The sequence below is a fragment of the Prionailurus viverrinus genome, chromosome C2 (assembly GCF_022837055.1).
Source record: "Prionailurus viverrinus isolate Anna chromosome C2, UM_Priviv_1.0, whole genome shotgun sequence".
NCBI lineage: Eukaryota > Metazoa > Chordata > Mammalia > Carnivora > Felidae > Prionailurus > Prionailurus viverrinus.
In genome coordinates, this window is record NC_062569.1 from 90,759,716 (window position 1) to 90,872,911 (window position 113,196).

Genomic DNA, 113,196 nt, shown 5'->3' on the forward strand with positions numbered 1-113,196 from the left:
TATTTTGGTATAGGGTGCTTCAACTGTTTTTTGGGAAATGGGCTAGGTATAAATACATTTCAAATACAGACCAAGCAAATATCGTAAGCAAATATTGTAATTACTTTTAGAACACCTTAATAAAAGAGCAGTATTTCAGAGTCACCTTAATACACACCTATATTTGACACTAGCAGGCCTGAGCTCATTAAGTTCCCAATTCCCTGATTTTACCAAGAACAGATCTATTTCCTGAGTGCAACCCTAGTTATCTTCATCAGTCCCCACTCTGGGGAGGCAGGGCCCCAAGGCTAAGGGATTAGGAGTTGTATGTGCTTAGCTCTGTAACCCTACATAAGTCATTAACATCTGATTACCTCAGTTTCCTCCTTCATAACAAGAGGACAACTAATTCTCAGCCTCCATGACAAAACTCATTATGATTAGGTAAATGCGGAACTGCTCTTAGAAGTAACAGTGCGGTATTACTATCATACACATTAGAAGCCTAATGAGCTTAAAAACGTTATACTCACGGTAAAAATTTTTCATTCCAAATTCACAGTTTCTTTGGCAACAACACGAAAGGGCAGAGAAGTTATATAAACACTCAGCGACGCAGATACCAAATAATGAAAAAAAAAAGCATTTCTATACATAAAACATTATTTATACCTGTTTTCAGTTTTTACATTAATATGTAAACATCCCATTATCCAAAAATAGAAAAAAACAAAACAAAAGCAAAAAAACAAATTAAACAGCTGGTGAGTTTTCAAGTGTCTTTGCTGACTGATCCAAAACACCAAACACCATAATTCAATAATTCAATGATAAAGGAAAACCAAAGTGAACCAAACTGGTAAGAGAGCTATTAAGTATCAATATATAGCAAAATCACGATTAACCAGAATGCTCCAACTTCTTGGTTAATTGGCTATTTACAAGAGAACTCCTCTTGTTTTAACAGTTAGTTCAGAAAAATCTTTCCACAATGAACCACTTCACTCTCCTGGCTCAAAAGTACAAAATGCCAAACAGTTTTATTTTGATGAGTCAGGATCATGTGGTATATCTTGGGGCAGCTCTCAGAATATATATAATTTCTCTGCAGTTTTGTTAGAGGCAGAAAACTGAAGTGAACTGGAGTTTCCGGTTTTAAATAAATCCCTGACATTACAAGCTTATTGTCTTCCTTTTGCCTCATTCTCCTAAAAAGGGAGTGCAGCAAAAAGTTCTAGCTAGCAAGATTTTACAGTTAGTTGCAGGCATGCCTACATATACAGGTTCAAACAAACATGGTAGTTCAACGACTTTACCCCTCCGGACTATTTCTTCTGCTTAATAAATATGCCCAGTAACATGAGTTATATGTAATGGGTCCACTGTTTTCTGGACATCAAATTTTAAATTCGTATTCCTTATGTATTCCTTGTTTGGAATCTTTTCTCTAAAAACAAAAGAAAATCATTAATGAAGGTAACTTGCAAAACCAGTAGAGATGTAGATTTTTGCTAATGGAATCAAACTGTGCTTCCTATATTATTAATTCCTAACCTCTTGAACAATCTTTATAATGTTATGAAAAAACAAACGAGTTCTCTAAGAAATTAGGTGCAGAACTCCTCAAAGCCATAAAATAATAAGAGTTGCTGGGAGAAGTTACCTTCTGATTCTCTTAGTACAAGTTCAGTGTTCCGGACCCACACCGTTGGTAGCACACAGGAGGATTTTAGGTGGTATACAACACAGAGCTAAATAATGCAGAATCACAGTGAGAATGTCATTCCCTTTACAATTCTCTTTCATTCTTCTCATAATCCCACAGAGAGAGCCCCATTTTGGTGCTGGGTAACATCTCTCTCACTGCAACACACAGCAGGCTTCTTGGATTCAACACCTTAGCAGACATTAGTATCTAGTTAGAATTTAATAACATTTCTTGTTTTAATTTTATTTTGTTGTTACCCTTTATTCATGGTAAATTGATGCCGGTTTTCCTCTTGGAGTAGAGATTAGTTTCTTTTTACAATATTTTAAAATTTAAAGATAATATTAAGAAATAATACTTATATATAATACTTAAGTGATTGAAGTTTGGGAAACAATGGTTATAATTTAACAAACCACATTTTTAAAAAGTGATTTCAAAAGAAACTACAAACATGGTCTAGAAAGGAAACATAGGTTACTGTGTTTTCAGTACTTGTGATGTTCGAAAGATGCACTTATAACAGCTTTCTCATACATCAAGTGATTTCCAGAGTTTAGATTCAAGCAAAAATATAAGACGAAAAGAACGAATTCCACACCATCCTAGACTTCATAAACTCATGGTACCTTAAATGTGCAAATAATCTGATATTTAGCAAGTTGTTTTAAATATAAACTTTGTGGCATCTTTTTATTTGGGCTATACTCATGCCTCATAAAGGCGAACCCAGGTCATAGAGTTCCCACTCGGTCCTCAGAGCATGTACCACATACATTTTTGATTGAACTCTTCAGAAGGATTCAGGACTGCTGGCCAAGTCTTCCAATGGCATCTGACTGTTCTTCCACTGTCATGGCCCTGGAGAGAGAAGTCTCTTCCTCTGAATAATAATCTCACGGCTAATATTAAGTTTGCCTAACAGGTACTATATGCTCCCAGGCATGCCATGCTGACTTGAAACAAAAAGGATAGCTGGAGATAAAGAAAGCAGAGCTTCTTGATTGTGGTGAACAGTTTCTTCATCACAGTGGCAGTTAAATATACTCCCTCCTTTTTCCCCAGAAGCCAAGGCAGTATGTCTGAAGGATGGTGTCAGACATCATAATCAGGAGCCTTGCTCTGGGCTTGCCTTAGCCAGATCTGTAGTGTAACAAACGCTCCCACGGTCACGTGAAAGAAAAGCTGCCAGAGGTTGCGCAGTTCATAGAGATACATGTTGCACAGACAGATTAAACCAAAAGTCAAAAAAGATTTGACATTCCGCCAGCCGGTGTAGTAGACAAGTAAATAACACTGTTCAAAATATAAAATGAAAGATGATTAGGGTTACAAGAAAAGAAACAGATGCTTCTACTATAAAATATTAACAGGCCAGAGAGTAAAATATGAGGGGATTTTTCATCTACAGATAAGATAATGTAACATCTTTAAGACATTCGCTGTGAAAGCTGTACAGCTTGAAAAGAAAACAGATTTTTCCTTTTATGTTTTTCATTTGTCAAAAGATACAACATTTTATATCACATGTAAAATGGAGTTACAAGTGGATAACTCCCTTGCAAACAGCCTGAACACATTCCTCAAGGGGACAGGCAACTCTGAAGCATTCTCAAGGTCTAAGGGGATTCCATCTCTCATGGTCATCCCAGAAAAGTACAAAAAACTCAACCAAACTATAGCAAAATGGACTCTTATATAACCTGAATCTGCATATTAATGAAATCAACAAATACTTACTGATCCCCCATTAAGTGCAAGGAACTAAGCAAGGTAGAGGATCTGAGTGAACGTTTGAGCTAGAATTCATTCAACAGATGCTTATTGAGGTCCTGCGAGTTAGGCATTGTTCTCTAGTTTCAAGTAACCAAATGAAGCCCTTGCTCACATGGAGCTTACATTCTAGTGTAGAAAGAAAGATTTTATATATATATATATACATATATATATACATATATATATGAGATTAGATAGAGGATATAAAATATCAAATAGTTATGCCTTAAAATAAAAGACTGAAAAGGGGACAGAGCATATGATGATTGCTATTTTCGGAAATATAGTAAAGAAACTACTCTCCCAACCCCCAAATCCGGGTATTCACCTTTTCCTGCTTTATTTTTCTCCACAATGTAATTATAAACACACTTTAAAAATATGCTTGTTTTGTTTGTTATCTATATTCATGAGAGGAGAGATTTTTGATTGTCTTGTTCACTCATTTATCTCCAGTGCCCAGAACAGTGCCTGGCACATAGTAATTGCTCAATAAAAATCTGACTGAATAAACTGTTTTCTAGACGAGATCTAAAATTCACAATCTGTTAAATATAGAATCATATGTGATTACAAAGTCTTAACAAAGAAGCACAGGTCTTTGTGTGAAATTGTATCCAGGCTTCAGTATAGGAAGGGCTTTAAGGTGTTTGCAACAATGCACAAAGAATATGGAAATGTTCTGTTAAATCTGTTCTTACACAAATCAGGACTTTGCGTTACTTAAAAAGAAGACGGATATCCAAGCAAAATGAACTGGAAGCATTATTTTATTTCAGTGATTTGCATTGTGTAAAAAATGTTGGAAAAATAATTTTTCCTTTTGAAATAATTTTAGTCTTAGAGAAGAGTTGTAAAAACAGTAAGTCCTTGTATAGCCTTCATTCAGCCTATTCCCTTTAATGGTATCCTCTTGCATAACCACAGTACAGTGATCAAACCAGAAAATTAACACTGATAAAGTACTGTAGACTAATCTAAGATTTTATTGGAATTTTGCCAGTTGTCCCACTAGGGCCCTTTTTCTGGTCCAATTCAATCCAGTATTCCCTACTGCATTCAGCTGTCCTATCTCTTCAAATCTGTTATAGCTCTTCAAGTCTTTGTTTTTCATAACCTTGACAATCTAAAGAGTATCAATTATTTTGTAGAAAGTTATTTTGTAGAATGTCCCTTAATTTTATTTTGCCTGATACTGTCTCAAGACTGAACTGAGGATACATAGTTTGGGCAAGAATACCACAGAGGTGATGTGCAATGTATCTTATAATTGGTGATGTTAATTTTGACCTCTTGGTAAGATGGGGTCTAACAGGTTTCTCCACTGTGAAGTTAGTATCTTCCCCTTTGTAATTAATAAGTATATTGTGGGAAGAGAAATATAGACATTCCCAGGTGAAAGACTAAGAGAATTTGGCACTTAAAGAGGCACCCGAAAAGAATGACTTAAGGAAGTTCTCGAAGCAGAAAGGAAACACTAAACGAAAAAACCCTGGAACACTGGGAAAGCAAAAAGTACCGTCAGCAAAAATATAGATAAATGTAATAGGTTCTCCCTCTCCTCCTGAGATTTCTAAATTAGGTTTGATGGCCGAAGTAAAAATTAATAACACGGTCTGATGTGGTTCTAAATGTATGCAGAGGAAATATTCAAGACAAATTATAAATAGGGGACAAAGAGACATAAAAGGAGATACAATTTCTGTGTTTCACTTGAACTAGTAAAATGACAACACCAAAAAACTGCTAAGTATGTGTAATGTAATACCTAGAGCAACCATTTACAAGCTATGCAAAGAGATAAACTCAAAACCACTACAGATAAATAAAAATGGAGTTCTACAAAAACATTCACATAACCCACAGGAAGGCAGGAAAAAGAAAACAGAAAAATGAAAAACAGAAAACAAAAAATAAGATGGCAAACTTAAGCCCTAATATATCAATAATTATATTAAGTGTAATGGCCTAAATACAATTAAAAAAACAGAGATTTGCAGAGCAGATTTAGAAACAGTTTTTAATCTGTCTACCAGACACTCACTTCAAATAATGTAGGCAAGATGAAAGTAAAAAGATGGAGAAGGATATATTATATGCAAACATTAATCAAAAGAAAGCATGAATGGCTGTATTACTATCAGATAAATATAAAATTATTTCAAAAAAGGGCTAGAGTGGGATATATCATCATATATTATATATATTTTTATATTATATAATGATATATAATGATAAATGGATCAATCCACCAAGAAGGCAACAATACTAAATGTGTATGAACCAACAACAGAGCTACAAAATAGGCAAAGCAAAAACTGATAGAACTGAAATGAGAAATACACCAATCCACAATTATACCTTAAAACTTCAGTACTTCTCTCTCAACTGACAGAACTAGATAGAAAATCAACAAGGATACAGGAAAGCTGAATACCATCGACCATCATGATCTACCTGAGAACTATAAAGCATTTACTTAGTTATAGTAGAAAACACATTCTGTTTAAGTGCCCATGGGACATATACCAAGACAGACCATATTCTGAGCCATAGAATAAATTTCAACTAATTTAAAAGAACAGAAGTCACACAGAGTGTTTTCCAACCACAGTGGAATCAAACTAGAAATAAATAATAGAAAAAAACTGAAAAATCTTCAAACTCTTGGAAGCAAAACAAAAGCAAGACAAAATTCTAAATAATCCATAGGTCAAAGAGGAAGCCACAAGGAAAAAATATTTAAAATACATTGAATTAAATGAAAATAAAAATGCAATGTATCAGCCAAATTATGGAAGAACCCAAATATCCATTGACTGATGAATGGATAAAGAAAATGTGGTGTATACATACAATGGAATATTACTCAGCCATAAAAAAGAATGAAATAAGTCAGAAAGAAACAAATGCCATTTGAGTTCACTCATATATGGAATTAAAAAAAAAAAAGAAACAGATGAACACAGGGAGGGAAAAGAGAAAAGCTAACCAGGAGAAAGAGTCTTACTATACAGGACAAACTGCAGGTTCTGGAGGGGAAGTGGGTGGGAGGATGTGTTAAACAGGTGATGGGTATTAAAGAGGGTACTTGTGATGAGCACTGAGTGCTGTAAGTGATTAAATCACTATATTCTACACCTGAAACTAATATTACACTCTGTTAACTGGAATTTAATAAAAACTTGAAAAAAATAAAAATAAAAATTTTAAAAAAACAAAAAAATGGAAAAAAGGCAACATATCAAAATTTATGAAACACAGATAATAAAGTGCTCAAAGAGGGAAAGTTATAACACTAAATGTATATATTGCAAAAGAGAAAATTCTCGAATCAATTATTTAAGCTCCCATCTCAAGAACCTAGACAAAGAGCCAAGTAAACCAAAGCAAGCTTGAAGGAGGAAGTAATAAAAGAGAAGAAATCAATAAAATCGAATATTGGAAAAAAACAACAAAACAAAGAGCAGGTTCTTTGAAAAAATCAATGAAATTAACAAGACTGCTAGAGAAAAAGATCCAAATTACCAACATGAGGAATGAAACAGAGAATATCACTACAGATCCTACAGACACCAAAAGGATAGTACGGAAATACTATGACCAACTCTACACACATAAATTTGAGAAGATGAAATAGACCACTTCCTCATAAAATACAAACTATCATAATTCATCTAAAAATAATTTGAATAACCCTGTAAGTACTAAGAAAATGGAACTTAATACAGATTATATAGCCAAGTAATCAAAACTATGTGGTACTGGCACAGAGACTGACACAAAGATCAATGAAACAGAATACTAAGCACAGAAGCAGGTTCACACAAATATGCCTGACTGATGATGTTTCACAAAGATGCAAAAGCAATTCAGTGGAGGAAAAAGATAGCTTTTTCAACAAATGGAGCAACTGGCCATTCATCCACAAGCAAAAAAATCCCCATAACTAAAAACACACAAAAAAACCTTGCAATCTAATCATCTAAGTCTCATATTTTATACAATCTTATACCAAATTTAATTAATAATGGATCATGAACTTAAATGTAAAATATAACACTATGAAACTTTCACAAGAAAAGAAAGGAGAAAATCTTCAGAGTCTAGGGGTAGGCAAAGAGTTCTTGAATCGATGGAATTATAATAGTCAGTGGTGACAGACGGTAGCTACACGGCATAGCATGTAAACTTGTTCAGCCTCTATGGTGTACACCTGAAACTAATGTAACACTACCGGTCAACTTCTACTTCAGTGAAAAGAAAAAAAAAAAAGTTCTTAGACCTGAAACCTCAAGCATTTTTCCATAAAGGAAAAAACTGATAAAATGAACTTTAGCAAAATTAAAAACTTTTGCTCTGCAAAAGACCTGGCTAAGAGGATGAAAAGACAAGGTACAGACTGGGATAAGATACTTGCAAATAACATTTCTGACATGGGACTAATGTCTAGAATATACAAAGAACTCTCAAACTGGACAGTAAAAAACAAACAACCCAATTAGAAAAGAGGCAAAAGACATGAAAAGACATTTTACCCAAGAGGACACACAGATAACAAATAAGTGCAAGAAACCATGTTCAACATCATTAGCCACCAGGGTAAATGCAAGTTAAAATCAATACGAGGGATCACTACACACCGACCAGAATAGCAGTGATAACAACAAATGCTGGAAAGGATGCAGAGAAATGGGAGCATTCACACACTGCTGGAGGGTATGCCACTCTGGAAAACAGTTTGTCTGTCTCAATAAAACTAAGCATGCAACTACTATAAGACCTAGCAACTGCACTCCGCTGCATTTATCTCAGAGAAATGAGTCTTCATCTTCACACAGAAACCTATAAATGAATGCTCATAGCAGATTTATAATAGCCCCAAATTGGAAACAGTCCAGATGTCCTTCAATGGATGAATGATTAAAATAAACTGTGGTGCCACCACACCATACCATTCAGCAACAAAAAGGAACAAAACATTGATATATGCAACAACCTGGAAAAATCTCCAAAGAATTATGAGGAGCAAAAAAAATAACAATCACAAAATGTTACAACCTATATGGTTCCCTTTATAGAACACTGCTTAAAATGAGAAAATTATAGAAATGGAGAACACATTAGTGGTTGCCAGAGATTAAGAGGCCGGAGGGAAGTGGATGTGGCTATAAAAGGGCAACCTAAGGGGTCTCTGTGGTGATAAGAATATTCTACATCTTGACTGTGCTGACACGCACATCCTGGTTGTGATAATGTATTATAGTTGTATACGCTGGTACTACTAGGGGAAGCCAGGTAAAGATTATATATCTCTCTTACAACAATTATAATGATCTCAAAAAGTTGAATAAGGAAACCAACTTTATACTCAACGTATTTGTCTGCAACTTACTGTATAAACAACTAACATACACACTATGCGCATACACATACAAAAAGAGAGTGAGACAGAAGTGCTGCAAAATGTTATAAAGTGGTGGCTCTAAGTGTACCAGTCTTTCAACTTTTCTGGAAGTCTGAAAGTTTTCAAGGTAAAGCATTGAGGGGGAAAAAAGAACAGTCTCTAGTTTCTAGGTCCTTTGATATACTATTTCAAATGTTCCATAGCAAGATGACTCCTATCTTGTTGAGCTCTGTGCATCCAGAAGTCCCCAGAGCCTGGTAGCCATTCAGGTCTGATCTAACGACGATTAAAAAAATCCTAGGGGCGCCTGGGTGGCGCAGTCGGTTAAGCGTCCGACTTCAGCCAGGTCACGATCTCGCGGTCCGTGAGTTCGAGCCCCGCGTCAGGCTCTGGGCTGATGGCTCAGAGCCTGGAGACTGTTTCCGATTCTGTGTCTCCCTCTCTCTCTGCCCCTCCCCTGTTCATGCTCTGTCTCTCTCTGTCCCAAAAATAAATAAACATTGAAAAAAAAATTTTTTAAAAAATCCTGACACCAGCAGATGGAGCATGTTATATGGTAACAGGTAATCACATGTTTCACTCTGGAAAAAACCAGCATGATTATCACTCTGCTCAGCATATGTGGAAAGCATGCAGCTTCCTGTCTGTCAGTGAGAAGAAAATTGGCTTTCTGCTTTTCTTTTTTAAAGCATGAATTTGTTTAATTTCTCTCCAGTAAAAGAACAGCTGAGCAACAGTGCTCCCCTTAGAACTCTTTTCAGCTATTTTGAGGAATGTGGCAGAGGTGCGCCTCTACGAGCAACACCACTGCTTGGGAGGCCCAAGACTGGAGTTCGAGTCACTAACCGGCTATAGGAACATCTGGGCCTCACTGAAAAATGGCAATGGTAACTTTAGTGTGGGACGTTCTGTGAGGACTTAATGGTACAAGGAGTGTAAAGGGCTTACTGGCACACATAAGAGCTCAATACACTTTGTTATTATTAGTATTTAAAATTATTTCATTAAGGCAAAACAGCCAAAAGTACATTTTACAAGAATTACTCATGAAATTATTTTAAAGTTAACATTTACCTCACATTATTTTAGAATATGAAATCATGCATATAAAGATTATAAAATTGTAATTTTATAGCATAAAAAATTATACAAATATAGAATTTTGCTTATAGACAGCCTAAGATAGTGGAATGAATACAATATTTAAAATCAGAAGACCTAGACTTAAGTCCTGACTCCAGCACTCACTGGCCATGTGATTTCCAGATAGGACTCAAACTGCCTCAAATTTCTCATCTTCAAAAATGAGATAATATCGTCTGTGTGATAGCACAGATTAAAGTTTTAAAAAATCTACCCAAGAATATTTCATAAAATTAAAGCACCTGTGACATTAACAAATGCAAGTTTTCACATTTCCTGCATGAAATGTCGTTCATTATAATTAAATCTGTCAAACTAGATAGAAAATTTCTAAATACAAGTAATTCAGAAAAATTTGAGGAGTTTAAAAAAGAGGACCACCTGAAACTAAAAAAATATTTTTAATAAACGTTTACTTTTTTGTTGAGCGAGAGAAAGGGGGACAGAGGATCTGAAACAAGCTCTGTGCTGACAGCAGCAAGCCCAATGCAGGGCTCGAACTCACAAACTGAGAGATCATGACCTGAGCCAAAGTCAGATGCTCAACTCACTGAGCCACTCAGGTGCCCCTGAAACTAAAATTCTTAATCCATCTTTACATAAAGTCAAATGCATATATTCAAAGTATTTCACTAGAGACTTCTACTGAGTTTTAGGTAGCCTTATATTTTCAGTCCCAAAGCGAAGCTTTCTAACATTTTTTCTATGTAAGCCAGAGAAATGTGTCACTTATAAAAGTTAGGTCAAAAGGTCTTGCTTGCTCTACCGTGTTTCAGCAAAGACACTCCCAAGTTTGGGTAACTGGCATGGCTACCCCTCCTTTCCCTACGAATCTGTGCTTCCTCTCTTAGAAATGCGAGTACCCATCTCCGTGTTACCAGCTGCAAAAACTCCGTGCTCCTTAAGTCTCATATCTATCCTGTCTTCAAGTCCTAGGAGTCTTCCTCCTCAATGTCCTTCCCTCATCCCCCATTCCTACCAGAATTACCAGAATTTACACTCTCATTGCCTTCTGCCTGAACTAATGGAATCAACTTCCAACTAATTTCCTTTCTTCCAATTTCTCCGCTCTGGCAATCCACCCTATTCCTCACTACTGAATTAAATATCCTAAAATCCTGCTTTTGTTGTTCCCTGTTCAAAGACTTTCCCAAAAGTACAAAATTCTCATGCTGAAGTATAAGCAGAGCCCTGAAGCTGAGTAATAAATCACCCCCAAAAAATCTAGAAGTAGCCTTTATCACCACAGGCAGATGACATGGTACCACGGAAACCAGGCACAGGAGGGAGTTAACATTAAATTCACTGGGATCTAACTACATTCAAAATGGAGATGTAGGTCACAAAGCTAACAGGTTCAAACTAAAAGAGAGGCAAAGAATTCAGACATTATTTTTATTTATTTAAAGTGCACAAGCAATTATTATAATTGATACTGAAACAAACAATAACAGGAAAGTGTTTCTTAAACATTGAAGAGACCCTACCTGGTAAAGGCAGGCTGCTGTTCCAAGGAAAAATGCAACAATGTAATTAAAATCTTCACCATCACTCTGCAAAAACAAAATTAAAAATTACTTTTTTTGGTGGAAGTCCATTTCCAAGAGTGATCTATCAGGATAGGCTACAACCATGTTTGTGCACAAATGGTCGAATTTTTCCCAAAGAGTTATATAAAAATTTTCAAGAGTCCTAAAAGTCCCAAGGAATGTGAGATACAGAAAGACTACCAGTGTTCCTCTATGTCGTGGTCCATCAATTTCATCTTACCCATGGGAAAGGTGAAATGAAATGGAATCATTCATGCCAAGGGATTTTTTAAATGGAGCCGGAGCCCATTAAGGGGATGACCAGATAAAACCACGAAATTTGAGCTGGGCCAAACTACAAATATTCTTAGGCCTCTGCCCAAACACCCGCAATTTGCTATAGTGAGAGACTTTGCTTAGAGAGAGACCTAGCAATCAATTATATTCAGACAAGATTAGTTTTCTGCTGCCAACACCAGACAAAATAATTTGTAAACAACAACAAAAGAAACCCATTCCTTTTTGTCTTGTTTAAACCCTGGATTTTTGTACCCTAAAGGAACACAATATGAGTTGCTACCCAAATCTGTGCTCCCCAAGTTGCACTTCTGAGATCCTAAACAAATGCTTTTATTTCAGCTCTGCCTCTTTTCTCAATCAACCTGAGAAAAGATAAAAGCCAATGGGAAAGTTTCCACATAAGGTAAAAAGCCTCTCTTCTCTCTACTGAAAAAAAACATATAAAAATGTACAACACCCCAGTGGCCTATAAAGTCAGTCCTGCTCACTTGGATCACTACTTGACTCAAATAAATATTGACAAACTTAACTATCTAGTAAGCATATCACTGAATCATCCAATAAAATAATCTGACATGATTTTGAAAAAACGCCCAACGAAACTGAAAAGTTACTGTCCACTAGAGTGTGCTAAATCCCAATGAGGACAGTCAGACACGCTCCGCTAGAAAAATAGCCACCCAGAGGACGAACAGAGATACATCATGCATAGAATGATTCTTTTCAAAGAAAACTGACGGAAAACTAATAGGAAACCCAAGTTTTTCTACTCTCTTCTAATTTCTCTTAAGTATATTTAATTTCTTTCAGTGTTTTTATGAAGTAAAGCATAAAGCCCAGGCAGGAGCATTGAATTTTGCCCTTATTTTAAAAAAGGATCTTTATACAATGAAAATTTTCACAAGACATGGGAATTTCTCTCATGACCTTGTCTTCATGAAATAATATACAAAGAAAACTCCTTTTCCACTTGCTACTGGGCAACAGAACTGACAGGAAGGCAGAGGGACAGTGGCTTATCCTGGTGAGATGATCTTAAAATAGGAACATTAACCTGTCTGGGATGCTTAGGCCAGTTCTTCCAGGCCTTCAGAGGCATGGAAGGTCAACACTAAACATTTCTAAATTTAATAATTCTAAGACTTTAACTTCTTTTTTCTTAATGCTTTCCTTTTTAAATGATCTTTTTTTTCTGATTATAAAAGCGTATGTTCACTGTACAGAATTTAGAAAATGGACTGTTACAAAGAAGAAATTCATACATCCTGTAATACCAGAACTCTGGGAGGATTACCACTAACCATTCCATGTACTTCCTTCCAATCTTTTCTGCACAAAAATATATGTACGTTAAAAAAAACTGAATCATTGGCTCGGAGCCTGGAGCCTGTTTCCGATTCTGTGACTCCCTCTCTCTCTGCCCCTCCCCCGTTCGTGCTCTGTCTCTCTCTGTCCCAAAAATAAATAAACGTTGAAAAAAAAAATTTAAAAAAAAAAAAAAAAAAACTGAATCATGCTTTTATATATTGCTTTTTAGTACTACACATTATATCACAAACACTTTCTCAAAATACTAAATATTCCTCAACCACATGATTTGTAGCAATTATATAACCTTTCACTGTGGGGATATACCATTAATTTAATGATCCTACAGTTGGATATTATTTTTCCCTCAATTTACAGTATCACTTTATAACTCTCTTAATTGCCTTTGGAACACTTAAGAGGATGTTTCTGGAGTCAGTCAGACCTAGGTTCAAATCTTTACTTACTATCTGTATGGCCTTGGACTATTTAACAAACTTCAATTTTCTTTTTTCAAAAATAAAAGCTGTAGACATTAAATAACATTTACAAAGACATAGAACTGTAACTGGCACACAGTAGGTCCTCAAAAAACATTCACCAACTTCTCTCTCCCTGAGGTTCCTGTCTGCATCATTTATCAGGTAATTAGGTTACCTTCTAGTATTTTTTTAAAAAAATATTTTGAGAGAGAGAGCAACAAGTGCATGAGGGAGGGGCAGAGAGAGAGGGAGACAAAATCCCAAGCAGGCTCCATGCTGTCAGTGCAGAGCCCAAAGCCAGGCTCGATCTCACAAACCCTAAGATTGTGACCTGAGCCAAAATCAAGACTTGGTCGATTAACTGACTGAGCCACCTAGGTGCCCCTTTCTAGTATTGTTTAACCCTGTAGTATACTGGTCTTACCTTCTCAAGTAGACGCAAACCTTTCTTTTCTTTTTAATTGATATATTATTGACATATATAACATTATATTAGTTTCAGGTGCACAATGTAATAATTCTATAGTTGTATACACTGCAAAATGATCACCATAATAAATCTAGTTATCATCTATTTATTTGTATGTTACCATACAAAGTTACAAAATTTTTTCTCTTGTGATGAGAACTTTTTAAGATTTACTCTTAGCTATTTTCAATATACAACCCAAAATTGCTGACTGTAATCACCATGTTAACATTATATCCCCATGATTTATTTTATAACTGGAAGGTTGTACTTCTTGACCCCCCTTTACCCATTTTGCCCACCCTCCAATCCTGTCACCTTAACCTCTCTTCAAGGCAGAAAATCAGTCTTACTACTTGCATGAAACTGCACGTAGTAGGAATTCAACAAATGCATTCCAGGTAAAGTTAAGCTTTAAAAAATCTTTATTTTTACTTGCTAAAGAGAAGACTATCTATAAACCTATTCTTCCATTCAATAAATATTCATTAAACACTTATGAGCCAGGCACTGTATTACTACACCCAGGATAGAAGACAAAATTAAGTCCATATGAACTCAAGGAGCCTACTTTCTAATCAAGAAGGCAGGTACATCAACCAACAATTCACACTCAAAGTAAGAACTGATGGGATAAATGCGTGTACAGGATACAAGGGGAGCCTACTGGAGATAGATCTAATTCTGCCTGGAGTAAAAAAGGGTCATAAAAGGTTTGCTCAAGGAAGTAACGCTTAATCTGGGTCTTGATTAAGAATGAACTAGTGGAAAGGTAGACAAAATAGGGAAAGAATTCCAGGCAAAGAGAGTAGCACATACAGTCTCAAGGAAGGAAGAGCCTAGGATGACTTCATGCCTTCTCGTTAAGGCAACATTTGAATGAGACCATTCAATCAGGTGGGACTATAGGAGGAAAAGTAGGTTTGAGAGCAGAAAACACTGAGTTTGCTTTTAATTTTTAAATAAATTTTTATTTTTATTTTTGAGAGAGAGAGAGATAGAGATAGACATGAGCATTAGCATGTGAGAGGCAGAGACAGGGAGACACAGAATCTGAGGCAGGCTCCAGGCTCTAGGCGGTCATCACAGAGCCTGACACGGGGCTCAAACGCAGGAACTGTGAGATCATGATGTGAGCCGAAGTCAAACGCTCGACCAACTGAACCACCCAGGTGCCCCTTACACGGAATTTGTTTTGGACATGCTATTTTGGAGGTGTCAATGTGACAACCAAATAAATATATGTCATAGATATTTAAGTCAGCTTCAGTAAAGGGTTGGATCTAGAGATCTTAGGTTAGTTATCTATTTAGATAGTTGTTAAATGAAAGGCCTATGACAATCAAGCATAAATCTTAATTCTTGATTGGCTCCTAGCTGGAGAGAGAAAAAAACACTATAAAGGATATTTGGAATCAGTTGTAGAAATTTGAATATGAACTTAATAATAGATAATACTGCATTGACCTTAAAAATCTTTGATGTAATAAAGGTATTGTGAATCTACAGAATTCCTAGCCCATAAGGCATACATACTGAATAATTTTGAAATAAACTATCACAATACCTACAATTTTACTTTCAAATGATTCAGGAAAGAAACAGAAAAAGGGGTAGGTAGGTATACAGGTGGGTGCTAATTGTACTGTTTTTAAAATATTTCTGTAAATTTGAATTCTTCTAAAATAAAATGTGCAGTAGGGGGGAAGGGGGATAGAAATTTTTTTTTAATGCTATGTAACCACTAAAATGAACATAACAGATCTCCAAATACTGACATTAAATGATCCCCTACATATCATTAGGTGGAAAAAATGCAATTAAGTATGAAGAATATACTACTGGGGGCGCCTGGGTGGCTCAGTCAGTTAAGCATCTGACTCTTGATTTTGCCTCATGTCATGATCTCACAGTTCTTGAGTTTGAGCCCTACTTTGGGCTCTGTGCTGACAGCACAGAGTGTGCTTGGGACTCTCTTTCTCTCTGCCCCTCCCCTGCTTACGCTCTCTCAAAATAAATAAACTTAAAAAAAAAAAAAGAGTAGACTGCCATTTGTATTAAAATACTTCGAAAAGAATAATTATTTAAGTAAAATTACAAATACATATGTACTAGCAGATGCAAATAATCTCTTTAGAAGGATAATCCAGTGGTTAATTCTAGGGAAGACAAATGAGTAAAGAATTACTTATTGTGCCAATTACAGGCTCTGAAATTATAGAGTTTGAAACTATAGGCATGTGTACATTTTACTCTATGAGGGTATGTATGTACATGTGCATATGTGTACCTTCTTTCAAAAAGGTCATCATGAAAATATCCAAAGAGAAGGTGTAAAGTTAAGACGACTATAAAGCCAAGGGCAGAATTGGAGAACACCACTATTTAAAGGACAGGTGAAGGAAGAAGTTTACCAAATAACCTGAGGGACAGGAAGACAAAAGAATACAACAGGAGAAAATTGTTTCTTGGAAATAAAGGGATAAGAGAATGTCAAGAATAATGTAAAATACAACTATTAATAGTGACTTATTTGCTTCTAAATTTTTAAAAATATTTCTGAAAATAAAGTTAGTTTTAAAAAAATTTTTTAATGTTTATTTTTATTTTTGAGGAGAGACAGAGTACAAGTGGGGGAGGGGCAGAGAAAGAGGGAGACACAGAATCTGAAACAGGCTCCAGGCTCTGAGCTGTCAGCACAGAGCCTGATGTGGGGCTCGAACCCATGGATCACGAGATCATGACCTGAGCTGAAGTTGGACACTAAAATGACTGAGCCACCCAGGCGCCCCTAAACAGTTACTTTTAAAATGAAAACCTGAACAGCATGTGCGAGGAGACAGGCCCCATAAGACAAGGCCTCAAGAGTGGCTGCAATATCTTGCAATCAGAAGGATACTGGTGAGCTTAACGGTCAGTATTTGAAAGAACTGAGGGCAGAAAAGAGATCACAATAGATTAAGAGAATAGAGGTAACGAAGTGGGAACAACCAGTCTATTCTTTCAAAAAATTAGAAGGGAACATACATCAAGAGGTTTTTAAAGATCAGCAAGTTACAGCATATTTATGAGCTAAGAGAAAGAGCCAGCAGAGAAAAAGCAAATGGAATGCAGGTGAGGGAATAACAGCTAGCAGTTGGGGAAGGCGGGAGAGAGGTTCAAGAGGGGGCACAGAAGTGTGTGTGAGGGAAGAGACAATAGAGCGATGAAGGCAGGGTGGGACAGGGAAGGAAGGGGCAGAGGTAAAGTTCGAATAAAAGTTTTATTTTATTTAATTAATTTATTTTTTTTACACAGTCTTGAGGTTTTTGTTCTTGTTTTTTTTTTACATTTATCATGCTATGAATTCATAGGGAATGAGCTCCAACAGCTCAGGCTCCTTTCCACTGGTTCTCACAAAATGTGCATCTCTGGGTGGGGCAGGCTGGCGCTTCAGTTGAACCCAAGTACCTTTCTCCTTGACTTTCTTCTTTTTCTGATTGTTTTCCTTCACACGCTTCAGGAAGCTGTCTCAGGTCTTTGAGTGGTTAACATGCTTAATACTTACAAGAATTCTCTTAGCAAGAATCTTGCCCTTAACTTGTTTGTTTACAACAATGCCAACAGCATGGTGGGTAACACTGTAGACTCTTCCAGTTTTGCCACGGTAACATTTGTGGGACATTCCTTTTTGAACAGTGCCCATTCCCTTGATATCCACAATATCATCTTTCTTGTAGATTCACATGTATGCTTCCAAAGGAACAACTCCATGTTTTCTAAAAGGCCTACAGAACATATAGCGAGTACCTCTCCTCTTTCCCCTTGTGTTGGTCATTTTGGCGAATTACTGAAAGATGGAGGTTCTGACCAAAAGGTTGAATTAAAAATTTTAAAAACGTCACTTTCACCTTTAGGAGAACGCTAGGATACCAATATATTGCTTTGAAAACTAACAAATAGAGGGTCACTTGGGTGGCTCAATCAGTTAAGCGTCCAACTTTGGCTCAGGTCATGATTTCACAATTTGTGGGTTCAAGCCCCACTTGGGGCTCTGTGCTGACAGCTTGGAGCCTAGAGCCTGCTCTAGATTCTGTGTCTCCCTCTCTCTCTGCCTCTCCCCCACTTGCTCGTGCGTGCTCTCTCTTTCTCTCTCTCTCAAAAATAAACATTTAAAACAATTTCAAAACTAACAAATGGAAAGAATATTTTTTTAAATGTGAGGATGAAAAACATAACAGATGAACATATGGGAAGATGGGGGAGAAGAGGAGAGGGAAACAAACTACAGGAGAATTTAAAGAAAAAAAATTTTAATGCTTATTTTTAAGAGAGAGTGTACATGTGCACACAAGTGGGGGAGGGGCAGAGACAGAGGAAGACAAAGAATCCAAAGCAGGCTCCAGGCTCCGAGCTGTCAGCACAGAGCCCCATGCAGGGCTTGAACCCACAAACCCTGAGATCATGACCTGAGCCAAAGTCGGACACTTAACTGACTGAGCCACCCAGGAACCCTGAGACTCTTAACTATTGGGGGATGGGCTAAATGAGTGATGGGTATTAAAGAGGGCACTTGTTGTGATCAGCACTGGGTGTTGTATATAAGTGTGAATTACTGAATTCTACTTCTGAAACCAATATTGTACTGTATATTTTAACTAAAATTTAAATAAAAATTTAAAAAAATGAAAGGATGAAGAGAGGAACAGAGGCAATATATAATAATCATACAATGTTTTCGGATGATACTATTAAAATGTTTGTAATAATTGGGAAATATTCACTTTTTAATCTTAAGTGGAAAAAAGGGCACAAACATACAATGGATATGACATACATACAGGTACATATGTATGTATATGCATATATATAAAAATACAGAGAAAATTTGGAGATGATTTTTATTTTCTTTATACATTTTTCCCTCAACTCTTTAATAATGAACATAGAATCAGGAAATATACTTTTATTTCTTTGAAAACAAGCAAGCACTGCATCTTAGCATAGATAGTATGCTACTAAATAAATCAAAACCTTTTTTTTAATTAGGTATTTAATTAGGCATTTAATTAGGTATTATTTTAATTAGGTATTAACAAATCTATGGGAAATAAAGAACTTAAGGAATAAAAGAAAATTGATTACTTCTGCTTCGTAGTAGCCATTACTAACAATTTCAGAACCAGAGAGTCTTAGAACGTTAGTACTGAAGTGGTCCTTGAGCCTATGTAATTTAATACCTGCATCTTACAAAATAGGAAAATGAGATCCAAGAAGGTAAATAAGTCATCCAAGGTCACTAAGTTAGTTACTGGCACATGGGACCCCGGTATCCTGAATTCCAGGCCAGCATTTTTACTGCTGTATCAGAATACTCAATTTTTCTCTAATGCACCACATGAAAATTACTTCTAGACTGACACCAGCCTAATTAATATCACTGTCTCAAGGTGGCTCCTTAAAGGAACACAGACAACATAAACCTGATGTGATAAAAGATTATACATTCGCGAGGTGCCAATTCACAATAAACCCATTAACATCTCTAAACTCAGAACAAAGTTAGGAAATGAGTGAAAATAATCTAATTTACACATTACTATGAACACCAAATCAAATTTTCCAACTTAATATAAAACTCTACTCATCCTACACCTCCCCAGTTTGAACTTACATTCTAAAGAAATGCTTCAGTGCTATATAGTTTAATAAATTCCTTGTTATTACCCTAAGAACCAGTTATTCATTAAGAAGAAACAAACTTGTGCCAAATCTTCAAACGATGTTAAAAATACACAGGAATGTTGATTCATGTAGGTTCTCAAATTTAAATGTGCCTTAGGCAACAACTTACATACTAGAAGATAAATGTGGCAAACATTTTTAGCATTCAAAAAGAGTAGTTAAAATTCGTGGTCTTAAAAAGGTAAACTTTAATATCAATGTACTCACACTCAGGAAATACATTACATATTTTCAGCTAAATCTATAAATATCCCTAGATAAATCCTTGGCTCTTAGATTAAGTATTAAAGAAATGTTGAGACCACTTAATCTGTGTACTGCCTTTCTGCCTCCTCTGTGACCACCATGATCTGAGTAACTCTACTACAGGTAACTTCAAAACAGGGAAGTTTAAGTCCCAAGTCCTAGAATTTACATTCAAGGCTACACAGCAACCATCTCAAAAAGATCTACTTTTACTGACCAAAAATCATCTACATTGACTCCAGAGACTATTTCTAACACAAAATACAAAGACGAACCACAGAGAAGGTTGACAGAAGGCTTAAGTTCAATGGCTTTTGTGAGAATAAAAAGGACCTTTTATCCAAGTCACAAAAATAGACCCCAAGGAGGGAAAATTAAAAGCAAAAGACCTTACGTTCCCAATTTTGTATATATTTTCTTTCCAGTTGATCTGGGCTATAAAGGATGTACTTGTGGAAATTAATCTAGCTTGTACCCCTAATCCTACCCTGCTTAAAACTAAAGTTATCAGTGCCCTCTGCATTCTGACATTTCATTCTCTCCTTCTGTTTGCCTGTTGTCCATTCCACCTTTCAGGATACAGAATCCTCAGAAGGCAGATACATCCAACGTTCCATTGTGCTCCTTCATTATTCTTATAACAAGACATGGGAAAATAATGCCAAGCACCACTTACCAGAACATTTTTCTCTATACTGATATAAGATCCCCAATAATTGGAACACAAGCAATCTCTACTTTTGGTCCAATGAATTTCCAAAAGCAGTGTCTGATTTATGTGAGATCAGAATTTGCTAGAAAATCCTTTTAAACTACTTATGAGTGACAAACTACCATGAACTACCTCACAACTCTGCATTCTGTTTCCTTGTTCTTTTCTCTGAGCATCCCTGTTTTAGAAACCTCAATTATTGATAAGTGTATGTGGAGTACATCAGGTGTCTATGGCAGAACAAAGATTTAAAACATTCCTAAAAGAACAAAATAACCAGGTGTCCACACTTTCTAGGCAGCTAAAAATCCCATATGGACCAATTTAAAGTTCCTTATATCAGGTAAGAAGGAAACACTGTTTGGAATAAATTTAGTCTAGGACAACAATAGAAAAGGAAAGAATTCCGTATCAATCATTAGAAAGACACATCTCAAAGATACAAGCATCTACTGAGTCCCCAAATTATAAAATGATCTGGTAAAAAAGCTCTCTTTGTCCCTACTTGTAATTTATCCCATGCTTCCTCACACTCCAGCATCACAGTCTTAAGGAACTGTTTAAGACAAACAACTTGAAGCTTCTAGGCAAACTGTGGATTCGTAGAGGCAGTAAGAAACTATAAAAACCCAGGGAAAATGCTCAGGCTCCTTTTAACCCCCATAAAAATAGTTGCCTTTACTCTACTGAAATGTTACTTGAAAATCCTCCTATTAAGTTGGGTTAACAGAAGTTGTCTTTTTTGGGGGGCACCTGGGTAGCTCAGTCGGTTAAGTCAGTTTTGGCTCAGGTCACAATTTCACAGTTCGTGAGATCAAGCCCTGTATCTGGCTCTGTGCTGACAGTGTGGAGCCAGCTAGGGATTCTCTCTCCCTCTCCTCTCCCCCACGCACATGTGTGCACCATCTCTCTCTCTCTCTAAAAATAAGTAACATTAAAAAAAAAGTTGTTGCCTTTTTTTCAAGTTTAAATAACAGGTGCTAATAAATATTCATTTTGATTACTTAAAATCTGAACAAGTATGGTTCAAAAAGTAAAAATAATATAACCAAAGGTATATATTATGAAGAGTCTCATTCCTACCCTGCTTCCCATCTATCCAGTTCCTACTGCATTTGTAAGTTTATCATTCCAGAGTTTCTTTATGCAAAGAAATGCAGATTAAAAGATATTGTTATTTTTCCAGGCCATCTTTGGTGGGAGTACTTGGGGCTGAGCTGAGAGGGACTGGTGGGCACAGGATCAGAGGGTCTCTAGCTCTCTCAAAATGGCCACTATTCTGAGGGCACAAAGTTGTACATTTGACCTTAAAACATGAATCACATTCCTGGACACATTCCACTCTGGCTGGGATGCTGACATCCCCTCCTTGCCTGTGTGAAGGACAAGGCTCAGCTCCTTCATGAGAAGAGAAAGCCGATCCACCATTCCCTAAGAGTTGGCTGGGTGCAACAAGCTATACTTTTAACTACTAAGTGGAGCTGCACCTAATGAAAATTAAAGCCCAGAGAATGCTCCTCCCTTTCTGGTCTTTGTTTTAATGTTGGTGTGTATGCGTGTGTGTTTAATCGATTTTTATCTTTAGAATAGGTTTACAGAAAATTAAGCAGAAAGTGTACTACAAAGAGTTCCCATATACCCGGCTCTTTCCCCTGTTCACCATTTTCTCATTAACATCTTACATTAATGTGATATATTTGTTATAACTGATGAGCCAACAGCGACACATTATCATTAACCAAAGTCCACAGTTTACATTAGGGTTCACTCTTTGTGTTCTACATTCTTTGGGTTTTGACAAATGTATAATGAAATAATCACCCTTACATTAACATACAGAATAGTTTCACTGCCCTAAAAATCCCATGTCCCAACTGTTCATCCCTTCCTACCTCCCTCTAAACCCCTGGCAACCACTAATCCTTTCACTTACTGTCTCTATAGTTTTGCCTTTCCCAGAATGTCATATAGTTGGAATCATGTAACTATGTAGTTTCCTCAGACTGGCCTCTTGCATTAAGCATCAGGCATTTAAGGTTTAGCCATGTTGTTGTTGTTTTTTTTTAATTTTTAAAAATGTCTTTATTTTGAGAGAGACAGAGACAGAGAACGAACAGGAGAGAGGCAGATTGAAATGGAGACACAGAATCTGAAGCAGGCTCCAGGCTCCGAGCTGTCAGCACAGAGCCCGATGCGGGGCTCACGAACTGTGAGATCATGACCTGAGCCAAAGTTGGATGCTTAACCAACTGAGCCACCCAGGCACCCCAGGTTTAGCCAGGTCTTTTTGTGGCTTAAGAACTTATTTCTTTTTCTCATTGAATAACACTCCATTGTACAGATTGTTTATTCTTTCACCTTTTGAAGGACATCTTAATTGCTTCTGGTTTTTTGAAATTAGGATATAAACATTCATGTGCAGGTTTTTGGTAGATGTAAGTTTTCTATTCATTTGGGTAAATATACATAGGAGTATGATTGCTGGATCATATAGTTAAGGCTATGCTTAGCTTTGTGAGAAACAGCCAAACTGTCTTCCAAAATGACTGCCATTTTGCACTACCACCAGCAACGAATGAAGACTTCATATTGTTATATATCCTAACATTCGGTACTGCCAGTGTTTTGTTTTGTTTTGCCATTCTAATAGTTTAGTAGTTTCTTATTGTTGTTTTAATTTGCAATTCCTTAGTGACATATGATGTTGGACATCTTTTCATATGCTTTTTTTCCACCTGGATATCTACTTTGGTGGGGTGCCTGTTCAGTTCTTTTGCCCAATTTTTAATTGCATTGTTTACTTTAAGTTTTAAGAGTTCTTTGTATGTTTTGGATACAAGCCATTTGTCAGATGTGTCCTGCAAACATTTTCTCCTAGTCTGTGGCTTATCTTCTCATTCTCTTAATGTCCTTCACGGGACAAAACTTTTTAAACTTTCATGGGTCATGCTTTTGATGTTGTATATAAAAAGTCATTACCAAACCCAAGGTCATCCAGGTTTTCTCCTGATATCTTTTAAAAGTTTTGTACCTTACATTTAGGTCTGTGATCCGTTTTGAGTTAAGTTGTTTAATTCAAGGTATAAAATCTGTCTCCAGATTTTTTTTTTTTTTTTGCATGTGGATGTCTGTTTCAGCACCATTTGTTGAAATATTATTCTTTCTCCACTGAATTGCTTTTGTTTCTTTGTCAAAGATCAGTTGACTATACTTATATGGGTATGTTTCTGAGCTATTTTGTTCTATTGATCCATTTGTCTATTGTTTTGCCAACACCACACTGTCTTAATTATTATAGCTTAACAGTAAATCTTGAAGTTGGGTAGTGTCAGTCCTTTGATTTCCTTTTCCTCAGTATTGTATTGGCTTTTACCTGTCCTTACTAGGATCACTTTGTCAGTATCTACAAAGTAACTAGCTGGGATTTTGATTGGGATTGTGCTGAATCTATAGATCAAGTTAGGAAGAACTGACATCTTAACAACGTATCTTCCCACTCATGAACATGGAATGTCACTATAAATGGAATGTCACTCCATTTATTCAGATAATTCAGAAGATTTATTCAGATCTTCTTTGATCTCTTTTATCACAGTTTTATAGTTTTTCTCACACAGATCTTATATATGTTTTGTCAGATTTATTCTTAAGCGCCTCATTTTGGGGGGTGCCAATATAAATGGTATTGTTTTTTAAATTTCAAATTTCAACTGTTCCTTGCTGGTATGTAGGAAAGTAATTGACTTTTATATATTAACTTTGGAACCAATAACTGTGCTATATCATTTATGAATTCTAGGAATTTGTCAGTTCTTCGGGATTGTCTACATAGATAATCAGAACATCTGTGAATAAAGACAGTTGTATTCCTTCTTTCCCAATCTGTATGCCTTCTGTTTTCTTGTCTTACTGCATTAACTAGGTTTCCCAGTACGATGTTGAATAGGAATGGTTAGAGAGGACATCCTTGTCTTGTTCCTGATCTTAGGGACAAAGCATCTAGTTTCTCATCAAGTATGGTGTTAGCTGTAGAGTTTCTGTAGATGTTCTTTATCAAGTTGAGGAAGTTCCCCTTCATACCTAGTTTGTGGTGAGTTCATGAATAGGTATTGGATTTTGTCACATGATTTTTCTGTATCCAAGACACAATCCTATGATTTTTCTTCTTTAGCCTGTTGATGTGACAGATTATATTAACTGTCGAATGCTGCACCAGCCTTGCATACCTGGAATAAATCCACTCAGCTGTGGTATGATTCTTTTTATATATCATCGGATTCAATTTGTTAATATCTTGTTGAGGAGTTTTCTGTGTTCATGAGTTACATTGGACTGTAATGTCTTTTTAAAGTGTAAACAGGCTGAGTAATCTCAGAGCTATCAGCCAGTTACACGTAATAATCCATTTAATCAGATTATTGTTCTTCTGAACCCTAAACAACTGCAATGAGGCAAAGACATTACTGGTCGGAGGGAAAACATGGAATACTTAGGCATCAAGGCAGGCATGAGTCAGCTGTAGCAGCTCAAAAGCATCAAAAGCTGTAGTTTATACTACTTTCCTTAGCTTTGAAGTTAGTAATCAGAAGAGGGAGGAAAGAATCAGGAAATTGAGGGATAAGATACCTAAGTGCCTGAAAGAAGCTATTTTTTAAAATGTTTACTTATTTTGAGAGAGTGAGAGAAAGAGGCAGAGAGAGGGAGAGACAGAATCCCAAGCAGGCTCCACGTTCATTCAGCACAGAGTCTGACACAGGGCTCGATCCCATGACTGTGACATCATGACCCGGGCCTAAATCAAGAGTCGAATGCGTGACTGAGCCACCCAGGCACCCCAGAAATTACTTTCTTTAATAGGTTTTGTGAGATACAACAACCTTGCCTGACTTTTAAAAGTAAGGAGGGTCTAAGGTCCAGGTTTCACACTTGTACACTGTCTTCTGAGTCAGGGATGGTACGGCTCTATAGCACAAAAACTTCTCTACCCAGATCTGCCCCCTCCCCTTACTAATTTGCTACTTTCAAACAACCTGAGAATTTTTTTTAACCACAGAAAACCATCTTCACAATTTTTGCCAACTGTAAATACTAATTATACCACTATTTACTTAATAAAATGCATAAAGTTGGCATTTTATTAAAATTAATTTATTTTAAAAAGAAAATCTTAGGGGTGCCTAGGTGGCTCAGTCAGTTGAGCATCCGACTTCAGCTCAGGTCACGATCTTACAATTTGAGGGTTTGAACCCCACGTTGGGCTTTGCACTAACGGGGCAGACTGCTTCGGATCCTCTGTCTCCCTATCTCTGCCCCTCCTCCCCCCAAAATAAACAAACATAAAAAAATTTTATATCTCTATCATTAACAGATACTATCTCTTACCAAATACAGTTATTATACATTAATATACATTAAATACATAACTCTTAAAATTAAAAACATTCATCCCTCTACCACCTAAAGTCATCTACTATGCAACCAGTGATAAATGTGCCCCATACTTTGAGAGATACTCATCAAATCCAACCTTCTCCTTCATTTATAAGTAATGAAACTGAAGACCAGAAACCAAAGTGAACTATTCAAGGTCATAGAGCTAATCAGGAGCTGAACTGGAACCAACACTCTCTTTGCTCCACAAATAAAAACTAACTCTTCACACACCCACACTACTGTTCTTTCCACTACAACAAGTTTAAAAAAAAAAAAGGTGGGGAGGGGAGAGAATGTCTTATTTATTAACTTTTTCAGTCAGTGGTCTCCAAATTGCCTTTGTTTCTTTTTGGCAGGCTGTCTAACTGGCTCAAAATTGAACTCCTGCTGGAATAAAGCTGACCTGGCTAGGGAACAGGGGCAGGAACACCAAGGGACACTGTGCCTGCAAGGGAAGAGGGGCTTTACCTGAGGGCTCATGATATTTGAAAGAAGAATTAAAAAGTCATGAGACACTCCTCCTCCCCACCGAAGGGACAGCTCAGCTGCCTGAAACTTGTGATGTGCTCTGCTACTGGCTTCAAAGAGCTGACGACACTCAGAGGGTACTCAGAATGGTACTCTCTGAGTGTTCCCCAAACAAAACAAGCAATTTTGAAAAAGAATATAAGGCATGTTAAGTGGTTTTTTTTACAAATGGTATTCTGAGCTTAATGCTGACCAAAAACAGAGAATTTATTTATATGTGCAAGTGTCAAGAAAAAATCTTCAGAGAAAGTGAGCAGAAACAAAGGTAAGGAAAGCTGTCCAGTCTGAAATGTGCTAAACTTTAAGAAAGGAAGTTTCAAAAACTTTATAAAAGAGAAAAAGTTAGTATATTCTGATAGCCAGAGTCTCTGAGAAAACTCCACTGGAAAACAGAATCGTTGGCAATATTTGAAAAAAAAAAAAAATAGTGGTTTCTGGTAGCCTCCAATTAAAAAGGAAAAAAAAAAGGAGATAACAAGGTAGAAATACATAAAAGTGGGACAAAAACCTGCCCATAAATGCCCTCTTTTTTTTTTCCATTCCTCTCTTTCCACTCAGATCCTTCTAGGTCCAGCTCACCCCTCCTCCACAGTCTTCTCCTATCCTGACTCGCAGTGACTGCTCCTCTTCCAAACTCTATGTACTTGGTAATTATTGATGGATGGCTTTGCCCCCTCCCAATTCAACTCTAGGCTCTGAGACTGCAGTGTTCATGTCACACATACCTTGGTGTCCCCAGAGTATCCACCTACAGTGCCTCCTGCAGAGTAAATTATAAATAAATACATGCTAATTGAGTCAAAGAGGCCAACTAGAAATCATTGTTCTTAGAGGAAGGGGAGACCAGGGCTGGCATAAAGAATACAGAATTTGAGCATGCAACGTAAATTGTACTAATACCCAAATCAATTCAAATCAACTGAGTAACAAGTAGAAGCAACAGGCACAGTCACCTGAAATTGCAAAATCAGCACAGTACCTGCAAAAGACTTTCTATGGCATGAAAACCTCGAATTAAATTCAGAGCTCCACATAAAAGACTGAGGATAAATGCCACAATTGCTGACAAAGTTGCTGGTTCTAGTCGCTGGTGAGCTGGAAAATAAAAGAAATGGTTAGAAATGAACACCACTATCTCATGTCAGCACCTAAACTTCTGTAAAATGAAATTCTTTGCTAAATATGTAAATTTAAGGGTCAAATACGGATTAATCTTCATAAAGTTATTTATTAATATGTTAGTAATTATTTTTTAATGCAAAATATCTTGGCAACATGACAGCTTCATTGCCCCGAACTCAAGTTCATTAAGTTCTTTTTCTCTAAATGTTAACAAAGACATCTAACTCGCACTTGGGGTATATGGTGCTAAGGAGGGCTCACATCTGGCAGTAAATCATGCAAAAAAAAACCACCTTACTGCCTAAATAGGTCTACCACTTGGAAGTAATTGCAAATATTTGCAAAGGTGACTTTCCTTGAGAAATCATTGCATAATTCCTATTTTACTGAAAATGCTTAGATAACATTTTTAAGGACAAACATAGCTTGCTTTTTTAAAGCCAAGCTCTCCATTATTTGGGTTCCAGGTCTAAAAATACCATGGGATATATGTGAAAGCTCCTATATAATCACCAATCTGAACTTCACAATAGAATAGAAGTTCATGATCTCTGAGGAGCATGTGAAGACCATGACAAATGTTAAAGCACTAGCTAAAAAAGAAAGTGACCAGTTTATCTCAACAAATGCATTCCCTTATCTGTCAGGGCTTCAGCAGGGTAAGACATTTAGTTATACCATAATTTCCCTTTATCCTCATGTTGGGCTTAACAAAATTAACAACAGAGTCTAAATGAAAATACAAAACTAAATACACAATCATCTAGACCTCAAAAAGGAGAGAGAGACAGAGAAAGGACAGCAGAACTACAGTTAGATCATTTTATTTAAATCAATGAAGTGTAAAAGAGCTGACAATGAAGTTAATGAGGTGGAACATTAATATCAGGAAAGGCTTAAATCTTTGCAACTTATATTCAGCCCTTATAGCAGAAAAGTTTCCCTAAACAGGTCATTGAAACATAAAACCCCAAATATCACAAAAAGTATTTATTCCTCAAGTTCAGCAGAAAATGCTAATATGGGATAACATTTTCTTAAGTTTCTTCTGTGCCCAAGCTGATTGCTTGGTCTCTTAATCAGTTTCCTTGAGATTTTAATATGAAAACAAAAAATTCAATGTCTTTGTAAAGTATTAAGACTAAGTTGTATATCAGTAGAGAAAAAAAGTCACAATTTAAAAATCTATGCAACTTGGGGTGCCTGGGTGACTCAGTCAGTTAAACGTCCGATTTCAGCTCAGGTCATGATCTTGTGGTCTATGGGTTTGAACTCCACATCGGGCTCTGTGCTGACAGCTCAGAGCCTGGAGCCTGCTTTGGATTCTATGTCTCCATCTCTCTCTGCCCCTCTGTCTGCCCCTTCCTTGCTCACTCATTCTCTCTCTCAAAAATAAACATTAAAAAAAATTTTTTTTTAAATCTATGCAACCAGTCTACCAATTAGTCATGTTTTGTACTCTCTGTTCATCCCTCCCCACCCCTTCTCAGTAGTAAGGAAAAACTGGCCTCTAATAAGAAATCCTTAATATGAGCCTTAAAAATAAAACCTGACAACTGAACAGATTACATAAATCACACTTCTAAAATATACAAGCTTAGAAATCCAGGGAAGATGGCGGTGCAGGAGGACGCTGGGCTCACCTCATCCTGCCGGTCACTTAGATTCCACCCACACCTGCCTAAATAACCCAGAAAATGGCCAGAAGACTAGCAGAACAGACTCTCCAGAGCCAAGCATAGACGAGAGGCCCACGGAAGAGGGTAGGAAGGGCAGAGAGGCAGTGTGTGCTACACGGACTAGCAGGAGGGAGCTGGTGCAGTGGAGGGGCAGCCAGCCCGCCTAGCAAGGCAAAGCCCCTGAGTCTGGCTTGCAAAAGCGGAGGGGTCGGCCTGCGTGAGTCCTGACAGCCAGTGGGACTTAACATCTGGAATGTTATAAGTCAATAGCTCTGCTCAGAGAGTGTGAGGGTGAGAGGACAGGGGGAGGGACAGGTGTTGAGCCCTGGAAGACAGAGCTCAGCTTGGTGGGGAACAAAGGCGCCGGCCAGCGCCATCTCCCTTTCCCATCCCCCAGCCGAGCCGAAACCCCAAAGGGAACCAGTTCACTGAACTTGCCTGCACCGCGCAAACACCCAACACTGTGCTTCTGTGGATCCATCCCTCCGACGGGTTGGCCTCCCTCCCAGTGCTGCAGGACTACTCCCTCAGGGGACCACCGATAGCAAAGCAAGCTATGCCTGCCCCTTCCGCCCCTGTGCACCTTGCGGATCCACCCCGGCTAATACACCAGATCCTGTCAAAGCAGCACCACAAGCCTGGCAGTGTGCAAGTAGCCCAGACAGGGGCCACACCACTCCACAGTGAGTCCTGCCCCTGGGAGAGGGGAAGATAAGGTACAAACCAGTCTGACTGTGGCCCCAGCAGTGGGCTGGAGACAGACATCAGGTCTGACTGTGGCCCCCGCCACCAACACAAGTTACTCCAGACAGCACAGGGGAAGTGCCCTGCAGTTCTGCGCCACTCCAGGGACTATACAAAATGACAAAATAGAAGAACTCTCCTCAAAAGAAACTCCAGGAAGTAGCAACAGCTAACGAATTGAACAAAAATGATTTAAGCATTATAATGGAACAAGAATTTAGAATAATCATCATAAAACTAATCACTGGGCTTGAAAAAAGTACAGAGGACAGCAGACAATCTATTGCAACAGAGATCAAGGAACTAAGAAATAGTCACGAGGAGCTAAAAAATGCTACAAATGAGGTGCAAAATAAAATGGAGGTGACCACCGCTCGGATTGAAGAGGCAGAGGAGAGAATAGGTGAATTAGAAGATAAAATTATGGAAAAAGAGGAAGCTGAGAAAAAGAGAGATAAAAAATATCCAGGAGTGTGAGGGGAGAATTAGAGAACTAAGTGATGCAATCAAACGCAACAATATCCGTATAATAGGAATTCCAGAAGAGGAAGCGAGAGAGAAAGGGGCTGAAGGTGTACTTGAACAAACCAGAGCTGAGAACTTCCCTGATCTGGGGAAGGAAAAAGGCATTGAAATCCAAGAGGCACAGAGAACTCCCTTCAGACATAACGTGAATCCATCTTCTGCACGACATATCATAGTGAAACTGGCAAAATATAAGGATAAAGAGAAATTCTGAAAGGGATAAACACACTCTAACATATAAAGGGAGACCAATAATATTAGTGACAGACCTATCTACTGAAACTTGGCAGGCCAGAAAGGAATGGCAGGGAATCTTCAATGTGATGAACAGAAAAAATATGCAGCCGAGAATCCTTTATCCAGCAAGTCTGTCATTCAGAATAGAAGGAGAGATAAAGGTCTTCCCAAACAAACAAAAACTGAAGGAATTCATCACCACTAAACCAGCCCTACAAAGAGATCCTAAGGGGGATTCTGTGAGTTAAATGTTGCAAGGACCACAAAGTACCAGAGACATCACTACAAGCATGAAATCTACAGACATCACAATGACTCTAAACCCATATCTTTCTATAATAACACTGAATGTAAATTGACTAAATGCTCCAATCAAAAGACATAGGGTAACAGAATGGATAAAAAAACAAGACCCATCTACTTGCTGTCTACAAGAGACTCATTTTAGACCTGAGGACACCTTCAGATTGAAAGTGAGGGGATGGAGATCTATCTATCAGGCTACTGGAAGTCAAAAGAAAGCTGGAGTAGCCATACTTGTATCAGACAAACTAGACTTCAAATTAAAGGCTGTAACAAGAGATGAAGAACAGCATCATATAATAATTATAGGGTCTATCCATTAGGAAGAGCTAACAATTATAAATGTCTATGCGCTGAATACGGGAGCCCCCAAATATATTAAACAATTAATCACAAACATAAGCAACCTTATTGATAAGAATGTGGTAATTGCAGGGGACTTTAATACTCCACTTACAACAATGGATAGATCATCTAGACACAGGATCAATAAAGAAACAAGGGCCCTGAATGATACATTGGATCAGATGGACTTGACAGATATATTTAGAACTCTGCATCCCAAAGCAACAGAATATACTTTCTTCTCGAGTACACATGGAACATTCTCCAACATAGATCACATACTGGGTCACAAAACACCCCTTCATAAGTATACAAGAATTGAGATCATACCATGCATACTTTCAGACCACAATGCTATGAACACCCTACTAAAGAATGAATGGGTCAACCAGGCAATTAGAGAAGAAATTTAAAAATATATGGAAACAAATGAAAATGAAAATACAACAATCCAAATGCTTTGGGATGCAGCGAAGGCAGTCCTGAGAGGAAAAGACATTGCAATCCAGCCCTATCTCAGGAAACAAGAAAAATCCCAAATACAAAATCTAACAGGACACTTAAAGGAAACAGAAGCAGGACAGCAAAGATACCCCAAACCCAGCAGAAGAAGAGAAATAATAAAGATCAGAGCAGAAATAAACAATATAGAATAAAAAAAAAAAACCACTGTAGAGCAGATAAATGAAACCAAGAGTTGGTTTTTTGAAAAAATAAACAAAATTGATAAGCCTCTAGCCATGCTTCTCAAAAAGAAAAGGGAGATGACCCAAATGGATAAAATCATGAATGAAAATGGAATTATTACAACCAATCCCTCAGAAATACAAGCAATTATCAGGGAATACTATGAAAAATTGTATGCCAACAAACTGGACAACCTGGAAGAAATGGACAAATTCCTAAGCACCTACACACTTCCAAAACTCAAACACGAAGAAATAGAAAGCTTGAACAGACCCATAACCAGCAAAGAAATTGAATCAGTTATCAAAAATCTCCCAACAAATAAGAGTCCAGGACCAGATGGCTTCTCAGGGGAATTCTACCAGACATTTAAAGCAGAGATAGGAGCGCCTGGGTGGCGCAGTCGGTTAAGCGTCTGACTTCAGCCAGGTCACGATCTCGCGGTCCGTGAGTCTGAGCCCCGCGCCAGGCTCTGGGCTGATGGCTCAGAGCCTGGAGCCTGTTTCCGATTCTGTGTCTCCCTCTCTCTCTGCCCCTCCCCCGTTCATGCTCTGTCTCTCTCTGTCCCAAAAATAAATAAACGTTGAAAAAAAAATTAAAAAAAAAATAAAGCAGAGATAATACCTATCCTTCTCAAGCTATTCCAAAAAACAAAAAGGGAAGAACAACTTCTAGACTCATTCTATGAAGCCAGCATTACTTTCATTCCTAAACCAGACAGAGACCCAGCAAAAAAAGAGAATCACAGGCCAATATCCCTGATGAATATGGATGCAAAAATTCTCAATAAGATATAGCAAATCAAATTCAACAGCATATAAAAAGAATTATTCACCATGATCAAGTGGGATTCATTCCTGGGCTGCAGGGCTGATTCAGCATTCACAAATCAATCAATGTAATACATCACATTAATAAAAAAGAAAAGATAAGAACCATATGATCCTGTCAATTGATGCAGAAAAAGCATTTGACAAAATTCAGCATCCTTTCTTAATAAAAACCCTCAAGAAAGTCGGGATAGAAGGAACATACTTAAACATGAAAAAAGCCATTTATGAAAAGCTCACAGCTAATATCATCTTCAATGGGGAAAAACTGAGAGCTTTCTCCCTGAGATCAGGAACATGACAGGGATGTCCTCTTTCACCACTGTTGTTTAACATAGTGTTGAAGTGCTAGCATCAGCAATTAGACAACAAAAGGAAATCAAAGACATCAAAATTGGCAATGATGAAGTCAAGCTTTCACTTTTTGCAGATGACATGATATTATACATGGAAAATCCGACAGACTCCACCAAAAGTCTCTTAGAACTGATACATGAATTCAGCAAAGTTGCAGGATACAAAATCAATGTACAGAAATCAATTGCATTCTTATACACTAATAATGAAACAACAGAAAGACAAATAAGAAACTGATCCCATTCACAATTGCACCAAGCATAAAATACCTAGGAATAAACCTAACCAAAGACATAAAAGATCTGTATGCTGAAAACTATAGAAAGCTTATGAAGGAAACTGAAGAAGATATGAAGAAATGGAAAAACATTGCATGCTCATGGATTGGAAGAATAAATATTGTCAAAATGTCAATACTACCCAAAGCTACCTACACATTCAATGCAATCCCAATCAAAATTGCACCAGCATTCTTCTCAAAACTAGAACAAGCAATCCTAAAATTCACATGGAACCACAAAAGGCCTCGAATAGCCAAAATAATTTTGAAGAAGAAGACCAAAGCAGGAGGCATTTAGCCTCTACTACAAAGCTGTCATCATCAAGACAGCATGGTATTGGCACAAAAACAGACACACAGACCACTGGAATAGAATAGAAACCCCAGAACTAGACCCACAAACGTATGGCCAACTAATCTTTGACAAAGCAGGAAAGAATATCCAGTGGAAAAAAGACAGTCTCTTTAACAAATGGTGCTGGGAGAACTGGACAGCAACATGCAGAAGAATGAAACTAGACCACTTTCTCACACCATTCACAAAAATAAACTCAAAATGGATAAAGGACCTGAATGTGAGACAGGAAACCATCAAAACCCTAGAGAAGAAAGCAGGAAAAGACCTCTCTGACCTCAGCCATAGCAATTTCTTACTGGACACATCCCCAAAGGCAAGGGAATTAAAGCAAAAATGACCTATTGGGACCTCATGAAGATAAAAAGCTTCTGCACAGCAAAGGAAACAATAAACAAAACTAAAAGGCAACCAACGGAATGGGAAAAGATATTTGCAAATGACATATCGGACAAAGGGCTAGTATCCAAAATCTATAAAGAGCTCACCAAACTCCACACCCGAAAAACAAAGAACCCAGTGAAGAAATGGGCAGAAAACATGAATAGACACTTCTCTAAAGAAGACATCCAGATGGCCAACAGGCACATGAAAAGATGCTCAACATTGCTCCTCATTAGGGAAATACAAATCAAAACCACACTCAGATATCACCTCACGCCAGTCAGAGTGGCTAAAGTGAACAAATCAGGAGACTATAGATGCTGGTGAAGATGTGGAGAAATGGGAACCCTCTTGCACTGTTGGTGGGAATGCAAACTGGTGTAGCCCCTCTGGAAAACAGTGTGGAGGTTCCTCAGAAAATTAAAAATAGACCTACCCTATGACCCAGCAATAGCACTGCTAGGAATTTACCCAAGGAGTAAGTGCTGATGCACAGAGGCACTTGTACCCCAATGTTTATACCAGCACTTTCAACAATGGCCATATTACGGAAAGAGCCTAAATGTCCATCAACTGATGAATGGATAAAGAAATTGTGATTTATATACACAATGGAATACTACATGGCAATGAGAAAGAATGAAATATGGCCTTTTGTAGGAACGTGGATAGAACTGGAGAGTGTTATGCTAAGGGCAATAAGTCATACGGAGAGAGACAGATACCATATGTTTTCACTCTTATGTGGATCCTGAGAAACTTAACAGAAGACCATGGGGGAGGGGAGGAAAAAAAAAGTTAGAGAGGGAGGAAGCAAAACATAAGAGACTCTTAAAAACGGAGAATAAACTAAGGGTTGATGGGGGGTGGGAGGGAGGGGTGGGTGGGTGATGGGTATTGAGGAGGGCATCTGTTGGGATGAGCACTGGGTATTGAATGGAAACCAATTTGACAATAAATTTCATATTTTAAAAAAATAAATAAAATATACAAGCTTACCTTACAAAAAAGACACAAATAATATGCTGTAGTATAATTTAAAAATCTCAGCTATTTATGGTTAGGTACAGAAGGGCCATTCTTGAATGGAAAAATATTAACATTTTAATATGCTGATCAGTATCTATTTAAGAAATAAATAATATGACTAGATAAATATTAAGTTTCTACTATTTGTCTCTTGGCCTTGGAACCTCTCTTTATAATTATAGCATACAATTTATTATTTACTATTAAAATTATTTACAAATGACCAGAAATATTTTTAAAAGCATGAAAACAAATGACAAGCCTCTTTTAAAAAGGACAAGGCATGTATTATGCTGAAGGATAGACTGGAGCTATGCCAAATCACTGTGGGAAAGAAATTCTCTAGTAGAGATTCACCCACTCCCACCCCTTCCCCACCAGGACCTGTGGGCATGGTTACCAAGAAAAAATTTCAACAATATACCACATGAGGGTGACAATCCTTAAGGACAATTTCTCATGTTAACAAACTGAATAAGATACTTAATCACATTTTAATGTATTTATTATGTGATATATGCTATTTTCTATTTCAGTAAAATAAATTTTAGATGTTATTATGCATAAATGCTTACTTCACACTTCAATTTGGCACTATGATAGGCACTACTAAGTACAGAGTGGATTTGGAACAATGAGAGGCAATGTAGAAAAAAAAAACATGTTGCTGAATCCAAAGCAGTGTCACCTGGTCAGTTTTTGTTCTGTTTTTGCTATTATTGTCTTCTGCTACAATGCCTTTTCTTTAATTAGTCTCCTGGAGCCCAATATGGCATTTTCAAGACAAAATTAAATTTTTCATGAAGCAATGATTAATGAAGAGTTTACAAAAGTTCCTAAAGAAGAGTAAATCTCTTGGAACCAAAACACTACTGCTTATAGAGAATTAATATATTTATTCAGCAATTATTCTTTGGCACGATTCTGTATAAGATGCTGTGCTTTAGAAAATACAAAAAATGGGGGCCCCGGGTGGCTCAGTCAGTTAAGCATCCAACTCTTCATTTGCCTCAGGTCATTATCTCATGGTTTGTGAGATCAAGCCCCATGTCCAGCTCTGCACTGACAGTGTGGGATTGGGATTCTCTGCTTGGGATTCTCTCTCTGCCCCTCCCCCGTTCTCTCTTTCTCTCTCTCAAAATAAATAAACTTAAAAAAAAAAAAGGAAATACAAAAAATGATTTACACAATCTGCCCTCAAGATACTTCAAGTCTTTTGAAGGGAAAAAGATAAGCCTATGAAAGTAAAGCATTCTAAAGTAACAGAGTTAAGGAATTCTGAAAAGGAAAGATAAGTAGGAGGAAGGTGGTGATATAGGGGTGGTAAGAAAACCAGGGAAGATCTTTAAAGATGATTAAAATTTAGACAGATACAAATGGGAAGAACGGTATTTCATGCAGACAAAAGAATGTTTAGCATAGAAGTGGAAATGAGACACAAATAATAAAAGCATAAATAACTACTACCTCTGCCAATCCTACTAACAGTGGCTGCCTTCAATATGCCAGGCACAAGTGTTTATATGCATATCTCATTTCATCCTTCTAAGAATCCACTGAAGTAGACACTATAATTATCCCTGTTCTTTTCAGACAGGAAACTAAGCTTTAGGGAGATTCAGTAATTTGCCCAAAGTAAGTAAATGAATTGGGATGTAAATCCAGGTAGCCTGACTATACAACGCATTCTCTTAACCACTTTGCCATTGGGCATTCCTAGCGGTTTTGTCTGGCTTAAAACGATGTTTATGAAGAGTAGGAAGAAATAAGGTCAGAAAGGGAGATTGAAGCAAATTTATAGACATTTGGAAATACGAGGCTAAAAATTATGAGCAAGTTAGACAATGGGGAAACACTGAAGAGTAAAAGACTGATATGATTAAAGCTATGCTTAAAGAATATTAATCTATTAATGGATTGTAGAGATTAAAAGCAGGAAGACTATTTTTTCAGTGCTTTCTCGCTAGGTACGCATCATCCCACTTATCCTTCAAAATGCAGTGTTTCATAAGGCAGGAATGACTAACTTGGTGTCTGAATTTTCTCATCGGTAAATGGAAGTTAAATAATTTGCTGTAAGTCAGACAGCTAGTAAGTGTCATCTTCACAATTAGCACTTGGGTCTATCTGTAAGACTGCAAACCCATGCTCTTTCTACAAATCTACCTTAGGAAGTTCATTAGAGAGTCATTGTAAAAGACTGACTGAAATAAGGGCCTAAATTAGGATAATGACAGCAGGAATGAAGAAGAAAGAGGTAAGTAATATTATATATTACAGGGGTTAAAATTAGTAGATATAGCAACTAATTAGATATGGGGGACAAAAGGGAAAAAAATTAAAGAAAATGTCAAGGTTTTAAGTGTGGATGATTGGAAAGATGAGGGTGCTACCAACAAACCCACCAGAAGAAACTCAGGTTTGATCAAGAATGGAGACACTGTGGGGTGCCTAGGTGTCTCAGTCAGTTATGCGTTCATCTTCGGCTCAGGTCATGATCTCATGGTCCGTGAGTTTGAGCCCCATGTCAGGCTCTGTGCTGACAGCTCAGAGCCTGGACCCTGCTTCGGATTCTGCGTCTCCTTCTGTCTCTCTGCCCCTCCCCTGCTCATGCTCTGTCTCTCTCTCTCAAAAATATATAAACATTAAAAAAAAAAAAGAAAAGAAAAAGCTTTAAAAAAAAAGAATGGAGACATTTTAAAGATCTCAAACTTGTAGTGATAATGAGGCATGTTTCACAAGCAAGGGAAGAATGGAACAGTAGTGGAGCTGGAGAAACAGATGAGGTCTGCCTCTGAAAGGAAGGGTTGGGGTGAGATTACTAAAGAAAGTAGGCCAAGGGCAAATCCTTGGTAAACACTACCTTTACCAAGAGGAAGAGGAGTCAGGCAAGACAGATGTAGAAGAACAAGAGGAGGAAAGAGCTTAATGAAGCCTAGGAAGGGGAGGACATCTGGAAGAAAGATATGGTAACAACACCTATGGACAGACCAAAGACAGTCTGAACTCAAAAAGATAAAAAGATTATTAGATTTATTGACTAAGGTTGTTGACCCTTTATAAAACTTTCAGAGGAGCGGTTGAAGACAAAATTCGGACTGCAAGAGGTTAAATAACTGTTGATGGTAAGAGATGGAAGCATTAAGTGAATGCTACTGCAGTTTAACAGGATGACAGGTTGACAGATATACTAGGACTGAGAAATAACTATTTTTCCTCCGTAATGGGGTGGAAAAGGGAGATTTTAATACATTTATAGGTGGAATGAAAAAATTCAGTGAAAAGGACACAGAAGAGTCAAGAGAAAGGAAAAATTATGAAAGAGAATACCAGAACAGTCATTATGAAGATTCAAGAAGATAGTACCATTCTAACCTTCAAACCTCATAATACCACAGTGCCTATTCTTTGAGCAAGGACAAAGTTCAGGAGGTATAGTCATTCAATGATGCCCCAAATATCTGGAAAAACAGGTTTGGGAACATTCAGGAGAAATTTCAGGTCGGTTCCATCTAAATGAGCATAACTTATTGCTAAATTATGACTGAATGAGACTAATTTTATGGTATTAAAAACACACTTCTCATCAGTGAGGCCCTTTCTTATCATCGTCTGTCAAAAGCCTGCATGTCCTTCAAGGCCCCAGGGCCTAAAAGTGGTACTTCCTATTTCCCTCTGTTGATCTCCCTTGGAACATGTATCACATTTTCTCTCCTATTTTACTTATTGGTGTATGCATGCAAGCTCCACCGCTAATATTTATTCAAAACAAATGAAAACCTGTCAACAAAAGATGATGTCTGTAATAGCTTTATAATCCCAAACTGGAAACAAGTGAATGTCCATCAGCAGGAGAATGAATAAACAGATTGTGGCACGTTCATACAATGACTACTACTCGGCAATAAAAAGGATCAAACTACAGAGACATACTGTATGACACTGTACTAAGAGAAGCTGAACACAGGAGTCATACTATATAATCTTGTTTATATAAAGTTCTAGAGCAAACAAAACTAAAAATAAATTGAGTGTAAAAAAATCCAAACAATGGTTGTCTGGGGGGGGGGGGGGCGGGGGCAGAGATTTGGAAGAGACAGGAAGGACCTTCATGGGGAGATGGAAATGTTCTATATTGTGATGGGGTATGTATTAGGTTTTTTTTATCATATTCTGTATTTCTGATGCTTTGATATCTTGGGGCCTTGCTGACCCTAAAGGATGGCCTAATCCCTAGAGATAGCAAACAACTTACCTGCAAGAGTGCTTTTCAAAACCAAACTCCCTAATGCACAGCCCACACTTTATCTCCTCTATGGGGCTCTCAGACTCAGGTCCACTATCCCCCTGCCAAATCATCCCCTTAGTATCAGACAACTAAGAACAGCCCTATGTCCCAGAGCCTGCTAGAAGTATTGAAGCTACCCAATCCTAAACTTGCCCCTCCAGGTCCTTCCTGGGGAAAACACAAAAGAGGCTCTTGCTCACATTTTCCTCCCACTCCTTTACCTCCTGACCAACACTAACACTTCCCCACGTGGTCCCTGGTGTAGTATGCACCCTTCTCTTGGGACTGGAGTATAACAAACTACCTTTTCAGTGGCAGATGTCTTCTGATCTGTTGACCTTTCATACCTGAATAATAAAATCTCTACTTTAAAACAGAGTGTGGTTTACACAAATATATCTGTGTATCTAAAACACATGACAAAGATTTGTGCATTTTAGTATGTGCTAATTTCCCTTAAAGAATCACAGAAATATATTATCAAGTAGATGAGTGCAGAGTGGATAGAGATACAGATGAAACAAGAATGGCAAAATGCTGATACAGTTATAGCTGGGTGATGAGTACCTAAGAGTTCATTATACCATTCTGTTTACTTTGTATATGTTTAAATTTTTTCCATAATAAAATGTTTCAAAAAGAAAACAAAAAAGGTAAAAGTATGACATGGTATTTAACTTAACATATTGACCCTCTGATCCAGTATATGTAGACTTCAGAAAATAATAATAGAGAAAAAAATTCACGCTAGACTGTTGGAAGAGGAGTCAAAAGGTCAGAAAGAGAAAAAAGTCAAGAAATCAAAATGTAACAGAGAAAAAGACCTGAAAAGTAATGTCTGTCAAAAAACTATTAACCAGACTCCAAAATAAAGTAAATAATTTTATTTAGGAAAACAAAAAAGCTAAAATAGGAAAACATACTTAAACTCAGAGACTACAGAAAATATTATGCAGGCTTGGTCTGGATTAAAAGAAAACTTTATGTTAATATTAAAATAAATTCTAATTGTGTATTACTTTAATAAAAAAACTTCTCTTTCTTAGAACAATATCAAATCCCAAATTCCCCCCGTTTTTCAAGTGTCTGCTGTCTGGTGATCCAGGATACCATTACAGTCTTCAGGTTAAAGTGGGGACTTACAGAAGTCAAGTAATACATGGGCTTTTTCATAATCTGTCTGTTGGTAGGTCAACTTGGATGGACCCTATCCTAAATTAAAAGTTGATCTTCTAATATAAAGAAATGGAAAAACATTCCGTGCTCATGGATTGGAAGAATAAATACTGTCAAAATGTCAATACTACCCAAAGCTATCTACACATTCAATGCAATCCCAATCAAAATTGCACCAGCATTCTTCTCAAAACTAGAACAAGCAATCCTAAAATTCATATGGAACCACAAAAGGCCTCGAATAGCCAAAATAATTTTGAAGAAGACCACCAAAGCAGGAGGTATCACAATCCCAGACTTTAGCCTCTACTACAAAGCTGTCATCATCAAGACAGCATGGTATTGGCACAAAAACAGACACACAGACCACTGGAATAGAATAGAAACCCCAGAACTAGACCCACAAACGTATGGCCAACTAATCTTTGACAAAGCAGGAAAGAATATCCAGTGGAAAAATGACAGTCTCTTTAACAAATGGTGCTGGGAGAACTGGACAGCAACATGCAGAAGAATGAAACTAGACCACTTTCTCACACCATTCACAAAAATAAACTCAAAATGGATAAAGGACCTGAATGTGAGACAGGAAACCATCAAAACCCTAGAGAAGAAAGCAGGAAAAGACCTCTCTGACCTCAGCCGTAGCAATTTCTTACTGGACACATCCCCAAAGGCAAGGGAATTAAAAGCAAAATTGAACTACTGGGACCTTATGAAGATAAAAAGCTTCTGCACAGCAAAGGAAACAACCAACAAAACTAAAAGGCAACCAACGGAATGGGAAAAGATATTTGCAAATGACATATCGGACAAAGGGCTAGTATCCAAAATCTATAAAGAGCTCACCAAACTCCACACCCGAAAAACAAAGAACCCAGTGAAGAAATGGGCAGAAAACATGAATAGACACTTCTCTAAAGAAGACATCCAGATGGCCAACAGGCACATGAAAAGATGCTCAACGTCGCTCCTCATTAGGGAAATACAAATCAAAACCACACTCAGATATCACCTCACGCCAGTCAGAGTGGCTAAAGTGAACAAATCAGGAGACTATAGATGCTGGAGAGGATGTGGAGCAACGGGAACCCTCTTGCACTGTTGGTGGGAATGCAAATTGATGCAGCCACTCTGGAAAACAGTGTGGAGGTTCCTCAGAAAATTAAAAATAGACCTACCCTATGACCCAGCAATAGCACTGCTAGGAATTTACCCAAGGGATACAGGAGTACTGATGCATAGCGGCACTTGTACCCCAATGTTTATAGCAGCACTCTCAACAATAGCCAAATTATGGAAAGAGCCTAAATGTCCATCAACTGATGAATGGATAAAGTAATTGTGATTTATATACACAATGGAGTACTACGTGGCAATGAGAAAGAATGAAATATGGCCTTTTGTAGCAACATGGATGGAACTGGAGAGTGTGATGCTAAGTGAAATAAGCCATACAAAGAAAGACAGATACCATACGATTTCACGCTTATGTGGATCCTGAGAAACTTAACAGAAGACCATGGGGGAGGGGAAGAAAAAAAAAAAAAGAAGTTAGAGTGGGAGAGAGCCAAAGCATAAGAGACTCTTAAAAACTGAGAACAAACTGAAGGTTGATGGGGGGTGGGAGGGAGGGGAGGGTGGGTGATGGGTATTGAGGAGGGCACCTTTTGGGATGAGCACTGGGTGTTGTATGGAAACTAATTTGACAATAAACTTCATATATTGAAAAAAAAAATTGATCTTCTAGATCCTGAGTGTGTACATTAATGTACAGATATTCTGGCAGTAACATTGACTGCTAGACCTATGGAATTAAACCTTTAGAGAAGGAAAGGCCAAGATAAGTCTTGGAGCTTCCCCTACCCAAACCTGATCAAAATATTATTCCTTAAAGTAACTGTAGAAATCCGTGTCATCATCCAAGGCTTCTTAATATATGCACAGATGGTGATTCCTACTACACACCTATTTACTCCAGTTGAAGGTTCCAAAATGGAAGTGTCTTAGAGGATGACAACATATTACTGTGGGTTCCAACTGCATGCTTTTCCAGACACAGTCTCCATATGGATCAATTAATTTCATAACATGTAGGTACTAATTTGCTAACACTTTTCTCTCTATCCTAATTAAAAGAAAATCAGAATCATTTTTGCTTTTACTTGATAGAGATAGCAGTATATTCACTATATTGCCACTAGGTTATATCAACTCTGAGCCAGAGATTAGTCTATAGCAGGAGTTGGCAAACTATGACCCACAGGCCAAATCTAACCCACCACCTATTTGTGCAAACAAAGCCTTACTGCAACACAGCTTCACCTATTCTTTTACATAATGACTACGGTTGTTTTTGTACTATACTAGTAGAGTGGAGTAGTTGCAACAGAGACCATTTAGCCTGTAAAACCTAAAATATTTGCTATCTGGTCACTTACAAAAAAAATTCTGTTGACTCTTGGCCTACAAGGACCCAACATCTTTTTTTTTTTTTAATTTTTTTTTAGTATTTATTTTTGAGAGAGAGACAGAGTGTGAGCAGGGGAGGAGCAGAGAGAGAGGGAGACACAGAATCCGAAGCAGGCTCCAGGCTCCGAGCTGTCAGCATGGAGCCTGACGTGGGGCTCAAACTCACAAACCACGAGATCATGAACTGAGCCGAAGTCAGATGCTCAACTGACTGAGCCACCCAGGCACCCTGAACAAGGACCCAACATTTAACACCTCATATAACATTATATTGGCTCACTTTGTTGATGACCCCATGCTGATAGGATCTGAAGAAAAGATAGTTTATGCCTTAGGTTAGATACCCTGGGATGATACATGTATGCCCAAGTGTAGAAAATAATAAAATTATAGAAGCCTACCGCCTTCAGTCAAGTACCTGGTGGTTAAAAGTCTAGGGTATAGTGAAAGTAAAGATTAAGTTGCACCGTGCAACCCACACCACTAAGAAAAGATACACTGCTGAGTATGCCTTTCTAGTTTTCAAAAGCAACATTACTAGACTTGGGTACACTGCTCCAACATGTTCACTGTAATGAAAATGGTTGAGGAGAGCCAAAGCAACAGAAAGATTGAGACTGCATTACAGGACACTTTGCCACTCAGTCCTTAGGCCTCATGTTATCTAATGGTGTCCAAAATATAAAAAGAAGAGACAATGTTTTAATTCTGTAGCAAATTTGGAAAGAAAGAATCATAAAAAAGGTTCCTGGGTTTTGAAGCAATGACATGGCCTGTAAGCAAAAAACAAACAAACCAACAAACAAAAACCCCAAGAAAAACAAAAAACAAAAAACTGTTTTCAATTTGAGAAGTAGTTCCTGGCTTAAACCTAGTGGCCCTACCATGAAATATCAGATATATTCTATAAACCCTAAAGCAACTGTAAAAACAAATGAAACAAAGAGGTATAAGTCAATACAGAACAGAAAATGGATCAAAAAATAGGCAGAAAAAGAGAAAGATGACCAAAACCAGTCTGGATAAAAAGAAAATAGCCAAGATGGTAGGTTTAAACACAACCACATCAATAATCACATTATTAAAATCATCATCATCATCATCATCACCATCACATTAAATTTAAGTGGTCTAAACACCTAAATAAAAAGCAGATATGATCAACCTGGATTTTTTCCCAACAGACCCAACTAAATAATACCTACAAGAAATCACTGTAAACAGAAAGACACAGTGGTTAAAAGAAAAATGACAGAAAAAGATAAATCATTCCAACACTTAAAAAAGAAGTTAGAATGGCTGTATTAATAAAATAGATTGCAGAATTAAGATTATTACTAGGAATAAAGGTCATTTCAAACTGACAAAGAAGTCTATGCACCAAAAGAACAACCCTAAATATTTAACAAGCTATAAAATATATAAAATAAAAACTGACAGACCTAAAAGGAGAAAGATATAAATGCACAAATCTAGTCAGACATTTCAACACAACTTTTTCAGTAATTGAGAGAAGTAGACAGAAAATCAGAAAGCATACAAAAGATTTGAACAGTATCAACCAACTTGATCTTTATGACACTTATAGAACACTCCACCCTACAATTATACACATTCTTTTCAACACATAACACAGAAAAATGGCCAAAATAGAACACATTCTGAGAGAGCAAAACAAGTCTCAATAAATTAAAGGGATTAAAATCATACAAAATTTGTTATCTGACCACAATGAAGTTAGAGATTAAAAAATGAAAGATGTCTGAAAAATACTTAAATACTTAAAATTATATAACACTTTTCTAAATAACCCATGGATCATAAAAGCAATCAAAAGGGAAATCAAAAATCATTTTAAACAGAATGAAGGTGAAAATACAATATATTAAAATTTATGACTGCAGCTAAAACAATATTTAGAGGGAAATATATACTACTAAATGCCTATTAGAAAAGAAATAAGATCTCAAAAAATAACCTCAACTTTTTATTTTTTATTTTATTTTTTTTTTCAACGTTTATTTATTTTTGGGACAGAGAGAGACAGAGCATGAATGGGGGAGGGGCAGAGAGAGAGGGAGACACAGAATCAGAAACAGGCTCCAGGCTCTGAGCCATCAGCCCAGAGCCTGACGCGGGGCTCGAACTCACGGACCGCGAGATTGTGACCTGGCTGAAGTCGGACGCTTAACCAACTGCGCCACCCAGGCGCCCCAACTTTTTAAAAAAATAACCTCAACTTCTACCTTAAGAACCTAGAAAAAGAAGAGCATATTAAACCCTAAGAAGATAGGAAGTAATAAAAATCAGATTAAAACCAATTAAATAAAAAACAAAAACAATAAAAAGTCAATGAAACCAAAAGGTGGTGTTTTGAGAATATCAAAAATGCTAAACTCTAATAAGAATGATCAGAAGAAAAATGCAGAAGACAAAAATTTCCAACATCATAAACGGGAATGGTTGTAAACTACAATTCTACAGACATTACAGGGATAAGAGAATATTAACTTTATGCCAAAAAAGTTGGCATCTGAGATGGACAGATTTCTTCAAAGAAACAAACTACTAAAACTCACTTAAGGAGAAATAGGTAACTTGAATAACCCTACATCCATCAAAAAAAAAAAAAATTCATTTGTAGCTAAAAGCCTTTCCTCAAAGAAAACCAGAGGCTCAAAAGGCTTCTTTCCACATACTGAACAAAAAAGAAATAAAATTTCTACAGAAACCTTTCCCAAAAAAATTGAAGAGGGAATGCCTCTCAATTTACTCTGAGGCCAATTTTATCCTGACAGTAAAACTAGACAATTACAAAAAAGGAAAACCACAAACCAATTCCCTCAGGAAAATAAATGTAAAATATTTTAGCAAATTGAGGCACCAAAATATAAGATTTTACAAAATTGGGGAGCACCTGGGTAGCTCAGTCAGTTAAGCCCCCAACTCTTGGTTTCAGCTCAGGTCCTGCTCTCACAGTTTGTGGATTCAAGCCCCATGTCTCTGTGCAGAGCCTCCTTGGGATTCTCTCTCTTCCTCTCTCTTTGCCCCTCCCCTACTTGCTCATGTTCTCTCTCTCTCAAAATAAATAAACTTAAAATATTTTAGCAGATTGAATCTGACAAATATATAAAAATGGTAATATATCATGACCAAGTGGGGTTTTATCACAAAAATGCAAGGTTGGTCTAACATTTGAAAAGCAATCAGTGTAATTTACCACATAAAGACTTTAAGAAGAAAAATCATATAACCATTTCAATAAATGTAGACAAAGCATTTGACAAAATACAACTTCCTGATATAAACCACTTATCAAACTGGGAATATAAGAGAATTTTCTGAACCTGATAAAAAAAGCAGTTATATAAATTGGTAAGATCAGGAACACTGAAAGGATATCCACTCTTGCCCCTTCATTCTTTCAGTATATTTTTGTCAAGCACAGAATTCCACATTTGCAGTTATTTTCTTTTATGCTTTGGAAGATATCATTAAGTTGTCCTCTGACTTCCATGACTCCTATGAGACTGTGTGTGTGTGTGTGTAATTGTTCATGTTCATGTAGCCTAATCTCTCCAAGTGCCTGGTTATTTATGCCTGGTTACTTCACTGTTTACCAAACACTCTATTTTCAAAATACTGTTGTAGATACAATCTGAAGTTTATGTGACTATTCTAGGAAAGGCACTTGTTTGCTTCTGCCAGGATCTTTGGAGCACATCACTATGGAATCTGCTAAATCCAATTTTAAAGACCAGTATGATTCAAGACTAAGCTGCAGTCCTGATAAAAAGCCTGTCTACTTCATCTTCCTGTCTACTCACATTCCTAGAGCACGGACATCCAAGGTCCACACCAAAAGCTGGAGGTTGCTCATAAGGTTCATCAGCTTGGTGGGCCCTGCTTTCTAATCCCTGTCTCCCTAGTCTTGGGTGGCTATCAGCTGTTCCCTCTAGAATTGGCAAAAGTAGCTCCAAACATTAAGTTCATCTCTTTAGACCTCCACCAGTAATTCTTAATAATCTTGTTGGATCTCCAAAGACTTCAGGAAGATTATATTTTAAATTAAATTCTGTATCATATTAGACCTACATATTATATAGAATATATACATTCTACTCAGCTTTCCTACATGTATTTTGTGAAACTATTGGTCTGAATTACCTACTGCATCACTACTGGAAGCAGAAGTCTTCAAAGTAGTAACTCTCATTAACTATTGATTTTAAAAATTGAAATATTATCTGAATACAATAAAATTTGCCCTTTAGTGGTATATATAATTCACAAGTTTTTAGTACATTTACAGAATCATGCAATCATTATCTAATTCCATAATTTTCATCACTCCAAAAAGAAATCTCATAACCATTAGTAGTCACTGCCTATTTCCCTGTACCCCTCCCAACTCCTCTGTCAACCACTAAGCTACTTTCTGTCTCTATAGATTTGCCTATTCTGGACATTTTGTATAAATAAAACTATAAATATGTGGCCTTTCATACCTGGCTTCTTTCACTTAACATAATGTTTTTAAGGTTCACCCATGTCGTCCCATGCATCAATACTTCATTCCTTTTTTCCTCCATAATATTCTGTTGCATGCTTATGTCATATTTTTTTTATTCATTCATCAGCTGATGGATGCTTGGATATTTCAACTTTTTGGTTGCTATGAATAATAGTGCTATAAATATGCATGTATACGTTTTTATTTAGACTTACATTTTCAACTCTCTGGGGTATGTACCTCAGAGTAGAACTGCGAGGCCATGTGGTAACTCTATGTTTACCTTTTTGAGGAACTTCCAAACTATTTTCCAAAGCAGCTCATCATTTCACAATCCTACCAGCAATATAGGATGGTTCCAATTTCTCCACATCCTTGCTAACACTTGTTAGTTTTTTTTAAAATTATAGCCATCTAGTGGGTGTGAAGAGGTACCTCCTATCATTTTGCTTTGTATTTCACTATGACTAATAATGTTGACCATCTTTTCATGTATTAATTAGCCAGTTGCACATTTTCTTTGTAGAAATATCTATTCAAATCCTTTTCTCGTTTTAAAATTGGACTGTTATCTTTTTATTGTTGTGTGATTTACATATTCTGGACACAAATCCTTTAGAAGATATATGATTTGTCTGTGAAATGTCTTTTCAGTTTATTGACAGTGTCTTTTTGAAGAATACAATTTTTAACTTTGATGAAGTCCACCTTAATTAATTTTTCTTTTTTCATTGCACTTTTGGTGTCAAATATAAAAAAAAAAACCGTTGCCTAATACAAAGTCACAAAAATTTACATCTATGTTTTCTTCTAAGAGGTTTATAGTTTTTACTGTTAAATTAAGGTCTTTGTTCCATTTCTAATTTTTTTTAACGTTTATTTATTTTTGAGACAGAGAGAGACAGAGCATGAAGGGGGAGGGTCAGAGAGAGGGAGACACAGAATCCGAAACAGGCTCCAGGCTCTGAGCTGTCAGCACAGAGCCCAATGCGGGGCTCGAACTCACGGCAGGGGTCCAACTTCATTCCTTTATATGTGGACATCCACTTGTCCCAGCATCAATTGTAAAGTTTATTCTTTCACCATTGTCCTGGCATCCTTGTTAAAAATTAATTGACCATAAACTAAGGGTTTATTTCTGTACTCTCAACTCTATTTTGTTGTCCTTAAACCAGAACTACATAGTTTTGATTACCTAGCTTGGTAGTATGTTTGGAAGTGTGAATCTTCCAATTTTGTTCTTTTTCAGGATTATTTTGACTATTTTTGGTCCCTTGTATTTCCAAGTGAATTTTAGGATCCGCTTGTCAATTTCTGCCAAAAATATAGCTATTTCATAGAGATTTCATTGAATCTATAAATCAACTGGAGACGTACAGCCATTTTTAACAATACTGTCTTCTACTCTATGAACATGGGACCTCTTTCCATGAACTTAGATTTTCTTTAATTTCTATGTTTTGTAGTTTTATTGTAAGGGATTTTCTTTCTTTTAAATTGCAAACAATAGAAAGTATAATCTGTCTTGTCTCATCCAGTAATTGCTCGGATTTTCTTAATTTCATTTTCAGATTGTTCATTAGTAGCATACAGAATACAGTCGATTTTTATACACTGATCTTGTATCCTCCAACCATGCTAAAACCGCTGGTTTTAAGTTTTTCAGTGGCTTCTTTAGGACTCTTTATATTCAAGATCATGTCATATATGAAGAGTTATTTTAGTTCTTCCTTTGCAATCAGATGCTTTTTTCTTCCTTTTCCTTCCTTAACTGCCCTGTCTAGAACCTCCAGTACCATGTTGAATAGAAGTAGTAAGAGCAGACATCCTTATCTTGTTCCTGATCTTAGAAGAAAGCATCAGTTTTTCACCATTAAGTATGAGTCTAGCTGTGGGTTTTTTGTAGATGCCTTTTATCCGGTTGATGAAGTTTCTTTCTATTCCTAGTTTGTTGAGTATTTTTAATAATGAAAGTCTGCTGGATTTTGTCAAATGCTTTTTCTTGATCTACTGAGATGATCATGTGCTTTTGGTTTTTACTTTATTACTGTTGTGTATTACATTAACTGATTTTTTATGTCAAACCAACCTTTCATTGTTGGATTAATCCCACTTGGTCATGGTACATAGTCATTTTTGTATGTTGATGGATTTGGTTTGCTAGCATTTGTTGAGGACTGCTGTCCATATTCATAAGAGATATTAGTCTGTAGTTTTCTTTTCTTGTGATATCTTTATCTGGTTTGGGATTAGGATAATATTGGCCTCACAGATGGGTTGAAAAGTGTTCCCACTCTTCTATTTTTTTGGAAGAATTTGTAAAGAATTGGTTAATTCTTAAACTGTTTGGTAAAAAGCTCCAGTGAAGCCATTTCAGCCTAGGGTTTTGTCAGTAATTTATTACTAATTTAATCCCTATTCTTGTTAAGTCTATTCAGATTATTTATTTCTTCTTGAGTCAGTTTCAGTAGTGTATCTCTAGAAATATGTTCACTTCATCAAAGTTGTCTAATTCATTGGCATACAGCTGTTCACAGTGTTCCTTTAAAATCCTTTATAAGATCAAAAGAAATGTCCTTTTTCATTTCTGGTTCCAGTAATTTCTTTTTTCCTTTTTTTTGGTCAATCTAACTAAAAGTTTGTTTTGTTAATCATTTCAAAGTACCAGTTTTTGGTTTTATTGATTTTTCCTATCCTATTTTCTTTTTCATTTTCGCTCCAATCTTTATTATTTCCTTCCTCCTCCTTATTCTAGGTTTAATTTGCTTTTCTTTTTTCCAGTATCTTTAGGAAGATGGTTAAAGTATTCACTTGAGATCTTCCTTTTTAAAAAATACAGGTACTGATAGTTATAAAATTTCCTCTAAGTACAACTTATAGCAACAACTCAGAATTTATTATGTTGTCTTCACCTTCATTCATCTCCAAGTATAAATCTCCCTTTCAATTTCTTCTTTAATCCATTCATTATTTAGGAATATATTGTTTAATTTCCATATACTTATGAGTTTCCAAAATTCTTTTTTGCTATTAATTTCTAATTTCATTCCACTGTAGTTATAGAACTTGCTCTGTATTATCTTTGACCTGTTAAATTTATGAAGGTTTTTTTTTTCAACTGGCTCAGCATAAAGTCTATCTCAGAGGAGAATTTCCATGTGCAATTAAGAATGTATTTTTTAGGGGCGCCTGGGTGGCTCAGTCGGTTAGGCGTCCGACTTCGCCTCAGGTCATGATCTCGCAGTCCGTGAGTTCGAGCCCCGCGTCGGGCTCTCTGCTGACAGCTCAGAGCCTGGAGCCTGTTTCAGATTCTGTGTCTCCCTCTCTCTCTGGCCCTCCCCTGTTCATGCTCTGTCTCTCTCTGTCTCAAAAATAAATAAACATTAAAAAAAAAAAAGAATGTATTTTTTAGGGGTGCCTGGGTGACTCAGTTAGTTAAGCATCCAATTCTTGATTTTGGCTCAGGTTATGATCTCAGGTTTGTGAGGCTGAGCCCCGTATTGGGCTCTGTGCTGACAGTGCAGAGCCTGTTTGGGATTTGCTCTCTCCCCCCCAACACACATGCTCTCTCTCAAAAATAACCATATAAAAAAATGTATTTTCTAATGTTGAATGGAGTGTTCCGTAGTTGTTAGACCCAGTTGGTTTATGGCATTGTTCAAATCTTCTATTTCCTTATCTTCTGCCTAGTTCCATCCATTATTGGAAGTTGGATATTAAGCCTTCAACTATGTTTAACTGTCTGTTTCTCCCTTCATTTCTGGCAGGTTTTGCGCCACGTATTTGGGAGCTCTGTTGTTAAATGCACATATATTTATAATTGTTATACCTTAACCATTTATCATTATAAAATGTCCTTCTGTATCTCCAGTAGCAATTTTTGCCTTAAAGTCTATTTTGTCTACTATCAAAAAGCTATTCCATCAATTGGTTGCTATTTGTATTATGTATCTTTTTTATTCCTTTTACTTTCAATCTCTTTTTATTTTTCTAATCTACTTTTATAATATCTAACTTTTGATTGGAATGTTTCATTCAGTGACACTTTTAAATTCAATCACATTAGTTATTATTGACATAGAGGATTTACATCTGCCATTTTACTTACTTCTATATGTCACATGTCCTTTGTTCTATTTCTCCTTTACTGCTAACCTTGCATTAAGTGGATACTGCATTACTTTAATATTTTTAATGATTTTTACTATTTTTTGAGTGATTTGCTTAGTGGCTACTCTAGTACTTATCATATACATCTCATCAGAAACAGCTTAATATTTATACTAACTTAATTCCAATGAGCTATCGAAACATTACTCCTATATAGCTCTATCCTCTTTCTTCCCTTTCTGTGGTATTGTGATATATATATTATAAACATTACAAACACCAAAATACAGTTATAGTCATAACATTACATAATTTTATGTCTTTCAAAGAAGCTAAGGACAGCAATTATATTTTTGTAAGTTTTATTAATATGAATTATTATCACTTATGGCTTTCTTCATTTGTTCCTGTGTATTCAAATTACCATCTGGAGTCATTTCCTTAGCCTAATGCACCTTTGCTCCCATCCACCTCCTCTGTGCTGTTATGCAAAATATATATTTCATTTCTATATGTTACAGACTCAATAATACATTATATATAGTTTTAAACGATTGCTTTTTACACCAGTGAACAAAAGAGAAAAGAAAAATAACTGTCTTTTATAATTACCTTCACTATTGCTCTTTGATATTTTTTTGGTGTGGATTCAAATTATTGTCTAGATCACCTGCTTTCAGCCTGAAGAACTTCCTTTAGTATTTCTTTTGAGTATGCCAGCAAAAATTCTCTCAGCTACTGCTTATCTGCAAATGTCTTTATTTCACCTTACGTTTGAAAGACAGCTTTGCTGGCTGGGGTGCCTGGGTGGCTCAGTCGGTTGAATGCCCAACTCTCGATCTCAGCTCGATCATGATTTCACAGTTCGTAAGATTGAGCCCTGTGTCAGGTTCTGCGCTAAAAGCATGGAACTTGCTTGGGATTCTCACTCTCCCTCTCTCTCTGCCTATCCCTCACTCACACACGTGTACTCTCTCTCAAAAACAATAAACAGCAACAACAAAAAGATAGCTTTGTCATACATAGGATTCTTAACTGATAGTTTTTTTGTTCCTCTGAGCATTTTGAACATGCTGTCCTGTGACTTTCTGATCTCCACTGTTTCTGTTGAGAAGTCAGCTGTTAATCTCATTGGGGTTCCTTATAAGTGACAAGTTGTTTTTCTCTTGCTGCTTTCAAGATTTTCTCATTGTCTTGGTCTTCCAGCATTTTGTTTTTGAGAGAGAGAGAGAGTAAGCAGAGAAGAGGAGCAGAGGAAGGGAGAGAGAGAATCTTAAGCAGGCTGTGTGCTGAATGTAGAGGTGGGTTTCAATCTTACAACCATGAGATCATGACCCAAGCTGAAATCGAGTCAGACGCTTAACCAACGGAGCCACCCAGGTGCTCTGGTCTTTCAGCATTTTTAATAGGATTCATCTATTTGTGGATTTCTTGCATGGTTATCTGGAACTCATTGAACTTCCTGGAGGAGCACATTTTTGAGTAAATTTGGAAACTTTTTAGCTATTATTTCTTCAAATACTGTTTCTGCTTCTTTATTTCTCTCCTCTCCTTCTGGTTCTCCCATCATGCATATGTTGATGTGCTTAAGTGCCCCATATTTTCCTAAGTTCCTTTTTCTTCATTCTTTTTTCTCTTTTCTTTAGATTAAATAATCTCTATTGATCTATCTTCAAGTCTGCTAATTCTTTCTTCTGCCAGTTCAAATCTACTCTTGACCCCCACTAGTAAATTTTTTATTTCAGGTGTATTGTTCAATTCCAGAAATTCCTCCTGGTTCTTTTTCTTTAAAATTTCTATCTCTTGGGGCGCCTGGGTGGTTCAGTCAGTTGGGCGTCCAACTTCGGCTCAGGTCATGATCTCACAGTCTGTGAGTTCCAGTCCTGCATCAGGCTCTGTGCTGACAGCTCAGAGCCTGGAGCCTGTTTCCATTCTGTGTCTCCCTCTCTCTCTCTGTCCCTCTCCCGCTTAAACTCTGTCTCTCTCAAAAATAAACATTAAAAAAATTTTTTTAATTTCTATCTCTTTATTGATATTGTCTATTTTGTATAACATCATTGTTATACCTTCCTTCTTTAGTCATAATTTCCTTTAGTTCTTTGAACATAGTTAAAATGCCTACTTCAAAGTCTTTGTTAAATCTGACATCTGATTAGTCTCACAGGCAGTTTCTATTGCCTGCTTTTTTCCCCTAGTATATGGATTATACTTTCCTCTTCCTCTGCATGTCTTATAATTTTTTGTTGGAAATTGGGCATCTTAGAGAACGCTGAATTGTAACAACTCTGAATACTGATCCACCCCCTCTCTCCTGGGGCTTGTTATTAGTACTGGTCTGTTTTCTGGTCTGTTTCCTGAGTGGATTATTTTAATGAAATGTGCATCCCTCTTTCTCCCATAATTTGTATTAATCAGCCCAAGAAATGTTGTGTTCATTCCTGAATGCCACATTTGAAGAATACTAACAAACTAAAGCACATGCAGAGGAAACTTCCAGGTTGGGGAGGTTTTAAAATGTCACAGGCCAAAAGGCTAAAGAAACTGATTATATATGAGTTGATCTTACTAATAGGATAGAAAGGAGACAGAGTTGCTGATTTCAAAGTTCTGAAGTGCTTTTCTGGTATAGCTAAAAAGCAAGGAAAAGTCACAGAACTTAGACAAACAGGTCAATATTACAGGGAACAGACTTTAGCTCAAAATATAATGAAGAATTTTTTAAACAAGAAATTCAACAATGGCACAAGCTGCCTTATACAACAATGAGGTTTCCATTTTTAAGCAGAAGTTTTCAATCTGTCACAACTGTTAAGGATGGTATTTCTTATTTGGAAGAGGAGGTTCAAGTAGATGATCCCATTTTCTGTGGTAGTCAAGAAATCTGGCCTTGAATGTACTCAGTTTGACATAATGCAAAGCACTTTACATGTACATTAACATATTACAATTATTCATCTCTAGAAAAACTTTAGAGTTCATCTGAGATTGCTATTTAAAAGTATTTTCCTGATTAGTCACATATCTGGTGGATTACTGTATAAAATACTGGGGAAAAGAATTACTTTAAATGTCTATATTCTCTCAGGTACTTGCTTTAAAATAGTAGGAAAAAAGTAATTCATTTTCAAGAGTTATTCAGTTCTTATTAAAGTTTGTTTTTTTAATGAAATAATTGAGATCCATAACTCACCAGAAGAAATCTTACCAGCACCTTTATAGTCAACAGAAAATGCAGATGTGACTCCATTGGCTGACCCCAGTTCACACATGGATATTTGATAAGGGGGCCTCAGCTTGATTTCCATCTGCATGTCAGACAGATTTATCTTTGTTGAAAGAGACCTGGGATTATTATATCGCTGCTTGGTCCTCTGAATGAAGTTATCTATGTAAAATAAAAAATAAATTTCCTTGCAGTCATTTGTTTATTAAATAAAGTGTGTGAGAGTGTGATGTTAATGGAGTAAATTCTGCAGATAAACAGTTTAATTTGTTATCCAAAACTATTCAGTTTGTCATGGAATATTCTAATATTATTTGTGTTTAATGGTTAATATATCATGGGGTCATCCATTTTTCACTCTAGAAATTAATAATTATAAATAAAATAATAATTTAAAATAATGACTGTGAGACCATTTCTACTATTATATCCACTTCACGGAATTATTTTAAATTTTTACAAAAAAAACAAAAACAGCTTTCTTTAATTTTAGATCAGTCTTAATTTCTATAGGGTTTCATATCTCATAAAATATAAAGTTTATCAGTATTTACCAATTGTAATTATATAAGAACATACACTGTAAATTGCATGTTCTTACAAACCTGTTTTCTTATTTACTGCTTACACCATTAGAATGTATGTTTTGAAGAAATAAATTTAATAAAAGACATTTTCGAAATATCTTCCAATTTTACTTTCATATTTACAAGTTGGTTTTACTTCTTTTCCTCCTACACCAGGAGTCAAGTAAACTAATGCCCATGGGCCAAATCAAGCCCGCTGTTTATGTAAATAAAGTTTTATTGGAATATATACTCATTCATTTATGTATTGCCTATGGCTGCTTTCAAGCTACAATGGCAGGGCTGAGTAGTTGTGACAGAGACCATATGGTCTTTAAAGCTTAAAATATGTACTATCTGGTACTTTCCAGCAAATGTTTGCCAACCTCCATTCTACATTAAGCAGACTATAAAAGATTATCACATAAACACAGAACTCTGAATCTCTGGCTTATAAATTTCTCATTGAAAAATTGTCCTCTGGGATTAATTCTATGTGTCAATAATCACAATCCTCTCCACAGCTCAGACACAATTTTTTCTAATAGGCACCTACATGAAGAAGTTGCCATAATTTATAGACCCTCTGTCAAATTATTCTATCAAAAGCAAGGTAGCAGAATTTTCTGAGTTTTTCCCCTGGCCCCCAGTATTATATGAAAAATAGCTTATGACTGGATGGAGACAGGACAATGAAAAGGAAAAAAATCAGGCCCTTACCAAATTCAATGAAACAGTATGGTCTGACAGCAGTATTTGTCTTCATCATGTTATAAGTAGTAATGAACTCCTTCTGAAGCTCATCCAGGAAAGAGAAGGCCAGAACATTTGGGTAATTTTCAGTGCACAACATCATGTAGCTCACTCCCAGAGAGCTAATAAAACTACAGTGTAAAAAACATTGGTTTTAAAATTTCAAATTAAATCAAAGTAATTCGTTGCTTCAAAAGACTGGTTCTATACACCGTAAACTGCTGCTACAGTGGCAATGAAGATATTAACATTTATTATATATTCTAGCAAAAAAAATTAAAGAAACCAAAATATAATTCTACTTCCAGTTGCAGTTAAAAACAGTAAACCAAAAAAATGTAATGTACCTAAAGATGGACACACACTATAATTCTAACACTTCAGTCATTTAACATTGGGGGTAGAAAAGCCGGGGAAAGAATATACAAATATGCAAGGGTTACAGATAGCTTAAGGTTTAACTATTCAACCTAGTGGAACCTAATAATGTTCGAATCAAGAACTCTAGAGATTCCGATTAAAGTTATGGACACTCTCCTCAGATGTGCAAACAACACAAAACTTGGCACACAATTTCAGGGTGGTCACTGAGCTTCTGAAGTCATCCAGTGACTCCACAATCAAATGTTCTACTTCACATCATAATGAATTATGAACCATGGGGTAAATAAGAGTAATTTATGAATTTATAACAACAACAAATAAATAAATAGGGTAGAAAGGAGAATTCTTGCTTACAGCAGAATGCTGAGCACCAACCAGTAAATGTGGAGGTAGTGCTAGAACTGGAAAAATCAGCATTTTGCACCAACACAGTAGGGCAAGGAAGGATAATCAATGAATGCTGAATCTAGGGGGAAATTTTGGTGAGGAGTAGGAAATTTTGCATGGTTTTAAAATGTCTTCCCATTGATTGCTTATTTGTTGCAAGGGGAAGATATTTATTATACAGCAGACACTAGACAACATCTTGACTGAGTATTCCAACATTACTAATGATGGGCAGATGGACCTCCTGTGCCTTTAGGTGTGATATCCTCAGAAAGACATATCAGCTACGCAGTATTAAATGTGTATATGTAATGTATGTATATGATATATATATATATATGTATATATATATATGTAGTATGTAGTATTCTAGCCAAGAACGCATAATCTGAATCTAATCATGAAAGAATATCAAGATTCTATTTAAAAGGGGGGGCCTATAGTCTTTAAAAATTTCAATGTTATAAAAAAGACATAAAGACTATGTAAATGTTTCTGATCAAAAGCTAAAGAGACACAACTAAATGCAATACCTAACCCTAATCTGGATCCTGCGCCAGGGCAGGAGTGGGGAAAGGGGGTTGGGGGAAGGAATGCTATAAAGGACATGCCGGGTCAACTGCTAAAAATGGAAGGCAGGCAGTAAAGTGTGGTATCTCTGATACTAGAGCTGATAACTGTACCGTAGTTAAATAGAAGTGTATCCCTAATCTTAGAAAATACACTTAGAAGTTAGGAATAAAGGGACATGGTATTTTAAGTTTATCTCAAATGACTTAGACAAAGATAAGTCAGATAAATAGGTAGGCAGATAAAAACAATAAAGTAAATGGACTAAAATGTTAACAAAAGGTAAATCTGGAAATAGGTATTATTTGTATTATTCTTATTTATACAACTTTTCTGTAAGTTTGAAATTATTTCTAAGTTAAATTTTTTTTAAATGTCTACTTTAAGCACTGAAATGTTCAAATTAGCCATGTTCTACTGAAAACAAAAATTTCTAAAGTGTACGACCCCCTACAATAAGCAGAGAATGGGATACAAATTAACCCTTCTTAGTGAGTCAATTTAACATTCTTTAATAGTACTGTTCAGTGTAACTCATCTAGATCAGGGGCAGCAAACAGAGCATAAAGGCTGTACCTCCCTCCCACTCCTGCGAAAAACACTGTTAATCTATCACGGTAATCTTTACTGCCAAACCCTGATCCATATGGGAGTCCTCCTACCCTCTTTTTTCTCTAATAATGTAGAAGCAGAATTTATTTTAAATTTATATTTATAGAATATGTTCAAGTAACTCAAATTTTTAAAAACTGAAAATGAAATACGGTATTTAAAGTGTTTTATCACTACCTCCACCCAAAGATACCCAGTTCTCTATCCCTCAAGCCGTTCATGTTATTTTTTTAAAATTTTTTTTTTTTTTAAGTAATCTCCACACCCAAACAACATGGGGCTTGAACTTACGCTCCAAAGATCAAGAGCCACATGTTCCACCAACCACACCAGCCAGGTGCCCCAACTCATATTATTATTAAATTCTTAAGTATCCTTCAGTGAGAGTTCATGCATATACAGTTTCCTCCCTCCCTCCCCTCCACCCTCTCTTAAAAGACCATCCCATGCAGCCAAATGATGTGGAGTTGGCACCTATTAATCATCTATGATTAATGGCATGGGATATACCACTGGAAAAATTGTGCTCATCTTCTACTACTGGAATAACCTGGAATTCCCTTCTGAAGTTCACTTAACACCATCATTTGATGCACTGTTTTTCAAACTGCAACTGTTACTGTTAAAAGGTCATAAAGTTAGTGTAGTAAACTACATATTTTCTTTAAAATTGAAATAGCACATACAGAAAATATTGGAATGCACATTGCTTCAAAGAAGTTTTTAGTTTCTTATTTTTATATAGATAATGTTCAAAAACTAAAATTATCTCTTCTTATCGATCAGTCAAAAAAGTTTAGCCATACACATTGCATTTTTCTATGAAATAACGAAATCAAAGGACAAAGTATGTTTTTCCCAAGCAATTTTCTCTTCCCAAAAAATCTTCACTATCATTATAAAAATTCTTTGACATGTCACTAGCATTCAAATAAATGCCCTAGTAACCTGAATTGGGATAAAAACACAATGATGATTGGCTTCCCCATACTCAGAACACCCAAGTAGCTAACTAGGAATTGTTTCATTATCCTCCAAAAATAGGACTTCATTTTTTTTGTGTTATGGTAAAATTTTACTGTATTTCTATATTAATAATAAAGTGAACCACAGACATATACATGACAGTTTATCCCAAATGGTTTCTCTTGCTTGCGCTAACTAGAGAATCACTTGTAAAATATAAGAAAGCCTCTGTTTTTAAGATTTTATGTCAGCATTTTCAGAGACCCCTTCTTCCCAAGCCTTTATTTTACTATAATTATAGAATATTCTCTGAAAAGGCTACAAAGTGCTCTATAATATTATGGCTTTTCATAGTGAATTTACTCTTACGTTATTGTTTTTCTTTGAAATGCAAAGCCAGTTTTCCAACAGTACATACAAATCTTCTGTTATCAAAAGATTTTTTCTGGCTTTTTCAACTATCATGGGGACAAATTCAAAGACTCCTACCCTTTCACGGATAACTCCTCATATGATATAGTCTAAAATGACTACAGGCATGTCAGTTTGTGCAAGCTTTAGTATGTCCATTAGGTTCATTTGGCTCACATTTTACAAACAATCTGGCTGTTGCCTTTCTGCCTTGAGGAGAAAGATTAGTAGAAACAGCAGCAGATATAGTTTACTGACCATTTAGTCTGAACCAGGCCCTTTGCTAAGTGCTTTATATATGTATTTGATTTAATTTCATTCTCACAGTAAAGGGACATCACTATCTCCATTTTACAGATGATGAAACAGAGGCTCAGAGATGTTTAGTAGCTTACCCAGGGCCACAACAACCATTAAGCACAGCAGGGACGAACTTAGTTCTAACTCCAAAGCCTACATTCTTTCCCAATGCAACACTAACTTCCCTCTGTTACAGATGAGCCAATTATGTGCCAACTCACCAACTTTTTTTTCATGTTTTCAAGCTACAAATCAATCTCTATTTTCCCCCCTAATTAAAAGTAATGAATCTTAAGGATTTGGGAACTTGTATTACAAGGATATTCAGGAAGCCCTGCCAACTTCTCTACTTCCTGTGCAACTCCACTCCTCCCTCTCTGCATTCCAGCCACACTAGTGTCGTTTCAGATCCAAGGGATACCAACCTATTCCGGGTCCTCCAACTTCCAACCTGAGAAACTTCATGAATTCTGTCTTCCCTACTTGCAATGCTCCCAACCCAACCCCATCTCTATCATGGCTCCAATTCTGACATGGTTGATCCTATTCATCATTCTTGGACTTAAAGACCCTCCCAGAGCACACAATCTAAATGGATCCCACCCCTATGGTTGTATCATAGCAGCTGTTATTTTTCTTCATGTAACTAGCCCAGTTTGTAATTAGATATTCATATGTTTATTTGTTGTAATGTCTCTTTCACTAATATCTATGCTCCGTAAGAGCAGAGATAATTTCTGTAGGGTTCACCACTGTATTCTTAGCAACTAGAATATTTGGTGTCTAGGATACAATAAGTGCTCAATAAATTAGTGAATATACGAGTGCAAAGATGACATCACTCATTCACTCATTTACACACTAATTTGTTCAACATATTGCGCACATATAATTGTACAGCCCAGCCGTGTCTACACAAAGTATCTACATAAAGCAGAAGCTCAATAAATATTTGAGTAAATTTTACAGAACAGAGTACAACTTCACCTCCTCTTCCAGTGATCCAAGAAGGCTCTAGGGTTCAGGTCAGTGAATTTTCAACATTCCCCTAAAGACAGAGATGTTCTCAGATACCATGCAGAATTACTCATCTACAGATGGCTATACATATCTGTTAGATAGGTCTACTCTCCTTTTATCATGAACATTACTAATACACACACACACACACGCACACCCCAAAATTTTTCCTGTCAACACCCTGAGCACAATTTTTAAATTGCCATTGTTTTCTTCCTACTTTGCTCTAATTTCTCTTTTACTTCCCTTCTATTTCTGGGCTTTGGTACCAATGGGGTTTGGTCTTTAGAGCTACTGTCTTTCTTCTGGCCAAGGAATTTATCCATGCTCATTACATCTTTGGTTCCTCCCCCCAACAGTAGGAACTTCTTTAGGGCCTTCTAGGATCAAGTGTGTCTTAAACAGGTAAGGCTGACAGAAAAGTTGAAACTGCAGATAAGGCGTATTTACCCCTTTCAATCACTTCATTAAAAAGCTAATTCTGGGGGCGCCTGGGTGGCGCAGTCGGTTAAGCGTCCGACTTCAGCCAAGTCACGATCTCGCGGTCCGTGAGTTCGAGCCCCGCGTCAGGCTCTGGGCTGATGGCTCAGAGCCTGGAGCCTGTTTCCGATTCTGTGTCTCCCGCTCTCTCTGCCCCTCCCCCATTCATGCTCTGTCTCTCTCTGTCCCAAAAATAAATAAATGTTGAAAAAAAAAAATTAAAAAAAAAAAAAAAGCTAATTCTGTCATGTATCCAAGCAGGCCATACCTCAAGTGATTTCTAAAATCCAATAAAACAAGCAGTTTTAAACATTAAGCATTTTCTAGTATCTGATTTTATTTATGAACTGTCAAAGAAATTTTACACATCACCAATGAAACACTGACATTATTAGGACAACTGTGGCCTGATGTACCAAAGTAAACAATGAGTGAAAGCAATGGTCTTCCCCACAGCAAATACAAAGCACCTCTCATGCATATGTCTAGCATTCTACTCTACAGACTCTGATTTCAAAGACCAAATCTCCGCCTGCCAGGCACTTGCAATAAGGTGCTGTAAATGCACTTAAAACAACAACATACAAAATAAAATAAAACTGCATTTTGTAGCAGGCTAAATGACAATGTATATAGCAAACTATTAATAAATTGAGCCAGTAATAATTAACATTTGTATTCCCTACAATGGTACGTACCATTGTACCATTACACATAGAAAATCTGTCAATCCTTTGTAGCCTCATTTGCCCTGTGAATAGCTTTCATGGGTGAAGAAAAGTTCTCCAGAAGGACATGCCATCTCTAATCTGTTAAAATTGCTAAGTGTAAGAAGATTATTATTTTTTAAACTTTATACATATATATATATATATATATATATATATATATATATGTTTTTAAAGTAATCTCAAAAATAAATAAATAAAATAATTTCTACACCCAACATGGGGGTGAAATTCATAACTCCAGGATCTTGACTCGCATGCTCCACTGACTGATCCAGCCAGGCATCCCAAGAAAATTATTATCTTTGAAACAGAACCTTTCATGCTGAATTCCATTCCCTAAAATAAAGCACTTAAACTTTTAAATAAAAGTTGGACACTATGAAAGTGAGTATAACTTACAGATTTTATTATCACCAAATATGCCTAATAGGAAATAAAGTGAAAGCAAGACTGTGCCATCACTGGGCGAGTAGAAAGAACCAGAAAGAAAACTCAGTAACACTGAGTGTCTCCCATGTGCAGCATTCTACCAGGAACTTCTTTTCTCACTTAGGCCTCTCTTATGTGGCCAACTTTCAATTATCCTCCACTGGTGAAGAGATAAATTATGAATACATTACCCAATGAATAAAAGACCCATTTAGGGGCACCTGGGTGGCTCAGTCAATTGAGCATCCAACTTCGGCTCAGGTCATGATCTCGGCTCATGGGTTCAAGCCCCACACTGGGGTCTGTGCTGACAGCTCAGAGCTTGGAGCCTGCTTCGGATTCTGCATCTCCCTCTCTCTTTCTACACCTCTGTCTCTGTCTCTCAAAAATAAATAAACATTAAAAAAAAATTTTTTTTTTCAACGTTTATTTATTTTGGGGACAGAGAAAGAGCATGAATGGGGGAGGGGCAGAGAGAGGGAGACACAGAATCGGAAACAGGCTCCAGGCTCTGAGCCGTCAGCCCAGAGCCTGACGCGGGGCTCGAACTCACAGACCGCGAGATAGTGACCTGGCTGAAGTCGGACGCTTAACCGACTGCGCCACCCAGGCGCAAAAAATTTTTTTAAAGACCTATTTAGGGGCGCCTGGGTGGCGCAGTCGGTTGAGCGTCCGACTTCGGCTCAGGTCATGATCTCACGGTCTGTGAGTTCGAGCCCCGTGTCGGGCTTTGTGCTGACAGCTCAGAGCCTGGAGCCTGCTTCGGATTCTGTGTCTCCCTTTCTCTCTGGCCCTCCCCTGTTCATGCTCTGTCTCTCTCTGTCTCAAAAATAAATAAACATTAAAAAAAAACATTAAAGGGGTGCCTGGGTGGCGCAGTCGGTTAAGCGTCCGACTTCAGCCAGGTCACGATCTCGCGGTCCGTGAGTTCGAGCCCCGCGTCGGGCTCTGGGCTGATGGCTCGGAGCCTGGAGCCTGTTTCCGATTCTGTGTCTCCCTCTCTCTCTGCCCCTCCCCCGTTCATGCTCTGTCTCTCTCTGTCCCAAAAATAAATAAAAACGTGGAAAAAAAAATTTAAAAAAAAAAACATTAAAAAAAAAAGACCCATTTAGTCACTAATTTTAAACCCATTATGTAAGAAAATATTTGTTCATATGCAGCATGCCAGGTGATAGCAACTTATAACAGTAAGCAAAACAAGAATCAGAGAATTTTAAGTGGGCAAAGGATTACACCATCCAAACCTTGGATGAAATAAACAGCAAGAAAAATCTGCCTATGAAGTCCCTCATTTTCTTTTCTGCAGAGTTAATCTATCCCTTGATTCACGATCTCCCACTAACTCTAACACCTTCACACCACAAAGAATGAAATCTTGACTTTTTAAGATAATCAATCAAAGGTAATCCCTCATTTACCTCTCAGTGGTATCCCAAAACTTTATGGCACCTAGAACTCATTTTTCCACAAAAACTGTATTGTAAGAGAAAGGAGGTTCCAAAACCAGTTCATAAAAGCCTACTTAACATGTATGTGGTTGAAAAGCTGTTATATATATATACGAGTGCAAAGATGACATCACTCATTCACTCATTTACACACTAATTTGTTCAACATATTGCGCACATATAATTGTACAGCCCAGCCGTGTCTACACAAAGTATCTACATAAAGAAGAAGCTCAATAAATATTTGAGTAAATTTTACAGAACAGAGTACAACTTCACCTCCTCATGTGTATGTGTATATATATATATATGTGTGTGTGTGTATATGTATGTGTATATATATATATAATATATGTATATATTTTGAGAGAGAGAGAGCGCGTGCGCACTAACAGGGATGGGGCAGAGAGAGAGAAGAGAGAGAATCCCAAGCAGGCTCCACACCATCAGCACAGAGCTCAACGTGGGCTCGATCTTATGAACTACGAGATCATGACCTGAGCCAAAATCAAGAGCCAAATGCTTAACTGATGGAGCCACCCAGGCACCCCATGGCTCATCAATTTTAGACTTCACACATACTCTATTCCTCATTATTTCTCAACCAAAAACAGGAGGGGGGAGGATAAGTTTCACTTAATTCTCTTCCCTAGTTAATTTTTCTCTCCATAAAAAGTAAAAAGAATTAGGAGAGTTACACATGCACCTTATAAAGAGAGAGGTTAAAGGTAAAGGGAGGCAATTCTTTTACCAGAGTATAATGTGAATGCTGAAGCTAAAAGACTATGGTTCATATATACCATTTACTGGCTTTCTGACTGTGATTAAGTTTCTTAAGTCCCTAAGTCTCAGTTTCCTCATCTGTAAAAAAGCAGTGGTAGTACTACAATGGCTATCTGTCCAACAACCCTTCTCTCCTTCCCTTTGGGGAATTCTCTCCAGCTCTACTACCTATTCTATGTGACTTTGGTAAAGCTGTTCATCCAAAGGGTGGACATGTATCCAGGATCCAACCAAAAGTACCTCAGCCCTCTGACCACAATGCTATTCCAGAAATGGGCCACAACACAGCCAGACTAATAAAGTCCTTTCCCTGAAACATGGAGGGAGAGGACTGGCTCACCTGAAATGAAGTATGCCTACAGCTGGCAGTAAAGTGTTTTCCTATACATGGAGAATACCTATCTGCAAAAGGAGAGAGAGGGAAGAAATGAGAGAAATATTCCTGATAACAACATGAGTCCCTGGCTCCATTTAACTCAGAAGCCAACCTAGCCTTCATAGAACGCTTTTTTTTTTTTTTTTTTTTTTTTTTTTTTTTTTTTTTTTTTTACTTAAGCTAGTGTGAGTTGTATGTCTGCCCTGGACAATGCAAAAGAGCTGTTGCAAATTGAATGATAATGTAAGAAAAGTGCCTGGAAACTGCAGGTATTTAATAACTGGGTCACTGTTGAAGTTGTTATTCTTATAATCAGAAAATAGCACCAAAGAGTGAAAGAAAAGCACTGCAAGAAACTAAAAACAAAAGGCAGGTAAGCCTAAAATAGCATTCCTGGCTAGAGATAGTAGTTTGTGGACAAATACAGAGAAAGTAAAGACTCAGGTAAACAGAGAACCTATAAAGCTCACAGACATTATCAGACTTAAAAAGAATTCACAGTGAAAGAACTAAGAAATTTTATTTCTTGCACTAAAATTCACAGTAGAGTATGACTGACCTCCCAAAGCGGTTTACATTTTCATAAGAGGAGTATCTCAATGTTTAATGAGACCTCAAAATGTACAACTATGATTTTCAAACCCCCCAAACCAATCTCAAAATTTTAAGATCCCACATGACACGACTTAATTTCATATGGTTCATAATTATTGCTTTAGTTATTACTGTTTCCTAAGTTCTGGCATAGGTTTATATACTAAACATTTATGACAACTTAAGGAAAGTTTCCTTCAACTTATGGAATAGATAAATTCCTTAAAGTTTTACATAGAATTGTACCATCAGACCCTTGAACAATGCTGGGGTTAGGGACGCCAACTTCCTGCACAGTCAAAAAATAGCATGAATTTTGACTCCCCAAAACTCTGACTACTAATAGCTTACTACTGACTAAAAGCCTTGCCAGTAACACAATTAACACATATTTTGTATGTTATATGTATTATAGACTGTATTCGTACAATAAGCGAGGGAAAAGAAAATGTTATTTAAAAAATCATAAGAGAGGGGCACCAAAATGGCTCAGTCGGTTAAGCGTCCAACTTTGGTTCAGGTAGTGATCTCATGGCTCATGGGTTAGAGGCCCACATTGGGCTCTGTGATAACAGCTCAGAGCCTGGAGTCTGCTTCAGATTCTGTGTCTCCCTCTCTCTCTGCTCCTCCCTAGCTCATGTGTGCTCTCTCTCTCAAAACTAAACATTAAAAAATTTTTAATCATAAGAGAAAATACATTTACAGTACTATACTATACTTATTCAAAAGAATTAGCTTATAAGTGGACCTGTGCAGTTCAAACCCGTGTTGTTCAAAGATTCAACTGGACCATGAGAAGAAATCACAAAACTAGATTATGCACCCCCTCAACCACCCACTAACCAACAAGGCAAACTGAAGTATTTTGACAAAATGAAGACTTAACTCTATGGCACTTTGAACACTGCCATACTCCCAAAACAACCATCCCTCATTTAGCAGCTAGTATCTTATGTGCAAGGCACTGTGCCAACATAAGCTCCACAGAATGGGCTACATCAGCTGAACTCAAGTATTCAGCCACTACAATGTGGTAAATAAAGTTCATCATTTTCCTAATACAGGGTAGGGGCGGGGGAGGGGAGGAATTTAATTTTAAAATGTTACTCTCCCAATTTTTTTCTCAAACTCTATGGTTTTTCTCTACCTACTGCACTAGAATCCAGTGCAAGGTACCATCTGATTTAGCATATAATTACATATTTATTAGCTACTATGTTTTGGTTCTCAGTGGTATTCTGCAAAGAGCACCTCAATTTCTATACCAATTTGAAAACCACAATGCTAAGAGATGAGGAATCATTTATAAGCCAGACCAGATCAATTATCTCAGTGAGCTATCTAACTACAGAGAAAGGATATAGAAATTTAAAAATAAATTTAAAATATGAAAAATATAAATAAGAAAGAAGTCAAGTAAGTTCTACAGGCAATGTATGAAGGGACTGATCATGAGAGAAATAAAATAATAGCAGCAAGGAAGGGGATTCAAGAAAAAGGAGGCCAGAGGCCGGGCTTCAAGAAGGCAGACAGGCAGCCTAGTGTCAGTTTCAGGCTATGCTATGATGCTATAACTGCAAATCTCTAAATTTTATCTGGCAAGCTCATGGGTAGTTAGAAAAAGAGGTGTCACAAGAGAATTTTAAATACTCAGGTAATGTATAAACCCCCAATTTTATAGGAATTTTATAATTCAGTCTAAATGTACTGTCATATAGCATGAAAACCTCAATAAACTAGAAAACAACGAACAAGTCCTCTAATCAATGATAGAAAATACATAAAACCCAGGTTCTTGTTAAGAGCTAGAATTAAACTTATCTACTATTCAATCCTTTTAAAAAACTTGGTTACAAAAATAATGTGCATATAGGCTTTTCTAGGTGTGGTTCTGAAGGCCATGTAATCTATTTATTCCTTTAGACATTTCAAAATTGTCAGATCAGGCCAGATTAGACCACTGCTGATTCATCTCACTCATAAACTCTCTCTCATAAAATTGCTTTTTGCATTATGTCATTTGCTTACACTGAGGAATATTATAAGAAAAATCATAAGCTCATTGTTATGGCTGCTGGAAGAATGCTATCCAAATGCTGTCCCTCTTTACATACATCAGGTCTCAGTAACATGAAGAGCAATGTTCTTATTCCCTGGACACTGTAGCCTGTAAATGATTCATCCTCCTCCTTTGTTTTGGCCATGAGGAAGCTCAGGGCAATATTTGCAGTCCTTTTCAACAAATGAATGGACTATGCAGTTTGCATCTCCAGAAGGAAATGTTACTTCAGTTTATTATTCTCCTATCTTTATCTCTACCTTTATGTGATTCTCTTTCCTGTGCTCTTGAATTATTATATTTTTTTGTAAACTGCCTCACATCCTTTGTGGAATAAGATGAGGTACAAAGAAACAATACAAAATCTAGAACTCAAAACAGAATTGGAGGAGTGTTAAAATTTTACTACATGATACTATACTTTGAAGAGAATACAGAAAGAAAACCCATTTGCAAAAAAAAACTGTTCTTTCAAGTCCAGGATATCTGCCAGAATTCATATGCATCCAAACAATCTTCTATAATTCTGACATGTGTCTACTATACTATATAATATCAACTGAAACTCAGAATAATGACCAAGGGTACTAAAAGAGCCTATTAAACAGAATATTAAAATGTTTCCAGTTTCTCTCCATAAAACAAAAGTAGGTTAGACATCATTTTAAATATATTTTAACCATCACCACCACCACATTTTCCAGTTAAACCCTTTGAAAACCCAATTTAATGATCTTACCATTATCCAGGTGATCTAAGTAATTATGGACATTCTGTAAGGGTCTATTCTGGGCATCTCAGAAACTCAGTGGGCATTTCTACCCTCACAGTTTCAACTTCTATGTGAATGATTCCAAAATCTCTACCCATCTCAACTGGACTGCCTAGTCACAACCTCATATAAAATACCCAAGATAGTGCCTAGCCTAACCCTTTCCAAAGACCTCTTTGTGTCCAATTCCAAGGTTTAAGTCATCTTTGGTATTCCATCTCTTCATCTCTGGTATTCCATCTTATCAGGCTTGACCATTTCTTCTTTTGAAGTGTCTCTGTGGTTGGCATTTTTCTTTTCCATTTGCACTTACATCTTATTAGTTCAGGCCCCAATTATAAGTTAATCTCTTTCTCAGACTTTCCATTTCACTGCCTCAGCATTGTTTTTTACCAAGTCACTTCCCTCAAACCTGCAATAACAGCTTCTTTTAACCTATTACATCAAAGTGACATCCCTCAGTCTGAACTTTCAGGGAAATACAGGATCTGGCCTCACACTAATTATCTGACATTTCCCATAACTATCCCTAAATCACCATTCACTACACCAGGTCAAATGGGTGAATGTACTCCCAGCGCTAAGTCATTCTTTACTCTGCCTTTCCTCTCTACACCTGAAACACCCTCTTCTCTGCCTTAACCAAATCTTATGAATTCTTCAGGACACGGCTCGTGTCTCATCTCAAAAATGAAGCCCTCTCCTAATTATATCCCTTGTGGACCCTGTCCTTATCTGATTTCTTTCTGTATGCAAAATCAGTGTCAAACTTCTGAAGACTTAATTGTCCTCTGTTTCATGTGCATGCCCCCCAAGGGGTTCTTATCTATTACCATGGATTTAATTATAAATAAGCTGACCCCCAAATCTAAATCTCCATACTTGGCCTTCTTCACTAAACGTCAGACTTACACATCCAGCTGCCTACCTGACAGTGCCTCCTGAATATCTACTGGGCATCTCAGACTTAACATGTCCAAACAGAACTCTTGATTTTTACCAAAAAACATACACTCTCCAATCTTACTCATTTTAGCCCCATTAGCCAAGTAATTATGGACATTCTCTAGGCCAAAAATCTAGAGGCAACTCTTGATTATTCTCTTTTCCTCACATCCCACTACAATCCATTAGGAAGATTTGTTGGTGCTACTCCCAAAATACAGCCCCAATCCAACCATTTCTCATCATTATCACTGTCATTCAAGTTATAAGCCATCACCTCTAAATGAACTTCTTTAAGAGTTTCCTAAGTGATCTCTCTGCTTCTACTCTTTCTCCTTTAGAGCACATTCTCCATACAGTAGCCAGGATGATCTACTCAAAGCCAAAACCACATTATATAACTCTCCAGCTTAAAATTCTCCAGTGGCTTCCTATTACATTAGACTCAATCCAAACTCTTTATCACAGCCTAGAATGCTCTATGTAACCTGTCCCATTCCTACCTTTCTGACCTCAGCTTCTGCCACCACTGTATTAATTGTCCATACTGCTTCAGCATCTTTGGTTTTCTTTCCATCCCTTCATCAATATAAAAGGTCTTATGCACTAGCTGTTACTCTGCCTTGTTCTTTAACCACAGCATCCTTCACATGCCCATCTTTTTTCTCATCTTTTAGGTCTCTGCTCAAATATTGCCTTTTCAGAGAAGCCCTAGACTACCATAAAGTCACTCTATAAATACAGATGAGTGCTATCCTCTCTCACTAGAATGTAAACTTCTTAAGTTCTTTGAGGTAAAGTATCATGTACAATTTTTTGTATTTCCCATTACAGTTTGCCTGGCATGTAAGAACACCAATAAATAACCTAGTAACCAACTTATAAAATACCTTCGATCTACAAAACTATAAAAATTTTTAAAGCCAGATTTAAACACAGAGAAACTGCAAAAGGGGCAATGACATGACTACTGCTTTGTATAAGTTCAGAACCACGTGATTCTTGACTTGAACACACTTTCCTAATCACTCACTGATTTTTACTGCAGCCACTTAAATTTCATTCGGATGGCAACCACTCGGTAAAGAGAGCAAACTGAAGTCTTACTTAATGTTATAATGTCCAGTTTTCAGTGTACATCTATCAGGAAGCTGAGCCAGTTTCTTCGAGAGCATTTTAAAATACTTCCTGCACTCCTGCACGCCTGTGCCTTGTTCATAATCAGTAGAAGCAGAAAGTGGCAGCCCATCCCTGACACGAATGACTGATGCGGATAAAATCATAGACATTTCAACCAGCAGAGAAGACCTGAAACAAAATGAACAATTTGGGTTAGATAAAAAAACTATTCACCTCACTAATAATCAAAGATATACTAATTAAAACAATGACATACTACACTTTCCTTAATAAATTAGCTTTTAAAAAATAATACTTGCTTCTTTCTGGTATTCTCATAAGTATCTACAAAGGTAAATATTGAAATATTTACTCAAACTAATTTGGTGGTATTCAACAGAGTTTAAAAATATTTATGCCCTTTGACCACAATATATAACCCTATCCTAACGGAAGTAATCAGATTCAGACAACATTTTAAACAGAAAGACATTCTTTCATAGAAATTGCCAAAAACAATCTAAACATCCAACAATAAAAGAAATGGTTAATTACAGTACATCCCTATGATGGGATATAAAGCACAATAGTTATGTTTGTGAAAAACAGTTTAATAATGTGGTAAAATCCTTATATTAGGAAAAAAGCAGGATAAAAACTGCAAATGTTGTTTTCCATAAAGACAAAAAGAAGGGAGAGATAAATGGGGAAATAGATATTAGAAGGAAACATGCCAAAATTATAATAATGCTTATCTCCAGAAAACAGGATTATGTGTGATTGTTATTTTATAATTTCCTAAATTTTCATAATATCCCACAATGGCCATATATTACCTTTATAATAAGAAAGAAATTATTCATAGTAAATCTTAAAGCTAAAGGAATAGTGGTTTTAATACTGCTCTCAATCTCTTTATACCAGAAAATCATAATGGTCTCTTTTATTATATTCTGATCATGCTTCATAAAAATAGATAAAAGGACTTCACAGGCCAGGTCTGAAAGAAATCAGGTAAATGGAAACTTAGATTTAAGATATATAATACTGCTCAAATTTTAGCTTGTATAAAAACTATTGGAAGTTTGGTCAGAAAGGCAGATTTCTGAACCTCCTCCCACCCCCAAATTCTGATCCATTGACTGTGGGGTGGAGCTTGAGAATCTTTCATTTTTAACAAATTCCCGAGTAAATGCTATGTTTAGTTTCTACAGATCATACTTTCAAAAACACTAAATTAAAACATGTTCACAGTCTGAAATTAAGTGATACCTCTTTCCTGACAGGCCTTCAGAGCATAATGCTACTAAATACTGCTTTGCTAGCAGTAGGGGCAACTGTGAACACTGAAAAATTTGCTAACAATTTCATAGCTTTTTTCAAGATATTGTATCTCAGGGACGAAATTAACCCTTACCTGCCCTGTTCAGATAGGTCAAGACTATCTCATTCCAAAAATGAAAAACTGAGTTAGTTAGAATATTTTAAAATGCCGCAGAAAACCAAGTGGTACCGAATCTGGAAATTAGTACTACAGCTCCTAGCTTTTGTTGCTATGTAAAGTCAAAATGTGACTATCCATTCATGATGGTAATTGACTAGAAACAGTAACCCAAATAACAAAGTTAATGCATCATCTTTTCATGGGGAAATGAGAGGAATAGATAGGTATTAACGTGTCCTTACTCTTTAATATTTTTCTCCTCCATTCGTCTAAAATGAAAAAAAAAAAAAACAACAACAACAACAGAAATTAAATTAGCCTTTACCATAATGGGATCTTCCAACAAAAGTTCCAACATGACATATTCAAATTATTTTTTTCTATTCAATCAGTTTCTTTCCTTTTCTAAAAGCAGTAGCAAGAGAAAGCTGGGTTCCCTCAAAGGATGATATCTAAACTAAAACCCCTATTAAAAACTGTTACTATGTTTTGCTTAATTATTAAACCATAATTATTATATTTAGCCTAAGAATAAGAAAGTAGGAAAATGTCTTACTTCATACCTTTAGGCATGTATTATTTAAACATAAAATGTTTTCTTCCCAAAGTTTACTGCAACACAATAAGTACTCGGGGAATCAACATGAGAGCAGGGTTGTGACTTCTAGTTTTCCAAACACCCATATTCTTAGTATTTAAAAGTAGACTGTATTATTTTATGCCTGACCTATCTAGGATCTCAACAGAAATATTAAGAATAATCTTTATTGCAGAGTGGCAATTTTCATGTAATTGTCAGTTACTCTTTTATGAATTAAAAACAGAAAGATATGATTCATATTTCCTAAAATATATACTGAGAAACAAACACCAGCCTGCAAATTCCATTCACTTAACAAACATTTATTGAGTACATACCAAATGCCAGGGACTATGCCAAAGGCTATTCCTACCCCCAAGAATCATCAATAGATGAAAAGAGCAAACACAACACAACCTGTGTTGACCACCACTTAGCTAATTAGAAAACCATTGTTAGACAAACCTGCATTTCAGATACTCCTAATATATTTGGGCTTGTAACCAAAAGCACAACACAGCACTGATAGTCCCTGTCAAAATTCTTAAAAGGTTGTCAGAAAATTGCTTCTATTAGTAGATAAGATTCTTCTGAAGAGAAAAAGTTAAATCTCTTCCTCCCAGAGTCATTTGACCTAACATCCAAACCAGTGAACTAACAAAAGAAACTAGTATGACTGTCCAATGAATAATGTCAGGCTTAACTAATTTGTAGATGGACTTCAATCACTTTAGGATAAGCAATCTCTCCTCTATCAACTAATACCTCCCTTCTCTTTCTATCTTGGATTCTTAATGCAGTTCCTTAAAAAAAAAAAACACTCCAATCTCATCTGGATTATGATAGTAGAAAAAGGTATCCACCCACATGAAGACCAAGCTAAGGTTAGAGTACCTTTAGAGTCTAGGCACAGTGGTGGTCGGGAAACCAAGGAAGCGTTGGGAGGAACCAAGGAAATCAAGAGGTTAACATTTGCATGGGGAGATTCAGGGCAATAGTAGTTTTATCAGGGCCATAGGTATATTTTTAGCATGATCCATTTTCCCTCACCTTTAACCCTGAAAAAAATCTGTCTTTAGATAGCAAAAAACTCATAGGGATTTGGGTACTGACCTGCATATCCTTTCCTCAAGAGCAACTGCTAAAGGAAAAAGCCCAAATTAGAATCTAGGTAGGTCTGGGAAAACATTTACCTAGAGGCTGATCTCTTCTTCACAACCTTGTGGGGTAATGACTGTGGGCTACCAGGAAGGCAATTTCTCAAAAAGTAATTAACAAAATCCAATACAGAAGTATATTTTATATCTACTTTCAACAAGATGCTTTCATAATAGGTAAAAACATTTCATATTGTGTTAACCACTCATATTTTAAGTTCATTATTTCCCAAACTTAATTATCCAACTATCCTTTTCAGAATTCGTATATCTACATCGCACTTGTACTATTATTTACCTAAAGCAGACTTTCAACTACTTATATTTTGCCCTATCCTTAGCAATAATATCTGTGAAATCAGTTTTGAGGTGCTACATTTTTCTAATTTAGAGAATTTTTTTTGTTTCATCCAAATGTGTGTGTTTAATTTTTTGGAAAATTATTTAATGTTCATCTGCTTATACTCAAATTATCTTGTATGGGAAACACTCCCTTGGTACATATTTCATTGAAAATGCTGGCTGAGATCTGTGGAAATGGGGGCAGGGGTTTTGGGGGGAGAAAGCTATACTAATTATGGCACACAGGGTGGGAGCAAGATTGAGTGAAAAGGGAAGGACTCAACAGCCATAGGTTAACAGAAAGACACTTGAAAGACAGAGCTTAAAAGAGGAAAAGGGGAAAGAGTGCCAAGGACAATCAGAATTTATTTTATGGCTTTCCCTATGCCCCCACCTTACCAGAAGCCTTCAATACTATTATAGGTGCTTGTACTACAAAGTATGTATTAAGACCTCAGGCTCCAGAGTAGATACCCATATCTAGGAACAGGACCCTCAATACATGTACAAATTGTGAGTCCCCAACAGTGAGGTAGGTATAATCTCCATTTACAGATGAGGAAACTGAAGGTCCCTTTCTCAATGTCACTATGAATATACAGCAGAACTGGTGCTTAAACTTAAGTATCTTGTATCTCTGTATCACTGTGCTACATCAGTCTCCTTAAACCAGCAAGGAGCAAGAAGCCAGTGATACAGAAGCTTTCTAGCTACTCGTTGAAATAATAAAAGACCACCTTACATTTTCTGTAAGAGGCAGTATAACAGTTAACAGGATGGAGTCTGGAACAAGTGCCTGGGTTCAAAAACTGGCTCCACCATGTGCTAACTGTAAACTTGGGCAAGCTTTGCCTTTCTGTATTCAATTTGCTCACCTTTACATTGTGGTCACTGATAGCACGTATCTCCTAGGATTATTTTAAAGACACTAATAGTATCTACCTTACAGAGCTACATAAAGAACCTGAAACATCACCTTGAAGACTGAAAGTGCAATATTGCTTATTATTATTAATTTACTGACTGCCCTCTAATTATCAGGCACTTTATATACTACCTGATTTAAGCCTTCCAATAACCTATGAGATAGGTACTATCAGTTCCATTTTTCCTTTGAGGATATTCAAGCTCAGAAAAGTTAAGAAATTTATTCAATTCTTAAATTCGCAAGTGACAGATTTAGATCCAGGCCTAACTCTAACCACCCTATGAGATACTGCCTCACAACGTTTTCAGGTTTCTTACTCAGGTATTTGGAAAGTCACAGGCACCCCTTTGAAAAGACCTAGGCTTCTTTTAAACATCGATATAAAACATAGATTTTTTAAAAATCAATTCATACACACACACACACACACACAAAGGTACTAAATTGGTTATCATGGTTCTCAACATAAGAAATGTCCAGATATCCCATTAATTTAGGGCATGATCACACATATCAAATACTGAAATACAACCTTCAATAATGGAAAGTGTTGGTACTGTTTCAACTACTAATTCCTTATAATCTCAGCACGTGAGCAAATTCAGAATTTAGAAAAGTGATTGTTCCACCTGTTAGATGGGATTACAACATCTTGCGTCTGGTGACTGACACTTTAGCCCTGGACTTTGCCTTGGCTGTACAGGCATAGGAGGGACTGGTTCTCAAGCTCTCCAACTGCCCCCAAGAGGTTGATCCAGGAAACTGAGGAGAAAAGTCCAAAGTTGTTTTCGCTGGCAGAGAGATTCAAGCCAGCTGGGGCTCGGCCTCCTATTTTGGAGCCCTCTTCCATCTGTGGAGCCAATTGCTCAGGTCTCCTATAAGCCACATTGCACCCAAAGTGCCACTAACGGGCCTTAAGAGCCTTCTTTGGCCAACGAGGTCAAATCTCTGGGCTCAATGCTCATTAAAACCCCACTGAACGCAAAGTAAGCCACTAGTTCAAATCCCACCCTGCTTTTAAAAAATAGGAAATGCCACATCAAGCTCTCTGGTCCACCTAAGTAGCCTAGGTAGATGGCCGTGTTTCTAGCAACTGGACGCCAGGGAATGCCCCCCACTGCTGGCAGCCCACAGCGACTGTCCCTCCCCCCGGGGCCCCTGCCTGAGCAGTCCCATACCCAAGACAGGTCAGCCAAGGGGCAACTGCCACTCGCGCGACCCCACAGCCCCCGTTAAGCTGAAGGGAAAGAAGTCCCCGCAATCCCACCCCTCCAATGCTCCGCGGCTCCAACCACCCGGCTCCCGCCCCCCAAGGCACGCGCTGGGTTCCTGCTCGGGAGGTCTGCAGTCGCGAGGGCGAGGGTCACAGCCGTGGCGGGAGGGAGGGAGAGCGAAGGGACCCAATCTTGAGCGACCCTAAGAGGGTTGAGGAACGAGAACTGGGAGGGGCCACGTCGTACCTGTCGAGCCGAGACCCGCCGCTCCAAGTGACGCGCCCGCAGTGCATTATGGGGCCAGGGAGTGGCCTTTCCTCGGGGCAGCCCCACGTCCAACGTGGCTGGCGCCTGGCGGGATCAAGCCCCGCCCCCTCCCTTCGGCCCGCCCAGGCCAATCAGGGTCTGTGGGAAGACACATTGGCCCGCCCCCTCCCCAGGCCCGAGGTTGTCCCGCCCCGTTCCAGGAAAGATTGGCAGCGTTTCACGCACCTGCGCCAAGACGTTGCAAAGTCCTCTGGTGACAGCTAATGTTGTCCTTCACAAATGAAGCTAATCCCTCCTGCTGGTCGCCGGTATCTGGAGTCAGTTCGTCTCTCACGCGGCCACACAGCAAACATTATCCAAGGAGCGGGGGGAAAAGCCCCCTCTGAGTGAGCAAGAAAAGGACTTGTCCCATCTATCACCACACAAGCAGGCACCTAACCTTGGCAAAGAAATGCCAGATGCAGACCCTACGGGCCCTTTCACCCTTTGCCTGGACATGCATTATTAAATAACACTTGATGACTGTACCATGTGCCAAGCCCGGTGTTGGGCATTGGGTTACAGGAAAGAACATAACACTGAATGGAATCTAAAGTGTAACAGGAGCAAGAGATGTTAAAGCATAAATCATTACATAATTATAAATTGTGATCAGTACTATGAAGAAAAACTAGTGGGTGTGATGATGAATTAATTTTGGACTATCAGGGAAGATATTTTTAAAGAAGTGTCTTTTAAGTTCCAGGTATATGAAACAACCTTAAAGGATGTTTCAGGCCAAAAGAACATTAAGTGTTAGGTGGTTGGGGCATGAAAGAAATTGGTGCGTTCTAAGAACTGAAAGGAAGTCAATGTGGTTGAAACGAAGGGAGCAAGCTTGGGCTGAGATGAGACAGAGGCCAGACCATGGAAGCTCTTATTGGCCACATAATAGATTTTAGACTGTATTTTGGAATGTATCCTAAGGTTAATGGGCAGCTAATATAAAATGTTAAGTAGAATCTGATTTACATATTTAAAAGCTCACTCAGGCTATTTGTGGGGAATAGTTTGGAGGAGGGCAGGAGGTGTTGCTGAAAGGCCAGTTTAGGGGCAGTTACATTAGTCAAGGCTAGAGATGATGGTGGCTTAACCTAGGGTAATGACAGTAGAGACAGTGAGAGTTAGATAATTTCAGGACATGTATAAATGAGAGGTGGAATCTAAGGACTTGATAATGGATTGATTTTCTGGGAAGAGTAAAAAAAGGGGAGCATTAAGAATGACTCCCTAAGTAACTAGATGGATTAAGAAGGCTTTTACTGATTCAGGGAACATAGAGGAGCAAATGGTTTTGGATACAAGTTTGAGATGCTTATAAATGAGGTGTCAAACAGATTCGGATGTTTAAGTCTGGAAGTCAGAAGAAATGGCTAGACTAATTATATAAGTTTGGTGGTTGTTGGGATGGGTTAACCCAGTAATTCCACTTATAGGTATATATGCAATAGAAATGTATTCATATGTTAACCAAAAGACATATATAAGAATGTTAACAGGATGAGCAAATTTTAGAATATTCATATAGTGGAATAGCACACAGGAAAGAGAATGAACCTTTTACAACTACACACAAAACATGGATAAATTTCACAGTCATAAAATTGAACAAAAGAAGCCCGACACAAAAATTGTTTTTTATATTATTCTACTTGTATAATATTCAGAAACAGACAAAAATAATATATGGTAATAGAAGTTGGGATATTGGTTATCTTTAAGTGGTATTAAATTTAAAAAGGGCCACTAAGGGGGCTCCTGGAGTTCTAATACTGTTGTTCTTGATCTGGGTATTAGTTACACCAGTAAGTCCAATTAATGAAAATTCATCAAGCTATACACTTAAGATTTATGCAATTTTTCAGTATGTATTATATATATATATTTTTTGAGAGAGAGTGTGTGTGTGTGTGTGTGTGTGAGCAGGGGAGGGGCAAAGACAGGGGGAGAGAGAGAATCCCCCAAGCAGGCTCCATGCTATCAGCACTGAGCCCAATGTGGGGCTCAAACTCAAGAACCATGAGATCATGACCTGAGCTGAAATCAAGAGTCAGATGCTTAACTGACTGAGACACCCAGGCACCCCTTAGTATATATATTTTTTATTCAATAAAAATTTTACATTTTTAAAATGTTATGGGTGGGGCATCTGGCAGGCTCAGTCAGAAGAGCATGCAACACTTGATCTCAGGGTTGTGAGCTTTGGGTGCCATGTTGGGTGTAGAGATAACTTAAAAAAGTGGAATCTTAAAAAAATAAATAAAACTGATATGAGTGATGTAGCCATCAATAAGTTACTGGTACCGGATAACCTTCCTATCACAAACAATAGAAAAGTGGACCAAATCTATGAAACAAGTGTTTTCAGACACTGGACAATAGGTACAGTAAGACTGTGATACTGGAAAGAAGGAAAACAAATAAGATGAGGCCAAAGGTTTCCCTAGATTTCTTTCTGGAGGTATTTCCCTAAGCACGGGATAGAAGAAAGCCAAACGGAATACAGTTCTCTTGCAAAATGAGGAGAGAGAAATTGGAATTAGGAGAGATTCAGGCAACTTAAATCTGCAGGGCAGAATATCAGAGAAAGAGCTCCAGAAATATGCATCAGGGTCTGCATGAATCTTTAGTGTAGGTTTAAGGATAGACTTCATGAGGCTAGTTAAATAACAATTACTGGGGGAACTATAAGCTGAACAACTACTAGAACTTAAGTAAAGTTTAGAAACATTCAAGTTCTGACCAATTGGAATGAAGAAACCTTATTAAACACCTGGCGCATTTGCTAGGGATACCTCAGAAAGGCCACATTTTAGAGAGAAGGCTAAAAATAAACTAGCCCAACATTAAAGGCTATTCTATCCGTTCAAAACAAAGCTGAAAAAGCTTATCTGCAAGTAATTAACTACTTGCTTGAATGAAACTTAATCTTTAAATAAAGACAAAATCCAGGCACCAAACCAGTAATACCTATAATGTCCGTTATTCAATAAAAAATTACTGTATATGTGAAGAAGTAGGAAAATGTGAACAGAAGAAAAATCAGTCAATAGAAACAGACCCAGAAATGGTGAAGATGATGAAATTAGCAGATAGGAACTTTAAAGCAGGTGTTATAAGTGTGATCAAGAATTTGAAGAAAGACATAAATGTAATCAAAACAATGAATCAGAACCTCTAGAGTAGTAAAATATAATATCCAAAATGAAAATTTCATTGGATGGGCTTAAAAGCAGCTTAGACACTGCAGAAGAAAAGATCTGTGAAGAAAGAAACTGTTCAGAAGAATGAACTATAACAAAGTGCAAGGACAAGTAAACTTGAAAATAAAATGGACAGAGCCTTAATAACCTGTAAAACAATACGTATGTTAGTTATCTAACATATGTGTAACTGGAGATACAGAAAGACAGGAGAGGAGATTTTTTTAAATATGAAGAAATAATAAAAGTTTTCTAAGACTGATAAAAAATGTAAACCCATAGGTCCAAGAAAGAAAAACAACCCCAAAAATGATAAACACAAAGAAATCCTTACCAAAGCACACTACACTCACACTGTTAAAAATCAATAATTAAAAGAAAATACTAGGGGCGCCTGGGTGGCTCAGTCTCAGTCAGTTAAGCATCCAACTTCAGCTCAGGTCATGATCTCAAGGTTCTGTGAATCTGAGCCCTGCATTGGGCTCTGTGCTGACAGCTCAGAGCCTGGAGCCTGCTTCTGATTCTGTATCTCCCTCTCTCTCTGCCTCTCCCCAGCTTGTGTTCTGTTTCTCTCTGTCTCTCAAAAATAAATAAATGTTAAAAGAAAATTTTTTAAATAAAGAAAATACTAGAAAAGATCACAGAAAAAGCCACATTCTATATAAGGAACAGACAACAATTACTACTGACTTCACATCAGAAAGAATGTAAGCCAGAATATAACAGAATAAAATCTTTACGGTCCTAAAAGAAAACCTCTGTCAATCTAGAACTTTATATCCAGCAAAAATTATTTCAAAAAATAAAGGTGAAATAAAGGCACTTTCAGACAAACAAAAGATGAGAGAATTTGTTACTAGTATACCTGAATTATAATAAATGCTAAAGAAAGTTCTTCCAATTAAACAAAAATGATTCTAGATGGAAATTTGAATTTACACAAAAGAAACAAAAACTGTCAGAAATGGTGAATATGGGAGTTAATACAAAGACTTTTCTCTTTTACAATTTTCTCTAAAATATAAATAATCATTTAAATCAAACACAGTAACCAGGGCGCCTGGGTGGCTCAGTCAGTTAAGCGTCCAACTTCAGATCAGGTCATGATCTCACAGTTTGTGAGATTGAGCCCCACATGGGGCTCTCTGCTGTCAGTACAGAGCCTGCTTCAGATCCACTGTCCCCTCACTCTACCCCTCCCCTGCTCGTTCTCTCTAAATAAATAAATAAATAAATAAATAAATAATAAACTTAAAAAAAAAAAAGAATTAGCCACTATTGGCTTACCTAAGCTCTTAAAAAAAAAAAAACAGTAACAATGTTTTGTGAGGTTTATATCACATGAAGAAGTAAAATACACATTAGCAATATAAAGAAAAGGAGACTGGATATAAGGATACTATGACTGGATATGGGATACTGGTATAAGGTTCTTACACCATACTTGAAATGGTATAATTTGAAGGTAGAATGTGATAAATTAAAGATATGTATTGTAAGACAAATGACTACAAGGAAAAAGAAGAGGTATTTAAAATTTAATCAGCCGACAGAGGAATTTAAAATGAGAATGCTATAAAATACTCAATCCAAAAGAAAGCAAGAAAAGAGTTAAAATGGAACAAAGAACAGATAGACAGATAAAAACCAAATAGTCTGGGCACCTGGGTGGCTCAGTTGGTTAAGCATCTGACTTTGGTTCAGGTCACGATCCCACAGTTTATGAGTTTGAGCCAGCAGTGAACTCCTCACTGTCTGTGCTAACAGCTCATAGCCTAAAGCCTGCTTCAGATTATGTGTCTCCCTCTCTCTCTGCCCCTCCCCTGCTTGCTCTCGGTCTCTGTCTCTCAACAAATAAACAATAAAAAAATTAAAAAAAAAACAAATAGCCTATATGACTGATTTACACATAACACATATTGAAAACTATATTAAATGCAAATGGTCTAAACTCTGCTTTAAAAGGCAAATTGTCTTACTGGATTTGAAAAATTAGTCAAGGCCCAACTATATGCTATCTACAAAAAAATTCAGTTTAAACATAATGACATAGATCAGTTAAAAGTAAAAAAAATGAAGAAAGAGGGTTGCCTGGGTGGCTCAGTCAGTTAAGCATCCAACGTCAGCTCAGGTCATGATCTCACAGTTTGTGAGTTTGAGCCCCACATCAGGGACAGCACAGAGCCCACTTTGGATCCTCTGCCCCCTCTTTCTCTCTACTCTCTCTTTCTCTCAAAAATAAATAAACATTTTTTTTAAAAAAAAGAAAAAAAACAATCACTAATTTAAAAGGTGAAGTAGTTATATTAGTATCAAAGTGAACTTCAGAACAAGGAATATTATCAAAGTTAAAGAGGGATATTTTATAATGATAAGAGATTTATTTCATCAAAATAAGCACACATCCTAATAGAAATGCATCTAATAACAGAGCTTCAAATACACAAAGCAAAAATGGATAGAAGAACTGAAAGGAGAAGTAGGCAAGTCCACAATATAGGTGGAGATCTCGTCACTTTCCCTCAGTAAGTGAGAACAAGTAGACAGAAAGTCAATAAGGTAATAGAAGACATGAATTAGCAACCAACTTGGCACAACTGATATTTATAAAACGGTTCACCAAACAACAGTAGAGTACACATTCTTTCCTAGCCAAGATAGACCATATGTTGGGCAATAAAAATAATTTTTTTAATTTTTGAAAATGTTTTAATTTATTTTTGAGAGAGAGAGAGAGAAAGCAGGGGAGGGACACAGAGAGAGAGGGAGACACAGAAACCAAAGCAAGCTCCAGGCTCCGAGCAGTCAGCACAGAGCCCAACACAGGGCTCGAACCCACAAACTGTGAGATCATGACCTGAGCCGAAGTTGGACACCCAACCGACTAAGCCACTCAGGTGTCCTGGCAGTAAAAATAATTTTTAAAAAACATTAAGCAAAAGAAACCAGATACTAAAAAGTACATTCTGTATTTGTCTATTTACATGAAGTTCTAAACAAATACAACTAATCTGTAGTGAGAAGAAAATCATAAAATGGTTGCATCTAGTGGCTGGGTTGACTAGAAAGGGGCATGAGGGAATTTTCCGGAGTTGGTGATAATGTTCTCTCTCTTTTTTTTTTAAGAAATTTGAACTTTTCTTTGTTTTATGTTTATTTTTGAGAGAGGGGGAGAGAGAGAGAGAGAGAGACAGAACAGGAACAGGATAGGGGCAGAGAGAGAAGGAGACACAGAATCCAAAGCAGGCTCCAGACTCTGAACTGTCAGCACAGAGCCTGATGCAGGGCTCAAACCCATGAACTGTGAGATCATGACCTGAGCTGAAGTCAGATGCTTAACTGACTGAGCCACCCAGGGGCACTCTATCTTGACAAGGGTTTGGGTTGCAGGGATGTATGCATTTTTCAGAACTCATTAAATGGTATGCTTGAGACTTTTGCATTTCATTGTATATAAATTTTATCTCAAAAGTAAAAAATAGCATAAAAATATTAAAGTCTATTTAGCAATTCTGAAACTACTTTCTGCATTTTCTAGGTCTCAGCAAATGGGTAAATACATTGAGGATAATGCAAGCCAGTTTCCTCACATCAGAGAAGGTAGTTAAAAATAAGGGAGTTATCTAAAAATAAGGAAGTTATCTAAAAATAAGGAAGTTACTAAAAAATAAAGGAGCTACTTAAAAATAAGGGAACATAGTGCCATTTCCACTGAAAGGAACCAGAGATCTTGGTGGGGGGGGGGGGGGGGTGGATTTCATCTCAGTCCTGAGGCACAGAAGGAATAATGTGAGCCTGTACCATCTTGTGTCAGAAAGCAAAGAAGTACCAAAGAATGTCAGGACATAGGAGCCAGCTTAAAGGAATTCCCACGGATTCAGTCTGGGACATTATAAACATCAATCTAAACAGTGATTGTAATATTTTATAATGCATTGACTGGAATAAAAGTAATGAGTTAAACAAATAGTCCATAGTCCATACACATAAATTTAAATAATAAATAAACACATTTAAAAATAAGGAGGGAAAGCTTTTCCTGATAGTAGAACACCAAGTAATAAACACCAAAGGAATGATGGAGTTAGAAAATCATGAACAGATGCCAATGCCAACATTACTAGTCAAAAGTTGAATGAGGGACAGGATATTTATCCATTCTCAAAACATCTCCCCAAATTGCCTATTAAACAATGGAACAACCAGGAACTTTACAGTAAAGAAGTCTGGCAGACAATGATAATGACAATGCTAATTGCAATAAGCTAAAAGTCAATAAAAATCTAACCAAAGGTTCTGGGAGGATTACAAAGGGATAACTGACTGAGCTTGAGAGAAGCAAAAAAAAAAAAAAAAAAAGTTTTATTTTTTATTTATTTTTTATTTTTTTTTCAACGTTTATTTATTTATTTGAGACAGAGAGAGACAGAGCATGAACGGGGGAGGGGCAGAGAGAGAGGGAGACACAGAATCAGAAACAGGCTCCAGGCTCTGAGCCATCAGCCCAGAGCCCGACGCGGGGCTCGAACTCACGGACCGCAAGATCGTGATCTGGCTGAAGTCGGATGCTTAACCGACTGCGCCACCCAGGCGCCCCCAAAAAAAGTTTGTTTTAAAAAAAGGGGTGATGTTTGAGGAGACTTACAGGAAGAAGAAAAGTGTATCAGGCAAACTGTGGTGGGGCATGGAGAATTTAGATACTTAGATATAGGCATGTGGAACAGCATTAACAATTCAGGGAACTGCAAGTGATCTCCTAGTGCTACAGTGTGGATGGGAAATGAAGCAAAAAGAAAGGCGAGACTTCAAAGAGCTGATATGCCAAACTACCAAGTTTGACTTTTTCCTGCAGGCAATGGGAAGGCACTGAAGGATTTTAGGCAGAATAATAGTAAATGCATGTATTCTTAAGAAAGAAAGAAAAGAAAGAAAGAAAGAAAGAAAGAAAGAAAGAAAGAAAGAAAGCAAGAAAGAAAGAAAGAAAAATAAACCTTAGTGTTTTAAAAATAAACACATTCTAGAATGGTACAAAAAAATGTCTAACTATAAAATAGCTGTAAGAAAATAAAGATGGATTTGGCTTTGAGATAAAGAAATGTTTCTATGCATAAAAGCAATGAAGAAACCACAAAGAAAAGGATTAGAAGATCACATCAAAGTATAAAGTGTCTGTACATGAAAACAAATAAATGAAAATTCAGGCAACAAACTGAGTGAAATATATGCAACATATGACAAAGAATGCCAACATACCTCATCAAAATAAAAAGCTTCTGCACAGCAAAGGAAACAATCAGCAAAACTAAAAGGCAACCAACAGAATGGGAGAAGATATTTGCAAATGACATATCAGATAAAGGGTTAGTATCCAAAATCTATAAAGAACTTATCAAACTCAACATCCAAAACACAAATAATCCAGTGAAGAAATGGGCAAAAGATATGAATAGACACTTCTCCAAAGACTATATCTAGATGGCTAACAGACACTTGAAAAGATGCTCAACATCACTCATCATCAGGGAAAAATACAAATCAAAACCACAATGAGATACCACCTCACACCTGTCAGAATGGCTAAAATTAACAACTCAGGCAACAATAGATGTTGGCGAGGATGCAGAGAAAGAGGATCTCTTTGGCACTGCTGGTGGGAATGCAAACTGGTGCAGCCACTCTGGAAAACAGTATGGAAGTTCCTCAGAAAATTAGAAATAGAACTACCCTACAACCCAGCAATTGCACTACTAGGTATTTATCCAAGAGATACAGGTGTACTGTTTCAAAGGGGCACATGCACCCCCATGTTTATAGCAGCACTATCAACAATAGCCAAAGTATGGAAAGAGCCCAAATGTCCATCGATGGATGAATGGATAAAGAAGATGTGGTATATATATACAATGGAGTATTACTCAGCAATCAAAAAGAGTGAAATCTTGTCATTTGCAGCTACATGGATAGAACTAGAGGGTATTTGCTAAGCAAAATTAGTCAGAGAAAGACAAATATCATATGACTTCACTCATATGAGGACTTTAAGATACAAAACTTCAAGATGAACTTAAGGGAAAAGAAGCAAAAATAATATAAAAACAGGGAAGGGGACAAAACATAAGAGACTCTTAAATATGGAGAACAAACAGGGTTTCTGGAGGGGTTGTGGGAGGGTGGATGGGCTAAATGGGTAAGGGGCACTAGGGAATCTACTCTGAAATCTTGTTGCACTATATGCTAACTAACTTGAATGTCAATGAAAAGAGAGAGAGACAGAGACAGAGACAGAGACAGAGAATTAGGAACATGCCCATTGCAAATGGGCAAGGGCACTAAAAAGATAATTCACAAAAGAATTATAAGTGGTCAACAAACATTTAAATGGTAATTAAACGGGGAAACATCCCACTTTTCTAGAAGGAGCTGTATTTCAGAGTAAATAAGTATTCCCAGTTGATGAGAGAAAGCGCTACTTAATAGAATAATAAAAATAAATATAACAGAAGGGATGACAGATTTATAAAATCATCACTTTCAACTCAAACGAAAACATTGATTTAGGCAGAAATTAGCCAGGTGGTAAAGTCAGGAGGTGAGTGGTGGATGGACAAAGGACATTCTTCTGATGCCAAAATACACCACATAGATTACTGTTCAGTTGCAAAGGGGAAAACCCCACCCATCCAATGAAGTGGAAAGGTTGCTACCACTCTAATCCCAGGTCAATCTGAACATCCCCAATTGACTGTAAAATGTTATAGCTCAGCCACCTGATGTGATGCAGTAAGAAGTACACATCACCTGTGATACATTCTTTCCAAAACAATGTTTAGCTTGAATCTATCATATCGTTACAGCTAGCTCCCCATTCACAAAAAAACACAAAATTTTAATTTTTTAGACATAAAGTTAAAAAAAAGTCATCATTTAACCTTTTTAAAAGAATCTTCCTCTTACTATTTTAATGGGTATCTTCCACACAAACTTTTTTTAAAAAAATGAAATTGGGGGCGCCTGGGTGGCTCAGGTGGTTAAGTGACTGACTTTGGCTCAGGTTATGATCTCCCAGTTTGTGGGTTCAAGCCCTGCATTAGGCTCTGTGCTGATAGCTCAGAGCCTGGAACCTGCTTTGGATGCTGTGTCTCCCTCTCTCTATGCCCCTCCCCCTCTTCTTCTTCTTCTTCTTCTTCTTCTTCTTCTCTCTCTCTCTCTCTCTCTCTCAAAATTAAATAAACAGTAAAAAAAAAATTTTTTTTTAATGAGATCATAGGGGCGCCTGGGTGGCTTACTTGGTTAGGCGACCAACTTCGGCTCAGGTCATGATCTCACAGTTTGTGAGTTCGAGCCTGCATCGGGCTCTGTGCTGACAGCTCAGAACCTAGAGCCTGCTTCAGATTCTGTGTCTCCCCCTCTCTCTTCCCCTCCCCTGTTCAAGCTCTGTGTCTCTCAATAATAAATAAACATTAAAAAATTTTTTTAAAAATGAGATCACATTCTACATCTTGTTCTACAACTTGATGATATTTCATGGACAATCCCTCTTCCTACCCCATCTGTCACTATCTGTGGATTTACTTCATTCTTTTTCACAGTGGCAGATGGTAATACGGATGTATGGTAAGTTATTGAATCACTTTCTATTAATGGATGTTCAGGTTCTCTTTTCATGCCATTACAAATATTGCTATCAGAAACACCATTAAATGTACATCTATGTGATGTATTTAGGTTGGACAGATCCCTTGAAATAGAATTTCCTGGTTAAAGGGCATGCCAGATTGCTCTAAAAAACCCTATACTATCTTATACCATAACCAATAATGTGTGTAATTTTCCCACATCCTCAAACAAAGCTGGATTTGTATCATCAAGCTGTTTTATTTTTTCCAGTTTGAATAGTGGGGAGGGGGCGGAAGGTTACCTCATTGTTAAGCTCATAATTTTGCTATTATTAATGAGGATGGCAATTGTTTTATATGTTTCTTGGAAAAATGTGTTTCATCTTTTATAAACTGCCCATTCATCTGTCTCTTTGCCAAAACAATCTATGAATAACTATTAGTCTGATGAAATCCTGGATTTAAAGTAGCTTTTTTAGGGGTACCTGAGTGGCTCAGTTGGTTGAGCTTCTGACTCTTGATTTTGACTCAGTTCGTGATCTCACAGTTTGTGGGTTTGAGCCCCATATCAGGCTCTGCACCGACAGTATGGAGCTTGCTTGGGATTGTCTCTCTCTCTCTCTCCCTACTTCTCTCCCCCTTCCCCATTCTCTCTCTCTCTCTCAAGATAAATAAACTTAAAAAAAAAATAAAGTAGTTTCAAATATTACAACCTCCATTAACCAAGAATAAAATGTTTCCTAGACCTTTGTTATTAATGTGTGTCTGTTTGGATCCAAAAGTCCAAAAATCTTTTTGATGTTCTCCCTTTAAAAAAGTAGACTTTCATGCCATACTTTCCAGATAGTTATATTATCATAATCTTCCAGGTGGAGAACCAGAGCACGACTACGTTGTACTCATTTAGAGTCACAAAATGATTCAGTGGCAGACATGCATCTCAAATCCATCATTCCATCTTATTTTTCAATTATGCTCCCCACACTTTCCTTCTCCAATTCACTCCCCACCAGTCTCATTTACTGGAATAAAGAGCCAGTTAGTATTCATAGGTTTTATTCAACACATAAATATGTAAGTTCATGAAAGAAGGAAACGATCGCACATAAGCTATAAATTATTTCTTATTCCTGTTTACAAATAATGTTTTAATTACTGTATACTTCTTGGCTATAGGAAAAATGACTTAGAAATAATTTCCCCTCCAACCAAAATTCAGTAATATATATGTTTTAGTACAGTGGTGCTTGCACAGAGAAACCTCAATGTGACATTGCTGCTGTAGTTTAAGGAGAAAAAAAAAAAAGGTAAGCTGCAAGGAAAGGACTTTAAACTTTTATTACAGGAGAGGGTTTTAGGTAGGGGAAGTTCTCCAAATCCAAAATACTGTTTCCCTAACAGCTATAAATACATCCGTCATTTCTTCACCGCCCCCATACAGCAGTGACCTTGTAGGATAGATGCAGTGAAGAGAAAAACGTATTTCAGAAATGAGGAATTAACCATGTGGTATAACAATACCTCCTCTTTAACCATTTCCTGGGGACTATGAAATGTCGCTATTAACATGGATAAAAATGATTTAAAATAACAATTACCATTTGTTTATTATATGCTAATTACTTTGCACTCATTTTGTTTTTCTAGCAACTCTGTGCCTTAACTATTATAATTAAATTATTATTTTATAGGACTAACTAAGCCTCAGAAAACTTGGCCATGTTCCCACAGTTAGTGAATATAAGAGCCAGGATTCAAATCCAGGCTGCTGACTCACATGCTGGTTCTTTTCCCTGCGAAGCTTTGCTGCCCCAGCACCACAGGTGGTTCTGCAGGGGTGATGGCAGACCGGCTGTTTTAGACTTGTCCTCTTAGGACACTGCACATGTCACCGGGATCCAGCCACGTCTGGGTTTTTCTTTCAGCTGTGCAAGTTCAGAAATTCTGTGTTGTGAGTTGGTTTATCCTGGAGTAGAGTAAAATACTAGGCCATGAGCATCCCAAGCAAGACCTAGCCAGGGACAGACAAAATCCACAGGTCTGTGGAGGGGAGAAGAAATAAAAACTAAGGAGGGCACCGAGATTGGAGACAGAAATACCAAAGCAAGACAACATAAGAGGAGATGTGAAGTCCATGCCAAAGATCATAGCAGTCTATTATTGAAAGCCACATAATGGTATGGTCAAGGTTCTCCCGTGGCCAAATGGCAACCGGGGGCAGTAAGGTCTACAGGAGCTTTAGCTTCTCCCACTTGGGGAGAAACCAGCCTGTGCAAATCTGGAAGCTAGCTGTGAATGAAAGGCAAACTGTGGGCTGGGGCTGCAGAGCAGAGGGCAGGTGCGGCTTTTTGAGGTGGCCCAATTGACTCAGGGGCAGCCATATTAGAAACTAAGTTGTTTCCTGAGAAACTTAACAGAAGACCATAGGGGAGGGGAAGGGGGAAAAAAGGATACAGAGAGGGAAGGAGGCAAACCATGAGAGATTCTTAAAAACAGAGAATAAACTGAGGGTTGATGGGGCGTGGGAGAGAGGGGAAAGTGGGTGATGGGCATTGAGGAGCGCACCTGTTGCGATGAGCACTGGGTGTTGTATGGAAACCAATTTGACAGGAAATTTCATATTAAAAAAAGAAAAAGAAAAAAAACCTAAGTTGTAGGTTACTTCGCCGAGCACACTCAACTTCCCTTTCCAGCCTGTTTCTGACTTATATTCTTGGAAGGATTAGTTTATCAATTACGTGATCCATTCCTGCTTAGCAACAGCTGACTGAACCATCTGACCAAAGGAGCTGGTCAGCAACCAGTCAGACTCTAAATTTGATCTAAGAAATATAAAGAGTGAGTTGGTCAGATGCCATGTGCATGGAGCTGCAAGGTCATGCAGTGGGTAGGACAGTGAGTCTACGAAGTGCCACACATGGCTCAAATTACAGGGGAGCAAATTGTTTGGAACATAGCAAGAAAAGCCCAAGAGAAACAAACAAGACTGTGTATGCTCAGTCAGAGACAGAGGCAAGTAACTCATTTTATGGTTTCCAATCGAGGAGAGGAGATTTCCTCCAATTAAATTCTCTGTGAGGTTCCCCTCAATCTTAATTTTTTTAAAAAAGAAATCCTCTTTTTATGAGTTTTTTAGAGTGGATTTCTTTTCTTACCAATAATTTCTGACTCAGGCATTGATTTGTGAATATGAATAACATTATGGTACAGCATAGGGAATACAGTCAATGGTATTAGAATCATGTTGTATGATAATAGATGGTAGCTACACTTGTGGTGAGCATAGCATAACATAAACTTGTCACAACACTATCTCGTACACCTGAAACTAATGTAACACTGTGTGCCAAATTTTTTAATTAAGAAAATGACAACACACACACACACACACACACACATACACACACACACACACACTGCATGCATGGAGGACATAATTCTACTTAAAAAAAAAATAGAATGCCATTGTATTCATGAACAGTGAGACAGTCCTTTCCAACAAGAACTTTTACGTCCAAATACATGGAAAATGGAATTCGTAATCTTTGTGATCAGAGTGCCAAAGCCCAGAGTGTTGGGTCATCTTATAAGAAGTTTGGCTTTGGCCAAGGCAGCAGCTGGAGAGCGCTCCTTCCTGGAGAAGCAGAGGGAAATGAGCCATCTTTGAGCACCTACGAAGGGACCCTTGGATGTTACATAGAATTATATCCTTTAACTCTCACAGCCTTATTATTCAGTTATAGAAAGAATGTGAAGCTCCAAAAGGTTAAGTAAACTGCTCGAGGTCACAAAACTAAGAACAAACACAGCTGAGAATCAAAGTCAGGCCATTTTTCCTTGTGGGAACTCTGTCTCCCAAAGACCAACATCCTAACAGCCACCCATTACAGCCCCATCCTCCTTGGGCAGTGCAATGGTTAATATTATGTGTCGACCTGGCTGGGCCGCAGTGTTTGGTGGTTGCTCAAACATTATTCTGGATGTTTCTGAGATGGTGTTTTTTGGATGAGATTTCATTTAAATCTGCAGACTTTTGAGAAAAACAACTTGTCCTGCATAATGTGAATGAGACTCATCCAGATAGTAGAAGGTCTAAATAGAAGAAAGATACTGACCTCTCCCAAGCAAAAAGGAATTCTGCCAGCAGACAGCCTTCAGAATTGAACTGCAGCACTGGCTCTTCTTTGGGTCTCCAGCCTGCTGGCCCACCCTGCAGGTTTTAGCCTTATTAGCCTCTATAATCGTGTGAGCCAATTCCTTAAAATCAATCTCTCTCTCCCACTCTCTCTGTCTCTTTCTCTGTGCACACACACACACACATACACACACACACACACACACACACACACACACATCCTCCTGCATCTCTAGACAACCCTGCTTATACAGGTAGTGATAGATAATTAATATTAGATTCTCTTTTTACTCTAGATAAGTTAGGGCTATTACTTCTAACATCTTAGGTTCATAGGAAAGCACACAAAACCACAAAACAGAATATGGTATAAAAACTCCCCTCCCTTGTATATTAAATCCCATTAGACTCCATTTTAGAGACTTACTTTCCTAACCTTGTCTTCAGATTCCAGCTTTAGCTCAGTGGGAATATATAAATTCACCAGGATATTACTTGTCATACTTTAACACCAGCAATAATAAGTACTGATTCTGGACCTATATTCTTCGGCACAATCACAAATCTCCGTAACCTCTATCCACACACAAATGTCATTGGTACCTGCAAGTGCCAGAGGGATGTTAATTTGAAAACTCTTACTGGCTGTAATTTGTTTGAAGATGGCGAACTGAATCACAAATCAACTAAAGGTGTGCTTCAATACTCTTCATTAGTATACAAAATTATCGGAAAGGTATGGGGACGGTGCATCAAAACTGAAACCTTTGATCATTCAGTCAATGACACATATGCTATTCTGAAACATTCTCCTCTTTCCAGGCAGCCAATGACTGTTTTACTGGGAAGAGCAAAGAGCAGATGGACAGTATTTATTAAAATTGTACTGTGAACCTTGTGACAAATGGCAATTATATTATTTAGAGTATAAGAATGCCCATGTTGTAATAAGATAAAAATCATCATAATAAAAAATTACAGTTAAGAATTATATAAATTCCATGTTAAATTATATATTTAAAAATATAAATTTTATTTTTAAGTTATATAAAAATATATCCTATACATTTTGAAATAAAAGGCATACTTATAAATAACCCATGGGTTAAAGGAAAAATATTAATAGAAATTATGACTGTTAACATTGTACAACAATGGGGATACCTGGATGGCTCAGTCAGTTAAGTGTCCAACTCTTGATTTCGGCTCAGGTCATGATCTCACGGTTTATGGGTTTGAGACCCACATCGGGCTCTGCACTGACAGCATGGAGCCTGCTTGAGATTCTCTCTCCCTCTCCCTCTGTCCCTCCCTTACTCACACATGTGTGCACTCTCTCTTTCAAAATAAATAAATAAACTTTAAAATAAAAAGATAAGCAGTAACAAGTGTTAGCCAGGATATGGAGAAAAAAGAATGCTTGTGGACTGTTTGTGGGAATGTAAATTGGTACAGCCAGTGTGGAAAACAGTATGAAGTTTCCTCAAACAATTAAAAATATGATACATATGATCCAGGAATGGATCATACCCACTAATGGGTATTTTCCCAAAGAAAATGAAAACACTAATTTGAAAAGATATATACACCCTATGTTTACTGCAGCATTATTTATAATAGCCAAGATATGGAAGCAGCCTGAGTGTCCATTGATAAATGAATAGATAAAGATGTGATACACACACACACACTGGAATATTACTCAGCTATAAAAAAGAATGAGATCTTGCCATTTGCATCAACATGGATAGATCTAGAGGATATTATGCTAGGTAAAATGTCAGACAGAGAAAGACAAATACTGTATCATTTCACTTATGTGTAGAATCTAAAACACAAGTGAATAAACAAAAAATGCAGGAACAGATCCATAAATACAGAGAACAAAAGGGTGCTCGAGGGGAGAAGTGGGGGTGGGTTGGGTAAAATGGGTGTAGGGGAACGGGAATACAGGCTTCCAGTTATGGAACAAACAAGTCACAGGAATAAAAAGCACAGACTGAGATATATAGTCACTGGTGTTATGATAGCATCGTATGGTGACAGATGGTAACTGCACTATGGTGAGCAGAGCAGAACATATAGACTTGTCCAATCACTACATCATACACCTGAAACTAACATAACATTGTATGTCGACTATACTTCAATTAAAAAACAAAGTGTGTGGTTTCATGGAATTAAGTGATTTGGTGGTAGAGAGGTGCCCAGTGGTGAGGGTGAACAAAAGGAAAGAGAGAGGGTGATTGGGGGTGGTGGCAAAAGGGGCACTGGTGACAGAGAGGAGAAAGCTAGAGGGAGGCGGGTCTGGCAGTAGAGAGGATCCTGGTGGCAAAGATGAGAAAGCTAGGACAGGGGTGAAAAAAGGGTAAGTGAAAAATAAAATGAGCCTGGTGGCAAGGAGGGCTTTGAGGCAGAGGAAATAAGACATTGGTAGGAGGGGAGCAAAGGTTAGCGGATAGGGACCCAATGGCAAAGTGGTGGCAGGGAGGACAGTTCCAGGTGAAGGGAGTGAATGGAGTGTGAAGTCCAGATGAGGTGAGAGACGGGGAGAGACAGGGAGCGTTAAGAGGTCAGAGCCAAGGTCGGTACCTTGCCGGAAGCTGCTGATAGGCCAGCATTCCGAAGGACTCCTGCAGAGGGCTGCTAACTGCTCTCCCAGAGGGTGTGGTGAGAGCCTGGATGCCAGAGTTAGAGAGGGTACAGCCACAGTCACTATGGAAGCCAAGTAGGACCAGAGGGAGCATCCCTTCCCACATACTCAGCCACCACTGACGCGTGGCTATCCTCATCAGAACACTTGCCCAGGTGGCTGCAAGACACAGAGGAGGGAGCTGTGTCAGAAGCCAGATGAGCAAGGAGGGCCAGGCAGTCTTGTCTGGTGCTCAGGGGAGGAGCACCAGAAGCTGTAACCCCCTCACTTCCAAGAATCCACTCTTGGAGAAGTTCCTTCGTGGACACAAGAGAACATGCTCAACAATGTTCACATCAGCATCATTTGTCATAGCAAAAATAAAGTTTAGTCATGCAAGAAAACAGGTGGCAATGGGATTGGAATGAATTAGAACCGCACATATTAAGAAAACAAAAATCTCCAAAGAAGTTCAATAAAAAAGTAAGTTACAAAAGGATACTAAGAGTACAATATCATTTATATAAAATTTCAACTCTACCAAATAGTACTACTGTTTTGGATGCACATAGGAGTAGTAAATGCGTAGACTTACATGGGAATCACAAACACAGAAGTCAAGATAATGGTGATTTTAGAGGTGGAAGGATAGAGGGGAATTGGATCAGGAAGGTACTTTGATGCTCTATATTCTTTTAGTGTCTTTTTAAGTATCTGAAAGAAACTAATTTTTAAAGAAGAAATTTGGAGGCACGTGGTTTATTATTCTCTCTACTTTTCTGGAATTTGAAGGGTTTTTCAAATCAATAAGATACCATATTTTAATATATACTCTACATGAATAACTCCCCCTCTCCTGTCACCTGTATTTTACCACTCAAATGAATTAACGGGAAGATGGAATGAGGTAGTGATATTATTATGAAAGTAGTGAGCCAAGGCCTTCTCTACTGAGAACCAGAACTTGAAATAAATTAAGTTCGGTTCAGTCTGGAGTATTAATAGGATTTAATTATTTATAAGCTAAGTGTCATAAGGGTCCATGATCCTTAAAAGAACTAATCACATTTCAAAGGGCATTGAAAACCGTATAAACGTAATAAAGTTGCATAGTCTAATCATCAGCTTGTTACCTGAAATTCTGTGGAGGAAGGTACCTTACTTACTTATATTCTAGAAACCAGCCTATACTTCCATCAGATTTTATAACAATGTTATTTAACATTTATGGAGAATAAACAAAGATTTTACACATAAGCACACACACACACACAAATGCACACACACACCCAACCCATATTTTATAAGGATACATACATATTTAACAACATCAGATACATTGGGAGACGACTATCAGGGTGCATGGACTGATGATAATTTGCCATGAATCAAGGAGTAAGCTTAACTCAACTCTCAGCACTTGAGATTAAAAGCAAAAAAACAAACCAAACAAACAAAAACACAAACCTGGTCCCCTGACTTTATGGTGCTTATAAATTAGAGGGGAAAAGCAAATTTGTAATATGAATGTGATGGCTTGTAAAATGCTAAGAACTTCTGGATTCTTAGCAAAAGAGACAGTATGATAATCTCTCTAGTGAATTAGTAATTTGGTTACCAATTTTTTTTTTCCAAGAGGGGAAAGAGCTATCATCTTGAGTTGAAAGGAAGGCATTTCATAGATACACCCTTTGTCATGCTCTTAGTTCTCTTGAACTGTTGCACGTGGCTACAAGTGAAGAACCAAGAGAAGCCCATAGAGAGAAAAGAGAGCTCTGCTGAAGGATGTCGCATCCCCTGGCATGGGTAAACACAAGCCTTCTCTTATGTTGAAGTGAAAAGAACATAAAGGCAAATATCCAAGGGATGCCACGTGTAACACGTAAGGATACAGTCTTCGTGAACATCTGATCCTACTTCTATTACTAAAAGCAGAACCAAATATATACCAAAACTACTCACGGTTAGTATGATGTGACACCACCCCTGTGATGGGAGAATTCGGGGTTTTGGGTATTAAAAAGCAATTTGTTTTGATAAGACAGGATATAGGCTTAATACAGTAAAGGCTTTAGGGGCGCCTGGGTGGCTCAGTCGGTTAAGCATCCGACTTCAGCTCAGGTCATGATCTTGCGGTTTGTGAGTTCAAGCCCCAAGTCGGGCTCTGTGCTGACAGCTCAGAGCCTGGAGCCTGCTTCAGATTCTGTGTCTCCTTCTCTCTCTGCCCCTCCCCTGCTCATGCTCTGCTTCACTCTGTCTCAAAAATAAATAAAACATTAAAAAAATTTTTAAAATACAGTAAAGGTTTTTATTTACCGCTCACATCACCGTCTGGGGTAGCGTGGCTCCCTTGGCAGCTCCTCTCCAAAGAGGAAGTCAGGAATCTTGGTTCCTTCATCTCAAACACATGGAAAGTAGGGATGAGAGAGTTGGAGGATCACACAGGTCATTTTAAGACCAAACTGGGGGCACCTGTGTGGCTCAGTCGGTTAAGCATCGACTTCAGCTCAGGTCATGGTCTCAAGGTTTGTGAGTTCAAGCCCCGCGTCAGGCTCTGTGCTGACAGCTCAGAGCCTGGAGCCTGCTTCAGATTCTGTGTCTCCTCTCCTTCTGCCTCTCCCCTACTCACGCTCTATCTCTCTCTCAAAAATAAGTAAACAGTAAAAAAAAAAAATAAATAAATGAAAAAGATGAAAAAAACAAAAAGAGGGGCGCCTGGGTGGCGCAGTCGGTTAAGCGTCCGACTTCAGCCAGGTCACGATCTCGCAGCCCGTGAGTTCGAGCCCCGCGTCAGGCTCTGGGCTGATGGCTCGAGCCTGGAGCCTGTTTCAGATTCTGTGTCTCCCTCTCTCTCTGCCCCTCCCCCATTCATGCTCTGTCTCTCTCTGTCCCAAAAATAAATAAACGTTGAAAAAAAAATTAAAAAAAAAAACAAAAAAAACAAAAAGAGCCAAACTCAAGGTGGCTTACTTCACTCCCCTACATTTCATGGATAAAAGCAAAGCCATAGACTCCCGTACCTGCAAGGAAACAGAATTTCTGAGGGCCCAAGAAAAGCAAACAGGATGAGAAATGCATTGTGATCCCTCTGCCAGAGGACTGGCTTAAGGAAAATTATTGAGGAAATAAAAAACTGCTAATTTTTGATGCATGTGACAATAGTATGTGGCCACTTATTTATAGAAACAACCAATCCTGACTTTTCACACTGATCTCAGCAGCAAATCTAAGCATAAAAAAGAGCAAAATAATCCATCCTACTCTCTCCCTCGTTGTGCAAAAGCTCAGTAAAATTGTAGAATTTATGCTGACAAGACAGGTCTGATAGTGATAAATAAACCTTCCATCCCATTAAGGTCCATTCCTTTATGTCTCTCAAAGTGTAGTTTTTTGAATCCTAGTTGAAAAAGAAATTAAAATTCAACCATTTATTTGGATGTGAATTTCAAAAAGAAAAATGAAAGGGAACAAATTAATTGTACAGAGCAGCAAAAATAAATAAATAAATATACATATACATATACATATACATATACATATACATATACATATATACTCTGCCTCTGCCTGGCTTCCCTCTGGGCTGCCAGAAACAAACAAAACAAAACAAAGGTCAGAAACAAAACAAAACAAAAACAAAACAGTAGTAGGAATTCACATGCCCAGAAAAGCAAAAGAAGGCTTCTCTCAACATTTTCTGCAGAAGCCCTGTGAGTTGCCTTCCTTGCCCTCCTCTCTTATAACAACTGACCAACCTGCAGAGAGAGGGCCTTACCACTGGAGGTGCCTGTACTTATCTCGTCTTTTCTGGCAATTCTGGGTCTCTTATCACTACTACCACCAGTACTCCTACCACTACTGTTATCCTGTGGTCACTCCTATCACTAACCTGCAGTTCGTGAGTTTGTCATAGGCCATGCACTGGGCTCTGCTGTTTCGCAACTTTCTGTTATTGCTTGAAACAACCCAGTATGGAGAAATAATCATGATGTCTTTTGTGCAGAAGAAGAAATTAAGGCACGGAGACATCAGGTAATGTTATCCAAGGTCGCACAAGTAGATGATAGCAGCCTGGAGCAAGGACTGTGACCTAAGCCCTAACTGAAGCATTTATCACCTTTGCCTCACTGGCCTTCTGATAATATTTAACAGTAATTATTGATATTAATACTGACTAACACAAAAAATGGCGGGGGGGAGTCACCTGCCATTCTAGAGGCTACATTAAGAGGTAACAACTATTAATTTATCGCTGTATTTCCTTTAACACTTTTTTTTCGCCCTTGGGTCAAAATAGAGGTGATGTTATTATTATTATTATTATTATTATTTATTATTATTATTATTATTATTATTATTTTAGAAATAGAGAGCAAGGGAGAGGGGTAGAGAGGGACAGAGAGAGAATCTTAAGCAGGCTCCATACCCAGCATGGAGCCCAACATGGGACTCAATCCTATGACCCTGGTCTCATGACCTGAGCCAAAATTAAGAGTCAGATGCTCAACTGGCTGAGCTCATTATTTCTTTTTTAACTGCTTTGTTGAAATATAATTCACATACCACATAATGACCACTTAAAGTACAGTGTATGGATTCATGGCTTCTAGTACCTGGAAAAAGTTGTGCCAACATCACTACCATCTAATTTTAGATTATTTTCATCACTCCAAAAAGAAGCTCCATATACACACCCCCACACTCTTACCTCCAACTCTGGGTAACCACTAATGTATTTTCTGTCCCTATAGGTGTGCCTACTCCGGACACTTCATATAAGTAGAATTATGCAACATACAACACGTGGTCTTTTTTGATGACTGGCTTCTTTCACTTAGCATGAAGCTTTCAAAGTTGATTCATGCTGTAGCACTTATCAGAACTTCCTTCCGTTTGATAACATTCCATGGTATGTATATGCCACATTTCTTTATTCATCTGTTGATGGACACTTGGGTTATTTCTACTTTTGGGCTATTATATATAATATTGTTTTAAAGATTCACATATGAGTTTTTATATGGACACACATTTTCATTTTTCCTAGGAGTGGAATTGTTGGCTCACATGGCCACCTGATGTTTTAATTTTTTTCCAAACTGTTCTTCAAAGTAGGTGCCCCACTACAGATTCCCACCACAGTGAATGAGAGTTTCTCTTGCTCCACATCCCGCCAACACTGGTCATCTTTTTGATTATAGCCATCCTAGTGAGGGTGAAGTTGTATCTCATTGTGCTTTTAATTTGCATTTCCCTAATGGCTAGTGATGTTGCCCATCTTTCATGTGCTTCTTGGCCATTTGTATATCTTTGGAGAAATGTCTATTTAAATATTTTGTCCATTTGAAAAATTGGGTTACTTGTGTTTTTTATTGTTATGAATTCCTTACATATTTTGGATATAAGTCCTTTATAAGATACCTGATTTGCAAATATTTTCTCCCACTCTACAGATTGTCTTTTCACTCTCCACTGGTGTCCTTTGAATCACAAAAGTTTTTAATTTTGATGAAGTCCAACTTATCTATTTTTCTTTTGTTGCTCGTTATTTTCATATCATATATAAGAAGGTCAAGGCTTATTTTTAATAAAAAATATTTAAAAATAAGAATCATATTAGATAAAACATTTTGTTCCCATATTTTTTTTCCACATATTTCATCGTGAGCATTTTTACCTGTAATTTACCTAAAATTTTCCCCCAAAATTTTACTTTAAGGTTATACTATCTGGTTTTATCAAGCCTTCAAAGAAATAGTAGAATTGGAGAAGATTCTGGGAAAACATTGCAAAAAAAAAAAAGTCCCAAACTAGCAAGTTCCCAACAAAAATTTAATAACCCATTCATTTCTATTTTTTTATTCTTTAAACATATATTTATTTTTGAGAAGTGCAAACAGGGGAACGGCAGGAGAAAGGGGTGTATGGAGGATCTGAAGTGGGCTCTGTGCTGACAGCAGCAAGCCCAATGCAGGGCTCGAGCTCACAAACTGCAAGATCATGACCTGAGCCAAGTCATACCCCAAACCAATGGAGCCACCCAAGCATCATCCCTTTATTTTTAAAGTAATATAACCACATCACAAAAATGCAGAAAGTAGAAAAAAGGTGTAAAAGTGCCCACACTCTGATCACCCTGGTAGTCCCATCATTATCATCTTCATGTACTTACTTCTGGTACATTTTTTTTTTTTATTAAAAAAATTTTTTTTTCAACGTTTATTTATTTTTGGGACAGAGAGAGACAGAGCATGAACGGGGGAGGGGCAGAGAGAGGGAGACACAGAATCGGAAACAGGCTCCAGGCTCTGAGCCATCAGCCCAGAGCCTGATGCGGGGCTCGAACTCCCGGACCGCAAGATCGTGACCTGGCTGAAGTCCGACGCTTAACCGACTGCGCCACCCAGGCGCCCCTCTGGTACATTTTTTTAGCTTATCTTTGCAGAATTGCAATCATACAGTATATATAAATTTGCATTCTGCTGTTAAGTTTAACCCACCATAAGATTCTTGACGTTTCTCCCTAGTTTTCATAACTAGCATTTTTACCAGCTGCAGGATATGTCAAATGAACGTACTATAGTTTACATAACTATTCTTTTATTCAATATTTGGCATTTTTTCCAGAAACTCTCGCCTTTTGCTTTGTTTCCTACTATGAGTAATGCATAGATGAACATTTTCTTGGTTATAGTGGCTGTTTCCACGCTTGGGATTATTTCCTTGGGATACATACCTAGAATTGTTAAACTGAAAGTTATAATTTTGTGTGTGTGCCTCTCAAGAGAGATTGCCAGATTACTTTCCAAAAGGTTTGATTCGCTTCGAATTGCTGCTGGTGATGATTGATGATGATATTTTGGGCATGATCATTTAAAAAAATACTTCATTAATTTAAGTGAGAAAAAAAAGTTCCTTGTTTTAAGTTTCATTTCATTTTTTTTTTTTTTAAGTAGGCTTCACACCCAGCACAGAGACCAACGCAGGGTCTTGAACTCACAATCCTGAGATCAAGACCTGAGCTTAGATCAAGAGTAGAATGCTTAACTGACTGAGCCACTCAGGTGCCCCAAATTGGCATTTCATTTTATGACTACTTAAATTCAACATCCTTTGTAGGTAGGACATTCCAGTTTTATTTCTTCTAAATTAATTATTGTGAGGAACATGGTCCGATCTGTCATGTATTATATACGTGGCTATCTACAGCTATAGATATATGAATTTGAATATATAGGTCTGGGGATCTATTACTTTCAAATGTTATTTCAATAGTAAATTTATGTTTATAACCTTGTCACAGAGATACAACTCCAGTAAATTTCTCCTATACCTGCTGAACCAGGGTCTGTATATAAGTAGATTTGGGTTTTTTTTTTCCCTAGGCAGAAGGGCAAGTGAGGTGAACAGATAGATTAATAAAAAAAAATACTCATTTAGGTAAGGTATTATTATGTCTTGATATTGCTCAGGTTAACATTTTATAGCCAAGTTCCCATCATTTTGTAGACATCTTTTAGTATGTAATTATTTTAAATATAGCCTATTATTTTAATTATCTCTAATTAAAAGCACTTTCCAAGATCAATGTGTATTCTAGTAAAAAGGAACTTTGAATTCTTCCCACTTTATAATACAGTCCCCTATTTCTCTCTTCAAAGTAATTTTATATGTAGGCAGTAAGTCCCAAGGAGCCACTTTAGAGGAGCTATGAATTTTAAAACTAACCCACATTTTTATTTTATTGTGATACAAAAATAATGTTACAGGATTTTTCACTAAGTGTTTTTGTGCCTTCACTAAGTACTTTCCTTTTATCTGATTATTCACATGCGGCTTTCCATGAATACCAACTACTTCTATTTGGCATTTTACTTCATAGTGAGAAGGTGGATTCACCTTATCTTAATTATCATTATTATTCCATCACCCAAGTAGTCTTTGGAGACCACAAGAATGTGTCCTGTTATTTGCAGTTATGGTCAGTCATCACCATTGGAATTAATGCACAATTAAGTCAAGTCATGAATACGTAGACTCAGGTGCCTCTCTTGAAAAACTGGAGTGAAGACTTAGGGGGGTAATTCACAATGTATTTTTTTCTTCACTGCTTTTTAAAAGAGCCCATCAGAAGTTTACAAAATAATATCTATTTACTTCCCACTTAACTTTGGGACTTTTCCAAAATTTAGGATGTTCTGAGGGCAGGCATTTATCTGAATCAAATGAAGGAAAGTCCAACTTACTTAGTTTTAAGGCCATTGTTCCACTTCTCCTTCTCCATTATTATATTCATCACTCCAAAGTGGTTGGTTTCTTCTTTCCCTATCACTATTTTATTTTAGTCTCATCAAGGGCCCCATTCCCATATTATTCCCTCCTTCTGGGTGCCCTTCTTTTTATCTTCTCCTGTTCTTTCTTTGAATACCACCAAATATCTGGCAGCATCTCTAGTTAAGGAGACCTCATTTTTTATAATTTCTGTTTTTTCATATTAATATTTGTCTTAATTTTCATAATCAAAGTAATTCATGCCCATTATAAAAACTGCAAAAGTACAACAAAGTCAGAAGGAATGAAAACTTCCTGTTATTCCAACTTCCAGAGGTAATCACTTTTAACTGATTGCTGTATTTCCTTCAAGTCTTTTTTTTTTTTTTTTAAGTTTACTTACTTATTTTGAGAGAAAGAGAGAGACAGAGAGTGCAAGCAGGGGAAGGGCAGAGAGAGAGGGAGAGAATCCCAGGCAAGCTCCATGCTCAAACCCACAAACCATGAGCTCATGACCTAAGTCGCAGTCAAGAGTCAGACACGTAACTGCCTGAGCCACCCAGATGTCCCAAGTCTTTTTTATTTGTATACTAATACTAATACTAATACTAATACTAATACTAAACCTGAACAAATCAGGATCAGGATCTTATTAGATACATTTTGTAACTAGCTTTTCTCACTTTTGCTTCTAATTTATCTAAAATTTGTAATATGTCATTGAAAAGAAGTCAGAATATCTAGAAAGCAAGATAAAGAAAATGAAAATCAACCATAATTTTATCATCCAGAGATAATCACTTTTAATATTCTGACCTATATATTTCTGGTCTTTTTTCCTATGTATATTCCTATGCACATTATTGCGAAAATTGGATCATACTCTCTCTATATTTTGTAAAATATTCAAGTCTTTGTGAAAATTTCCAACATTTACTCAACACACATTCATCAAGCACTTACCATGCTCTTAGTGTTGGGTCAATATGGAAAAGTAGACAGAAAATTTCTTTGCTGTCCTAGACCTTATAGTCTAGTGAGGAAGAAAGACAATAAGCAAACAAATAATAATAGATAGGACATCCAAAGAGACATGTGCTATGGAATAAAAGAAAGCAAGGTAAAGGTTAAAGACCAATGGAAAGGGAGCTGCCTTTGCATGGGGAGGTGAGAGAAGGAGGGCTCCCTGGGGAGATGGTATTTGAGCAGATTCCAAACTAGCAAACAAACAGTATCATTTTCCTGGATTTTGCAGTATTTCTGGTATAGTGCATTTTTTAAGTGTTTTTTATTTGTGATTTCTCCTTTTCATTCTGAATAAATATTTGCCTTTGTCCCTAATTTTGTATTCCCTTTATTAAAGAGGGCCCCTAAATTGTGTAAGCATCAGTCCTCACTCATGATGGATCCATGGCTGGCAGCACTCTGTAAGGGAGGCTGGGAGATGGACCTCTTAACAATGATATTGGGCATCAGTCCCTCATCTCTGTCAGGGGTGGGTGGTCACTGGCTCAGCAGATCGGAAGCCCAGCCTGGTAGTGGAAAAGCCCAGAAGCAGATTCATGTTACAGAATTCTGGGCAGGCTTAGGATTTGGGGGTCCCAAGTATACCCAAAAGTGAGGCTGAAAAAAAGAGGACAGGTATAATACACGCAGGGCAAAAGATACACTCCCAGATTCTACTGCCAACCTCCCTCCCCACCCTGGCCAATGGAGCTTGGTTTATTCCAATTCATTCTCTGAGTTCTTGCTATCAGCAATTTACCTGCTTCAGACACCTCTTTTATTTTCAACATGTCAAAGACTTCTGAAACCCAGTGTCTGCTTGCATTCAGATAAGCCCCTCTATGCTTCACATGTTAGTTTATTTCTTGATAGAAGAATTTTGAAACCCAGACCAATTTCTTTCCATGCTACAGAAAGTGGAAGGTTTGAAAGCAGTCAGATGATGACAGGAATTAAAGTCTTAGTCTGCTGAGGCTTTAACATCCTGTTAGAACAGACATTTGCCTGGCAGACTCCCAGCCTAGATGCCAGGCTGATCACCCAGTGATGTGGCAGCATTTGAAATGTCATGTTCTGCGTGTCCTGCTCACTCTATGCTCTGCACAAATATAGTGGTGTTGTTACCATCACTTACTTGGCTGCTTTTGAGTCCTGGAGCCAAGATATTTTAGCTGCATGGATCCTGCATTGCATTGATAATGTGGACAGATTTATATATGTAGCTTCCTATTGAATGTTTCTGAAACAATTTTCAGAAGAGTTAAAGGTAGCAATAGATCACAGCAACTTAATCACTTAATCGTAATGAAAAACTTCCACCTTTGGAGAATAATATTGGGAAAACATATTTCCCTTAATTTTTTTCAAATTCCTCTTGCCTTGCTTCCATCTGTATAAGTGAGCTCGGTATTGCACACTGGTGAAGCCTGCAGGACTCAACCTGCTGGTTCTGAACTTCAGCAGCACATCAGAACAACCTGGGATCTTGTAATACATATCGATGCCAGGGATTCATTCCCTGAGATTCTGGTTCGGTGGTTTGGGGTGGGCCCCTGGCTCTGATTGTTTTTCAAGATCCCCATGTGGTTAATCATGCAGCCAAGATTGAAAACCATTGTATCTGGGGAAAAACGGCAAAGAATGTCGATCTATCCCTTTCCCAAGGAGTGAAAGAGCAGAATATCCTGGCAAGTGTACTGAATTCAGCCCTTAGGGCTAACAATTTCCAATGACAAAATGCTGATGGCATCTCTTCCTTCCTTTTTCTCATTGTGAGGGACTTAGAGCTTGAGAGAAGAGGACATCTGGGCCCCATGGGGCATAACTCTGCGCTCAGGCTATAAGGTGCTGTTGTAGAAAGAACGCCTTCCCTCTAAGCTAAAATACTTGGAGTAGGAGATGTGATCCAAGAGGATGAAGAGGTTCTTGGAAATGTATTTTCTGACTTTACACTTGGAAGTGATCTCGGTGAAAAGAAAAGGAGGACACACAGAAAAAATATCCAGTGGAGGCCAGCTCAGATGGGAAAGCAACAGGGAACAAGGAGGGCATATAAAGAGATCTGGAGGGTGTTCCTGGGAAGCCCAATTGACTGAGGCTTGCAACGAAAAGCTATGGATGAGGGAAAGGGCCGCTGTAATGAAGTGAGAAGAGGTTCTTGGGAGGAGACATGGGCTCACTGCTTAAAGCCAACTACTTAATGTTGATGGATGATAAAGTAAAATGCCATAACTGTTAATCTTTTTTTTTTTTACCATCTCTACATTATATTTAATTCGTTCAATCACTGCTTACCAAATCTTTTTTTTTTATATATAATCTATTGTCAAGTTAGCTAACATACAGTGTATACAGTGTGCTCTTGGTTTTGAGGGTAGATTCCTGTGATTCATCACTTACAACACCCAGTGCTCCTCCCAAGAAGTGCCCTCCTCAATGCCCATCACACATTTTCCCCTCTCTCCCACCCCCATCAACCCTCAGTTTGTTCTCTGTATTTAAGAGTCTCTTATGGCTTGCCTCCCTCCCTCGGTTTGTAACTATTTTTTCCCCTTTCCTCCCCCTATGTTCTGTTTTCTCTGTCAAGGAGAATGATCACTGTACTGAAAGGATAGAATGATCATTGATTATGAGGAACGGAGATCCAAGACAGAAAGTTTAACTAAAAAAAAATATGCAAAAACAGCCAGGAAAATTCTAAAAATAAAAAAAAGTAGTTAGAATGGGATGTTTAAAAATAAAACGAAATGAAAATGGGTAAAGCAGTGGAACAGGGCAGGATGTACAGCACCCAAATAGATTTTGAAATTTGCTATGCAGTAATAGTGGCATTTCAGTGAGGAAAAAAAGATAAATTATTCAAAATGTTGTTGGGGCAAGTGGCAAGCCATCTTAAAAAAAAATCTGGATATTGATTCCTCAAATTGAAACAAATTTGAGAGGTATTTTAAAATGCCAAGAAAAACACAAAGGAATGTATACAGTTGATCCCTGAACAACGTGGGTTTGAACTGTGCAAATCCATTTAATGTGGACTTTTTCAATAAATACAGTGCTGTGAATGTGTTTTCTCTTCTTTATGATTTTGAAAATGACATCTTTTCTAGCTTTTTTATAAGAATACAGCATATAATACATATAACATACAAAATGTTTGTTGATTGCGTTTTTAGTAATGCTTTTGGTCAACAGTAGGCTATTAGCAGTTAAGTTTTTGGGGAGTCAAAGTTATATGTAGAGTTTTGATTGCCTGGGAGAGGGAGGTTAGTGCCCCTCATCCCCATGTTGTCCAAGGGTCAACTATATGGTGGAAAAGAATTTTCTTTTCTTTTTTTTTTCAATATATGAAATTTATTGTCAAATTGGTTTCCATACAACACCCAGTGCTCATCCCAAAAGGTGCCCTCCTCAATACCCATCCCCCACCCTCCCCTCCCTCCCACCCCCCCATCAACCCTCAGTTTGTTCTCAGTTTTTAAGAGTCTCTTATGCTTTGGCTCTCTCCCACTCTAACCTCTTTTTTTTTTTTTTTCCCTTCCCCTCCCCCATGGGTTTCTGTTAAGTTTCTCAGGATCCACATAAGAGTGAAACCATATGGTATCTGTCTTTCTCTGTATGGCTTATTTCACTTAGCATCCCACTCTCCAGTTCCATCCACGTTGCTACAAAGGGCCATATTTCGTTCTTTCTCATTGCCACGTAGTACTCCATTGTGTATATAAACCACAATTTCTTTATCCATTCATCAGTTGATGGACATTTAGGCTCTTTCCATAATTTGGCTATTGTTGAGAGTGCTGCTATAAACATTGGGGTACAAGTGCCCCTATGCATCAGTACTCCTGTATCCCTTGGATAAATTCCTAGCAGTACTATTGCTGGGCCATAGGGTAGGACTATTTTTAATTTTCTGAGGAACCTCCACACTGTTTTCCAGAGTGGCTGCACCAGTTTGCATTCCCACCAATAGTGCAAGAGGGTTCCCGTTGCTCCACATCCTCTCCAGCATCTATAGTCTCCTGATTTGTTCATTTTGGCCACTCTGACTGGTGTGAGGTGATATCTGAGTGTGGTTTTGATTTGTATTTCCCTGATAAGGAGCGACGTTGAGCATCTTTTCATGTGCCTGTTGGCCATCCGGATGTCTTCTTTAGAGAAGTGTCTATTCATGTTTTCTGCCCATTTCTTCACTGGGTTATTTGTTTTTCGGGTGTGGAGTTTGGTGAGCTCTTTATAGATTTTGGATACTAGACTTTTGTCCGATATGTCATTTGCAAATATCTTTTCTAAATCTGTGTATCTAAATACACATGCATATATACATGTATACATACATATACACACAAACATACATACACACACAAAAAGCATACTACATGTTTGTTCATAAACTAAAAGAAGAAAACAAAACAAATTCTTGGCAGGATGCACATCAAACTTGACAGCAGTTATTTCTGGGACATGAAACTAGAGGACAATAAAGATAGTTTCTCTCTCTCTTTCTCTCAATTTCCCTCTCTCTCTCTCTCTCTATATATATATATATATTATTTGGTTATAAACTTAGTGTATATATATATTTCTATATATAAATATACATATACAGACATAAAACATATATGTATATGCATACATAAAATATATGCATACTAAGTTAATAACTAAATACATTATCTTATATATAATATAAATATATATTATATATTTATTTATTAGCTAGGTATTAGTTGATTTAGTATTACAGAGAAGATATATAAAATAAAGACAAATTTGGTTTAGAGTTTGAAGAAAAGCACTTGCTTGCTCTAAATAATTTCAAAATGTTTAACTCAGAAAAATCTCCCCCCAGGGTCCTGAAAGAATGTGAGATGTGGCTGTGTCATAGCCCAGGAAGTGAAGATGTACTGAGCAGGCATTATGCTGGTTAGTTCAGTCATGACTCATGGGCTTGGGGAGGAGGCAATGGCCACTAGAAAGAAGCATCAGCAACTAAAAGTTCTGTTGGTCATGGAGGAGACAAAGGGACCCTGTGTTGCATCTGAGCTCAGCTACTCCCCAGCCCTGTGAACTTGGCCAACCTGCCTAACCTCACCTAACCTCCTAGAGCCTTGGCCTCCCCATCACACCACAGCTGGGTGTGAGCACTGGCTGAAATGGAGCAGCTAAAGATGCTTCCACACTGTAAGGGGCTGTGCACAGGTGAGGTGAAGCTTTAGTATTCTTTCACAGGGTTATTAGATTGATTCAGCAGAGGAACATGATTAGATACAGGATATCCAGGCCTCAACAAAACATCTGATAACATTTTTCATTGTATTCTTCAGGCGAGGCTGGAAAATAGGAGTTGGAGGCTGGGGCAACCGAGTGGGTTAGGAACTTGCTGAATGACCGTGCCTCTGGATGCTGAACTAATTGACTGACAGGAAATTTCTGTTGGCCTGTCACAACATTCTAGGCTATACTCTATCTTTCACATTTTAATTCTTATCAAACTTGCAAGCGACATGAAGTTAAAGATAGAAAGCTTGTCAGAGACAAAAACAGAATCTAAAACACCCTGTCAGGCTAAAACAAAGATGGATTTTTCAAGATAAAATGTAACTAAAATAATTTTGTCTCATAATTATATCAAAAATATAATTTGCAAAGATCTTTAAAAATTATAATTCCCAGAGTTAAAAAAAAACAGGTAATCTCATATACTCTTGGTAAGAGTATAAATAGGTATAGCACAGAAGGAAAATTGACAGTACATATCACATGCCTTAAAAGTAAGCATATTCTAGGGCTCCTGTGTGGTTCAGTTGGTTAAGCGTTGACTCTTGATTTCCTCTCAGGTCATGATCTCACGGTGGTGAGAGAGAGTCCCTCGTTGGGCTCCATGCTGGGCGTGCAGCCTGCTTAAGATTCTCTCTCTCTCCCTTTGCCCCTTCCCAGACCCACGCACATGGCACACACGCTCTCACTCTCACACAACAAAAGCTTATTTTTTGACCCAGAAAGCCGCTTCTGAAAATGTGTAAAATAGCAAAACCAAAGATATCCATCCCAGCATTACTTATGACCAAGAATAACTATAAATAACATACACATCTAATGATATAGATTTGTAAGTAAAGGATGGTATTCACATAGGATGAAGTACTATATAGCAGCAGTTCTCAACTGAGGGGTGATTTTGCCCCCCAGGCGATTTTGGCAAAGTCTGGAGTCTTCTGGTTGTCACAACCTGTTGGGGAGGGGAGGTGGTACTGACATTAAGGGGGTACAGGCCAGAGATATTGCTAAAACTTCTCCAGTGTACAGGAAAACGACAACAAAGAAGGATCTGTCCCAAAATGTCAATAGTGCCAACAAATAGTGTTGAGAAACTCTGCTATATGATCTTTAAAAATTATGTTGAGGAAGAATACCGGATGATACCAAAAAATATTTAAACATTTTATAAATTTTTTTCAAAGTTATAAAATACTAAAATATTTCATTTGTGTGTGATAAAAAATTGAAAGACAATACACCAACATACTGGATAATAACTGATGAGTAGCAAGTCTACAAGTGATTTAAATTTTCTTCTGCATGCTTTTCTGCAAAGTTTCTTATCACACCTTGAAGATCAGTGAAGAAGAAATTCAATGAAGATGAACTATCAAGGGTTGGTCTTTTCTGTAAACAGTGTGAAAAAGTTTTGATGGCTTTGGTTGACATTGGGCCTGCAGTCTTGGACTAGATTAGCCAAGATCTATCTTATAAGATCTGGAATGAGGGATTCATGGTCCTCTCCCCCTGTGCTGTCCAGGTCTCACCTGGACTCTTGTGTTCAGTACTGGGCACTACATTTTATCAGAAATGTAGGAGTTGTGTATTTACACAGTGCCTATTTATCCAGAGAAAGATGCATGTGTGTTTTCCCATTAACTGATTTAGTAGAAGCAGTGATCTCAGCCTGACCCAATAAACTGAAAATTCTCTTTAGGCAACTATAGGATGACTCCCTAGATAAATGCCCAGTCTTTCAGAACTCCCTTCCTCTACAAGAGAGAGGATTTAGATGCACAGCCAGGGAGGGACTTAGATGTACACCAGGTCCTGCAGGTCCTTGCACCCCCTGCTGGTCAACACTGCACGTGAAGTGGTGGCTGCTAAGGGCCAACTGGGCCTGCTCTGGGGTCTTCAGTGCCTGTCTGCCACTGAAACCAGGGGCTTCCTTCCTCCTTTAGTGCTGGCTGGGCACCACCTCATCCCTGCCGGTACCGCGGACCCCTGAGGTTGGCTGTGATCTCCCTGCCGTGATACCCCCTAGCAAACCCAGCCAGATTCGTCAACTTCCCTACCCTTCTGGGTGAGGGCACAGGAAAACTCCGGTTCCTGGCCACAATGGAAGCACGGCTGTCTAGAGAGAGAGTTAAACTCAAGCCCTCCCTGCTAAACTGGGTCGCTGAGTTTATATATTGAGGGCAGGCTTTTTCTCCCCCATAAATAAAAATGTTTTTTTGGGAGATTGGAGGAAGGAAAGCACTTTTTATTTTGATGTAATTTTCAAACTTATAAAAAGTCATATATACCCTTTGTCTAAAATTCAGCATTTACATTTTGTGTATTTGGCTTTATCTTTCTCTCTGTGTGTATGCATGTGTATATATATGTATATATATACACATATTTATATATATATATATATATATATATATACAGAAATATCATAAATATTTCTCCAGAAATACAATATAAATGTATATATATATATACAGAAATATCACATATTTCTGTATATATACACATATATGTGTACCTATATATTCTTTTCCTGAATCATCTGAAATGATGAAATCCCAGAAAAAATTTTGATATAGACAAGATTATTCTAAAATTTATGTGGAAAAGGAACTACAATAGCTAAAAACAATTTTGAAAAGAAAAGGTAATGGGAGAAATCAGTCTACTTGATTTGAAGACTTATAACAAGTACATTATATAAGTATAATCTTATATAATCGTATATATCATGTATTATGTATCATATATATAATCAACAGAACAGAGAACCCAGAAATAGACCTCTGAAAGTACAGCCAACTGATTTTCTGCAAAGGCACAAAAACAATGCAGTGGAGGAAAGAGTCTACAACAAATGTTGCTGGAATAATTGGACATCCACGGGCCTGATCAAAGTTTCACACCTTGTACAAAAATTAACTCAAAATGTATCTTATGTTTAAATGAAAACTTTAGAAAAAAAAACAGAAGAAAATCTTTAAGACCAAAGGCTTGGTCATGAGTTCTTAGATATGACACCAAAAGCATGATCCATGAAAAAAAAAAAAAGTCGATATACTGGACTATGTCAAAATTAAAAATTTTTGCTCTGTAAAACACCCTACAGATGGGAGAAAATATTTACAAGCCATATATCTGGCAAAGGACTAGTATCTAGAATAGATAAAGAACTTTTAAAATTCAACAATAAAATCTGAAAAATTAGAAAATGGGCAAAAGACATGAATAGGCATTTCATTGAAGAGGATAAAGAGATGGCAAATAAACACATGAAAAAATATCCAACATCACTAATTGCTGGGGAAACATACAGTAAGACCATGATGATATCTTACTATATACCTATTAGAACAGCTAAAATTTTTTAAATAATAATAATGACAATACCATATGTCAGGAAGGATATGGAGAAACTGGATTTCTCATACATTGTTAGTGAGAAAGTAAATGATAAAGTCACTCTGGAAAAGTTTGGCAGTTTCCTTAAAAGCAAAATACACCCTTAACATATGATCCAGCATTTATATTCCTGGGTATTTAACCCAGAGCAATGAAAATTTACATCTAGATAAAAGGCCACTTTATTTGTAATGGCCCCAAACTGGAAACAACAAAAATGTTTCCTAATAGGTAAATAGTTAAACTGTGGTACTTCCATCTGTACCATGGAATACTGCTCAGCAATAAAAAGAAACAAAACATTGAACATAAATTCGGATGGATCTCAAGGACATTATGTAGAATAAGAAAAGCCCATCTTAATAGATAACTTATTGTATGATTCCATTTATATAACATTCCCCAAATAAAAAAAGGATAGAGATGGAAAACAAGTTAGTGGTTGCCAGTGTTTGTGATCAGAGGGAGGGGAGAATAGGTGTGAACATAAAGGAACACAGCAGAAATCTTTAGAGTGATGGAGCAGTTCTACATTTTGATTGCAGTGTGGATTTTGCAAATTAGACACGTGATTAA

General features: G+C 37.4%; 1 protein-coding gene and 1 pseudogene across 4 annotated transcripts; both read right to left on the minus strand.

Annotated features, from left to right (window-relative positions):
• Positions 1-627: 627 nt before the first annotated feature.
• On the minus strand, positions 628-77,124 carry SEC22A (SEC22 homolog A, vesicle trafficking protein). Of its 4 annotated transcripts, none has more exons than XM_047874112.1 (9): positions 77,023-77,045; positions 76,192-76,324; positions 72,798-72,824; positions 71,100-71,300; positions 56,693-56,856; positions 55,374-55,568; positions 27,727-27,842; positions 11,504-11,569; positions 628-2,986 (listed from the first exon to the last, which is right to left on the minus strand). In XM_047874112.1, the coding sequence occupies exons 3-9, from the start codon at positions 72,818-72,820 to the stop codon at positions 2,786-2,788; spliced, it is 966 nt and encodes a 321-aa protein (XP_047730068.1). In that variant the 5' UTR covers positions 72,821-72,824; positions 76,192-76,324; positions 77,023-77,045; the 3' UTR covers positions 628-2,785. The 4 variants fall into 4 exon arrangements, with proteins under 4 accessions (XP_047730068.1, XP_047730067.1, XP_047730066.1 ...); XM_047874111.1 differs by lacking the exon at positions 77,023-77,045 and adding an exon at positions 76,741-76,823; XM_047874110.1 differs by lacking the exons at positions 72,798-72,824; positions 76,192-76,324 and having other exon boundaries at positions 77,023-77,124.
• Positions 17,165-17,938, minus strand: LOC125174586 (60S ribosomal protein L21-like; annotated as a pseudogene).
• Positions 77,125-113,196: the final 36,072 nt, after the last annotated feature.

Excerpts from the sequence above, each read along its gene's own strand:
- SEC22A (XM_047874110.1), bottom strand. The coding sequence starts at position 77,069 with ATGCACTGCGGGCGCGTCACTTGGAGCGGCGGGTCTCGGCTCGACAG. Across the intron at positions 27,843-55,373 it reads TGCTGGTAAGATTTCTTCTG|CTCACCAGCGACTAGAACCA; the intron begins GTGAGTTATGGA and ends TTTATTTTCCAG. Across the intron at positions 2,987-11,503 it reads CAGCAGCCTGCCTTTACCAG|TGTTATTTACTTGTCTACTA; the intron begins GTAGGGTCTCTT and ends TATTTTGAACAG.